Source organism: Erinaceus europaeus, chromosome 6 (assembly GCF_950295315.1).
Source record: "Erinaceus europaeus chromosome 6, mEriEur2.1, whole genome shotgun sequence".
NCBI classification, from domain to species: domain Eukaryota; kingdom Metazoa; phylum Chordata; class Mammalia; order Eulipotyphla; family Erinaceidae; genus Erinaceus; species Erinaceus europaeus.
This window is the reverse complement of record NC_080167.1, coordinates 76,239,890-76,384,068: the sequence shown is the minus strand read 5'-3', so window position 1 is coordinate 76,384,068 and position 144,179 is coordinate 76,239,890.

The window sequence follows — 144,179 nt, the reverse complement described above, 5'->3', positions numbered from 1 at the left end:
GTAAAGAGAGGTTTAGGAGATTGTTTGCCTGGGTAATATATAAGGGCAGCAGCTCCCCTTTTTCCACCATCAGTAAAGACTGTAGGAGCAGAGGGAATGGGATCCTGAGAGAAAAGTTTAGGTGCTACTAGAGGCAGAAGAGGTAAAGAAGCTATCAATTTATTAGAAGGAAAATGGTTATCTATTTGTCCTGGAAACCCCACGAAGCTTATGGCAAAGTAGGAATGATGGTGTATAAGCCACTCTGTATCTGTGAGAGAAAAGGGCAGAATGATTAAATCCGGTTCTTTCCCTAAGACCTGCACAGACCTATTTATCCCTTGGCGAACCATGAATGCTAACGCGTCTATCTCAGTGAGGAGTCTTGGAGCTCCTCCTACTGGCGTGTGAAGCCATTCGAGAACCCCATGGTCTTGCCACAGTGCCCCTAACTACTGTGGGGGTGGAGTTGAAGATTAGAAGGTTTACCGGAGAGGAGGGGGAGAATCGAACAAGGTGCATGTCCTGGAGGGCCTGGTTAACACTTTCCAGTGCCAAGGAGGCCTCAGGAGTTAACTTACATTTTGAAGAGGGCTGTTTGTTTCCTTTCAACAGGTCAAACAGTGGTTGGAGGCAGCTTGTGGGCAGATAGAGATACTGCCTAATCTAATTTAAATTTCCTAGAAAACTTTGTAAAGAAGCAAGAGTAAGGTTAGAAGGGAAGGTAACATTAGGTTTTAAGGGACGAATTTGCATTAGAGAAATCTCTAAACCTAGGAAGGATATTGGAGGGATTAGTTGTATCTTCTCAGGGGCTACATTAAGGCCACTTTTCTTTAATGCAGGAGTGAGAAAATCATGTAAGGCATAGAGATCTGTATCTGATTTTCCCCATATTAAAATATCATCTGTATAATGAAAAATATTAAGGCCCTTATGAATATATGGGACAAGGGCAGATTTAACAGCCTCCTGACAAATTGTAGGACTATTGGCCATACCCTGGGGCAGCACCACCCATTCAAATCTATGAGCAGGGCTGGCGTTATTAATAGATGGAACAGAGAAGGCAAAACTTTTACAATCGCGTGGATGCAAGGTGATAGAGAAAAAACAATCTTGTACATTAATAGCTATGATTGGAATTCTGGTGGGAATTGCAGAAGCAAAAGGTAAACCCCTTTGGGGGGAGCCCCAGACCTGCATGGCTTTATTTACTGCAAGGAGATCTTGAAGGAGGTGCCATTTTCCCGAGCACTTTTTAATCACAAAGACAGGAGTATTCCATGGGCTTTGAGAATGACGAATGTGTCCCAAGGACAACTGCTCAGGGACGAGCTCTTTTAAAATTTTTTAAAATTGAATGCTGCTCCAACTATATGGCCATTATTTCTGAAAAACTAGGCTGTTATAAATGCGGTAATTCTGAATTAAGGTCAAATACATAGGTCGACAATTCAAGAAATGACAGATATATAAATACATATGTATATATATGTATGTATATCTTTATTATAAACTCTGAGTGACACTGGAATGGAAATGAGGAGACAGAATATGGCTTGTGTCAGAAAGACTTACAAACTGATGCTCCTGTAGCCTAGGTGAAATCGCCAACACAACAAACCAGAGCTCAGCAGTGCTCTGGTAACTCTCATTGTATATCTGGGCTTTTCAGTAAAGTAAGTATATAAGTAAAATATAAATGAGTGAAGACAGAGTGTATGAGAGCATGTGAGAGTTAGACACAGAGAAGGCGAGAAGAAAAATACATGAGTTGGAAATAGACCAGAATTCAAAAACCTCCTACACTGTGTTCATTGATGACAGGTTCAAACCTGGCTTGTAGAGATTGTAAGGCAGCAGCTTTCATGCCCACAGACCCCATACTTCACCATATATTTTACTACTAGACCTGATAGTAATGTGTGTGTGTGTGTGTGTGTGTGTGTGTGTGTGTGTCTGTCTGTCTGTCTGACTGTGTGTGTCTGTGTATGCTCAGAGCTCACCTGCAGTAGTCTCAGAGCATGGGTGGCAAGGTAGCCAGCCTCACCTGCAACTTATGTACAGAGAACCTAGGTGGTCAGGGCAAGCCAGCTAGCCCAGATTCTGGCTAAACAAGAATGCATATGCAAAGGGACTCTCATGTCTAAATCTCCTGAGTTCCCTATTCAATCCCATGCCTCACTATCTATCATCCGGGGGAAGCTGGGACACACCTCAGAATTCAGGTTCATGAGCTGTCCAGTCACGTTTGGCTGCCTACTCAGCCTCCAGGCTCTCAGTCCACTGCTCAGGGCAGCAGATAACAAGCACATAAAGTACCCAGAAAGAGCTGTGTTTCAACATAGATGGGAACTGTGTTCGACCAAACAATAGTGGATGAACCCGGTCCCTTACACCTCCCCTTTGGGTCCGGCTAAGGCAATTGCTCCTGTGGCCTCACATCCCTGATCATGGTCTCCTGGTGTCCACACATCACACTCAGAGAGATTCCCAGAAGTAGGCATGCATGAGTGTCCCATACAAAGTGTCTCTGATTTCAGGAAGCACAAACTCCCTGGGCCCTTGCCATGGACAAACAAAAGAAAGACGGATGCCGCCATTGGCTGAATTCGGAGCTTCCAGTGGAGATCACAGCACCACACCTCACCTGAGGGCCTGGCTGATGCTACTAAAGGCAATTGGAAACACCTGTTACTACTTGGGCCCTGAGGACATACTCAGGAATCCCTCCAGGAGCTGGCAGAAATCAGGCTGGCAGACCTCCTGAACCTGGGATAGCTGTGCTCCTAGTTGGGTGGCCATTCTGGCCAGAGGTAAGAATATTCCCTAGATACCAGAAATAACTTCAGGTTTCAAAAGGATTTGAAACCCCATGAGGCACTTGGAATAGACATTTCACAGACATCAAAACACCCTCTTTCAAAACCCTGGAAGCTTCCATTTTGCGTGGAAAATCTGTACACTGGTGAGGCCATCAGTACCACAGATCCTTTCCATTCAGCTTAATAGAGGGAAAGCACAATGTGTGTTCCAGGGGGATAGAGTTTCACTTCTCTTCACCTTGGCTCTCATGGAATAAGGACAAGGACGCTGTGCAGGAAGGTGAGGAGGGCTGCATTTAGGCTGAGTGTCAGCCTAAGGGCCCTGGAGAATGGGAGTCAAGCACAGAGGGCCTGGACAGGTGCACCTGCCGATAGACATATGCCTGGAACCTACATCAGCAACGCTGACTCCGCAGTTCTCCTCTGTACTACACCATGTGCAGGAGACTAAATAATCCAAAGGGCAAAGACAGGAAAATTTCAACAGCAGGTTTACTGAGTTCACAATGCATGCACTGACTTCCAGTAAGGGCCCAGGGAAGAAGGCACGTAGAGACAGGCAGAGATACAAAATGACAGAGACAGAAAAGGACTGAAATTCTGTCCCTGTGTTGATCAGTGCCAGAGCACTGAAGACAAACCCACCATGCCCATGCATACTTCTTACAAGTGGCATTGCTATTTTATGTTTTTGTGGAAAGGTAACACTTAGAACATCTAGTTATTAGCCACTCTGAGAAGCAACACTTGGCCGGCAGCCCACTCTCCAAAACTGCCCCAGCCTTTCCAAATTGGAAGTAGTCTTAGTGATGCTCCAGCCAAGATTCAGGCTGGCTTATTGCATCTCCCTGGTCCAGCCTCAGTTTGTACTTTGTGCAGGGAACTGCACTATGTCTATTTCTTCTTTAATTTACAGTTTTGGCATGGGACTCGGCGGACAAAATGAGCAAGAGGGACGTAGACGATTTGGCAGCGGCAGTTTGTGCTGAAGGGGATTATACAGAGATAAACGATATGGCTCTGTGAGATGTCCCTCATGACTGTGCCTCAGAAGGGCCAGGTGTATCCACTTTACTACCCTAATCCAGAGCTGTGCAGGTCTCTAGCTAAAAATATTTTCAGACATCTATACTTGTTACATACATACATACATACATATATATATATATATATATATATATATATATATATATAGAGAGAGAGAGAGAGAGAGAGAGAGAGAGAGAGACTGATGTAGTCATATTCTACAATGGAATCTATATGACATTCAGACAATTGATGGCTAAAACCTGGTGAGAAACTGTGCATCAGGAAAATAATTGTCCAAAGGAGTAAAATTTCCAAATCATTAGCTATATGCAGCTTCAACGGGACCAATCAAAAAAGGCTCGAGAAGGAACTCATCCAGGATACTCTACACATGGACAGGCACCACAAGTTTCCTAGTCTGGAAACACACACAGGCCAGCTGCTAGTTCCCAGTGCAAGCCTCAGGGCAAAAACCTCTCCCTCTTCAGTGCCTCAGATTTCAAAAACCTCCTACACTGTGTTCATTGAAGAAAGGTTCAAACTTGGCTTGTAGAGATTGTAAGGCATCAGCTCTCATGCCCACAAACCCCAGACAGCCACAGCCTTCACCAAAATCTGTACTACCAGACCTGAGAGTAATGTGTGTGTGTCTGTTTGTCTGTCTGTCTGATTGTGTGTGTCCGTATGTGCTCAGAGCTCACCTGTAAGTCTCTGATCATGGGTGGCAATGTATCCAGTCTCAACTGGAACTTATGTACAGAGAACCTAGCTGGTCAGGGCAAGCCAGCTAGCCCAGATTCTGACAAAGAGGAATGCATATGCAAAGGGACTCTCATGTCTCAATCTCCTGAGTTCACTATTCAATCCCAGGTCTCACTATCTATCATCCAAACACTGCCAACGGGGGAATCTGTGGAACCCCTAAGAATTCAGGGGCATAAGCCTGTCCAGTCAGGTTTGGCTGCCTACTCAGTCTCCAGGCTCTCAGTGCATTGCTCAGGGCAGCAGACTACAAGCACAGAAAGAACCCAGAAAGAGCTGTGTTTCAACATAGATGGGAAGTGTGTTAGACCAAACAATAGTGGATGAATCCAGTCCCTTACACCTACCCTTTGAGTCTGGCTAAGGGAATTGCTCCTGTGGCCTCACATCCATGATCATGGTGTCCTGGTGTCCACACATCACACTTAGAAAGATTCCCTATTTACCAGAAAGAACTTCAGGTTTCAGAAGGATTTGAAACCCCATGAGGCACTTGGAAAAGACTTCACAGCCATCAAAACACCCTATTTCAGAACCCTGGAAGCTTCCGTTTTGCGTGGAATATCTGGACACTGGTGTGGCCATCAGTACCACAGGTCCTTTTCATTCGGCCCAATTGAGGGAAAGTAAAATGTGTGTGCCAGGGGAATAGAGTTTCACTTCTCTTCACCTGGGCTCTCATGGAATAAGGACAAGGATGTGGTGCTGGTAATTGAGGAGGGCTGCATTTAGGCTGAGTGTCAGCCTCAGGGCCCTGGAGATTGGGGGTCAAGCACAGAGGGCCTGGAGAGATGCAACTGGAGATGGACATATGACTGTTACCTGCAGCAGATTCGCTGTCTCCTCCATTCCCCAATGTACTATGCCATATGCAGGAGACTAAATAATCCAAAGGGCAAAGAAAGGAGAATTTCAACACCAGGAAGTCTGAGATCATGATGCATGCACTGACATCTAATAAGGGCCCAGAGAAGAAGGTACCTAGAGACAGTCAGAGAGACAGAATGACAGTGACAGAAAAGGACTGAAATTCTGGCCGTGTGTTGATCAGTGCCAGAGCGCTGAAGACAAACCCTCCATGCCCATGCATACTTCTTACAAGTGGCATTGTTATTTTTTGTTTGTGAGGAAAGGTTACACTTAAAACATCTAGGTCATAGCCCACTCTGAGAAGCAACACTTCGCCTGCAGCCCACTCTCCAAAACTGCCCTCGCCTCTCCAATATGGAAGTAGTCTTATTGATGCTCCAGCCAAGATGCAGGCTGGCGTATTGCAGCTCCCTGGTCCAGCCTCAGACTGTCCTGTGTGCAGGAAACTGCGCTATGTCTATTTCTTCGTTGATTTACAGTTTTGGGAAAGGACTTGGTGAACAAAAAGAGCAAGATGGAAGTAGATGATTTGGCAGAGGTAGTTTGTTCTGAGATTTGTAGAGTGATTAGAGCTATACGACTGGCTCTGTGAGATGTCTCTCATGACTGTGGCTCAGAAGGGCCAAGTGTATCCGCATTCTTACCCTAATTCAGAGCTGTGCAGGTCTCTAGCTAAAAATTTTTTCAGACCTCTACATGTTATATATATGTGTATATATATATATATATAGAGAGAGAGAGAGAGAGATTGAGAGACAGACAGAGACGGATGTAGTCATTTTATACACTGGATTCGATATGACATTTAGACAATTGATTGCTAAAACATGGAGAGAAACTGTGCAAGAGGAAAAGAATTGTCCAAAGAAGTAAAATCTCAAAATCATTAGCTATATGCAGCTCCAACGGGACAGAGCGAAAAAGTCTCGAGAAGGAACTCATCAAGGAGACTCTCCACATGGACAGGCACCACAAGTTTCCTAGTCTGGCAACAGACACAGGGCAGCTGGTAGTTCCCAGTGCAAGCCTCAGGGCAAAAACCTCTCCGTCTTCAGTGTTTTTACTTCTGAAAAAAAGAAAATTGACCAAGGGCCAAAGAGAGCTACAATGGTGTGAATATTGAGCTGTAAATCAGAATGTACCAAGTGTTTTGCAAAAAATCACTTTATTATAAACTGTGAGTGATACTGGCATGGAAATGAGGAGACAGAATATGGCTTGTGTCAGAAAGACTTAGAAACTGAGGCTCCAGTAGAGTAGGTGAAATCACCAACACAACAAGCCAGAGCTCAACAGTGCTCTGGTAACTCTCTTTGTATATCTTGGCCTGTCAGTAAAATAAGTATATAAGAAAAATATTAATGAGTGATAGCATGTGAGAGAGACAGAGAAGGCGAGAAGAGAAATAGATGAGTTGGTAAGAGACCAGAATTCAAAAACCTCCTACACTGTGTTCATTGATGACAGGTTCAAACCTGGCTTGTAGAGATTGTAAGGTAGCAGCTCTCATGCCTGCAGACCCCAGACAGCCCCAGCCTTCACCATATGATGTACTACCAGACCTGATAGAAATGTGTGTATGTGTGTGTCTGTCTGTCTGTTTGTGTGCCTGTGTGTGGTCAGAACTCACCTATAGTAGTCTCAGAGCATGGGTGACAAGGTAGCCAGCCTCACCTGCAACTTATGTACAGAGAACCTAGCTGGTTAGGGAAATCCAGCTAGCCCAGATTCTGGCTAAGCAATAATGCATATGCAACGGGACTCTCATGTAGTTCCCTATTCAATAACATGCGTCACTATCATCCAAACACTGTAAACGGGGGAAGCTGGGGCACCCCTCAGAATTCAGGGGCAGGACCCTGTCCTGTCAGGTTTGGCTGCATACTCAGCCTCCAGGCTCCCAGTCCACTTCTCAGGGCAGCAGATTACAAGCCCAGAAAGAACCCAGAAAGAGCTGAAAAATGGGAACTGTGTTTGACCAAACAATATTGGATGAACCCGGCCCCTTACACCTCCCCTTTGGGTCCGGCTAAGGAAATTGCTCCTGTGTCCTCACAATCCCTGATCATGGTGTCCTGGTGTCCACACATCACATTCAGAGATTCCCAGAAGTAGGCATCCATGAGTGTCCCATACAAAGTCGCTCTGCTTCGGGAAGCACAAAATCCCTGGGCCCTTGCTATGGAGAGACAAAAGGAAGATGGATCCATCCATTGGCATAATTAGGAGTTTCCAGTGGAGATCACAACCCGGCCCCTCACCTGATAGCCTGGCTGCTGCTAATAAAGGCAATTGGAAACACCTGTTACCACTTGCGTCCTGAGGACATACTCAGGAATCCCTCCAGGAGCTATCAGGCTGGCAGACCTCCTGACACAGGGATAGCTGTGCTCATAATTGGGAGGGCATTCTAGCCAGAGGTGAGAATATTCCCTAGAAACAAGAAAGAACTTCAGGTTACAAAAGGATTTGAAACCCCATGAGGGACTTGTAAAATACTTTCCACAGCCATCAGAACACTCTCTTTCAGAACCCTGGAAGCTTCCATTTTGCGTGGAAAATCTGGACACTGGTGTGGTCATCAGTACCACAGATCCTTTACATTCAGCCAATATGGGAAAGCACAATGTGTGTGCCAGGGGGATAGATTTTCACTTCTCTTGACCAGGGCTCTCATGGAATAAGGACGAGGATGAGGTACAGGAAAATGAGGAGGGCTGCATTTAGGCTGAGTGTCAGCCTCAGGGCCCTGGAGAATGGGAGTCAACCACAGATTGCCTGGACAGCTGCAGCTGGAGATGCACATATGCCTGTTACCTGCAGCAGGTTCGCTGTCTCCTCAGTTCCCGAATCTACTATACCATATGCAGGAGATTGAATAATCCAAAGGGGAAAGAAAGGAAAATTTCAACACCAGGAAGTCCTAGTTCACGATGCATGCACTGACTTCCATAGGGGCCCAGGGAAGAAGGCATGTAGAGACAGTCAGAGAGATAGGATGACAGAGACAGAAAAGGACTGAAATTCTGTCCCTGTGTTGATCAGTGCCACGGCACTGAAAACAAACCCTTCATGTCCATGCATACTTCTAACAAGTGGAATAGTTATTTTATGTTTTTGAGGAAAGGTTACACTTAGAACATCTATGTCTTAGCCGACTCTGAGAAGCAACACTTGGCCTGCAGCCCACTTTCCAAAACTGCCCTCGCCTCTCCAATTTGGAAGTAGTTGTAGTGATGATCCAGCCAAGATGCAGGCTGGCGTATTGCATCTCCCTGGTCCAGCCTCAGACTGTCCTGTGTGCAGGAAACTGCGTTATGTCTATTTCTTCTTTCATTTACATTTTTGGGATAGGACTCGGTGGACAAAAAGAGCAAGAGGGAAGTAGATGTTTTGGCAGCGGCACTTTGTGCTGAGAGAGATTTGTAGAGTGATAAGAGGTATACGAATGGCTCTGTGAGATGTCTCTCATCACTGTGGATCAGAAGGGCCAGGTGTATCTGCATTACTACCCTAATCCAGAGCTGTGCAGGTCTCGAGCTAAAAATAGTTTCAGATCACTACATGTTACATATATATATATATATATATATATATATATATATATATATATAGAGAGAGAGAGAGAGAGAGAGAGAGAGAGATTGCGAAACACTGATGTAGAGATTTTCTACAATGGATTAGATAAGACATTCAGACAATTGATTGCAAAAACTTGGAGAGAGACAGTGCATCAGGAAAAGAATTGTCCAAAGAAGTAAAATCTCAAAATCATTAGATATATGCAACTCCAACGGGACATAGCAAAAAAGGCTTGTGAAGGAACATATCAAAGAGACTCTCCACATGGACAGACACAACAAGTTTCCTAGTCTGGCAACAGACACAGTGCATCTGGTAGTTCCCAGTGAAAGCCTCAGGGCAAAAACCTCTCCCTCTTCAGTGTTTTTACATCTCAAAAGAATAAAAGTGACCAGAGCCAAAGAGAGCTACAATGGTGTCAATATTGATCTGTAAATCAGAATGTACCAAGTGTTTTGCAAAAAAATCACTTTATTATAAACTATGAGTGATACTGGCATGGAAATGAGGAGACAGAATATGGCTTTTGTCAGAATGACTTACAAACTGAGGCTCCAGTAGCCTAGGTGAAATCGCCAAAACAACAGCCAGAGCTCAGCAGTGCACTGTTAACTCTCTTTGTATATCCTGGAATGTCAGTAAAATAAGTATATAAGAAAAATATTAATGAGTGAAGACAGAGTGTGTGAGAGCATGTGAGAGTTAGAGACAGAGAAGGCGAGAAGAGATATAGATGAGTTGGAAAGAGACCAGAAGTCAAAAAACTCCTACACTGTGTTCATTGATGACTGGTTCACCTGGCTTGTAGAGATTGTAAGGCAACAGCTCTCATGCCCACAGACCCCAGACAGCCCCAGCATTCACCATATGCTGTACTACCAGACCTGACATTAATGTGTGTGTATGTGTGTCTGTCTCTCAGTGTGTGTCTGTGTGTGCTCAGAACTCACCTATAGTAGTCTCAGAGCATGGGGGCAAGGTAGCCAGCCTCACCTGCAACTTATGTACAGAGAACCTAGCTGGTTAGGGAAAGCCAGCTAGCCCAGATTCTGGCTAAGCAAGAATGCATATGCAAAGGGACTCTCATGTCTCACTCTCCTGAGTTCCCGCTTCAATCTCATGCCTCACTATCATGCAAACACTGCCAATGGGGGACTGGGGCACCCCTAGAATTCAGGGTCAGGACCCTGTCTAGTCAAGTTTGGCTGCCTACTCAGCCTCCAGACTCTCAGTCCACTGCTCACGGCAGCAGATTATAAGCCCAGAAAGAGCTGTGTTTCAACATAGATGGGAACTGTGTTTGACCAAACAATAGTGGATGAAAGGGCCCCTTACACCTACCCTTTGGGTCTGGCTAATGCAATTGCTCCTGTGGCCTCACAATCCCTGATCATGGTGTCCTGGTTTCCACACATCACACTCAGAGAGATCCCCAGAAGTAGGCAGGCATGAGTGTTCCATGCAAAGTCGCTCTGCTTGCAGGAAGCAAAAACTCCCCGGACCCTTGCTATAGAGAGATGAAAATAATATGGATGCCTCCATTGGCTGAATTAGGAGCTTCCAGTGGAGATCACAGCCCCGCTCCTCACCTGAGGGTCTGGCTGCTACTAATAAAGGCAATTGGAAACACCTGTTACCACTTGGGGCCTGAGGACATATTCAGGAATCCCTCAAGGAGCTAGCAGGCTGGCAGACCTCCTGACCCCGGGATAGCTGTGCTCCTAGTTGGGAGGGCCTTAGGACCAGAGGTCAGAATATTCCCTAGATACAAGAAAGAATTTCAGGTTTCAAAAGGATTTGAAACCCCAGGATGCACTTGGAAAAGACTTTTTACAGCCATCAAAACACCCTATTTCTGAACCCTGGAAGCTTCCTTTTTGCATGGAATATCTGGACATGCATCTCCCTGGCCCACCCTCAGACTGTCCTGTATGCAGGAAACTGCACTATGTTTATTTCTTCTTTCATGTATAGTTTTGGGATACGACTCGGTGGACACAAAGAGCAAGAGGGAAGTAGATGATTTGGCAGCGGTACTTTGTGCTGAGAGAGATTTGTAGAGTGATAAGATGTATACGAATGGCTCTGTGAGATGTCTCTCATGACTGTGGCTCAGAAGGGCCAGTTGTATCTGCATTACTACAATAATCCAGAGCTGTGCAGGTCTCGAGCTAAAAATATTTTCAGATCACTACATGTTACATATATATATATATATATATATATATATATATATATATATATATATGGAGAGAGAGAGAGAGAGAGAGAAACACTGATGTAGTGATTTTCTATAATGGATTAGATATGACATTCAGACAATTGATTGCTAAAACTTGGAGAGAAACTCTGCATCAGGATAAGAATTGTCCAAAGGAGTAAAATCTCAAAATCATTAGTTATATGCAGCTCCAACGGGATATAGTGAAAAAGGCTTGAGAAGGAACACATCAAAGAGACTCTCCACATGGACAGGCACCACAAGTTTCCTAGTATGGCAATAGACACAGTGCATCTGGTAGTTCCCAGTGCAAGCCTCAGGGCAAAAACCTCTCCCTCTTCAGTGTTTCTACATCTGAAAAGAAGAAATTTGACCAGGGCCAAAGAGAGCTACAATGGTGTCAATATTGATATGTAAATCAAAATGTCCCAAGTGTTTTGCAAAAAAATCACTTTATTTTAAACTGTGAGTGATACTGGCATGGAAATGAGGAGACAGAATATGGCTTGTGTCAGAAAGACTTAGAAACTGAGGCTCCAGTAGCCTAGGTGAAATTTCCAACACAACAAGCCAGAGCTCAGAAGTTCTCTGGTAACTTTCTTTGTATATCTGGGCCTGTCAGTAAAATAAGTATATAAATAAAATATTAATGAGTGAAGACAGAGTGTGTGAGAGCATGTGCTAGTTAGAGAAAGAGAAGGCAAGAAGAGAAATAGATGAGTTGGAAAGAGACCAGAATTCAAAAACCTCCTACAATGTGTTCATGATTGACAGGTTCAAACCTGGCTTGTAGAGATTGTAAGTCAGCATCTCTCATGCCCACAGACCCCAGACAGCCCCAGTCTTCACCATATGCTGTACTACCAGATCTGACAGTAATGTGTTTGTGTGTGTGTGTGTGTCTGTCTGTCTGTGTGAGTCTGTGTGTGCTCATAACTCACCTATAGTAGTCTCAGAGCATGGTTTGCAATTTATCCAGCCTCAACTGCAAATTATGTACAGATAACCTAGCTGGTTAGGGAAAGACAGATAGCCCAGATTCTGGCAAAGCAAGAATGCATATGCAAAGGGACTCTCATGTATTGTTCTCCTGAGTTCCCGATTCAATCTCATGTCTCACTATCATCCAAACACTGCCAACGGGGGAAGCTGGTTCACCCCTCAGAATTCAGGGGTAGGACATGTCCAGTCATGTTTGGCTGCATACTCAGCCTCCAGGCTCCCAATCCACTTCTCAGTGGACAGCAGTTTACAAGCCCAGAAGGAACCCAGAAAGAGCTGTGTCTCAACATAGATGGGAACTGTGTTTGACCAAACAATAGTGGATGAACCCGGCCCCTTACACCTCCCCTTTGGGTCCTGTTAAGGCAATTGTTCCTATGGCCTCACAATCCCTGATCAAGGTGTCCTGGTGTCCACACATCACTCTCAGAGAGATTCCCAGAAGAAGGCATCCATGAGTGTTCCATACAATGTCGCTCTGCTTGCAGGAACCACAAACTCCCCGGGCTCTTGCTATGGAGAGACAAAAGGATGATGGATTCCTCCATTGGCTGAATTAGCAGTTTCCAGTGGAGATCACAGCCTCGCCCCTCACCTGAGGACCTGGATGCTGCTAATAAAGGCAATTGGAAACACCTGTTACCACTTGGGACCTGAGGACATAATACTCAGGATTCCCTCCAGGAGCTAGCATGCTGTCAGATCTTCTGACCCTAGGATAGCTGTGCTCCTAGTTGGGAGGGCATTCTAGCCAGAGGTGAGAATATTCCCTAGATACAAGAAAGAACTTCAGGTTTCAAAAGGATATGAAACCCCATGAGGCACTTGGAAAAGACATTGCACAGCCATCAAAACACCCTCTTTCTCAACACTGGAAGCTTCCATTTTTTATGGAAAATTTAGACACAGGTGTGGCCATCATCACCACACATCCTTTACATTCGGACCAATAGAGACAAAGCACAATATGTGTGCCAGGAATATAGAGTTTCACTTCACTTGACCTGGGCTCTCATGGAATAAGGACAAGGATGTGGTGCAGGAAATTGAGGAGGGCTGCATTTAGGCTGAGTGTCAGCCTCAGGACCCTGGAGAATGGTAGTCATGCACAGATTGCCTGGAAAGCTGCAGCTGAAGATGCACATATGCCTGTTACCTGCAGCAGGTTCGCTGTCTCCTCAGTTCCCCAATCTACTATGCCATATGCAGGAGACTGAATAATCCAAAGGGCAAAAAAGGAAATTTTCAACATCAGGAAGTCCGAGTTCACGATGCATGCACTGACTTCCAATGGGCCAAGTGAAGATGGCACGTAAAGACAGTCAGAGAGACAGGTTGACAGAGACAGAAAAGGACTGAAATTCTGGCCTTGTGTTGATCAGTGCCAGAGCACTGAAGACAAACCCTCCATGCCCATGCATACTTCTTACAAGTGGCATTGTTATTTTATGTTTGTTAGGAAAGGTTGCACTTAGAATCTCTAGGACTTAGCCCACTCTGAGAAGCAACACTTGGCCTGAAGCCCACTTTCCAAAACTGCCCTCGCCTCTCTAATTTGGAAGTAGTCTTAGTGATGCTCCAGCCAAAATTCATGCTGCCTTATTGCATCTCCCTGATCCAGCCTCATACTGTCCTGTGTGCAGGGAACTGCACTATGTCTATTTCTTCATTGATTTACAATTTTGGTTTAGGACTCGGTGGACAAAAAGAGCAAGAGGGAAGTAGATGAATTGCGATCGGTAGTTTGTGCTGAGAAAGATTTGTAGAGTGATAAAAGGTATATGAATGTGACATCTGTGAGATGTCTCTTATGACTGTGGCTCAGAAGGGCCAGGTGTATCCTCATTACTACCCTAATCCAAAGCTGTGCAGATCTCTAGCTAAAAAATATTTTCAGATCTCTACATGTTACATAGATATAGATATAGACATAGACATAGACATAGACATAGACATAGACATAGACATAGACATAGACATAGACATAGACATAGACATAGATATAGATATATAGATAAATATAGCGAGAGAGAGAGACACTGATGTAGTCATTTTCTACAATGGATTCGATATGACATTCAGACAACTGATTGCTAAAACTTGGAGAGAAACTGTGCATCAGGAAAAGAATTGTCCAAAGGAGTAAAATCTCAAAATCATTAGCTATATGCAGTTCCAACGGGACATAGCGAAAAAGGCTTGACAAGGAACTCATCCAGGAGACTCTCCACATGTACAGGCACTACACGTTTCCTAGTCTGGCAACAGACATAGTGCATCTGGTAGTTCGCAGTGCAAGCCTCAGGGTAAAAACCTCTCCCTCTTCAGTGGTTTACATCTGAAAAGAAGAAAAGTGACCAAGAGCAAAAGAGAGCTACATTGGTGTCAATATTGAGCTGTAAATCATAAAGTACCAAGTGTTTTGCAAAAAAATCACGTTAATATAAACTATGAGTGATACTGGCATGGAAATGAGGAGACAGAATATGGCTTGTGTCAGAAAGACTTACAAACTGAGGCTCCAGTAGCCTAGGTGAAAACGCCAACACAACAAGCCAGAGCTCAGCAGTGCTCTGGTAACTATCTTTGTATATCTGTGAGTGTCAGTAAAATAAGTATATAAGTAAAATATTCATGAGTGAAGACAGAGTGTGTGAGATCCTGTGAGAGTTAGAGACAGAGAAGGCGAGAAGAGAAATAGATGAGTTTGAAAGAGACCAGAATTCAAAAACCTCCTACACTGTGTTCATTGATGATAGGTTCAAACCTGGATTGTAGAGATTGTTAGGCAGCAGCTCTCATGCCCACAGACCCGAGACAGCCCCAGCCTTCACCATATGCTGTATTACCAGAACTGACAGTAATGTGTGTGTGTGTGTCTGTCTGTCTGTCTGTGTCTCTGTGCTCAGAACTCACCTATAGTAGTTTCAGAGCATGGGTGGCAAGGTAGCCAGCCTAAACTGCAACATATCTACAGAGAACCTAGCTGGTTAGGGAAAGACAGCTAGCCCAGATTCTGGCTAATCAAGAATGCATATGCAAAGGGACTCTCATGTCTTGCTCTCCTGAGTTCCCAATTCAATCTCATGCCTCACTATCACCCAAACACTGCCAAGGGGGAAGCTGGAGCACCCCTCAGAATTCAGGGGCGGGACCCTGTCCAGTCACCTTTGGCTTCATACTCAGCCTCCACGCTCCCAGTCCACTTCTCAGTGGACAGCAGATTACAAGCCCAGCAAGAACCCAGAAAGAGCTGTGTCTAAACATAAATGGGAACTGTTATTGACCAAACAATAGTGGATGAACCCGGCCCCTTACACCTACCCTTTGGGTCCTGCTAAGGCAATTGCTTCTGTGGCCTCACAATCCATGATCATGGTGTCCTGATGTCCACACATCACACTCAGAGACATTCCCAGAAGTAGGCATCCATGTGTGTCCCATACAAAGTCCCTCTGCTTGCAGGAAGCACAAACTCCCCAGGCCCTTGCTATGGAGAGACAAAAGAAGATGGATGCCTCCATTGGCTGAATTTGGAGTTTGAAGTAGAGGTCACAGCACCGCCCCTCACCTGAAAGCCTGGTTTCTGCTAATACAGGCAATTGGAAACACCTGTTACCACTTGGGACCTGAGGACATACTCAGGAAACCCTTCAGGAGTTAGCAGGCTACCAGACCTCCTGAACCCAGGATAGCTGTGCTCCTTGTTGGGAGTGCATTCTGGCGAGAGGTATGAATATACCCTAGATATAGGAATGAACTTCAGTTTTCAAAAGGATTTGAAACCTCATGAGGCACTTGGAAAACACATTTCACAGCCGTCAAAAAACCCTCTTTCTGAACCCTGGAAGCTTCAGTTTTGCGTGGAAAATCTGGACACTGGTGTGACCATCAGTACCACAGATCCTTAACATTCGCCCCAATAGTGGGAAAGCACAATTTATGTGCCAGGGGGATAGAGTTTCAGAAGCTGTTATAAATGTGTTAATTCTGATAAAGATCAATTACATAGGTCGAGAATTCTAAAAATAACAGATATATATGTATATATATATCTATATGTATATATATATGTATATGTTTAATATAAAATCTGAGAGATACTGCCATGGAAATGAGGAGACAGAATATGTCTTGTGTCAGAGAGACTTACAAAGCTGTGGCTCCAGTAGCCTGGGTGATATCACCAACAAAACAAGCCAGAGCTCAGCAGTGCTCTGGTAACGCTCTTTGTATATCTGGGCCAGTCATTAAATTAATTATTAAGTAAAATATTAATGAGGGAAGATAGTGTATGATAGCATGTGAGAGTTAGAGACAGAGAAGGCGAGAAGAGAAATAGTTGATTTGGAAAGAGACCAGAATTCAAAAACCTCCTACACTGTGTTCATTGATGACAGGTTCAAAGCTGACTTGTAGAGATTGTAAGGCAGCAGCTCTCATGCCCACAGACCCCAGACAGCCCCAGCCTTCACCATATGCTATACTACCAGACCCGACAGTAATGTGTGTGTGTGTGTGTGTGTGTGTGTGTGTGTGTCTGTCTGTCTGTCTGTTGGTGTGTCTGTGTGTGGTCAGAACTCACCTATAGTAGTCTCAGAGCATGGGTGACAAGGTAGCCATCCTCACCTGCAACTTATGTACAGAGAACCTAGCTGGTAAGGGCAATCCTGCTAGCCCAGATTCTGGCTAGGCAAGAATGCACATGCAAAAGGACTCTCATGTGTCCCTCTCTGAGTTCCTGATTAAATATCATGCCTATCATCCAACACTGTCAACGGGGTAAGCTGGGTCACTCCTCAGAATTTAAGGGAAGGAGACAGTCCAGTCACGTTTGGCTGCCTACTCAGCCTCCAGACTCTCAGTCCCCTGCTCAGTGCAGCAGATTACAAGCCCAGAATGAACCCAGAAAGAGCTGTGTTTCAACATAGATGGGAACTGTCTCTCATGACTCTGGCTCAGAAGGGCCTGGTGTATCCGCATTACTATCCTAGTCCCGAGCTGTGCAGATCTCTAACTAAAATATATTTTCAGACCTCTACATCTTACATATATGTGTGTATATATATATATATATATATATATATATATATATAGAGAGAGAGAGAGAGAGAGAGAGAGAGAGAGAGAGTGCAAGACACTTATATAGTCATTTTCTACAATGTATGTGACATGCATTCAGACAATTGATTGATAAAACCTGGAGAGAAACGGTGCATCAGGAAAAGAATTGTCCAAAGGAGTAAAATCTCCAAATCATTAGCTATATGCAGCTCCAATGGGACCTCGCGAAAAAGGATCGATAAGGAACTCATCCAGGAGACTCTCCACATGGACAGGCACCACAATTTTTCTAATCTGGCAGCACACACAGGGCAGCTTTTAGTTCCCATAGCATGCCTCAGGGCAAAACCTCTCCCTATTCTTGTCTTTACATCTGAAAAGAAAAAAAGTGTCCAAGTGCCGAGGTGAGCTACAATGGTGTCAATATTGAGCGGTAAATCAGAATGTGCCAAGTGTTTGGCACAAAATCACCTGTGCCACAGTCATTCTGTTGTTCTCTCTCTCTCCTTACCACACACAAACACAAACATACACTCTCAAGCCATGCATGCACACATCCACAGAGACACAGATACAACCTCTCCCTCTTCAGTGTCTCAGAATTCAAAAACCTCTTACACTGTGTTCATTGATGTCAGGTGCAAACCTGGCTTGTAGAGATTATAGGGCAGCAGCTCTCATGCCCGCAGACACCAGACAGCCCCAGCCTTCACCATATGCTGTACTACCAGAACTGACAGTAATGTGTGTGTGTGTGTGTCTGTCTGTCTGTCTGACTGTGTGTGTCTTTGTGTGCTCAGAGCTCACCTGTAGTAGTCTCAGAGCATGGGTGTCAAGGTAGCCAGCCTCACCTGCAACTTATGTACAGAGAACCTAGTTGGTCAGGGCCAGCCAGCTATCCCAGATTCTGGCTAAGCAAGAATGCATATGCAAAGGGACTCTCATGTCTAAATCTCCTGAGTTCTCTATTCAATCCCATTCCACACCATCTATCATCAGGGGGAAGCTGGGGCACCCCTCAGAATTCAGGGGCATGAGCCCATCCAGTCACATTTGGCTGCCTACTCAGCCTCCAGGCTCTCAGTCCACTGTTCAGCGCAGTAGATTACAAGCACAGACAGTACCCAGATAGAGCTGTGTTTCAACATAGATGGGGACTGTGTTCAACCAAACAATAGTGGATGAAACAGGTCCATTACACTGACCCTTTGGGTTCGGCTTAGGCAATTGCTCCTGTGGCCTCACATCCCTTATCATGGTGTCCTGATGTCCAAACATCACACTTAGATAGATTCCAGAAGTAGGCATGCATGAGTGTCCCATACAAAGCCGCTCTGCTTGCAGGAAGAAAAAACTCCCTGGGCCCTTGCTATGGAGAGGCAAAAGAAAGATGGATGCCTCCATTTGCTGAATTCGGAGCTTCCAGTGGAGATCACAGCCCCACACCTCACCTGAGGGCCTGGCTGCTGCTAATAAAGACAATTGGAAACACCTGTTACTACTTGGACACTGAGGACATACTCAGGAATCCACCAGGAGCTAGCAGGCTGGCAGATCTCCTGACCCCGGGATAGCTGTGCTCCGAGTTGGGCAGCCCTTCTGGCCAGAGGTGAGAATATTCCCTAGATACAAGAATGAACTTCAGGTTTCAAAAAGATTTAAAAACCCCATGAGGCACTTGGAAAATACATTTCACAGCCATCAAAATACCCTCTTTCTGAACCCTAGAAGCTTGCATTTTGCTTGGAAAATCTGGACACTGGTGTGGCCATCAGTACCACAGATCCTTTACATTTGGCATAATAGAGGGAAAGCACAATGTGTGTGCCAGGGGGATAGAGTTTCACTTCTCTTCACCTGGGCTCTCATGGAATAAGGACAAGGACTCTCTGCAGGAAGGTGAGGATGGCTGCATTTAGGCTGAGTGACAGCCTCAGGGCCCTGGAGAATGGGAGTCAAGCACAGAGGGCTTGGATAGCTGCAGCTGCAGATGGACATATGCCTGGAACCTGCAGCAACAACTATGTCTCCACAGTTCCCCTCTATACTACACCATGTGCAGGAGACTAAATAATCCAAAGTCCAAGGAAAGCTAAATTTCAACACTAGGATGACTGAATTCACTATGCATGCAATGACTTCCAGTAAGTGCCCAGGCAAGAAGGCACTTAGAGACAGTAGGAAAGACAGAATGACAGAGACAGAAAAGGACAGAAATTCTAGCCCTGTGTTGATCAGTGCCAGCACACTGAAGACAAACACAACATTCCCATGCATACTTCTTACAATTGGCATTGCTATTTTATGTTTTTGAGGGAAGGTAACACTTAGAACATCTAGGTCTTAGCCACTCTGAGAAGCAACACTTGGCCGGAAGCCCACTCTCCAAAACTGCCCCGCCTCTCCAAATTGGAAGTAGTCTTAGTGATGCTCCAGCCAAGATGCAGGCTAGTGCATTGCATCTCCCTGGTGCAGCCTCAGCCTGTCCAGTGTGCATGGGACTGCACTATGTCTATTTCGTCTTTGATTTACAGTTTTGGGATAGGACTCAGTGGACAAATAGAGCAAGAGGGAAGTAGATGATTTGTCAGCAGTAGTTTGTGCTGAGAGAGATTTGTAGAGTGATAAACGATATGGCTCTGTGAGATGTCTCTCATGACTGTAGCTCAGAATGGCAAGGTGTATCCACTTTACTACTGTAATACAGAGCTCTGCAGGTCTCTAGCTAAAAATATTTTTATACCTCTACATGTTACATATATATATATATATATATATATATATATATATATATATATATATATATATTTATGGAGAGAGAGAGAGAGGGACTGATGTAGTCATTTTCTACAATGGATTCGATATGACATTCAGACAATTGATTGCTTAAACCTGGAGAGAAACTATGCATCAGTAAAAGAATTGTACAAAGGAGTAAAATCTCAAAATCATTAGCTATATGCAGCTCCACCGGGACCAATCTAAAAAGGCTCGAGAAGGAACTCATCCAGGAGACTCTCCACATGGACAGGTACCATAAGTTTCCTAGTCTGGCAACACACACAGGGCAGCTGCTAGTTCCCGGTTCAAGCCTCAGGGCAAAAACCTCTCCCTCCTCAGTGTCTCAGAATTCAAAAACATCCTACACTGTGTTCATTGATGACAGGATCAAACCTAGCTTGTAGAGATTGTAAGGCAGCAGCTCTCATCCCCACAGACCAAGACAGCCCCAGCCTTCACCATATGCTGTACTACTAAACCTGAGAGTAATGTGTGTGTGTGTCTGTCTGTCTGTCTGACTGTCTGTGTCTGTGTGTGCTCAGAGCTCACCTGTAGTAGTCTCAGAGCATGGGTGTCAAGGTAGCCAGCCTCACCTGCAACTTATGTACAGAGAACCTAGCTGGTCAGGACAAGCCAGTTAGCCCAGATTCATGCTAAGCAAGAATACATATGCAAAGGGACTCTCATGTCTAAATCTCCTGAGTTCCCTATTCAATCCCATGCCTCACTATCTATCATCTGGGGGAAGCTGGGGAACCCCTCAGAATTCAGGGGCATGAGCCTGTCCAGTCACATTTGGCTGCCTACTCAGCCTCCAGGCTCTCAGTCCACTGATCAGGGCAGCAGATTACAAGCACAGAAAGTACCCAGAAAGAGCTGTGTTTCAACATAGATGGGAACTGTGTTTGACCAAACAATACTCAATGAACCCGGTCCCTGACACCTACCCTTTGGTTCCGGCTAAGGCAATTGCTCCTGTAGTCTCACATGCCTGGTCATGGTGTCCTGGTATGCACACATCACACTCATAGAGATTCCCAGAAGTAGGCATGCATGAGTGTCCCATACAAAGTCGCTGTGCTTTCAGGAAGCACAAACTCCCTGGGCCCTTGATATGGACAGACAAAAGAAAGATGGATGCCTCCATTGGCTGAATTAGGAGTTTCCAGTGGAGATCACAGTCCCGCCCCACACCTGAGGGCCTGGCTGCTGCTAATAAAGGAAATTGGACACACCTGTTACAACTTGGGCCTGAAGACATACTCAGGAATCCCTCCAGGAGCTAGGAGGCTGGCAGACCCCCTCACCCCGGGATAGGTGTGCTCCTAGTTGGGAAGGCATTCTGGCCAGAGGTGAGAATATTCCCTAGATACAAGAAAGAACTTCAGGTTTCAAAAGGATTTGAAACCCCATGAGGCACTTGGAAAAGACATTTCACAGCCATCAAAACACCCTCTTTCTGAACCCTGGAAGCTTCCATTTTGCATGAAAAATCTGGACACTGGTGTGGCTATCAGTACCACAGATCTTTTACTTTCGGCCCAATAGAGGGAAAGTACAATGTGTGTGCCACGGGGATAGTGTTTCACTTATTGACCTGGGCTCTCATGGAATAAGGACTAAGATTCTGTGTCGGAAGGTGAGGAGGGCTGCATTTAGGCTGAGTGTCAGCCTCAGGGCCCTAGAGAATGGGAGTCAAGCACAGAGGGCCTGGACAGCTGGAGCTGGAGATGGACGTATGCCTGTTACCTATATTAGGATCACTGCCTCCTCAGTTCCCCACTGTACTGCGCCATATGCCCATATGAACAAAATTAAATAATCCAAAGGGCAAAGAGTGGAAAAATTCAACACCAGGAAGACCGAGTTAACAATGCAAGCACTGACTTCCAGTAAGGGCCCAGTGAAGAAGGCATGTAGAGACAGAGAGACAGAAAGTGAAAGAAAAGTACAGAAATTCTGGACCTGTGTTGATTAGTGCCAGAGCACTGAAGACAAATAGTCCATGTCCATCCATAATTCTTACAAGTGGCATTGTTATTTTATGTTTGTGAGGAAATGTTACACAGAGAACATCTAGGTCTTACCCCAATCTGAGAAGCAACACTCGGCCTGCAGCCCACTCTCCAAAACAGCCCTCGCCTCTCCAAATTGGAAGTAGACTTAGTGATGCTCCAGCCAATATGCACGCTGGCTTATTGCATCTCCCTCGTCCAGCCTCAGCCTGTGGTGTGTGCAGGGAACTGCACTATGTTTATTTCTTCTTTGATATACAGTTTTGGGATAGGAGACGGCGGAGAAAAAGAGCAAGAGGGAAGTAGATCATTTGGCAGCGATAGTTTGTGCTGAGAGAGATATGTAGAGTGATAAGAGGTATAGGAATGGCTCTTTGAGATGTCTCTCATGACTGTGGCTCAGAAGGGCCAGGTGTATCCGCACTACTACAGTAATCCATAGCTGTGCAGCTCTATAGCTAAAAATATTTTCAGACCTCTACATGTTACATATATATATATATATATATATATATATATATATAGAGAGAGAGAGAGAGAGAGAGAGAGACTGATGTAGTCATGTAGTCATTTTCTACAATGGATTCGATTTCACATTCAATAGATTGCTAAAACCTGGAGAGAAACTGTGCATCAGGAAAAGAATGTCCAAAGGAGTAAAATCTCCAAATCATTAGCTATATGCAGCACCAACGGTACTGAGCAAAATAGGCTCGAGTAGGAACTCATCCAGGAGACTCTCCACATGGACAGGCACACACACGCACACATCCACAGAGGCACAGGCACATATGGAGTTATTCACATGCGCACTGGACAGTTTCTGCAAGGCAGGGCCCAGGGCTGAACACTGCTTCGGACTTCCTTGAAGCAAGCTCAGCCTGTTAAGGCCAGCTCTGAGCCCCCATATACAGGCTTCCATTAATAGGCCCTCCTACAGGGTGTTAGCCATGCTCTGATAGGCCAGAGGCCTAGGCAATGCCCAGAACTCCTGCTAGAAATCTCATTGGCTGGTGTGCTTGGAGGGTCCTGGCCCCTATTCAGTGATTGGCCAGCAGCCTTGAGCACCACCAACAAAGCCTAGGAGCACGCAAGAATGCCAGAGAACTATGTGGAAGCCCAAGATCCCATTTTGAGCCCCTAGTCAATTTATGACTGTTTCCTTCTCCTCAAACGGAAAGTTACAAATGATGTACAGAAATACAGGGAAAGTGGGAAAAATTACCCCCATGGCAACTATTGCATGCAACTGTTGACTGTAAACCATTCATCCCCCAAGAAAAAACAGAATAAATATTTGTGAGGTTGAAAACATTGTAGGTTATATAGAGAACATTCTTTAGAGCCATGTAATACTAATCCATTGTGCATTGGATGTCACTGTCAAAAACAGTTCAGTTGTAGTTGTAGTAATGTGTAGTATCTGCAAAAGGAAATGTATTGTGTGTCCAAAGTTCCCTTCAATTATAAGAGAAAATCTATCAGGCAGAAGAAAAGACCTCTCATTTGATATTGGAGTAAATAAATAAATAAATAAATATGCAATTAAATGGGGATGATCTAGGAGGATTTGAAAAAATAAAAAAATAAAAACAAAGACCACAGGAAGACCTAATTACAGCAGAAAAATAGAAAACGTCTGCTGAGAAACAGAGGGCTGCTTCAAAAATTCCATGACACTTCAGGGTCCAGGCAAATTAAGCATTACTGAGAATGAAAAGAAATGCATACATATTGAAGCTTCCACTAGAAAATGGAGGCAAGTTCTGTGCTATGATAATTACAATAAGGATACTGATAGAAAGGCTATTGGAAATGCTCCTGGAAGGTTTCTAATTTAAAATTGTAGTGAATCCTGCTCCAACTATGTGACCAATTATTTATGAATAAGGAGGCTGTTATAAATGTGGTAATTCTGCGTTAAGATCCAATAAAAAGGTCAACAATTCTAAAAATAACTGATATATATATGTATATATATGTACATATATGTATGTGTATCTTTATTATCAACTCTGAGGGATACTGGCATGGCTATTTGGAGACAGAGTATGGCTTGTGCCAGAGAGATTTACAAAGCTGAGGCTCCAGAAACCTAGGTGAAATCGCCAACAAAACAAGCCAGAGCTCAGCAGTGCCCTGGTGACTCTCTTTGTATAACTGGGCCTGTCAGTAAAATAATATAAAAGTAAAATATTAATGAGTGCAGACAGAGTGAGTGAGAGCCTGTGATAGACAGAGACAGAGAAGGCAAGAAGAGAAATAGAAGTTTTGGAAAGAGACCAGAAGTCTAAAACCTCCCACACTGTGTTCATACATGACAGGTTCAATCCTGGGTTGTAGAGATTGTAAGGCAGCAGTCTCATGTCCACAGACCCCAGACAACCCCAGCCTTCACCATATGTGTGTAGTATTTACCAAAGGAAATGTATTGTGAGTGTAAACTTCCCTTCAATTATAAGAGAAAAATCTATCAAGCAGAAGAAATGACCCCTCATGTAATATAGGACTAAATAAATAAATAAATATGCAAATAAATTTGGATGATCTAGGAGTATTTGACAAAAATTAAAAATGAATACAAAAAGCACAAGAAGACCTGATTAGAGCAGAAACATAGAAACCATCTGCTGAGAAACAGAGGGCTGCTTCAAAAATTCGGAGACACTTCAGAGTCCAGGGAAATTAAGATTTCAGGAGATTGAAAAGAAACTCATATGTATTGAAGCTTACACTAGAGATAGGAGGCAAGTTCTGTACTATAATAATTACAATAAGGATGCTGATAGAAATGCTATTAGAAATGCTACTGGGAGGTTCTATTATTTATAATTGTATTGAATCCTGCTCCACCTATGTGGCCAATTATTAATGAAAAAGGAAGCTGTTATAAATGTGTTAATTCTGATTAAGATCAATTACATAGGTTCACAATTCTAAAAATGACATATATATATATGTATATTTATATATGTGTATATATATGTATATGGATTTATATCTTTATTATAAAGTCTGAGACATACTGCCATGGATATGAGGAGACAGAATATAGCTTGTGTCAGAGAGACTTACAAAGCTGAGGCTCCAGTAGCCTAGGTGAAATCACCAACAAAACAAGCCACAGCTCAGCAGTGCTCTGGTAATTCTCTTTGTATATCTGGGCCTGTCAATAAAATAAAGATATAAGTAAAATATTACTGAGTGCAGACAGAGTGAGTGAGAGCCTGTGAGAGTCAGAGACAGTGATGGCGAGAAGAGAAATAGAGGATTTGGAAATAGACCATAAGTCAAAAACCACTTAGAGAGTGTTCATTCATAAGAGGTTCAAACCTGGGTTTTAGAGATTGTAAGGCAGCAGCGTTAATGCCCACAGACCACAGACAAAACAAGCCTTCACCATATGTGTGTACTATTTTCACCAGGAAATGTATTGTGCGTCAAAATTTCCCCTCAATTATAAGAGAAAATAAATAAATATGAAAATAAATGGGGATGATTTAGGAGGACTTGAAAAAATAAAAAATAATAAAAACAAAAACCACAAGAAGACCTGATTACAGCAGAAACATAGAAACCATCTTCTGAGAAACAGAGGGCTGCTTCAAAAATTCCCTAACACAGCAGGGTCCAAGGAAATTAAAATTTATGGAAATAGAAAACAAACACATATGTATTGAAGCTTACACTAGAAAAAGGAGGGATTAACTGAGTTTGGAGTATGGCACCAAAGTAAAAAAGCAGAAGTACACTAGAGTTTGCAGTGAGTACCTCCCTAATACTTCCTCTCCACTTTTCCAAGCTTTGGGTCCAGGATTGCTCAACAATTTGTTTGGCTTTGTATGTTAACTCTCTTTTCAGTCACCAGGTTCCAGATGCCATCAGGATGCCGGCCAGACTTCCCTGGATTGAAGACCCCACCAATGTGTCCTGGAGCTCAGCTTCCCTAGAGCCCCACTCTACTAGGGAAAGAGAGAGGCAGACTGGGAGTATGGACCGACCAGTCAACGCCCATGTTCAGCGGGGAAGCAATTACAGAAGCCAGACCTTCCACCTTCTGCAACCCTCAATGACCCTGGGTCCATGCTCCCAGAGGGATAGAAAATAGGAAAGCTATCAGGGGAGGGGGTGGGATATGGAGATTGGGTGGTGGGAATTGTGTGGAGTTGTACCCCTCCTACCTTATGGTTTTGTTAATTAATCCTTTCTTAAAAAAAAGAAAAAAAAAGAAAAAGGAGGGAAGTTCTGGTGTATGATAATTACAATAAGGATGCTGATAGAAACAGGATTAGAAATGCTACTGGAAGGATCTATTATTTATAATTGTATTGAATCCTGCTCCAAATATATGGAAAATTATTTCTGAAAAACTAGGCTTTTATAAATGTGGGAATTCTGAATTAAGGTCAAATACATAGGTCGACAATTCAAAAAATGACAGATATATAAATATATATTTATATATATATGTATTTATCTCTATTATAAACTCTGAGTGATACTGGCATGGAAATGAGGAGACAGAATATGGCTTGTGTCAGAAAGACTTACAAACTGATGCTCTGGTAGGCTAGGTGAAATCGCCAACACAACAAACCAGAGCTCAGCAGTGCTCTGGTAACTCTCTTTGTATATCTGGGCCTGTCAGTAAAATAAGTATATAAGTAAAATATAAGTGAGTGAAGACAGAGTGTATGAGAGCATGTGAGAGTTAGAGACAGAGAAGGCGAGAAGATAAATAGATGAGTTGGAAAGAGACCAGAATTCAAAAACCTCATACACTGTGTTCATTGATGGCAGGTTCAAACCAAGCTAGAAGAGATTGTAGCTCTCATGCCAACAGACCCCAGACAGCCCCACCATTAACCATATGCTGTACTACCAGACCTGACATTAATGTGTTTGTGTGTGTCTGTCTGTCTGTGTGTGTCTGTGTGTGCTCAGAGCTCACCAATAGTACTCTCAGAGCATGGGTGGGAAGGTAGCCAGCCTAACCTACAACTGATGTACAGAGAACCTAGTTGGTCAGGGTAAGCCAGCTAGCCCAGATTCTGGCTAAGCTAGAATGCATATGCAAAGGGACTCTCATGTCTAAGTCTCCTGAGTTCCCTATTCAATCCCATGACTCAGTATGCCTCGCACTTCCTGGAAGCACGCCCAGTTTATTAAGGCCAGCTCTGAGCTCCCATTGGCGGGCTTCCTTCAGAAGGCTGCTCTCTGAGTCCCGCCCTCGCAACTTCTCCTCTGTTCTCATTGGCCAGCTCATGGTTCACGCCCCTGAGGGTGATGTTCCTCTTCTTTAATTGGCCAGGTGTCTCTATGAATATCCACTGGGCCCTCCCCTCAGGCTCAGAGGGCACGGTCTCTTAGAACCGCCCCCGGGGACTGTCTGCCATCCTCTGAAGGTCCTGTTTCTGCCAACATGACCCAACAGCTCCTGTCTGGACCCGTCCTTAGGACACTCCCTGCTTCCTCTAGGCTGGCCATGCTCTTGGGGCACACCCAGAAACACTGACTCCAGTCTCGTAGACCAGTGCCTCTGGGCACTTGTCCCATGGAGCCTTAGTCCGGCTCTGGTGCTGCCCTCTTGTGGACACCTAGCAGAATGCAGCTGAGCACAGGGATTCGCAAGTTCACAGAGTCACCCCAGACAAAGAGAGAAACCCCTTCCACTTGCAAAGCCAAATGGGGGATCCCCCCAACCCAGAGGAAAGAACAGATGTCTAGGGCACTCTACGTCCATTTCAACCTTGCTGTCCATGGGCCACAAATCCCAGAGTTCTCCTCATTCCACAGAATCTCTACACTCAACTATGGGCTTTGCTGCCACCTTGTGGACACACATCAGAATGCAGCTGAGCTCCCCCATGCCACTCCTCTTTGAGTCTACACAGAAAATTACACACAGCATGGGAATAGCAAAGGAAAGAACCCATCTGAGGACAACCTGGGAGAATACACAACAGTGTCCAGAATATCCAGTGTGCCATTCATATTTGAAAAACTACTTGTGCAGTGGAAATTTCCTTTGTCATAGCACAACCCAGTTCCTAAGACCCTGCATAAGGAATAAAGAAACAACAGTGGTAATCATAACTGAAACACCCTTATGTACACATATACACACTCACATACCCGCCCACAGAGACGCACACAGTTTTCCCTGAAATAATGTGGACTGGGGTTGCTGTTTTCCACTCAAGTAAAAGGTCAAACTTTCATGGGTGGAGGGGAGAAGTGTTAAGTTTCTGGCATATGAAGGTGAGAAGTGCCTAGAGCGAATCGATAGTTTCATGGACAACGAAGGGAGCATGGGTTGGAGGCACAGTTTGTAGAGATGCCAGGGAACTATGTGGAAGCCCAGGACCCCGATTTGAGCCCCTGGTCACCACTTACCCAGCTAGGGAAAAGCCGGGCTAGTGTCAAATCAGAACTGCAGCTGTCTCTCTGTCTCTCTTCCTGCTTGGGCCCTGCTCTCTCAATTTATGACTGTTTCCTTCTCCTGAATAAGAAAGTTACAAATGATGTACAGAAATACAAGGAAAGTGGGAAAAATTACCCCCCTGCCCACTATTACATGAAACTGTTGAGTGTAAATCATTCATCCCCCAAGAAAGAACAGAATAAATATTTGTGAAGTTAAAAACATTGTAGATTAAATAGTGAACATTCCTTAGAGACATGCAATACTAATCCACTGTGCATTGGATGTCACTGTCAAAAACAGTGCAGTAGTAGTTGTAGTAGTGTGTAGTATCTGCAAAAGGAAATATATTGTGTGTCAAATGTTCCCTTCAATTATAAGAGAAAATCTATCAGGCAGAAGAAATGACACCTCATGTGATATGGGACTAAATAAATAAATAAATATGGAAATATATGGGGATGATCTAGGAGGATTTGACAAAAATAAAAACAAAAACCACAGGAAGACCTGATTAAAGCAGCAATATACAAAACGTCTGATGAGAAACAGAGGGCTGCTTCGAAAATTCCCTGAAACTTCAGGGTCCAGGCAAATTAAGAATTCCCAAAATGAAAAGAAAGACATACGTATTGAAGCTTACACTAGAAAATGTAGACAAGTTCTGTGCTATGATAACTACAATGATGATACTGATAGAAAGGCTATTGGAAATGCTCCTGGAAGGTTTATAATTTATAATTGTAGTGAATCCTGCTCCAACTCTGTGACCAATTATTTATGAATAAGGAGGCTGTTATAAATGTGGTAATTCTGCATTAAGATCAAATAAAAAGGTCAACAATTCTAAAAATGACTGATATATATATGTATATGTATATATATGTACATATATGTAAGTGTATCTTTATTATAGACTCTGAGGGATACTGGCATGGCTATGAGGAGACAGAGTATGGCTTGTGCCAGAGAGACTTACAAAGATGAGGCTCCAGAAACCTAGGTGAAATCGCCAACAAAACAAGCCAGATCTCAGCAGCGCACTGGTGACTCTCTTTGTATATCAGGGCCTGTCAGTAAAATAAGTATATAAGTAAAATATTAATGAGTGCAGACAGAGTGAGTGAGAGCCTGTGAGAGTCAGAGACAGAGAAGGCAATAAGAAAAATAGAAGAGTGAGAAAGACCAGAAGTCAAAAACCTCCCACACTGTGTTCATACATTACAGGTTCAAACCTTGTTTGTGGAGATAGTAAGGCAGCCGTCTCACGTCCACAGACCCCAGACCATCCCAGCCTTCACCATATTCGTGTAGTATTTACCACACGAAATGAATTGTGAGTGTAAACTTCCCTTCAATTATAAGAGAAAAATCTATCAAGCAGAAGAAATGACCCCTCATGTAATATAGGACTAAATAAATAAATAAATATGCAAATAAATGGGGATGATCTAAAGGATTGAAAAAAATGAAAAATAAAAACAAAAAGCACAAGAAGACCTGATTACAGCAGAAAATGGAAACCATCTACTGATAAAAATAGGGCTGCTTCAAAAATTCTGAGACACTTCATAGTACCAGGAAATTAAGATTTCAGGAGAATGAAAAGAAACTCATATGTACTGAAGCTTACACTAGAGAAAGGAGGCAAGTTCTGTACTATGATAGTTACAATAAGGATGTTGATAGAAATGCTATAAGAAATGCTACTGGAAGGTTGATTTGGCAGCTGTAGTTTGTGCTGAGAGAGATTTGTAGAGTAACAAGAGGTAAACGAATGGCTCTGTGAGATGTCTCTCATGACTGTGGCTCAGAAGGGCCAGGTGTATCCGCATTACTACCCGAATCAAGAGCTGTGCACGTCTCTAGCTAAAATATATTTTCAGACCTCTACATGTTATATATATAAAGAGACAGAGCAAGACAATGATGTAGTCATTTTCTACAATGGATGTGATATGACATTCAGACAATTGATTGTTAAAACCTGGAGAGAAACTGAGAATCAGGAAAATAATTGTTCAAATGAGTAAAATCTCCAAATCATTAGCTATATGCAGCTCCAACGGGACCAATTGAAAAAGGCTCTAGTAGGAACTCATCCAGGAGACTCTCAACATGGACAGGCACCACAAGTTTCCTAGTCTGGCAACTCAAACAGGGCAGCTGCTAGTTCGCAGTGCAAGCCTCATGGCAAAAACCTCTCCCTCTTCAGTGTCTTTACATCTGAAATAAGAAAAGTGACCATGGCCCAAAGAAAGCTACAATGGTGTCTATATTGAGCTGTAAATCAGAATGTGCCAAGTGTTTTGCACAAAATCACCTGTGCCACAGTGATTCTGTTGTTCTCTCTGTCTCTCCCTCCCTCACACACACAAACACACACAAACACACACTCTCACAGTTACACACATGCACACATCCACAGAGGCACAGGCACAAACGGAGTTATACACATGCACACTGGACAGCTTCTGCAGGCATGGCCTGGGCTGAACCCTGCTTCACACTTCCTGCAAGCACGCCCAGAGGTTGAAGGCAAGCTCTGAGCTCCCATTGTTGGGCTTACTTCAGAAGGCCCGCAGACAGGGCACCAGCCATGCTCTGATATGCCAGAGGCCTAAGCCACGCCCAGACCCCTGCCAGAAATATCATTGTCCAGTGTTCTAGGACACGCCCAGGAGTGTCAAGGACCCTATTCAGTGATTGGCCAGCAACCTTGAGCACCGCCCACAGGACCCTGCAGCTCTCTCATTGGGCAACCTCTGGAAGGCCCGCCCACCAGCCTCTTCTGCTGGAAACAGATGAGAATTCAAAAACCTCCTACACTGTGTTCATTGATGACAGGTTCAAAGCTGGCTTGTAGAGATTGTAAGGCAGCAACTCTCATGCCCACAGACCCCAGACAGCCCCAGGCTTCACCATATGCTGTACTACCAGACCTAACAGTAATGTGTGTGTGTGTGTGTGTCTTTCTGACTGTCTCTGTCTGTGTGTGCTCAGAGCTCACCTATAGTAGTCTCTGAGCATGGGTGGGAAGGTAACCAGCCACAACTGCAACTTACATACAGAGAACCTAGCTGGTAAGGGCAAACCAGCTAGCCCAGATTCTGGCTAAGCAAGAATGCACATGCAAAGGGACTCTCATGTCTCCCTCTCCTGAGTTCCCGATTCAATCTCATGCTGCACTATCATCCAAACATTGCCAAAGGGGTAAGCTGGGGCACCCCTCAGAATTCAGGTGCAGGAGCCTGTCCAGTCACATTTGGCTGCATACTCAGCCTCCAGACTCTCAGTCCACTGCTCAGGGCAGCAGATTACAAGCCCAGAAAGAACGCAGAAATAGCTGTGTTTCAACATAGATGGGAACTGTGTTTGACCAAACAATATTGGATGAACCCCTCCCCTCACAACTATCCTTTGGTTCCGGCTAAGGCAATTGCTCCTGTGGCCACACAATCCCTGATCATGGTGTCCTGGTGTCCACAAAACACACTCAGAGAGATTACCAGAAGTAGGCATGCATGAGTCTCATAAAAAGTCGCTCTGCTTGCATGAAGCACAAACTCCCCGGGCCCTTGCTATGGAGAGACAAAAGGAAGATGGACGCCTCAATTGGCTGAATTAGGATATTGCAGAGGAGATCACAGCCCCGCCCCTCACCTGAGAGACTGGCTGCTGCTAATAATGGAAATTGGAAACACCTGTTACCACTTGGGGCCTGAGGACATACTCAGGAATCCCTCCAGGTGCTAGCAGGCTGGCAGACCTCCTGACCCCGGGATAGCCGTGCTCCTAGTTGAGAGGGCCTTCGGGCAAGAGGTGAGAATATTCCCTAGTTACAAGAAAGAACTTCAGGTTTCAAAAGGAATTGAAACCCCAAGAGGCACTTGGAAAAGACATTTCACAGCCATCAAAACACCCTCTTTCAGAACCCTGGAAGCTTCAGTTTGCGTAAAAATCTGGACACTGGTGTGGCCATCAGTACCACATATCCTTTACATTCGGCCCAATAGAGGGAAAGCACAATGTGTGTGCCAGGGTGGTAGAGTTTCACTTCTCTTGACCTTGGCTCTCATGGAATAAGGACAATGATGCGGTGCAGGAAATTGAGGAGGGCTGCATTTAGGCTGAGTGTAGGCCACAGGGCCCTGGAGAATGGGGGTCAAGCACAGAGGGCCTGGACAGCTGCAGCTTGAGACAGACATATGCCTGTTACCTATAGCAGGAACTCTGTCTTCTCATTTCCCCTCAGTACTACGCCATATGCATGAGACTGAGTAATCCAAAGGGGAAAGAAAGGAAAATTTCAACACCAGAAAGAACGAGTTCACGATGCATGCACTGACTTCCACAAAGAGTCCAGGGAAGAAGGCACGCAGAGACAGTCAGAGAGACAGAATGACAGTGACTGAAAAGGACAAATTCTGGCCCTGTGTTGATCAGTGCCAGAGCACTTAAGACAAACCCTCCATGCCCATGCATACTTCTTACAAGTGGAATTATTATTTTATGTTTGTGAGGAAAGTTACACTTAGAACATATAGGTATTAGCCCTCTCTGAGAAGCAACACTTGGACTGCAGCCCACTCTCCAAAACTGCCCTTGCCTCTCCATATGGAAGTAGTTTTAATGATGCTCCAGCCAAATGCCGGCTGGCGTATTTCATTTCCCTGGTCCAGTCTCAGCCTGTCCTGTGTGCAGGGAACTGCACTATGTCTATTTCTTCTTTGATTTACAGTTTGGGGATAGGACTTGGTGGACAAAAAGAGCAAGAGGGAAGTAGATGATTTGGCAGTTGTAGTTTATGCTGAGAGAGATTTGTAGAGGGACAAGGGGTAAACGAATGGCTCTGTGAGATATGTCACATGACTGTGGCTCAGAATGGCCAGGTGTATCCGCATTACTACCCGAATCCAGAGCTGTGCACGTCACTAGCTAAAATATATTTTCAGACCTCTACATGTTATATATATATATATATATATATATATATATATATATATATATATATATATATATATGGAGAGAGAGAGAGAGGGAGCAAGACACTGATGTAGTCATTTTCTACAATGGATGTGATATGACATTCAGACAATTGATTGCTAAAAGCTGGAGAGAACCTGTGCATCAGGAAAAGAATTATCCAAAGGAGGAAAATCTCAAAATGATTAGCTCTATACACCTCCAATGGGACATAGCGAAAAAGGCTCAAGAAGGATCTCATCCAGGAGACTCCCAACATAGGCAGGCACCAAAATTTTCCTAGACTGGCAACACACACAGGGCAGCTGCTAGTTCCCAGTGCAAGCCTCAGGGCAAAAATCTCTTCCTCTTCAGTGTCTTTACATCTGAAAATAAGAAACGTGACCAATAGCCAAGGAGAGCTACAATGGTGTCTATATTGAGCTGTAAATCAGAATGTGCCAAGTGTTTTGCACAAAATCACCTGTGCCACAGTGATTCTGTTATTCTCTCTGTCTCTCCCTCCCTCACACACACAAACACACACAAACACACTCACAGTTACACACACGCACACATCCACAGAGGCATAGGCACAAACTGAGTTATACACATGCACACTGGACAGCTTCTGCATGACAGGGCCCTGGGTGAAGCCTGCTTCGCACTTCCTGGTAGCATGCCCAGCCTTTTACAGCCAGCTCTCAGCTCCCATTGTCGGGATTACTTCAGAAGGCCCTCAGACAGCGCACCAGCCATGCTCTTATGCCAGAGGCCTAGGCCACGCCCAGAACCCCTGCCAGCAATATCATTGGCCAGTGTGGTAGGACACGCCCAGGAGTGTCAAGGCCAGTAGTCCTTGATTATCCTGCAACCTTGTGCACCGCTAACACGGCCCTACAGCACGCCCATTGGGCAGCCTCCAGAAGGCCCGCCCACCAGCCACTACTGCTGGAAAGAGATGAGAATTCAAAAACCTCCTACACTGTTTTCATTGATGACAGTTTCCCGTGGATATCACAGCCCCGCTCCTCACCGGAGGGCCTGGCTGCTGCTAATAAAGGCAATTGGAAACACGTGTTACCACTTGGTACCTGAGGACATATTCAGGAATCCCTCCAGCAGCTAGCAGGCTGGCAGACCTCTTGACCCCGGGATAGCTGTGCTCTGAGTTCGGCAGCAGAGAGGCACAGGCACAAACAGAGTTATACACATGCACACTGGACAGCTTCTGCAAGGCAAGGTCATGGGCTGAACCCTGCTTCGCACTTCCTGGAAGCACACCCAGCCTTTTAAGGCCAGCTCTGAGCTCCCATTGGCGGGCTTCCTTCAGAAGGCTGCTCTCTTTGTCCCGCCCTCGCAACTTCTCCTCTGTTCTCATTGGCCAGCTCTTGGTTCAAGCCCCTGAGGGTGATGTTCTTCTCTAATTGGCCAGCTGTCTCTATGAATACATAGCGGGCCCTCCCCTCAGGCTCAGAGTGCATGGTCTCTTAGACCCGCCCCCGGGGACTGCCTGCAATCCTCTGAAGGCCCTGTTTCTGCCAACACGACCCACACAATTCCTGTCTGGACCCGTCCTTAGGACACTGCCTGCTTGACCTAGGCTGGCCATGCTCTTGGTGCACACCCAGAAACATTGTCTCCACTCTCGTAGCCCAGTTCCTCAGGGCACTTTCCCCATGGAGCCTTAGTCCCGCACTGGTGCTGCCCTCTTGTGGACCTCCAGCAGAATGCAGCTGAGTACAGGGATTCACAAGCTTCCAGTATAGTCATCCCAGACAAAGAGAGAAACCCCTTCCACTTGCAAAGCCTAATGGGGGATCCCCCATCCCCAGGAAAGAACAGATGTCTAGAGCACTCTACGTCAATTTCAACCTTGCTGTCCATGGGCCACAAATCCCAGAGTTCTCCTCATTCCACAGAATCACTACACTCAACTATGGGCTTTGCTGCCACCTTGTGGACACACAGCAGAATGCAGCTGAGCTCCCCCATGCCACTCCTCTTTGAGTCTACACAGAAAATTACACACAACATGGGAATAGTAAAGGAAAGAACCCATCTGAGGACCACCTGGGAGAATGCACAACAGTGTCCAGAATATCCAATGTGCCATTCATATTTGAAAAACCACGTGTGCAGTGGAAACTTCCTTTGTCATAGCACAACCCAGTTCCTAAGAATCTCCTTCAGGAATAAAGAAACAACAGTGGTAACCATAACTGAAACACACTTATGTACACTTACACACACACACACACCCTCCCACAGAGAGGCACACACTTTTCCCTGCTCCAACAATGTGACCAATTATTTATGAATACGGAGACTGTTTTAAATGTGGTAATTCTGCATTAAGATCAGATAAAAAGGTCAAGAATTCTAAAAATGACTGATATATATATATGTGTGTATATATATGTACATATATGTAAGTGTATCTTTATTATAGTCTCAGAGGGATACTGGCATGGCTATGCGGAGACTGAGTATGGCTTGTGCCAGAGAGAGTTACAAAGCTGAGGCTCCAGAAACCTAGGTGAATTGGCCAGATATACAGCCAGAGATCAGCAGTGTCCTGGTGATTCCCTTTGTATATTTGGGCTTGTCAGTAAAATAATATATAAGTAAAATATTAATAAGTGCCGACAGAGTGAGTGAGAGCCTGTGAGAGTCAGAGACAGAGAATTCAAGAAGAGAAATAGAAGAGTGGGAAATAGAACAGAAGTCAAAAACCTCCCATACTGTGTTCATACATGACAGGTTCAAACCTGGGTTGTAGAGATTGTAAGGCAGAAGTCTCAAGTCCACAGAACCCAAACCACCCCAGCCTTCACCATATGTGTGTAGTATTTACCACACAAAATGTATTGTGAGTGTAAATTTCAATTCAATTATAAGAGAAAAATCTAACAAGCAGAAGAAATGACCCCTCATGTAATATAAATAAATATGCAAATAAATGGGGATGATCTAGGAGGATTTGAAAAAAAAAGAAAAACAAAAACAAAAAGCACAAGAAGACCTGATTATAGGAGTGAAAAGGCTCGGGAAAGAACTCCTCCAGGATACTCTGAATATGGACAGGCACCACAACTTTCCTAGTCTTGCAACACACAGGGCAGCTGCTAGTTCCCAGTGCAAGCCTCAGGGTAAAAACCTCTCCCTCTTCAGTGTCTTTACATCTCTAAAGAAGCAAAGTGACCAAGGGCCAAAGAGAGCTAAATGGTGTCAATATTGAGCTGTAAATCAGAATGTTCCAAGTGTTTTGCACAAAATCACCTGTACCACAGTGATTCTGTTGTTCTCTCTCTCTCACCCTCCCTCACACACCCACACAAACACACACTCTCACAGTTACACACATGCACACATCCACAGAGGCACAGGCACAAACGGAGTTATACACATGCACACCGGACAGCTTCTGCAAGGCAGGGCCCTGGGTGACCCCTGCTTCGCACTTCCTGGAAGCACGCCCAGCCTATTAAAGCCAGCTCTGAGCTCCCATTGTCGGGCTTACTTCAGAAGGCCTGCAAAGAGGGCACCAGCCATGCTCTGATAGGCCAGATGCCTAGGCCACGCCCAGAACCCCTGCCAGCAATATCATTGGCCAGTGTTCTAGGACAAGCCCAGGAGTGTCAAGGCCCCAGGTCAGTGATTGGCCAGCAACCTTGAGGACCGCCCACAGGGCCCTGCAGCTCGCTCATTGGGCAACCTCTGGAAGGCCCGCCCACCAGCCTCTTCTTCTGGAAAGAAAAGAGAATTCAAAAACCACCTACACTGTGTTCATTGATGACAGGTTCAAAGATGGCTTATAGAGATTGTAAGGCAGCAGCTTTCATGCTCACAGACCCCAGAGAGCCCCAGCCTTCACCATATGCTGTACTACCAGACCTGACAGTAATGTGTGTGTATGTGTCGGTCTGTCTGTCTGTCTGTGTCTGTGTGTGCTCAGAGCTCACTTATCATAGTCTCAGAGTATGGGTGGGAAGCTAGACAGCCTCAACTGCATCTTATGTACAGAGAACCTAGCTGGTCAGGGCAAGCCAGCTAGCCCTGATTCTGGCCAAGCAGGAATGCACATGCAAAGGGACTCTCATGGCACCCTCTCCTGAGGTCCCTATTCAATCTCATGCCTACTATCAACCAAACACTGCCAACGGGTTTAGCTGGGGCACCCCTCAGAATTCAGGGGCAGGAGCCTGTCCAGTCACCTTTAGCTACCTACTCAGCCTCCAGACTCTCAGTCCACTGTTCAGGGCAGCAGATTACAAGCCCAGAATGAACGCAGAGACAGCTGTGTTTCAACATAGATGGGAACTGTGTTCGACCAAACACTAGTGGATGAACCCGGTCCCTTACACCTACCCTTTGGGTCCGGCTAAGCAACTGCTCCTGTGGCCTCACAATTCCTGATCATAGTGTCCTGGTGTCCACACATCACACTCAGGGAGATTCCCAGAATTTGGCATGCATGAGTGACCCATACAAAGTCGCTCTGCTTGCAGGAAAGACAAACTCCCTGGGCCCTTGCTATGGAGAGTCAAAAGGAAGGTGGATGCCTCCATTAGCTGAGTTAGGAACTTCCAGTGGAGATACAGCCCCGCCCCTCACCTGAGGCCCTGGCTGCTGCTAATAAAGGCAAATGGAAACACCTTTTACCACTTGGGGCAAGAGGACATACTCAGGAATCCCTCCAGGAGCTAGCAGGCTGGCAGACCTCCTGATCCAGGGATAGCTGTGCTCCTAGTTGGGAGGGACTTCGGACCAGAGGTGACAATATTCCCTAGATACAAGAATGAACTTCAGGTTTCAAAAGGATTTGAAACCACAGGAGGCACTTGGAAAAGACATTTACAGCCATCAAAACACCCTCTTTCTGACCCGTGGACGCTTCCGTTTTTCATGGAAAATCTGGACACTGGTGTGGCCATAAGTACCACAGATCCTTTACATTCAGCCCAATAGAGGGAAAGCACATTGTGTGCCAGGGTGGTAGAGTTTCACTTCTCTTCACCTGGGCTCTCATGGAATAAGGACAAGGATGTGGTGCAGGAAATTGAGGAGGGCTGAGTGTCAGCCACAGGGCCCTGGAGAATGGGAGTCAAGCACAGAGGGCCTGGACAGCTGCAGCTGCAGATGGACATATGCCTGGAACCTGAAGCAGCAACGCTGACTCCACAGTTCCCCTCTGTACTACACCATGTGCAGGAGACTAAATAATCTAAAGGGCAAAGAAAGGAAAATTCAACACCAGGATGACTGAGTGCAGGATGCATGCACTGACTTCCAGTAAGGGCCCACGGAAGAAGGCACATATAGAGGTCAGAGAGACAGAATGACAGAGACAGAAAAGGACTGAAATTCTGGCCCTTGGTTGATCAGTGTCAGAGCACTGAAGACAAAACCTCCATTCCCATGCATACTTCTTACAAGTGACATTGTTATTTTATGTTTGTGAGGAAAGGTTACACTTAGAACATTTAGGTCTTAGCCCAGTCTGAGAAGCAACGCTAGGCCTGCAGCCCAATATCCAAAACAGCCCTTGCCTCTCCAAATTGGAAGTAGTTTTAGTAATGCTCCAGCCAAATGCATGCTGGCGTATTTCAGCTCCCCGTTCCAGCCTCTGCCTGTCCTGTGGGCAGGGAACCGAACTTTGTCTATTTCTTCTTTGATTTACACTTTTGGTATAGAACTGGGTGAACAAAAGAGCAAGAGTGAAGTAGATATTTTGGCAGCTGTAGTTTGTGCTGAGAGAGATTTGTAGAGTAACAAGGGGTAAATGAATGGCACTGTGAGATGTCTCTCATGACTGTGGCTCAGAAGGGCCAGGAATATGCGCATTACTACCATAATCCAGAGCTGTGCAGGTCTCTAGCTAAAATATATTTTCAGACCTCTACATGATATATATATATATATATATATATATATATATATATATATATATATATATATATATTGAGAGAGAGAGAGCAAGACACTGATGTAGTCATGTTCTACAATAGATGCGATATGACATTCAGACAATTGATTGCTAAAACCTGGACAGAAACTGTGCATCAGGTAAAGAATTGTCCAAAGGAGTAAAATCTCCAAATCATTAGTTATATGCAGCTCCAATGGGACCTATCGAAAAAGGCTTGAGAAGGAACTCATCCAGGAGACTCTCCACATGGACAGGCACCACAAGTTTCCTAGTCTGGCAACACACACAGGGCAGCTGCTAATTCCCAGTGGAAGCCTCAGGGCAAAAACCTCTCCCTCTTCAATATTCTTACATCTGAAAATAAGAAAAGTAGATGATTTGGCATCTGTAGTTTGTGCTGAGAGAGATCTGTAGAGTGACAAGAGGAAAAGTAATGGCTCTGTGAGATGTTTCTCATGACTGTGGCTCAGAAGGGCCAGATGGATCCGCATTACTACCCAAATCTACAGCTGTGCAGGTCTCTAGCTAAAATATATTTTCAGAACTCTACATGTTATATATATATATATATATATATATATATATATATATATATATATATATATATATAGAGAGAGAGAGAGAGAGAGAGCAAGACAATGATGTAGTCATTTTCTACATTGGATGCGATATGACATTCAGACAATTGATTGCTAAAACCTCGAGAGAGAGAATCTGTGCATCAGGAAAATAATTGTCCAAAGGAGTAAAATTTCCAAATCATTAGCTATATGAAGCTCCAATGGTACCTAGCGAAAAAAGCTCGAGAAGGAACTCATCCAGGTGACTCTCCCCATGGACAGGCACCACAAGTTTACTAGTCTGGTAACAGACACAGGGCAGCACCTAGTTTCCAGAGCAAGCCTCATGGCAGAAACCTCTCCGATTTCAGTGTCTTTATATCTGAAAATAGGAAAAGTGACCAAGGGCCAAGGAGAGCTACAATGGTGTCAATATTGAGCTGTAAATCAGAATGTGCCAAGTGTTTTCCACAAAATCACCTGTAATAAAGTGATTCTGTTGTTCACTATCTCTCTCCCACCCTCAAACACACACACAAACACACACTCTCACTGTTACACACACGCAAACGTTCACAGAGGCACAGGCACAAATGGAGTTATACACATGCACACCGGACAGCTTCTGCAAGGCAGGGCCCTGGGCTGAACCCTGATTCGCACTTCCTGGAAGCACACCCAGCCTTTTAAGGCCAGCTCTGAGCTCCCATTGTTGGGCTTACTTCAGAAGGTCCACAGACAGGGCACCAGCCTGGAAGTAGTTTTAGTGATGCTCCAGCCAAATGCAGGGTGGCATATTTAATCTCCCCGGTCAAGCCTCAGCCTGTAGTGTGAGCAGGGAACTGAACTATGTCTATTTTTTCCTTGATTTACAGTTTTGGGATAGCACTCGGTGGATAGAAAGAGCAAGAGGGAAGTAGATGATTTGTCAGCTGTAGGTTGTACTGAGAGAGATTTGTAGAGTGATAAATGATATGGCTCTGTGAGATGTCTCTCATGACTGTGGCTCTGAAGGGCCAGGTGTATCCACCTTACTACCCTAATACAGAGCTGTGCTGTTCTCTAGCTAAAAATATTTTCAGACCTCTACAAGTTACATATATATACACACACACATATATATATATATATATATATATATATATATATATATATATATATATATATATATATATATATATTGAGAGAGAGAGAGAGAGAGAGAGAGAGAGATACACTGATATAGTTATTTTCTACAATGGATTCGATATGACATAAAGACAATTGATTGCTAAAACCTGGAGATAAACTGTGCATCAGGAAAAGAATTGTCCAAAGGAGTAAAATCTCCAAATCATTAGCTATATGCAGATCCAAATGGCGCGACCGAAAAAGGGTCGAGAAGCTAGGTAGTCCAGATTCTGGCTAAGCAAGAATGCACATGCAAAGGGACTCTCATGTCTCCCTCTCCTGAGTTCCCGATTCAATCTCATGCCTCACTATCATCCAAACACTGACAACGGGGTAAGCTGGGGAACCCCTTAAAATTCAGGGGCATGTTCCTGTCCAGTCACGTTTGGCTGACTACTCAGCCTCCAGACTCTCAGTCCACCGCTCATGGCAGTAGATTACAAGCACAGAAAGTACCCAGAAAGTGCTGTGTTTCAACATAGATGGGAACTGTGTTCGACCAAACAATAGTGGATGAACCCTGTCCCTTACACCTCCCCTTTGGGTCCGGCTAAGGCAATTACTCCTGTGGCCTCACACCCCTGAACATGGTGTGCTGGTGTCCACACATCACACTCATAGAGATTCCCAGAAGTGGGCATCCATGAGTGTCCCATACAAAGTCGCTCTGCTTGCAGGAAGCACAAACTCCCCGGGCCCTTGCTATGGAGAGACAAAAGGAAGATGGATGCCTCCATTGGCTGAATTTGGAGCTTGAAGTGGAGATCACAGCCCCGACCCTCATCTGAGGGCCTGGCTGCTGCTAATAAAGGCAATTGGAAACACCTGTTACCACTTGGGGCCTGAGGACATACTCAGGAATCCCTCCAGGAGCTAGCAGGCTGGCAGACCTCCAGACACCGGGATAGCTTTGCTCATAGTTGGGAGGGCCTTCTGGCCAGAGGTGAAAATATTCCCTAGATACAAGAAAGAACTTCAGGTTTCAAAAGGTTTTGAAATCCCAGGAGGCACTTGGAAAGGACATTTCACAGCCATCAAAACACCCTCTTTCTGAACCCTGGAGGCTTCCATTTTGCATGGAATATCTGGACACTGGTGTGGACATCAGTACCACAGGTCCTTTTCATTCGGCCCAATAGAGGGAAAGAACAATGTGTGTGCCAGGGTGGTAGAGTTTCACTTCCCTTGACCTGGGCTGTCATGGAATAAGGACAAGGATGTGGTGCAGGAAATTGAGGAGGGCTGCATTTAGGCCTAGTGTCAGCCACAGGGCCCTGGAGAATGGGAGTCAAGCACAGAGGGCCTGGACAGCTGCAGCTGGAGATGGACATATGCCTGTTACCTACAGCAGGAACGCTGTCTCCTAAGTTCTCCTCTGTACTATGCCATATGCACGATACTAAGTAATCCAAATGGCAAAGAAAGGAAAACTTCAACACCAGGAAGACCTAGTTCACGATGCATGCACTGACTTCCACGAAGGGTCAAGGGAAGAAGGCACATACAGACAGTCAGAGAGACAAAATAACAGTGACTGAAAAGGACAAATTCTGGCCCTATGTTGACCAGTGCGAGAGAACTGAATACAAACCCTCCATTCCCATGCATACTTCTTACAAGTGGCATTGTAGTTTTATGTTTGTGATGAAAGGTTACACTTAGAACATCTAGGTCTTAGCACACTCTGAGAAGCACACATGGCCTGCAGCCCACTCTACAAAACTGCCCTTGCCTCTCCAAATTGGAAGTAGTTTTAGTGATGCTCCAGCCAAATGCAGGCTGGCATATTTCATCTCCCTGGTCCAGCCTCAGTGAACTTAACTATGTCTATTTCTTCTATGATTTACAATTTTGGGATAGAACTCGGTGGACAAAAAGAGCAAGAGGGAAGTAAATGATTTGGCAGCTGTAGTTTGTGCTGAGAGAGATTTGTAGAGTAAGAAGAGGTAAACGAATGGCTCTGTGAGATGTCTCTCATGACTGTGGCTCAGAAGGGCCAGGTTTATCTGCATTACTACCTGAATCCAGAGCTGTGCAGGTCTCTAGCTAAAATATATTTTCAGAGAGAGATAAAGAGCAAGACACTGATGTAGTCATTTTCTACAATGGATGCGATATGACATTCAGACAATTGATTGCTAAAACCTGGAGAGAAACTGTATCAGGAAAAGAACACTCAAGTAAAAGGTCAAAGTTTCATGGGTGGAGGGGAGAAGTGTTAAGTTTCTGGCATATGAAGGTGAGAAGTGCTTAGAGCAGATCTATAGTTACATGGACAATGAAGGGTGCATGGGTTGGAGGCACTGATGGTGGAGATGCAGGGAAATATGTGGAAGCCCAGGACCCTGTTTTGAGCCCCTGCTCACCACTTACCCAGCTAGGGAAAAGCTTAGCTAGTGCCAAATCAGAACTGCAGCTGTTTCTCTGTCTCTCTTCCTGCTTGGGCCCTGCTTTCTCAATTTATGACTATTTCCATCTCCTCAATAAGAAAGTTGCAAATGATGTACAGAAATACAGGGAAAGTGGGAAAAATTACCCCCGTGCCCAGTATTACATGTAACTGTTGACTGTAAACCATTCATCCCCCAAGAAAGAACAGAATAAATATTTGTGATGTTAAAAACATTGTACGTTAATTAGTGAACATTCTTTAGAGCCTTGAAATTCTAATTCATTGTGCATTGGATGTCACTGTCAAAAACATTGCAGTAGTAGTTGTAGTAGTGTGTAGTATCTGCAAAAGGAAATGTATTGTGTATCAAAAGTTCCCTTCAATTATAAGAGAAAATCTATCAGGCAGAATAAATGACCCCTCATGTAATATGGGACTAAATAAATAAATAAATATGCAAATAAATGGGGATGATCTAGGAGGATTTGAAAATAATAAAAACAGGGAGTCGGGCTGTAGCGCAGCGGGTTAAGCGCAGGTGGCGCAAAGCACAAGGACCGGCATAAGGATCCCGGTTCGAACCCCGGCTCCCCACCTGCAGGGGAGTCGCTTCACAGGCGGTGAAGCAGGTCTGCAGGTGTCTGTCTTTCTCTCCTCTTCTCTGTCTTCCCCTCCTCTCTCCATTTCTCTCTGTCCTATCCAACAACGACGACAACAACAACAATAACTACAACAATAAGACAACAAGGGCAACAAAAGGGAATAAATAAAAAAAAAAAAAAGAAAATAATAAAAACAGAAACCACAGGAAGACCTGATTACAGCATAAATATAGAAAATGTCTGCTGAGAAACAACGGGCTGCTTCAAAACTTCCCTGACACTTCAGGGTCCAGGCAAATTAAGAATTCCCGAGAATGAAAAGAAAGGCATACATATTGAAGCTTACACAAGAAAATGGAGGCAAGTTCTGTGCTATGATAATTACAATGAGGATACTGATAGAAAGGCTATTGGAAATGCTCCTGGAAGGTTTATAATTTATAACTGTAGTGTATCCTGCTCCATCTATGTGACCAATTATTTATGAATAAGGAGGCTCTTATAAAAGTGGTAATTCTGCATTAAGATCAGATAAAAAGGTCAACAATTCTAAAAAATGACTGATATATATATATATGCATATATATATGTACATATATGTAAGTGTATCTTTATTCTAAACTCTGAGGGATACTGGCATGGCTATGAGGAGACAGAGTATGGCTTGTGCCAGAGAGACTTACAAAGCTGAGGCTCCAGAAAACTAAGTGAAATCGCCAACAAAACAAGCCAGAGCTCAGCAGTGCCCTGGTGACTCTCTTTGTATATCAGGGCCTGTCAGTAAAATAAGTATATAAGTAAAATATTAATGAGTGCAGACAGAGTGAGTTAGAGCCTGTGAGAGTCAGAGACAGAGAAGGCAAGAAGAGAAATAGAAAAGTGGGAAAGAGACCAGAAGTCAAAAACCTCCCACACTGTGTTCATACATGACAGGTTCAAACCTGGGTTGTAGAGATTTTAAGGCCGCAGTATCATGTCCACAGATCCCAGACCCCCCCAGCCTTCACCATATTTGTGTAGTATTTACAACACAAAATGAATTGTGAGTGTAAACTTCCTTTCAATAATAAAAGAAAATCTATCAAGCAGAAGAAATTACCCCTCATGTAATATAGGACTAAATAAATATGCAAATAAATGGGGATGATATAGGAGGATTTGAAAAAAATGAAAAATAAAAACAAAAAGAACAAGAAGACCTGATTACAGCTGAAAATGGAAACCATCTGCTGAGAAACATTGGACTGCTTCAAAAATTCCGAGACACTTCAGAGTCCAGGGAAATTAAGATTTCAGGAGAATGAAAAGAAACTCATATGTACTGATGCTTACACTAGAGAAAGGAAGCAAGTTCTGTACTATGATAATTACAATAAGGATGCTGATAGAAATGCTATTAGAAATGCTACTGGAAGGTTCTATTACTTATAATTGTATTGAATCCTGCTCCAACTAGGGGGACAATTATTAATGAAAAAGGAATCTGTTATAAATGTGTTAATTCTGATAAAGATCAATTACATAGATTGACAGTTCTATAAATGAGACATATATACATATGTATATATATACATATATATATATACATATATATATATATATATATGTTTATTAAAAGCCTGAGATATACTGGCATGGAAATGAGGAGACAGAATATGGCTTGTGTCATAGAGACTTACAAAGCTGTGGCTTCAGTAGCCTAGGTGATATCACCAACAAAACAAGCCAGAGCTCAGCAGTGCTCTGGTAACTCTGTTTGTATATCTAGGCCTGTCAGTAAAATAAGTATATAAGTAAAATATCAATAAGTGAAGACAGAGTGTGTGAGAACATGGGAGAGTTAGAGACAGAGAAGGTGAGAAGAGAAATAGATAAGTTGGAAAGAGACCAGAAGTCATGAACCTCCTACACTGTGTTCATTGATGCAGGTTGAAACCTGGCTTGTAGAGATCGTAAGGCAGCAGCTCTCATGCCCACAGACCCCATATAACCCCAGCCTTCACCATATGATGTACTACCAGACATGACAGTAATGTGTGTGTGTGTGTGTGTCTGTCTGTCTGTCTGTCTGTCTGTGTCTGTATGTGCTCAGAGCTCACCTATAGTAGTCTCAAGGCATGGGTGTCAAGGTAGCCAGCCTCACCTGCAACTTATGTACTGAGAACCTAGCTGGTCAGGGCAAGCCACCTACCACATATACTGGATAAGCAAGAATGCATATGCAAAGGTACTCTCATGTCTCCCTCTCCTGAGTTCCCCATTCAATCCCATGCCTCATTATCATCCAAACACTGCCAATGGTGTAATCTGGGGCACCCTTCGGAATTCAGGGGCTTGAGCCTGTCCAGTTACGTTTGGCTGCCTACTCAGCCTCCAGACTCTCAGTCCACTGCTCAGGGCAGCAGATTACCAGCCCAGAAAGAGCTGTGTTTCAACATAGATGGGAACTGTGTTTGACCAAACAATAGTGGATGAACCCTGCCCTCACACCTACTCTTTGGGTCCGGATAATCAATTGCTCCAGTGGCCTCACAATCCATGATCATGGTGTCCTTGGGTCCACACATCACACTCAGAGAGATTCCCAGAAGTAGGCATGCATGAGTGTGCCATACAAAGTCGCTCTGCTTGCAGGAAGCACAAACTCCCCGGGCCCTTGCTATGGAGAGACAAAAGGAAGATGGATGCCTCCATTGGCAGAATTATGAGCTTCCAGTGGAGATAATGGCACCGCCCAGACCTGAGGGCCTGGCTGCTGCTAATAAAGGCAATTGCAAACACCTGTTACCACTTGGGGCCTGAGGACATACTCAGGAATACCTCCAGGAGCTAGCAGGTGGACAGACCTCCTGACCCCAGGATAGCTGTGCTCCAAGTTGGGGGGGGGGACTTCGGGCCAAAGGTGTGAATATTCCCTAGATACAAGAAAGAACTTCAGGTTTCAAAAGGATTTGAAACTCCAGGAGGCACTTGGAAAAGACATTTCTCAGTCATCAAAACACCCTCTTTCTGAACCCTGGAAGCTTCCGTTTTGCGTTCAAAATCTGGACACTGTTGTGGCCATCAGTACCACAGGTCCTTTACATTCAGCCCAAATAGAGGGAAAGAACAATGTGTGTGCCAGAGTGGTAGTGTTTCACTTTTATTGACCTGGGCTCTCATGGAATAAGGACAAGGATGTGGTGCAGGAAATTGAGGAGGGCTGCATTTAGGCTGAGTGTCAGCCACAGGGCCCTTGAGAATGGAGTCAAGCACAGAGGGCCTGGAAAGCTGCAGCTGCAAATGGACATATGCCTGGAACCTGCAGCAGCAACGCTGTCTCCGCAGTTCCCCTCTGTACTACACCATGTGCAGGAGACTAAATAATGCAAAAGGCAAAGAAAGGAAAATTTCACCACCAGGATGACTGAGTTCACGATGCATGCACTGACTTCCAGTAAGGGCCCAGGGAAGAAGGCACGTAGAGACCATCAGTGAGACAGAGTGATGAGACAAAAAAGACTGAAATTCTGGCCCTGTGTTAATCAGTTCCAGAGCACTGAAGACAAACCCTCCATGCCCATGCATACTTCTTACAAGTGGCATTGCTATTTTATGTTTTTGAGGAAAGGGAACACTTAGAACACCTAGGTCTTAGGCACTCGGAGAAGCAACACATTGCCGCAGCCCACTCTCAAAAACTGCCCCCGCCTCTCCAAATTGGAAGTAGTCTTAGTGATGCTCCAGCCAAGATGCAGGCTGGCATATTGCATCTTCCCGGTCCAGCCTCTGCCTGACTTGTGTGCAGGGACTGCACTATGTCTATTTCTTCTTTGATTTACAGTTTTGGGATAGGACTCGGTGGACAAAATGAGCAAGAGGGAAGTAGATGATTTGGCAGAGGTAGTTTGTGCTGAGTGAGATTTGTAGTATGATAAATGATATAGCTCGGTGAGATGTCTCTCATGACTGTGGCTCAGAAGGGCCAGGTGTATCCACTTTACTACCCTAATCCAGAGCTGTGCAGGTCTCTAGCTAAAAATATTTTCAGATCTACATGTTACACACACACACACACACACAGACACACACACACACACACACACACATATATATATATGGAGAGAGAGAGAGGGACACTGATGTAGTCATTTTCTACAATGGATTCGATTTGACATTCAGACAATTGATTGCTAAAACTTGGAGAGAAACTGTGCATTAGGAAAAGAATTGTTCAAAGGAGTAAAATCTCCAAATCATTAGCTATATGCAGCTCCAATGGGACATAGCGAAAAAAGCTCGAGAAGGAACTCATCAAGGCGACCCTCCACTTGGACAGGCACCGCAAGTTTCCTAGTCTGGCAACAGACACTGTGCATCTGGTAGTTCCCAGTGCAAGCCTCAAGGCAAAAACCTCTCCCTCTTCAGTGTTTTTACATCTGAAAAGAAGAAAAGTGACCAAGGGCCAAAGAGAGCTACAATGGTGTCAATATTGAGCTGTAAATCAGAATGTACCAAGTGTTTTGCAAAAAAATCACTTTATTATACACTCTGAGTGATACTGGCATGGAAATGAGGAGACAGAATATGACTTGTGTCAGAAAAACTTACAAACTGAGGCTCCAGTAGCCTAGGTGAAAAAGCCAACACAACAAGCCAGAGCACAGCAGTGCTCTGGTAACTCTTTTCGTATATCTGGGCCTGTCAGTAAAATAAGTATATAAGTAAAATATTAATGAGTGAAGACAGAGTGTGTGAGAGCATGTGAGAGTTAGAGACAGAGAAGGCGAGAAGAGAAATAGATGAGTTGTAAAGAGGCCAGAATTCAAAAACCTCCTACACTGTGTTCATTGATGACAGGTTCAAACCTGTCTTGTAGAGATTGTTAGGCAGCAGCTCTCATGCCCACAGACCCCAGACAGTCCCAGCCTTCACCATTTGCTGTACTATGAGACCTAACAATAATATGTGTGTGTGTGTCTGTCTGTCTGTCTGTGTGTGTCTGTTTGTGCTCAGAACTCACCTATAGTAGTCTCAGAGCATGGGTAGGAAGGTAGCCAGCCTCACCTGCAACTTATGTACAGAGAACCTAGCTGGTTAGGGAAAGCCAGCTAACCCAGATTCTGGCTATGCAAGAATGCATATGCAAAGGGACTCTCATGTTTTGCTCTCCTGAGTTCCTGATTCAAACGGGGGAAGCTGGGGCACCCCTCAGAATTCAGGGGCAGGACCCTGTCCAGTCACGTTTGGCTGCATACTCAGCCTCCCGGTTCCCAGTCCACTTCTCAGGGCAGTAGAATACAAGACCAGAAAGAACCCAGAAAGAGTTACAACATAGATGGGAACTGTGTTTGACCAAACAATAGTGGATGAACCCGGCCCCTTACACCTCCCCTTCGGGTCCCGCTAAGGCAATTGCTCCTGTAGCCTCACAATCCCTGATAATGGTGTCCTGGTGTCCACACATCACACTCAGAGAGATTCCCAGAAGTAGGCATCCATGAGTGTCCCATACAAAGTCGCTGTGCTTGCAGGAAGGACAAACTCCTCGGGCCCTTGCTATGGAGAGATAAAAGGTAGATGGATGCCTCCATTGGCTGAATTAGGAGCTTCCCATGGAGATCACAGCCCCGCCCCTCACCGGAGGGCCTGGCTGCTGCTAATAAAGGCAATTGGAAACACCTGAAACCACTTGGGTTCTGAGGAAATACTCAGGAATCCCTCCAGGAGCTAGCAGGGTGGCAGACCGCCTGACCCCAGGATAGCTGTGCTCCTAGTTGGGAGGGCATTCTGGCCAGAGGTGAGAATATTCCCTAGATACAAGAAAGAACTTCAGGTTTCAAAAGGATTTGAAACCCCATGAGGCACTTGGAAAAGACATTTGACACCCATCAAAATACCCTCTTTCTGAACCCTGGAAACTTCCGTTTTGCATGGAAAATATGGACACTGGTGTGGCCATCAGTACCACAGACACTTTACAATAGAGGGAAAGCAAAATGTGTGTGCCAGGGGGATAGAGTTTCACTTCTCTTGATCTGGGCTTTCATGGAATAAGTACAAGGATGTGGTGCAGGAAATTGGGAAGGGCTGCATTTAGGCTGAGTGTCTGCCTCAGGGCCCTGGAGAATGGGAGTCAAGCACAGAGGTCCTGGACAACTGCAGCTGGAGATGGACATATGCCTGTTACCTGCAGCAGGATTGCTGTCTCCTCAGTTCCCCAATGTCGTACGCCATATGCAAGAGACTGAATAATCCAAAGGTCAAAGAATGGAAAATTTCAACACCAGGAAGACTGAGTTCACGATGCATGCACTGACTTCCACCAAGGGTCCAGGGAAGAAGGCACGTAGAGACAGTCAGAGAGAGAGGAATGACAGTGACTGAAAAGGATAAATTCTGGCCCTGTGTTGATTAGTGCCAGAGCACTGAAGACAAACCCTACATTCCCATTCATACTTCTTACAAGTGGCATTGTTATTTTATGTTTGTGAGGAAAGGTTAGATTTAGAACATCTAGGTCTTATCCCACTCTGAGAAGCAACACTCGGCCTGCACTCCACTCTCCAAAACTGCCCTTGCCTCTCCAAATAGGAATTAGTTTTAGTGATGCTCCAGCCAAATGCAGGGTGGCATATTTAATCTCCCCGGTCCAGCCTCAGCCTGTCGTGTGAGCAGGGAACTGAACTATGTCTATTTTTTCCTTGATTTACAGTTTTGGGATAGGACTCGGTGGATAGAAAGAGCAAGAGGGAACTAGATGATTTGGCAGCTGTAGTTTGTGCTGAGAGAGATTTGTAGAGTGACAAGAGGTAAACGAATGGCTCTGTGAGATGTCTCACATGACTATGGCTCAGAAGGGCCATGTGCATCCACATTACTACACGAATCCAGAGCTGTGCAGGTCTCTAGCTAAAATATATTTTCAGACCTCTACATTATATATATATATATATATATATATATATAGAGAGAGAGAGAGAGAGAGAGAGAGAGCAAGACACTGATGTAGTCATTTTCTACAATGGATGCGATATGACATTCAGACAATTGATGCTAAAACCTGGAGAAAAACTGTGCATCAGGAAAAGAATTGTCCAAAGGAGTAAAATCTCCAAATCATTATCTATATGCAGCTCCAACGGGACCTAGCAAAAAATGCTCGAGAAGGCATATGTCCAGGACACTCTCCACAAGTTTCCAGGTCTGGCAACACACACAGGGAAGCTGCTAGTTCCCAGTGCAAGCCTCAGGGCAAAAACCTCTCCCTCTTCAGTGTCTTTACATCTGAAAATAAGAAAAGTGACCAAGGGCCAAGGAGAGCTACAATGGTGTCAATATTGAGCTGTAAATCAGAATGTGCCAAGTGTTTTGCACAAAATCACCTGTGATAAAGTGATTCTATTGTTCTCTCTCTCTCTCCCTCCCTCACACACACACACTCTCACAGTTACATACACGCACACATCCAAGGAGGCACAGGCACAGAATTATACACATGCACACTGGACAGCTTTTCAAGGAAGGGCCCAGGATGAACCCTTCTTCGCACTTCCTGGAAGCACGCCCAGTTTTTTAAGGCCAGCTCTGAGCTCCCATTATCGGGTTTACTTCAGAAGGCCTGCAGACATGGCACCAGCCATGCTCTGATATGCCAGAGGCCTAGGCCATGCCCAGAACCCCTGCCAGCAGTATCATTGGCCAGTGTGCTAGGACACGCCCAGGAGTGTCAAGGCCCCTAGTCAGTGATTGGCCAGCAACCTTGAGCACCGCCCACACGGCCCTGCAGCACGCGCATTGGGCAGCCTCTTGAAGGCCCGCCCACCAGCCACTTCTGCTGTAAAGAGATGAGAATTCAAAAACCTCCTACACTTTGTTCATTGATGACAAGTTCAAAACTGGCTTTAGAGATTGTAAGGCAGCAGCTCTCATGCCCACAGAACCCAGACAGCCCCACCCTTCACCATATGCTGTACTACCAGACCTGACAGTAATGTGTGTGTGTGTGTGTGTGTATCTGTCTGTCTGTTTGTCTTTGTCTGTGTGTGCTCAGAGCTCACCTATAGTAGTCTCAGAGCATGGGTAGGAAGGTAGCTAGCCTCACCTGCAACTAATGTACAGGGAACCTAGCTGGTCAGGGAAAGCCAGCTAGCCTAGATTCTGGCTAAGCAAGAATGCATATGCAAAGAGACTCTCTTGTCTACCTCTCCTGAGTTCGCAATTCAATCTCATGCCTCACTATCATCCAAACACTGCCAAGGGGCTAAGATGTAGCACCCCTCAGAATTCAAGGGCAGGAGCCTGTCCAGACACGTTTGGCTGCCTACTCAGCTTCCAGACTCTCAGGGCAGCTGCTTAAAAGCCCAGAATGAACCCAGAAAGAGCTGTGTTTCAACATATATGGGAAATGTGTTTGACCAATCAATAGTGGATAAACCTGTCCACTTACCATTTGGGTCTGGCTAAGGCACTTGCTCCTGTGGACTCACAATACCTGATCATGGTGTACTGGTTTCCACACATCACAGTCAGAGATTCCCAGAAGTAGGCATGCATGAGTGTCCCATACAAAGTCGCTCTGCTTGTAGGAAGCACAAACCCCCGGAGCCCTTGCTATGGAGAGACAAAAGGAAGATGGATGCCTCCATTGGCTAAATTAGGAGCTTCCAGAGGAGATCACAGCCCCGACCCTCACCTGAGGGCCTGGCTGCTGCTAATAAAGGCAATAGGAAATACCTGTTACCACTTGGGGCCTGAGGTCATACTCAGGAATCCCTCCAGGAGCTAGCAGGCTGGCAGACCTCCTGACCCTGGGATAGCTGTGCTCCTAGTTGGGAGGGCCTTCTGGCCAGAGGTGAGATATTCCCTAGATACAATAACGAACTTCAGGTTTCAAAAGGATTTGAAATCCCAGGAGGAACTTGGAAAAGACATTTCACAGCCACCAAAACACCCTCTCTGAACCCTGGAAGCATCCGTTTTGCGAGGAATATCTGGACACTGGTGTGTCCATCAGTACCACAGATCCTTTACATTTGGCCCAATAGAGGGAAAGCACTATGTGTGCCAGGGTGGTAGATTCTCACTTCCCTTGACCTGGCCTCTCATGGAATAAGGACAAGGATGTGGTGCAGGAAATTGAGGAGGGCTGCATTTAGGCTGAGTGTCAGCCTCAGGCCCCTGGAGAATGGGAGTCAAGTACAGAGGGCCTGGACAGCTGCAACTGGATATGGACATATGCCTGTTACCTGCAGCAGGAACTCTGTCTCCTAAGATCTCCTCTGTATTACGCCATATGCAGGAGACTAACTAATCCTAAGGACCAAGAAAGGAAAATTTCAACACCAGGAAGACCGAGTTCACAATGCATACACTGACTTTCATGAAGGGTCCAGGGAAGAAGGCACGTAGAGACAGTCAGAGAGACAGAATGACAGTGACAGAAAAGGACAAATTCTGGCCCTGTGTTGATCAGTGCCAGAGCACTGAAGACAAACCCTCCATGCCCATACATACTTCTTACAAGTGGCATTGTTATTTTATGTTTGTGAGGAAAGGTTACACTTAGAACATCTAGGTCTTAGCGCACTCTGAGAAGCAATACTTGGCCTGCAGCCCACTCTCCAAAACTGCCCTTGCCTCTCTAAATTTGAAGTAGGTTAGTGATGCTCCAGCCAAATGCAGGCTGATGTATTTCATCTCCCTGGTCCAGCCTCAGCCTGTCCTGTGTGCAAGGAACTGAACTATGTCTATTTCTTCTTTGATTTACAGTTTTGGGATAGGACTCATTGGACAAATAGAGCAAGAGTGAAATAGAACATTTGGCAGCTGTAGTTTGAGCTGAGAGAGATATGTAGAGTGACAAGAGGTAAACGAATGTCTCTGTGAGATGTCTCTCATGACTCTGGGCAGAAGGGCCAGGTGTATCCGCATTACTACCCTAATCCAGAGCTGTGCAAGTCTCTAGCTAAAATATATTTTCAGACCTCTACATGTTATATATATATGTAGAGAGAGAGAGAGAGAGGCAGCAAGACACTGATGTAGTCATTTTCTACAATGTATGCGATATGACATTTAGACAATTGATTGCTAAAACCTGGAGAAAAACTGTGTATCAGGAAAATAATTGTCCAAAGGAATAAAATCTCCAAATCATTAGCTATATGCAGCTCCAACGGGACCTAGCTAAAAAGGTTCCAGAAGGAACTCATCCAGGACACTCTCCACATGGACAGGCACCACAAGTTTCCTAGTCTGGCAACACACACAGGGCAGCTGCTTGTTCCCAGTGCAAGCCTCAAGGCAAAAACTCTCCCTCTTCAGTGTCTTTACATCTGAAAATAAGAAAAGTGACCAAGGGACAAGGAGAGCTACAATGGTTTCAATATTGAGCTGTAAATCAGAATGCGCCATGTGTTTTCCACAAAATCATCTGTGCCAAAGTGATTCTGTTGTTCTCTCTGTCTGTCCCTCCATCACACACACACACACACAAACACACACTCTCACTTTTACACACACGCACATATCCACAGAGGCACAGGCACAAACGTAGTTATACACATGCACACTGGACATCTTCTGCAAAGCAGGTTCCTGGGCTGAACCCTGATTCGCAGTTTCTGGAAGCAGGCCCAGTCTTTTAAGGCCAGCTCTGAGCTCCCATTGGCAGGCTTACTTCAGAAGGCCTGCAGACAAGGCAGCATCCATGCTCTGATATGCCAGAGGCCTACGCCATGCCCAGAACCCCTGCCAGCAATATCATTGGCCAGTGTGCTAGAACACGCACAGGAGTGTCAAGGTCCCTAGTCAGTGATTGGCCAGCAACCTTGAGCACCGCCCACACTGCCTTGTAGCAGGCACATTGGGCAGCCTCTGGAAGTCACGCCCACCAGCCACTTCTGCTGGAAAGAGATGAGAATTCAAAAACCTCTTACACTGTGTTCATTAATGACAGGTTCAAAGCTGGCTTGTAGAGATTGTAAGGCAGCAGCTCTCATGCCCACAGACGCAGACAGCCCCAGCCTTTACCATATGCTGTACTATCAGACCTGACAGTAATGAGTGTGTGTGTGTGTCTGTCTGTCTGTGTCTGTGTGTGCTCAGAACTCACCTATAGAAGTCTAAGAGCATGAGTGGGAAGTTAGCCAGCCTCACCTGCAACTTATGTACAGAGAACATAGCTGTTCAGGGGAAGCCAGCTAGCCCAGATTCTGGCTAAGCAAGAATGCATATGCAAAGGAACTCTCATGTCTCCCTCTCCTGAGTCCCTGATTCAATCTCATGCCTCACTATCATCCAAACACTGCCAATGGGGTAAGCTGGGGCACCCCCTAGAATTCAAGGGCAGGAGCATGTCCAGTCATGTTTGGATGCCTACTCAGCCTCCAGAGTCTCAGTCCTCTGCTCAGGGCAGCAGATTACAAGCCCAGAATGAACCCAGAAAGAGCTGTGTTAAAACATAGATGGGAACTGTGTTTGACCAAACAATAGTGGATGAACCTGGCCCCTTACACCTACCCTTTGGGTCCGGCTAACCAATTGCTCCAGTGGCCTCACAATCCCTAATCATGGTGTCCTGGTGTCCACACATCACACTCAGAGATTTCCAGAAGTAGGCATCCATGAGTGTCCCATACAAAGTCGCTCTGCTTGCAGGAAGCACAAAATTCCTGGGCCCTTGCTATAGAGACACAAAAGGAAGATGGATGCCCCCATTGGATGAATTAGGAGCTTTCAGTGGAGATCACAGCCCCGCCCCTCACCTGAGGGCCTGGCTGCTGCTAATAAAGGCAATTGGAAACACCTGTTACCACATGGGGCCTGAGGACATACTCAGGAATCCTTCTTGGATCTAGTAGGCTGGCAGACTTCCTGAACCCGGGATAGCTGTGCTCATACTTGGGAGGGCCTTAGGGCCAGAGGTGAGAATATCCCCTAGATACAATAACGAACTTCAGGATTCAAAAGGATTTGAAACCCCAGGAGGCACTTGGAAAAGACAATTCACAGCCATCAAAACATCCTCTTTCTGAACCCTTGAAGCTTCCGTTTTGCGTGGAAAATCTGTACACTGGTGTGGCCTTCAGTACCACAGATCCTTTACATTCGGTCCAATCGTGGGAAAGCAAAATGTGTGTTTCAGGGTGGTAGAGTTTCACATCTCTTGAACTGGGCTCTCATGGAATAAGGACAAGGATGCTCTGCAGGAAATTGAGGTGGCTGCATATAGCATGAGTGTCAGACCCAGGGCCCTTGGTAATTGGAGTCAAGCACAGAGGGCCTGGACAGTTGCAGCTGGAGATGGACATATGCCTGTTACCTGCAGCAGGAACGCTGTCTCCTCAGTTCCCCTCTGTTTTATGCCATATGCATGAAACTAAGTAATCCAAAGGGCAAAGGAAGGTAAATTTAAACACCAGGAAGACGGTGTTCATGATGCATGCACTGACTTCCACGAAGGGTCCAGGGAAGAAGGCATGTAGAGACAGTCAGAGAGACAGAATGACAGTGACTGAAAAGGACAAATACTGGCCCTGTGTTGATCATTGCCAGAACACTGAAGACAAACCCTCAATGTCCATGCATACTTCTTAGAAGTGGCATTGTTATTTTATGTTTGTGAGGAAAGGTTACAATTAGAACATCTAGGTCTTAGCCCACTCTGAGAAGCAACACTTGGACTGCAGCCCACTCTCCAAACCTGCCCTTGCCTTTCCAAATTGGAAGTAGTTTTAGTGATGTTCCAGCCAAATGCACGCTGCTGTATTTCATCTCCCTGGTCCAGCCTCAGCCTGTCCTGTGTGCAGGGAACTGCACTATGTCTATTTTTTCTTTGATTTACAGTTTTGGGATAGCACTTGGTGGACAAAATGAACAAGAGGGAAGTAGATGATTTGGCAACTGTAGTTTGTGCTGAGAGAGATTTATAGAGTGACAAGAGGTAAGCGAATGGCTCTGTGAGATGTCTCTCATGACTGTGGCTCAGAAGGGCCAGGTGTATCCGCATTACTACCTGAATCCAGAGCTGTGCAGGTCTCTAGCTAAAATATATTTTCAGAGAGAGATAAAGAGCAAGACACTGATGTAGTCATTTTCTACAATGGAAGCGATATGACATTCAGACAATTGATTGCTAAAACCTGGATTGAAACTGTGTATCAGGATAAGAACAATCAAGTACAAGGTCAAAGTTTCATGGGTGGAGGGGAGAAGTGTTAAGTTTCTGGCATATGGTTAGGGAAAAGCTGGGCTAATGTCAAATCAGAACTGCAGCTGTCTCTCTGTCTTTCTTCCTGCTTGGGCCCTGCTCTCTCAGTTTACGACTGTTTCCTTCTCCTCAGTAAGAAAGTTACAAATGATGTACAGAAATACAGGGAAAGTGGGAAAAATTACCCCCATGCCCACTATTACATGTAACTGTTAACTGTAAAGCATTCATCCCCCAAGAAAGAACAGAATCAATATTTGTGAGGTTAAAAACATTGTAGGTTAAATAGTGAACACCCTTTAGAGCCATGCAATACTAATCCATTGTGCATTGGATGTCACTGTCAAAAACAGTGCAGTAGTAGTTGTAGTAGTGTGTAGTATCTGCAAAAGGAAATATATTGTGTGTCAAAAGTTCCCTTCAATTATAAGAGAAAATCTATCAGGCAGAATAAATGACCCCTCATGTGATATGGGACTAAATAAATAAATACATATGCAAATAAATGGGGATGATCTAGGAGGATTTGAAAAAAATAAAAACAAATACCACAGGAAGACCTGATTACAGCAGAAATATAGAAAATGTCTGCTGAGAAACAGAGGGCTGCTTCAAAACTTCCCTGACACTTCAGGGTCCAGGCAAATTAAGAATTCCCAAGAATGAAAATAAAGGCATACATATTGAAGATTACACAAGAAAATGGAGGCAAATCCTGTGCTATAATAATTACAATGAGGATACTAATAGAAAGGCTATTGGAAATGCTCCTGGAAGGTTTACAATTTATAATTGTAATGAATCCTGCTACAACTATATGACCAATTATTTATGAATAAAGAGGCTGTTATAAATGTTGTTATTCTGCATTAAGATCAAATAAAATATATATGTACATATATGTAAGTGTATCTTTATTATAGACTCTGAGGGATACTGGCATGGCTATGAGGAGACAGAGTATGGCTTGTGCCAAAGAGACTTCCAAAGCTGAGGCTCCAGAAACCTAGGTGAAATCACCAACAAAACAAGCCAGAGCTCAGCAGTGCCCTGGTGACTCTCTTTGAATATCAGGGCCTGTCAGTAAAATAAGTATGTAAGTAAAATATTAATGAGTGCAGACAGAGTGAGTGAGAGCCTGTGAGAGTCAGAGACAAAGAAGGCAAGATGAGAAATAGAAGAGTGGGAAAGAGACCAGAAGTCAAAAACCTCCCACACTGTGTTCATACATGACAGGTTCAAACCTACAGGGTTGTAGAGATTGTAAGGCCGCAGTCTCATGTCCACAGACCCCAGACCACACCAGCCTTCCCCATATGTGTTTAGTATTTACGACACGAAATGTATTGTGAGTGTAAACTTCCCTTCAATAATAAAAGAAAAATCTATCAAGCAGAAGAAATTACCACTCATGTAATATAGGACTAAATAAATATGCAAATAAATGGGGATGATACAGGATGATTTGAAAAAAATGAAAAATAAAAACAAAAAGAACAAGAAGACCAGATTACAGCAGAAAACGCAAACTATCTGCTGAGAAACATTGGGCTGCTTCAAAAATTCCAGGGAAATTAAGATTTCAGGAGAATGAAAATAAACTCATATGTACTGATGCTTACACTAGAAAAAGGAGGCAAGTTCTGTACTATGATAATTACAATAAGGGTGCTGATACAAATGCTATTAGAAATGCTACTGGAAGGTTCTATTATTGATAATTGTATTGAATCCTGCTCCAACTAGGTGGACAATTATTAATGAAAAAGGAAGCTGTATAAATGTGTTAATTCTGATAAAGATCACTTACATTGGTCGACGATTATATAAATTATATATATATATATATATATATATATATATATATATATATATATATATATATATGTATATGTTTATTACAAAGTCTGAGATATACTGCCATGGACATGAGACAGAATATGGCTTGTGTCATAGAGACTTACAAAGCTTTGGCTTCAGTAGCCTTCGTGATATCACCAACTAAACAATCCAGAGCTCAGCAGTGCTCTGGTAACTCTCTTTGTATATCTGGGCCTGTCAGTAAAATAAGTTTATAAGTAAAATATCAATCAGTGAAGACAGAGTGTGTGAAAGCATGTGAGAGAAATAGATGAGTTGAAAGAGACAAGAATTCAAAAACCTCCTGCACTGTGTTCATTGATGACAGGTTCAAACCTGGCTTGTAGAGATTGTAAGGCAGCAGCTCTCATGCTCACAGACCCCATACAACCCCAGCCTTCACCATATGATGTACTACCAGACCTGACAGTAATGTGTGTGTGTGTGTGTGTGTCTGTCTGTGTGTGTCTGTATGTGCTCAGAACTCACCTACTGTAGTCTCAAGGCATGGGTGTCAAGGAAGCCAGCCTCACCTGCAACTTGTGTACAGAGAACCTAGCTGGTCAGGGCAAGCCTCCTACCCCAGATTCTGGCTAAGCAAGAATGCATATGCAAAGGTACTCTCATGTCTCCCTCTCCTGAGTTCCCGATTCAGTCCCATGCCTCACTATCATCCAAACACTGCCAAGGGGTAAGCTGGGGCAACCTCGGAATTCAGGGTCATGATCCTGTCCAGTTACGTTTGGCTGCCTATTCTGCCTCCAGAATCTCAGTGCACTGCTCAGGGCAGCAGATTACCAGCCCAGAAAGTGCTGTGTTTCAACATAGATGGGAACTGTGTTTGACCAAACAATAGTGGATGAACCCGGTCCCTCACACCTACACTTTGGGTTGGAAAAAGCAATTGCTCCTGTGGCCTCACAATCCCTGATCATGGTGTCCTGGTGTCCACACATCACACTCAGAGAGATTCCCAGAAGTAGGCATGCATAAGTGTCCCATACAAAGTCGCTCTGCTTGCAGGAAGCACAAAGTCCCCTGGGCCCTTGCTATAGAGAGACAAAAGGAAGATGGATGGCTCCATTGGATGAATTAGGAGCTTCCAGTGTAGATCACAGCACCGCCCCTCACCTGGGGGCCTGGCTGCTGCTAATAATTGCAATTGGAAACACCTGTTACCACTTGGGGCCTGAGGACATACTCAGAAATCCCTCCAGGAGCTAGCAGGCTGGCAGACCTCCTGACCCTGGGATAGCTGTGCTCCTAGTTGGGCCGGACTTCGGGCCAGTGGTGAGAATATTCCATAGATACAAGAAATAACTTCAGGTTTCAAAAAGATTTGAAACCCCAGGAGGCACTTGGAAAAGACATTTCACAGCCATCAAAACACCATCTTTCTGAACCCTGGAAGCTTCCGTTTTGAGTTCAAAAGCTGGACACTGGTGTGGCCAGCAGTACCACAGATCCTTTACATTCAGCCCAATAGAGGGAAAGCACAATGTGTCTGCCAGTGTGGTAGAGTTTCACTTCCCTTCACTTGGGCTCTCATGGAATAAGGACAAGAATGTGGTTCAGGGAATTGAGGAGGGCTGAATTTAGGCTGAGTGTGAGCCACAGGGCCCTGGAGAATGAGAGTCAAGCACAGAGAGCATGGATAGCTGCAGCTGGAGATGGACATATGACTGTTACCTGCAGCAGGATCGCTGTCTCCTCAGTTCCCCTCTGTACTAAGCCATATGCAAGAGACTAAATAATCCAAAGTTCAAAGATAGGAAAATATCAACACCAGGAAGACCGAGTTCACGATGCATGCACTGACTTCCAGGAAGGGTCCAGGGAAGAAGGCACATAGAGACAGTCAGAGAGACAGAATGACAGTGACTGAAAAGAACAGAAATTCTGGCCCAGAGCACTGATGACAAACCCTCCATGCCCATGGATACTTCTTACAAGAGGCATAGTTATTTTATGTTTGTGAGGAAAGGTGAAACTTAGAACATCTAGGCCTTAGCCCACTCTGAGAAGCAACAATTGGCCTGCAGCCCACTCTCCAAAACTGCCTTTGTGTCTCCAAATTGGAAGTAGTTTTGGTGATGCTCCAGCCAAGATGCAGGCTGGCGTATTTTATCTCCCTGGTCCAGTCTCAGTCTGTCCTGTGTGCTAGGAACTGCACTATGTCTATTTCTTCTTTGATTTACAGTTTTGGGATAGGACTCCATGGAAAAAATGAGCAAGAAGGAAGTAGATGATTTGGCAGCTGTAGTTTGTGCTGAGAGTGATTAGTTTGTGCTGAGAGTGATTTGTAGTGTGACAAGAGGTAAAAGAATGGCTCTGTGAGATGTCTCTCATGACTGTGGCTCAGAAGTTCCAGGTGTATCCGCATTACTACCCGAATCCAGAGCTGTGGATTCTCTAGCATGTCTCTAGCTGAAATATATTTTCAAACCTCTACATGTTATATATATATATATATATATATATATATATATATATATATATATATAGAGAGAGAGAGAGAGAGAGAGAGAGAGACTGATGTAGTCATTTTCTACAATGGATGCGATATGACATTCAGACAATTGATTGCTAAAACCTGGAGAGAAACTGTGCATCAGGAAAAGAAATGTCCAAAGGAGTAAAATATCCAAATCATTAGCTATATGCAGCTCCAATGGGACCTAGTGAAAAAGGCTTGAGAAGGAACTCATCCAGGAGACTCTCCACATGGACAGGCATCACAAGTTTCCTAGTCTGGCAACACACACAGGGCAGCTGCTAGTTCCCTGTACAAGCATTAGGGCAAAACCTCTCCCTCTTCATTGTCTTTACATCTGAAAAGTAAAATAGTGTCCAAGGGACAAGGAGAACTACAATGGTGTCAATATTGAGCAGTAAATCAGAATGTTCCAAGTGTTTTGCACAAAATCTCCTGTGCCACAGTGATTCTGTTGTTCTCTTTCTCTCCCTACCACACACATACACACACACAAACAAACACACACTCTCAAAGTCACGCACACACACATCCACAGTGGCACAGGCACAAATGGAGTTATACACATGCGCACTGGACAGCTTCTACAAGGCAGGGCCCTGGGCTGAACCCTGCTTCGAACTTCCTGGAAGCTCGCCCACATTTTAAGGCCAGCTCTGAGCTCCCATTGGCGGGCTTCCTTCAGAAGGCTGCTCTCTTTGTCCCGCCCTCGCAACTTCTCCTCTGTTCTAATTGGCCAGCTCTTGGTCCACGCCCCTAAGGGTGATGTTCCTCTTCTCTAATTGGCCAGCTGTCTCTATGAATATGCACTGGCCCCTCACCTCAGGCTCAGAGGGCATGGTCTTTTAGGCCCGCCTTTGGGGACAGTCTGCTGTCCTCTGAAGGCCCTGTTTCTGCCAACAAGACCCAACAGCTCCTGTCTGAACCCGTCATTAGGACACTGTCTGCTTGCACTAGGCTGGCCATGCTCTTGGGGCACACCCATAAACACTGTCTCCAATTTCGTAGCCCAGTGCCTCAGGGCACTTGCCCATGGTGCCTTAGTCCCACACTGGAGCTGCTCTCTTGTGGACACACAGCAGAATGCAGCTGAGCACAGTGATTCACAAGCTCACAGTAGAGTCATCCCAAAGAGAGAAATCCCTTCCACTTGCAAAGCCAAATGGGGGATCCCCCCACCCCACAGGAAAGAACAGATGTCTAGGGCACTCTACGTCAATTTCAACCTTGCTGTCCATGATCCACAAATCCGAGTTCTCCTCATTCCACAGAATCACTACACTCAAATATGGGCTTTGCTGCCACCTTGTGGACACACAACAGAATGCAGCTGGGCTCCCCCATGCCACTCCTCTTTGAGTCTACACAGAAAATTACACACAGCATGGGAATAGCAAAGGAAAGAACCCATCTGAGCACCACCTGGGAGAATGCACAGCAGTGTCCAGAATATCCGTGTGCCATTCATATTTGAAAAACCACTTATTCAGTGGAAACTTCCTTTGTCATTGCACAACCCAGTTCCTAAGAATCTGTGTCAGGAATAAAGAAACAACAGCGGTAATCATAACTGAAACACACTTATGTACAGTTACACACACACACACACACACACACCCTCCCACAGAGACTCACACACTTTTCCCTGAAATAACGTGGATTGGGGTTGCTGTTTTGCATTCAAGACAAAGGTTAAAGTTTCATGGGTGAAGGGGAGGATTGTTAAGTTTCTGGCATATGAAGGTGAGAAGTGCCTAGAGCAGATCAATAGCTACATGGACAACTAAGGGAGATTGGGTTGCAGGCACATCTGTTGGAGATGCCAGGGAACTATGTGGAAGCCCATGACCCCTTTTTGAGCCCCTGCTCACCACTTACCCAGCTAGGGAAAAGCTGGGCTAGTGTCAAATCAGATCTGCAGCTGTCTCTCTATCTCTCTTCCTGCTTGGGCCCTGCTCTCTCAACTTATGTCTGTTTCCTTCTCCTCAGTAAGAAAGTTACAAATGATGTACAGAAATACAGGGAAAGTGGGAAAAATTACCCCCATGCCCACTAATACATGTAACTGTTGACTGTAAACCATTCATCCCCCAAGAAAGAACAGAATAAATATTTGTGAGGTTAAAAACATTGTAGGTTAAATAGGGAACATTCTTTAGAGCCATACAATACTAATCCATTGTGCTTTGGATGTCACTGTCAAAAACAGTGCAGTAATAGTTGTAGTAGTGTTCAGTATCTGCAAAAGGAAATGTATTGTGTGTCAAAAGTTCCCTTCAATTTAAGAGAAAATCTATCAGGCAGAATAAATGACCCCTCATGTGATATGGGACTAAATAAATAAATACATATGCGAATGAACGGGGATGATCTAGGAGGATTTGAAAAAAATAAAAACAAAAACCACAGGAAGACCTGATTACAGCAGAAATATAGAAAATGTCTGCTGAGAAACAGAGGGCTGCTTCAAAACTTCCCTAACACTTCAGGGTCCAGGCAAATTAAGAATTCCTGAGAATGAAAAGAAAGACATACGGATTGAAGCTTACACTAGAAAATGGAGGCAAGTTCTGTGCTATGATAATTACAATGAGGATACTGATAGAAAGGCTATTTGAAATGCTCCTGGAAGTCTTATAATTTATAATTGTAGTGAATCCTGCTCCAACTATGTGACGAATTATTTATGAAGAAGGAGGCTGTTATAAATGTGGTTATTCTGCGTTAAGATCAAATAAGAAGGTCAACAATTCTAAAAATGACTGATATATATATATATACATATATATATATGTATATATATGTAAATATATGTATGTGGATCTTTATTATAAACTCTGAGGGATACAGGCATGGCTATGTGGAGACAGAGTATGGCTTGTGTCAGAGAGACTTAAAAGCTGAGGCTGCAGAAATGGTGAAATTGTGAACAAAACAAGCAACTCTCTTTGTATATCAGGGCCTGTCAGTAAAATAAGAATATAATTAAAATATTAATGAGTGCAGACAGAGTGAGTGAGAGCCTGTGAGAGTCAGAGACAGAGAAGGCAAGAAGAGAAATAGAAGAGTGGGAATGAGACCAGAAGTCAAAAACCTCCCACACTGTGTTCATACATGACAGGTTCAAACCGGGGTTGTCGAGATTGTAAGGCAGCAGTCTCATGTCCACAGACGCCAGACCACCCCAGCCTTCACCATATGTGTGTAGTATTTACGACACGAAATGTATTGTGAGTGTAAACTTCCTTTCAATTATAAGAAAAAAATCTATCAAGCAGAATAAACGACCCCTCATGTTATATAGGACTAAATAAATAAATAAATATAGAAATAAACGGGGGTGCTCTAGGAGGATTTGAAAAAAATAAAAAATAAAAACAAAAAGCACAAGAAGACCTGACTACAGCGGAAAATGGAAACCATCTGCTGAGAAATAGAGGGCTGCTTCAAAAATTCCGAGACACTTCAGAGTCCAGGGATATTAAGATTTCAAGAGAATGAAAAGAAACTCATATGTACTGAAGCTTACACTAGAGAAAGGAGACACGTTTCTGTACTATGATAATTACAATAAGGATGCTGATAGAAATGCTGTTAGTAATGCTACTGGAAGGTTCTATTATTTATAATTGTATTGAATCCTGCTCCAACTAGGTGGCCAATTATTAATGAAAAAGGAAGCTGTTATAAATGTGTTAATTCTGATAAAGATCAATTACATAGGTCGACAATTCTAAAAATGCCATATATATATATATTTATTTATTATAAAGTCTGAGAGTTACTGCTATGGATATGAGGAGACAGAATATGGTTTGTATCAGAGAGACTTACAAAGCTGTGGCTCCAGTAGCCCAGGTGATATCACCAACAAAACAAGCCAGAGCTCAGCAGTTATCTGGTAACACTCTTTGTATATCTGGCCCTGTCAGTAAAATAAGTATATAAGTGAAATATCAATGAGTGAATACAGAGTGTGTGAGAGTTAGAGACAGAGTAGGCGAGAAGAGAAATAGATGAGTTGGAAAGTGACCAGAAGTCCAAAACATCCTACACTGTGTTCATTGATGACAGGTTCAAACCTGGGTTGTAGAGATTTTAAGGCAGCAGCTCTCATGCCCAGAGACCCCATAGAGCCCCAGCCTTCACCATATGCTGTACTACCAGACCTGACAGTAATGTGTGTGTGAGTGTGTGTCGGTCTGCCTGTGTGTGTCTGTGTGTGCTCAGAGCTCACCTATAGTAGTCTCAAGGCATGGGTGTCAAGGTAGCCAGCCTCACCTGCAACTTATGTACAAAGAACCTAGCTGGACAGGGCAAGCCAGCTAGCCCAGATTGTGGCTAAGCAAGAATGCATATGCAGAGGGATTTTCATGTCTCCCTCTCCTGAGTTCCCGATTCAATCCCATTCCTCACTATCATCCAAACACTGACAATGGGGTAAGCTGGGGCAACCCCTCAGAATTCAGGGGCATGAGGCTGAGTAGGGAGTCACATTTGGCTGCCTACTCAGACTCCATACTCTCAGTCCACTGCTCAGGGCAGCATATTACAAGCCCTGAAAGAAGCCAGAAAGAGCTATGTTTTAACATAGATGGGAACTGTGTTTGACCAAACAATAGTGGATGAATCCGGCCCCTTACACCTACCCTTTGGTTCCGGCTAAGGCAATGGCTCCTGTGGCGTCACAATCCCTGATCATGGTTTCCTGGTGTCCACACATCACACTCATAGAGATTCCCAGAAGTAGGCATGCATGAGTGTCCCATAAAAAGTAGCTCTGCTTGCAGGAAGCACAAACTCTCCGGGCCCTTGCTATGGAGAGACAAAAGGAAGATGGGTGCCTCCATTGGCTGAATTAGGAGCTTCCAGTGGAGATCACAGGCCCGCCTCTCACCTGAGGGCCTGGCTGCTGCTAATAAAGGCAATTCGAAATACCTGTTACCACTTGGGGTCTGAGGACATACACAGGAATCCCTCCAGGAGCTGGCAGGCTGGCAGACCTCCTAAACCTGGGATAGCTGTGCTCCTTGTTGGTAGTGCCTTTGGGCCAGAGGTGAGAATATTCCCTAGATACAAGAAATAACTTCAGGTTTCAAAAAGATTTGAAACCCCAGGAGGCACTTGGAAAAGACATTTCACAGCCATCAAAACACCATCTTTCTGAACCCTGGAAGCTTCCGTTTTGCATAGAAAATCTGGACACTGTTGTGGCCATCAGTACCACAGATACTTTACATTCGGCCCAATAGAGGGAAAGCACAATGTGTGTGCAAGTGTGGTAGACTTTCACTTCTCTTCACCTGGGCTCTCATGGAATAAGGATAAGGATGAGGTGCAGGAAATTGAGGAGGGCTGAATTTAGGCTGAGTGTCAGCCACAGGGCCCTAAAGAATGAGAGTCAAGCACAGAGGGCCTAGACAACTGCAGCTGGAGATGTACATATGCCTGGAACCTGCAGCAGCAACGCTGTCTCCTCAGTCCCCCTCTGTACTACGCCATATGCACAAGACTAAGTAATCCAAAGGACAAAGAAATGATAATTTCAACACCAGGAAGACGGAGTTCACGATGCATACACTGACTTCGAAGAAGGGTCCAGGGAAGAAGGCACATAGAGACAGTCAGAGAGACAGAATGAAAGACACAGAAAAGGACTGAATTTCTGGCCCTGTGTTGATCAGTGCCAGAGCTCTGAAGACTAACCCTCCATGCACATGCATACTTCTTACAAGTGGCATTGCTATTTCTTGTTTGTGAGGAAAGGTTGCACTTAGAACATCTAGGTCTTAGCCACTCTGAGAAGCAACACTTGGCTGGCAGACCACTCTCCAATACTGCCCCGCCTCTCCAAATTGGAAGTAGTATTAGTGATGCTCAAGCCAAGATGCAGGCTGGAATATTGCATCTCCCTGGTCCAGCCTCAGCCTGTCATGTGTGCAGGGAACTGCACTATTTCTATTTGTTCTTTGATTTACAGTTTTGGAATAGGACTCGGTGGACAAAATGAGCAAGAGGTAAGTAGATGATTTGGCAGCAGTAGTTTGTGCTGAGAGAGATTTGTAGAGTGATAAACGGTATGGCTCTGTGAGATGTCTATCATGAGTATGGCTCAGAAGGGCCACGTGTATCCACTTTACTACCCTAATCCAGAGCTGTGCAGGTCTCTCGGAAAAAATATTTCAGACCTCTACATGTCATATATATATATATATATATATATATATATATATATATATATATAGAGAGAGAGAGAGAGAGAGAGAGAGAGAGAGACTGATGTAGTCATTTTCTACAATGGATTCAATATGACATTCAGACAATTGATTGCTAAAACCTGGACAGAAACTCTGCATCAGGAAAAGAATTGTCCAAAGGAGTAAAATCTCCAAATCATTAGCTATATGCAGCTCCAGCGGGACCGATCGAAAAAGGCTCGAGAAGGAACTCATCCAGGAGACTCTCCACATGGACAGGCACCACAAGTTTCCTAGTCTGGCAACACTCACAGGGCAGCTGATAGATCCCAGTTCAAGCCTCAGGGCAAAAACCTCTCCCTATTCAGAGTCTCAGAATTCAAAAACCTCCTACACTGTGTTCATTGATGACAGGATCAAATCTGGCTTGTAGAGATTGTAAGGCAGCAGCTCTCATGCCCACAGACTCCAGACAGCCCCAGCCTTCAACATATGCTGTACTACCAGACCTGACAGTAATGTGTGTGTGTGTGTCTGTCTGTCTGTCTGACTGTGTGTGTCATTGTGCTCAGAGCTCACCGGTAGTAGTCTCAGAGCATGGGTGGCAAGATAGCCTGCCTCACCTGCAACTTATATACAGAGAACCTAGCTGGTCAGGGCAAGCCAGCTAGCCCAGATTCTGGCTAGCAAGAATACATATGCAAAGGTACTTTCATGTCTAAATCTCCTGAGTTCCCTATTCAATCCCATGCCTCACTATCTATCATCTGGGGTAAGCTGGGGCACCCCTCAGAATTCAGGGGCATGAGACCGTCCAGTCACGTTTGGCTGCCTACTCAGCCTCCAGGCTCTCAGTCCACGGCTCACGGCAGCAGATTACAAGACCCCAAAGTGCCCCAGCCTTCACCATTTGCTGTACTACCAGACCTGACAGTAATGTGTGTGTGTGTGTCTGTCTGTCTGTCTGTCTGTCTGTCTGTGTCTGTGTGTGCTCAGAGCTTGCTTGTAGTAGTATCAGAGCATGTATGTCAAGGTAGCCAGCCTCACCTGCAACTTATGTACAGAGAACCTTAGCTGATTCTGGCTAAGCAAGAATGCCAGATTACTATGTGGAAGCCCAAGACACCATTTTGAGCCCCTAGTCACCCCTTACATGGACAATGAAAGGAGCATGGGTTGGAGGCACAACTGGTGGAGATGCCAGGGAACTATGTGGAAGCCCAGGACACTGTTTTGAGCCCATGGTCACCACTTACACAGCTAGGGAAAAGCTCTGCTAGTGTCAAATCAGAACTGCAGCTGTCTCTCTGTCTCTCTTCCTGCTTGGGCCCTGCTCTCTCAATTTATGACTGTTTCCTTCTCCTCTATAGGAAAGTTACAAATGATGTACAGAAATACAGGGAAAGTGGGAAAAATTAGCCCCATAGCCACTATTACATGTAACTGTTGACTGTAAACCATTCATCCCCCAAGAAAGAACAGAATAAATATTTGTGAGGTTAAAAACTTTGTAGGTTAAATAGGGAACATTCTTTAGAGCCATGCAATACTAATCCATTGTGCATTGGATGTCACTGTCAAAAATCGTGCAGTAGTAGTTGTAGTAGTGTGTAGTATCTGCAAAAGGAAATATATTGTGTGTCCAAAGTTCCCTTCAATTATAAGAGAAAATCTATCAGGCAGAATAAATGACCCCTCATGTGATATCGGAATAAATATATATAAATATTCAAATATATGGGGATGATCTAGGAGGATTTGAAAAAATAAAAAATAATAAAAACCACAGGAAGACCATAGGTCGAAAATAGTAAAAATGACAAATATATATGTATATTTATATATTTATATGGATGTATATCTTTATAATAAAGTCTGAGAGATACCCCATGGATATGAGGAGACAGAATATGGTTTGTGTTAGAGACACTTACAAAGCTGAGGCTCCAGTAGCCTAGGTAAAATCGCCAGCGAAACAAGCCGGAGCTCACTAGTGCTCTCGCAACTCTCTTTGTATATGTGGGCCCTTCAATTAAATAAGGACATAAGTAAAATATTACTGAGTGCAGACAGAGTGGGTGAGAGCCTGTGCGAGTCAGAGTCAGAGAAGGCGAGAAAGAAATAGAGGAATTGGAAAAAGACCAGAAGTCAAAAACCGCCTAGACTGTGTTCATTCATGACAGGTTCAAACGTGGGTTTGTAGAGATTGTAAGGCAGCAGCTCTAATGCCCAAATACCCCGGACAACCTAAGCCTTCACTATATGTGTGTAGTATTTGCCACAGGAAATGCATTGTGCGTCAAAAGTTCCCTACATTTATAAGAGAAAATATATCTAGCAGAAGAAATGACCCTCATGTAATACCTGAATAAATAAATAAATATGAAAATAAATGGGGATGATTTAGGAGGACTTGATAAAATAAAAAAATAATGAAAATAAAAACCACAAGAAGATCTGATTAAAGCAGAAACATAGAAACCATCTGCTGAGAAACAGAGGGCTTCTTCATAAATTCCCTAAAACTTCAGGGTACAAGGAAATTAAGAATTCCGGAAAAAGAAAAGAAACACATAACTATGGAAGCTTACTCTAGAAAAATGAGGGAAGTTCTGGGCTATGATAATTACAATAAGGATGCTGATAGAAACATGATTAGAAATGCTACTGGAAGGTTCTATTATTTATAATTGTATTGAATCCTGCTCCAACTATATGGCAAATTATTTCTGAAAAACTAGGATGTTATAAATGTGGTAATTCTGAATTAAGGTCAAATACATAGGTCGACAATTCTAAAAAAGACAGATATATAAATATATATGCATATATATGTATGTATGTATCTCTTTATTATAAACTCTGAGTGATACTGGCTTGGAAATGAGGAGACAGAGTATGGCTTGTGTCAGAAAAACTTACAAACTGATGCTCCAGTAGCCTAGGTGAAATCGCCAACACAACAAACCAGAGCTCAGCAGGGCTCTGGTAACTCTATTTATATATCTGGGCCTGTCAGTAAAATAAGTATAAAAGTAAAATATAAATGAGTGAAGACAGAGTGTATGAGAGCATGTGAGAGTTAGAGACAGAGAAGGCGAGAAGAGAAATACATGATTTGGAAAGAGACCAGAATTCAAAAACCTCGTACACTGTGTTCATTGATGACAGGTTCAAAGCTGGCTTTTAGAGATTGTAAGGCAGCAGCTCTCATGTCCACAGACCCCAGACAGCCCCAGCCTTCACCATATGCTGTACCACCAGACCTGACAGTAATGTGTGTGTATGTGTGTTGTGTGTGTCTGTGTGTGCTCTGAGCTCACCTATAGTAGTCTCAGAGCATGGGTGTCAAGGTAGCCAGCCTCACCTGCAACTTATGTACAGAGAGCCTAGCTGGTCACGCCAAGCAAGCTAGCCCAGATTTTGGCTAAGTAAGAATGCATATGCAAAGAGACTCTCATGTCTTGCTCTCCTGAGTTCCCCATTCAATCTCATGCCTCACGATCATCCAAACACTGCCAATGCGGGAAACTGGGGCACCCCTTAGAATTCAGGGGCATGAGCCTGCCCAGTCATGTTTGGCTGCCTATTCAGCCTCCAGGCTCTCAGTCCACTGCTCAGGGCAGCAGATTACAAGCCCGGAAAAAACCCAGAAAGAGCTGTGTTTCAACATAGATGGGAACTGTGTTTGACCAAACAATCATTCATGAACCCTGTCCCTTATACCTACCCTGTGGGTCCGGCTAAGGCAATTGCTCCTGTGGCCTCACAATCCCTGATCGTGGTGTCCTGGTGTCCACACATCACACTCAGAGAGCTTCCCAGAAGTAGGCATGCATGAGTGTCCCATACAAAGTCGCTCTGCTTGCAGGAAGCATAAACTACCCGGGCTCTTGCTATGGAGAGACAAAAGGAAGATGGATGTCTCCATTGGCTGAATTCGGAGCTTCCAGTGGAGATCACAGTCCCGCCCCTCACATGAGGGCTTGGTTGTGCCGGGATAGCCTGAGGGTACTTCTTCCCGAGCTAGTGCTCTCTGGGTTGGAGAGAACTCAACTGGAGCTGATCTAGGCTACTGTGTGAGAGAGGGATCAGGAACTCGTGCTGCACCAACTTCCGCAGGAGATACACTCTGGATCTCTCAGAGCCGGAAAGCAATTTCCAAGTGTCTTTAATCAGAAGAGCAGCTGTTTTTATACTCTCCAAGTAGGGTGGAAACAGGATGTGATATAGAGAGGGTGGAGAGAAAAGTGACTGGTGAAAATCAGAGTGTGACAAAGAAGGGATCAGTGTGTGACAAGGAGGGGGTGGAGCAGGAGAGAATCATAGAACCACCAATGCCCTGGAGTGCTTTATGTAAAAGTGATTTATGTAAATAGACCAAAGCTTTGGATCAGTAAAATCCCTATATAGGCATATGGTTAAGCAGAAGCCAGGAGGAGATGGCAACTACCCAACATGGTTGCTGCTAATAAAGGCAATTGGAAACAGCTGTTACCACTTGGGCCATGAGGACATACTCAGGAATGCCTCCAGGAGCTAGCAGGCTGGCAGACCTCCTGACCCTGAGATAGGTGTGCTCCTAGTTGGGAAGGCCTTCTGGCCAGAGGTTAGAATATACCGTAGATACCAGAAAGTACTTCAGGTTTCAAAAGGATTTTAAACCCCATGAGCCATTTTGAAAAGTTATTTCACAGACATCAAAACCCCCTCTTTCTGAACCCTGGAAGCTTCCGTTTTGCATGGAAAATCTGGACACTGGTGTGGCCAGCAGTACCACAGATCCTTTACATTCGGCCCAATAGAGGGAAAGAACAATGTGTGTGCCAGGGGGATAGAGTTTCACTTCTCTTGACCTGTGCTCTCACGGAATAAGGACTAGGATGCTGTGCAGGAAGGTGAGGAGGGCTGCATATAGGCTGAGTGTCAACCTCAGGGACCTGGAGAATGGGAGTCAAGCACAGAGGGCCTGGACAGCTGCAGCTGGAGATGGACACATGCCCGTTTCCTGCAGTAGGATAGCTGCCTCCTCAGTTCCCCACTGTACTACACCATATGCACGAGATTAAATAATCCAATGGGCAAAGAAAGGAAAATTTCAACTCCAGGAAGACCGAGTTAACGATGCATGCACTGACTTCCAGTAAGGGCCCAGTGAAGGAGGCTGGTAGAGACAGTCAGAGAGACAGAATGACAGTGACAGAAAAGTACAGACACTCTGGACCTGTGTTGACCAGTGCCAGAGCACTGAAGACAAATCCTCCATGCCCATGCCTACTTCTTACAAGTGGCATTGTTATTTTATGTTTGTGAGGAAAGGTTACACTCAGAACATCTAGTTCTTAGCCACTCTGAGAAGAAACACTTGGCCAGCAGCCCACTCTCTAAAACTGCCCTCACCTCTCCAATCTGTAAGTAGTCTTAGTCATGTTCCAGCCAAGATGCAGGCTGGCATATTGCAACTCGCTGGTCCAGCCTCAGCTTGTCCTGTGTACAGGGAACTGCACTATGCTTATTTCTTCTTTTATTTACAGTTTTGGGATAGGACTTGGTGGACAAAAAGAGCAAGAGGGAAGTAGATCATTTGGAAGTGGTAGTTTGTGCTGAGAGTGATTTGTAGAGTGATAAGAGGTATAGGAATGGCTCTGTGAGATGTCTCTCATGACTGTGGTTCAGAAGGGCCAGGTGTATCCGCATTACTACAATAATCCAGAGCTGTGCAGGTCTCTAGCTAAAAATATTTTCAGACCTCTACATGTTACATATATATATATATATATATATATATATATATATATATATATATATATATATATATATATGTATGTATTGATTGTTAAAACCTGGAGAGAAACTGCATCAGGAAAAGAATTGTCCAAAGGATAAAATCTCCAAGTCATTAGCTATATGCAGCTCCAACGGTAACAAGCAAAATAGGCTCAAGAAGGAACTCATCAAGGAGACTCTCCACATGGACAGGCACCACAAGTTTCCTAGTCTGGCAACACACACAGGGCAGCTGCTATTTCCTAGTGCAAGCCTCAGGGCAAAAACCTCTCCCTCTTCAGTGTCTTTACATCTGAAAAGAAGAAAAGTGACCAAGGGCCAAGGAGAGCTACAATGGTGTCAATATTGAGCTGTAAATCAGAATGTGTCAAGTGTTTTGCAAAAAATCACCTGTGCCACAGTGTTTCTGTTGTTGTTTCTGTCTCTCCCTCCCTCACACACACACACACACACAAACACACACAAACACACTCTCACAGTCACACACACGCACACATCCACAGAGGCACAGGCACAAACAGAGTTATACACATGCACACTGGACAGCTTCTGCAAGGCAGGGCCCTGGGATGAACCCTGCTTCGCACTTCCTGGAAGCACGCCTAGCTTTTTTTTAAATAAATTTTTTATTTTATTTTTTTAATCCCTTTTCTTGCCCTTATAGTTTTTTATTATTGTAGTTATTATTGTTGTTGTTGTCGTTGTTGGATAGGACAGAGAGAAATGGAGAGAGGAGGGGAAGACAGAGAGGGGGAGAGAAAGATAGACACCTGCAGACCTTCTTCGCCACCTGTGAAGCGATTCCCCTGCAGGTTGGAGAGCTGAGAGCCCAGAGAGAGAGGGGGGTGAGGGGGCTTTTTATTGGGCGACAACCATGGTGACATGTAGGCCCAGGATTGGTTGAAAGGGGGCATTCTAGGATTTTGTGGGGTGTAGAAAAACCTGGGGGTGGAGACTGCATCAGAATAACTCCTCAGCAACATCTCCTCCTACCCCTTTATATCTAAATAGACACAGTAAAGAAAAATGGAATGGAGCAGGCTTAAATGTTTTAGAGGAATGCCATTCTCAGGTGGGAAGATATAGGACTTTCTGTAGAGGAGGGAAGGCTTAAATGGCTGCGAACCTTGTGAGATTTATGCATCCTCCTGTGCTCAACCCCTCTTTAGAGAGAGAGACTTAACTGGAGAGCCTCATCTCATAGGTTTAAGTGCAGCCTGCTCAACCATCTCTTCACAATATCTCTACATTTTTCTATCTTTCTATCTAGTAATTGCATAAGATGTATAAAGTCTGTAATAGACTATCATGGGGCAGAAACCTTTTGGGCATAAGCCTAAATGATATAACAAAATAGGAAGTGACAATTAGGGGAGTAGCAAAAGCCAGTGTGGTGTGAAGGGAAGGATTGGTGTGTAAAGGAACATTCCCTGTTTGGGTGGGGAAAGAGGCAAGGGTACATAATGAGGGGGAGGCGGGAGGAATGACCCACCAAACAGAGGGGCTATATGGCATTGTATAGTCCTCAAGGCAATAGTCTGTAAAGTCTATGAATTACTCAGGATCAGTCTATGAAAAACCAGCAGCTTGAAGGGAAATAAGCTGCTTCAAAATTGTGTAAAATGTATATAGGGCATGTCAGAAAGTCCGATACAAGTCTCAGTCTGAAGTAGATGGCTAGGGGAAGAATTGGCATGGGATGCAACGCTGCATGAGGGAGGTCAGCTGCTGGAATGTTGCTTTTCTGTAGATAGCCAGCTGGAACTGCCAACACGTGACCAGCAGGTCAGAAGCAGGAACGGGAACCAGGCACGAAGAAAGTTCGGTCCTTGGAGTCTGTGTATCAGGTTCTTCAGATCGCGTTGTGTGACATCTAGGGTTTCGGGGGTGTGCCACAGTAGTCGTGTCATCTAGTGGGTGACATCAGGGTGTGCAGGGGTTCAAATGGTTTTTCCGGGATTCCTGTGAAAGAAACACAAACAATCTGCTTCTCGTGGTTAATTTGAACTTGTAACAAGTTATAGGTTTGTTAAAGTTGATACCTCGATGATTATAATTGGCTTAGGAATCTCTTTATGATTTTATTTAAAGGTCATCTAATGTGACCTCCTATAGCAGCCTCTACCGCAGGATCTTGAGACGAATTTTAGCTAAAATATGTATTTTAAACAGACTCAAATTTCTTAGAGAGTTAACGCATATACGTGACAATGATTTTAACGTTTACAGTGCCAGATTGATGCCAGATGTGTTGTGGATTAATTTCCACTAGATGGTTTACAGGGCACCTTTGGGGGCCCTTCAAAGGTGTCCTGTATATAAAATTTATATAGTTAATTTTGGGAATGAATAGTCACATTGAACATTTAGACTTTTACCTAAATAGTAAGTTACCTTAACAAATTAATTTTACCTTGTCTGGTAAAAGCGTAGCTGTAGGGTTACACTTTTGACCGTCAATTTAGTGTTACCAAACTTGAGACATATCCATAAACATTTATTTATAACAAACTGGAGGAAAAGCACTTTTGTTATAAAAACACATTATTTAAAAACAAATTTAAATCTGTCATTAGTCACACAGTTTAAGACTAAACACTTACATATGTACCAAAACTATATATAAAATTCAAAAGAGGGAGAAAGAAAAAAAATTTGGAATGTTTCTGGACGTCTCCAGAAACTTTGGCTGCGCCCAGCATTTTTATATAAAGCCAATTACCTTTTAGAGTACTCCAAGCAGATGGGTCATGCAAAAAAAAAGTTTTTTTTTTTTTGTCATTCAACACACTCACTCACAAAAACAAATGGTCAGTAATAACATAAGACATAAATTGAAAGGATAGGAGAGAGGTCTCTGTGAGCCAGAATTTATAGGTTCTGCCATGTAGTATTACGGGTCCTGGGATGTATCCTGCATCTGGTCCTCTTGTAGTATTACTTGTTCTTCAGGAATAACAGCACCATCCTGCGGGTATTGTCGGACATGGCGGGCAGGAACCCAGACAGGTTTAGAGAAATTTTGAGGAAAAATGCATGTGAAACCCCTTCCCATGTTCAATAATGGGTCAGGCCCTTTCCAAATTTTATAGAGTGGGTCTCTCCATTTCACCTTAATAGATGGGAGGGTAGATGGTGTTAGCCAGTGAAGAATAATAGGGGGTAAGGCCGAGTTATTGTAAATATTAAAGAGATTTAACGTAGTTAAGGCTTTTGCTAGCTGGATATTGGGGGGATATGTTCCTCCTTTATCTTTCTTCAGAGTTTGATGGGCCTTCTCGACAATGCCTTGTCCCTGTGGATTGTAGGGAATGCCCGTGGTATGAGTAATATTCCAGAGGGAACAAAAATCTTTAAATTGTTTGCTTGTAAACATAGGTGCATTGTCTGTTTTCAAAAATAATTGGACCCCCCATAAAGGCAAAACAAGAGAGCATATGGCTTACAAGCTTTTTAGCACTTTCTCCTGTCTGAGCTGTAGCCCACATAAATTTAGAAAAGGTATCAATTGAGACAAACACATATATTTCTTTGCCAAAGTTTGGTATGTGGGTGACATCAATTTGCCAAATAGCATTAGCTTTTAAACCTCGGGGGTTAACCCCAAGGGTCTGGATAGCAGGTGTCTTTATGAGACTTGCACAAGAAGAGCATGTAGCAAGGATATGTTTTAACTGTGGTACAGGAACATCAGGGAATCGAGCTCGAAGGCCTTTAAGATTAACATGGGTTAGAGAATGAAAATTAGCAGGATCAGAGACAGAGACAGAGACTGGGAAAGTTCCTGTGGAGGCAAGGCGGTCAACTGCGGCATTCCCTTCGGACAGGGAACCAGGATGAGGGCTGTGGGAACGAAGGTTTTTAATATACAGTGGTTGGGTTCGAGAACAGAACATAGAGGCGTTTTGAATCAAGAGAGGGGAAAGTGTGTTGTCATCAATTTTCACATAAGAACGAGCAAGCCATGGAAGTAAGTTAACAGTATACACACTGTCAGAAAAAAGGTTGAAGGATTCTGGTACAGCTTTTAGTGCAAGAAAAACAGCATAAAGTTCATTGTACTGAGGGGAATTATCAGCAAGCTCAGTAAAGAGAGGTTTAGGAGATTGTTTGTCTGGGTAATATATAAGGGCAGCAGCTCCCCTTTTTCCACCATCAGTAAAGACTGTAGGAGCAGAGGGAATGGGATCCCGAGAGAAAAGTTTAGGTGCTACTAGAGGCAGAAGAGGTAAAGAAGCTATCAATTTATTAGAAGGAAAATGGTTATCTATTTGTCCTGGAAACCCCACGAAGCTTATGGAAAAGCGGGAATGATGGCGTATAAGCCACTCTGTATCTGTGAGAGAAAAGGGCAGAATGATTAAATCTGGTTCTTTACCTAAGACCTGCACCGACCTATTTATCCCTTGGCGAACCATGAATGCTAACGTGTCTATCTCAGTGAGGAGTCTTGGAGCTCCTCCTACTGGCGTGTGAAGCCATTCGAGAACCCCATGCTCTTGCCACAGTGCCCCTAACTACTGTGGGGGTGGAGTTGAAGATTAGAAGGTTTACCAGAGAGGTGGGGGAGAATCTAACAAGGTGCATGTCCTGGAGGGCCTGGTTAACCCTTTCCAGTACCAAGGAGGCCTCAGGAGTTAACTTACGTTTTGAAGAGGGCTGTTTGTTTCCCTTCAACAGGTCAAACAGTGGTTGGAGGCAGCTTGTGGGCAGATAGAGATACTGCCTAATCTAATTTAAATTTCCTAGAAAACTTTGTAAAGAAGCAAGAGTAAGATTAGAAGGGAAGGTAACATTAGGTTTTAAGGGACGAATTTGCGATAGAGAAATCTCTAAACCTAGGAAGGATATTGGAGGGATTAGCTGTATCTTCTCAGGGGCTACATTAAGGCCGCTTTTCTTTAATTCAGGAGTGAGAAAATCACGTAAGGCATAGAGATCTGTATCTGATTTTCCCCATATTAAAATATCATCTGTATAATGAAAAATATTAAGGCCCTTAAGAATATATGGGACAAGGGCAGATTTAAGCCTCCTGACAAATTGTAGGACTATTGGCCATACCCTGTGGCAGCACCACCCATTCAAATCTATCAGCAGGGCTGGCGTTATTAATAGATGGAACAGAGAAGGCAAAACTTTTACAATCGTGCGGATGCAAGGGGATAGAGAAAAAACAATATTGTATATCAATAGCTATGATTGGAATTCCCGTGGGAATTGCAGAAGCAAGAGGCAAACCCGTTTGGGGGGAGCCCAAGACCTGCATGGCTTTATTTACTGCAAGGAGATCTTGAAGGAGGCGCCATTTTCCCGAGCGCTTTTTAATCACGAAGACAGGAGTATTCCATGGGCTTCGAGAATGACGAATGTGTCCCAATGACAACTGCTCAGGGACGAGCTCTTTCAAAATTTTTTAAAATTGAATGCTGCTCCAACTATAGGGCCATTATTTCTGAAAAAATAGGCTGTTATAAATGTGGTAATTCTGAATTAAGGTCAAATACATAGGTCGACAATTCAAAAAATGACAGATATATAAATATATATGTATATATATATATATACGTATGTATATCTTTATTATAAACTCTGAGTGACACTGGCATGGAAATGAGGAGTAAGAATATGGCTTGTGTCAGAAAGGCTTACAAACTGATGCTCCTGTAGCCTAGGTGAAATCACCAACACAACATACCAGAGCTCAGCAGTGCTCTGGTAACTCTCTTTGTATATCTGGGCTTGTCAGTAAAATAGGTATATAAGTAAAATATAAATGAGTGAAGACAGAGTGTATGAGAGCATGTGAGAGTTAGAGACAGAGAAGGCGAGACAAAAAATACATGATTTGGAAAGAGACCAGAATTCAAAAACCTCCTACACTGTGTTCATTGATGACAGGTTCAAACCTGGTTTGTAGAGATTGTAAGTCAGCAGCTTTCATGCCCACAGACCCCAGACAGCCCCAGCCTTCACCATATGCTGTACTACTAGACCTGACAGTAATGTGTGTGTGTGTGTGTGTGTGTGTGTGTGTCTGTCTGTCTGACTGTGTGTGTCTGTGTGTGCTCAGAGCTCACCTGTAGTAGTATCAGAGCATGGGTGGCAAGATAGCCAGCCTCACCTTCAACTTATATACAGAGAACCTAGCTGGTCAGGGAAAGACAGCTAGCCCAGATTCTGGCTAAACAAGAATGCATATGCAAAGGGACTCTCATGTCTAAATCTCCTGAGTTCCCTATTCAATCCCATGCCTCACTATCTATCATCCGGGGGAAGCTGGGGCACACCTCAGAATTCAGGTTCATGAGCCTGTCCCGTCACGTTTGGCTGCCTACTCAGCCTCCAGGCTCTCAGTCCACTGCTCAGGGCAGCAGATTACAAGTTCATAAAGTATCCAGAAAGAGCTGTGTTTCAACATAGATGGGAACTGTGTTCGACCAAACAATAGTGGATGAACCTGGTCCCTGAAACCTATCCTTTGTGTCTGGCTAAGGCAATTCCTCCTGTTGCCTCACATCCCTGATCATGGTGTCCTGGTGTCCACACATCACACTCATAGAGATTCCCAGAAGTAGGCATGCATGAGTGTCCCATACAAAGTCTCTCTGATTGCAGGAAGCACAAACACCCCGGGCCCTTGCTATAGACAGACAAAAGAAAGATGGATGCTGCCATTGGCTGAATTCGGAGCTTCCAGTGGAGATCACAGCACCACACCTCACCTGAGGGCCTGGCTGCTGCTAATAAAGGCAATTGGAAACACTTGTTACCACTTGGGCCCTGAGGACATACTCAGGAAACCCTCCAGGAGCTGGAAGTCCTTAGGCTGGCAGACCTCCTGACCCTGGGATAGCTGAGATCCTAGTTGGGCGGCCCTTCTGGCCAGAGGTAAGAATATTCCCTAGATACAATAAAGAACTTCATGTTTCAAAAGGATTTGAAACCCCATGAGGAACTTGGAATAGACATTTCACAGACATCAAAACACCCTCTTTCAAAACCCTGGAAGCTTTTATTTTGCGTGGAAAATCTGGACACTGGTGAGGCCATCAGTACCACACATCCTTTACATTCAGCTTAATAGAGGGAAAGAACAATGTGTGTTCCAGGGGGATAGAGTTTCACTTCTCTTCACCTGGGCTCTCATGGAATAAGGACAAGGACGCTGTGCAGGAAGGTGAGGAGGGCTGCATTTAGGCTGAGTGTCAGCCAAAGGGCCCTGGAGAATGGGATTCAAGCACAGAGGGCCTGGACAGCTGAAGCTGCAGATGGACATATGCCTGGAACCTGCAGCAGCAACGCTGTCTCCGCAGTTCTCCTCTGTACTACACCTTGTGCAGGAGACTAAATAATCCAAAGGGCAAAGAAAGGAAAATTTCAACAGCAGGTTTACTGAGTTCACAATGCATGCACTGACTTCCAGTAAGGGCCCAGGGAAGAAGGCACGTAGAGACGGTCAGACAAAATGACAGAGACAGAAAAGGGCTGAAATTCTGGCCCTGTGTTGATCAGTGCCAGAGCACTGAAGACAAACCCACCATGCCCATGCATACTTCTTACAAGTGGCATTGCTATTTTATGTTTTTGTGGAAAGGTAACACTTAGAACATCTAGTTCTTAGCCACTCTGAGAAGCAACACTTGGCCGGCAGCCCACTCTCCAAAACTGCCCCTGCCTTTCCAAATTTGAAGTAGTTTTACTGATGCTCCAGCCAAGATGCAGGCTGGCTTATTGCATCTCCCTGGTCCAGCCTCAGTCTGTCCTGTGTGCAGGGAACTGCATTATGTCTATTTCTTCTTTGATTTACAGTTTTGGGATGGGAATCGGTGGACAAAATGAGCAAGAGGGACGTAGACGATTTGGCAGCGGCAGTTTGTGCTGAAGGGGTTTATAGAGTGATAAACGATATGGCTCTGTGATATGTCTCACATGACTGTGGCTCAGAAGGGCCAGGTGTATCCACTTTACTACCCTAATCCAGAGCTTTGCAGGTCTCTAGCTAAAAAATATTTTCAGACATCTATACTTGTTACATATATATATATATATATATATATATATATATATATATATATATATATATATATACAGAGAGAGAGAGAGACTGATGTAGTCATATTCTACAATGGAATCTATATGACATTCAGACAATTGATTGCTAAATCCTGGAGAGAAACTGTGCATCAGAAAAATAATTGTCCAAAGCAGTAAAATCTCCAAATCATTAGCTATATGCAGCTCCAACAGGACCAATCAAAAAAAGGCTCGAGAAGGAACTCATCCAGGATACTGTACACATGGACAGGCACCACAAGTTTCCTAGTCTGGCAACACACATAGGGCAGCTTCTAGTTCCCAGTGCAAGCCTCAGGGCAAAAACCTCTCCCTCTTCAGTGTCTCAGAATTCAAAAACCTCCTACACTGTGTTCATTGAAGAAAGGTTCAAACTTGGCTTGTAGAGATTGTAAGGCAGCAGCTCTCATACCCACAGAACCCAGACAGCCACAGCCTTCATCAAATGTTGTACTACCAGACCTGAGAGTAATGTGTGTGTCTGTTTGTCTGTCTGTCTGATTGTGTGTGTCTGTGTGTGCTCAGAGCTCATCTGTAAAAGTCTCTGATCATGGGTGTCATTGTATCCAGTCTCAACTGCAACTTATGTACATAGAACCTAGCTGGTCAGGGCAAGCCACCTAGCCCAGATTCTGACTAAGAGGAATGCATATGCAAAGGGACTCTCGTGTCTCAATCTCATGAGTTCACCATTCAATCCCAGGTCTCACTATCTATCATCCAAACACTGCCAACGGTGGAAGCTGGGGAACCCCTAAGAATTCAGGGGCATAAGCCTGTCCAATCAGTTTTGGCTGCCTACTCAGCCCCCAGGCTCTAAGTCCATTGCTCAGGGCAGCAGACTACAAGCACAGAAAGAACCCAGAAAGAGCTGTGTTTCAACATAGATGGGAACAGTTTTTGACCAAACAATACTGGATGAACCCTGCCCCTTACACCTCCCCTTTGGGTCCTGTTAAGGCAACTGCTCCTGTGGAGTCACAATCCCTGATCATGTTGTCCTGGTGTCCACACCTCACACTCAGAGTGATTCCCAGAAGTAGGCATGCATGAGTGTCCCATACAAATTCGCTCTGCTTGCAGGAAGCACAAACTACCCGGGCCCTTGCTATGGAGAGACAAAAGGAAGATGGATGCCTCCATTGGCTGAATTAGGATTTTCCAGTGGAGATCACAGCCCCTCCCCTTACCTGAGGGCCTAGCTGCTGCTAATAAAGGCAATTGGAAACACCTGTTACCACTTGGGACCTCAGTACATACTCAGAAATCCCTCCAGGAGCTAGCAGGCTGGCAGACCTCCTGACCCAGGATAGCTGTGCTCCTAGTTGGGAAGACCTTCTGGCCAGAGATGAGAATATTCCCTAGATAAATGAAAGAACCTCAGGTTACAAAAGGATTTGAAACCCCATGAGGCACTTGGAAAAGACTTTTCACAGCCATGAAAACAACCTCTTTCTGAACCCTGGAAGCTTCCATTTTGCATGGAAAATCTGGACACTGGTGTGGCCATCGCTATATATATATATATATATATATATATATATATATATATATATATATATATATATAGAGAGAGAGAGAGAGAGAGAGAGAGAGACTGATGTAGTCATTTTCTACAATGGATTCGATATGACATTCAGACAATTGATTGCTAAAACCTGGAGAGAAACTGTGCATCAGGAAAATAATTGTCCAAAGGAGTAAAATCTCCAAATCATCAACTATATGCAGCTCCAATTGGACCGAACTAAAAAGGCTAGAGAAGGAACTCATCCAGGAGACTCACCACATGGACAGGAACCACAAGTTTCCTAGTCTGGCAACACACACAGGGCAGCTGCTAGTTCTGAGTGCAAGCCTCAGGGCAAAAACCTCTCCCTCTTCAGTGTCTCAGATTTCAAAAACCTCCTACACTGTGTTCATTGATGACAGGTTCAAACCTGGCTCATAGAGATTGTAAGGCAGCAGCTCTCATGTCCACAGACCCCAGAGAGCCTGAGCCTTCACCATATGCTCTACTACCAGACCTGACAGTAATGTGTGTGTGTGTGTGTGTGTGTGTGTGTGTGTCTGTCTGTTTGTCTGACTGTGTGTCTGTGTGTGCTCAGAGCTCACCTGTAGTAGTCTCAGAGCATGGGGGTCAAGGTAGCCAGCCTCAACTGCAACTAATGTACAGAGAATCTAGCTGGTCAGGGTAAGCCATCTAGCCCAGATTCTGGCTAAGCTAGAATGCATATGCAAAGGGACTCGTATGTCTAAATCGTCCGAGTTCCCTATTCAATCCTATGCCTCAATATCTATCATCCAAACACTGCCACCTGGGGGTGGAAGCTGGGGAAACCCTCAGAATTCAGGGTCATGAGCCTGTCCCGTCACGTTTGGCTGCCTACTCAGCCTCCAGGCTCTCAGACCACTGATCAGGGCAGCAGATTACAAGCACAGAAAGTGCCCAGAAAGAGCTGTGTTTCAACATAGATGGGAACTGTGTTCGACCAAACAATAGTGGATTAACCCGGTCTTTTACACCTACCCTTTGGGTCCTGCTAAGGCAATTGCTCCTGTGGCCTCACATCCCTGATCATGGTGTCCTGTTGTCCACACATCACACGCAGATAGATTCCCAGAAGTAGGCATGCATGAGTGTCCCATACAAAGTAACTCTGCTTGCAGGAAGCACAAATTCTCCAGGCCCTTGCTATGGACAGACAAAAGAAGATGGATGCCTCCATTGGCTGAATTAGGGGCTTCCAGTGGAGAGCACAGCCCCGCACATAACCTGAGGGCCTGGCTACTGCTAATAATGGCAATTGGAAACACCTGTTACCACTTGGGCCCTGTGGACATACTCAGGTATCCATCCAGGAGCTAGCAGGCTGGCAGACCTCCTGAACCCGGGATAGCGGTGCTCCTAGTTGGGCGGCCCTTCTGGCCAGAGGTGAGAATATTCCCTAGATACAAGAAAGAACTTCCGATTACAAAAGGATTTTAAACCCCATGAGGCACTTGGAAAAGACATTTCACAGCCATCAAAACACCCTGTTTCAGAACCCTGGAAGCTTCCGTTTTGCGTGGAAAATCTGGACACTGGTGTGGCCATCAGTACCACAGATCCTGTACATTCGGTTTATTAGAGGGAAAGCACAATGTGTCTGCCAGGAAGATAGAGTTTCACTTCTCTTCACCTCGGCTCTCATGGAATAAGCACAAGGATGCTGTGCAGGAAGGTGAGGAGGGCTGCCTTTAGGCTTAGTGTCATCCTCAGGGCCCTGGAGAATGGGAGTCAAGCACAGAGGGCCTGGACAGCTGCAGCTGCAGATGGACATATGCCTGGAATCTGTAGCAGTAAGGCTGTCTCTTCAGTTCCCCTCTATACTACACCATGTGCAGGAGACTAAATAATCAAAAGGGTAAAGAAAGGAAAATTTCAACACATGGATGACTGAGTTCACGATGTATGCACTGACTTCCAGTAAGGGCCCAGTGAAGAAGGCACGTAGAGATAGTCAGAGAGACAGAATGACAGTGACAGAAAAGGACTGAAATTCTGGCCCTGTGTGGATCAGTGCCAGAGCAGTGAAGACAAACCCTCCATGCCCATGCATATTTCTTACAAGTAGCTTTGTAATTTTATGTTTGTGAGGAAAGGTTACACTTAGAACATCTAGGTCTTAGCCCACTCTGAGAAGCGACACTTGGCCTGCAGCCCACTCTCCAAAACTGCCCTTGGCTCTCCAAATTGGAAATAGTTTTAGTGATGCTCCAGCCAAATGCAGGCTGGAGTATTTCATCTCCCTGGTCCAAACTCAGCCTGTCCTGTGTGCAGGGAGCTGAACTATGTCTATTTCTTCTTTGATTTACAGTTTTGGGATAGGACTCGGTGGATAAAATAGCAAGAGTGAAGTAGATGATTTGGCAGCAGTACTTTGTGCTGAGAGAGATTTGTAGAGTGACAAGAGGTAAATGAATGGCTCGGTGAGATGTCTCTCATGACTGTGGCTTCAAAGGGCCAGGTGTATCCGCATTACTACCCGAATCCAGAGCTGTGCAAGTCTCTAGCTAAAATATATTTTCAGACATCTACATGTTATATATATATATATATATATATATATATATATATATATATATATATATATATATATATATAGAGAGAGAGAGAGAGAGAGAGAGCAAGACACTGATGTAGTCATTTTCTACAATGGATGTGATATGACATTCAGACAATTGATTGCTAAAATCTGGACAGAAACTGTGCATCAGGAAAAGAATTGTCCAAAGGAGTAAAATCTCCAAATCATTAGCTATATGCAGCTCCAAAGGGACCTAGCAAAAAATGCTCTAGAAGGAACTCATCCGGGAGACTGTCCACATGGACCGGCAGCACAAGTTTCCTAGTCTGGCAACACACACAGGGCAGCTGCTAGTTCCCAGTGCAAGCCTCAGGGCAAAAACCTCTCCCTTTTCAGTGCCTTTACATCTGAAAAGAAGAAAAGTGACCAATGGCCAAGGAGAGCTACAATGGTGTCAATATTGACCTGTGAATCAGAATGTGCCAAGTGTTTTGCACAAAATCACCTGTACCATAGTGATTCTGGTGTTCTGTCTCTCTCCCTCATTCACAAACACACACACAAACACAAACTCTCACAGTTACAGACACACAAACATCCACAGAGGCACAGGTGCAAACGGAGTTATACACATGCACACTGGACATCTTCTGCAAGGCAGGGCCCTAGGTGAACCCTGCTTCGCACTTCCTGGAAGCATGCCCAACCTTTTAAGGCCTGCTCTGAGCTCCCATTGTTGGGCTTACTTCAAAAGGCTCACAGACAGGGCACCAGACATGCTCTGATATAGATATATTTATGTGTATTTATATATGTGTATATATATATATATGTATATGGATTTTTATCTTTATTATAAAGTCTGAGACATACTGCCATGGATATGAGGAGACAGAATATGGCTTGTGTCAGAGAGACTTACAAAGCTGAGGCTCCAGTAGCCTAGGTGAAATCACCAACAAAACAAGGCAGAGCTCAGCAGTGCTCTGGCAACTCTCTTTGTATATCTGGGCCTGTCAATAAAATAAGGATATAAGTAAAATATTACTGAGTGCAGACAGAGTGAGGAAGAGCCTGTGAGAGTCAGAGACAGAGAAGGAGAGAAAAGAAATAGAGGAGTTGGAAATAGACCAGAAGTCAAAACCCCCTAGACTGTGTTCATTCATGACAGGTACAAAGGTGGGTTGTAGCGATTGTAAGGCAGCAGCTCTAATGTCCACAGACCCCAGACAACCGAAGCCTTCACCATATGTGTGTAGTATTTGCCCCAGGAAATGTATTGTGCGTCAAAAGTTCCCTTCAATTATAAGAGAAAATATATCAGGCAGAAGAAATGACCCTCATGTGATACCTGACTAAATAAATACATATGCAAATAAATGGTGATGATTTATGAGGACTTGAAAAAAATTAATGAAAACAAAAACCACAAGAAGACCTGATTACAGCAGAAACATAGAAACCATGTGCTGAGAAAGAGAGGGCTGCTTCAAAAATTCCCTAACACATCACGATCCAAGGAAATTAAGATTTTCGGAAAAATAAAACAAACACATATGTATTGAAGCTTACACTAGAAAAAGGAGGGAAGATCTGAGCTGTGATAATTACAACAAGGATGCTGATACAAACACAATTAGAAATGCTACTGGAAGGTTCTATATTTAATATTTGTATTGAATGCTCCTCAAACAATATGGCCAATTATTTCTGAAAAACTAGGCTGTTATAAATGTGGTAATTCTGAATTGAGGTCAAATACATAGGTCGACAATTCAAAAAAAGACATATATATAAATATAAATATAAATATAAATATATATATATATATATATATATATATATATGTATGTATGTATCTCTTTATTATAAACTCTGAGTGATACTGGCATGGAAATGGGGAGACAGAATTTGGCTTGTGTCAGAAAGATTTACAAACTGAGGCTCCAGTAGCCTAGTTGAAATCGCCAACCCAACAAATCAGAGCTCAGCAGTGCTCTGGTAACTCTCTTTGTATATCTGGGCCTGTCATTAAAATAAGTATATAAGTAAAATATAAATAAGTGAAGACAGAGTGTATGAGAGCATGTGAGAGTTAGAGACAGAGAAGGCGATAAGAGAAATACAAAATTGGAAGGAGAACATAATTCAAAAACCTTCTACACTGTGTTCATTGATGACAGGATAAAAGCTGGGTTTTAGGAATGGCTCTGTGAGATGTCTCTCATGACTGTGGCTCAGAAGGGAAAGGTGTATCCGCATTACTACAATAATCCAGAGCTGTGCAGGCCTCTAGCTAAAATAATTTTCAGACCTCTACATGTTACATATATATATATATATATATATATATATATATATATATATAGAGAGAGAGAGAGAGAGAGAGAGAGGCACTGATGTCATCGTTTTCTACAAAGGATTCCATATGAAATTCAAACAATTGATTGCTAAAACCTGGAGAGAAACTGTGCATCAGGAAAAGAATTGTCCAAATGAGTAACATCTCCAAATCATTAGCTATATGCTGCTCCAACGGGACAGAGCGAAAAAGGCTTGAGAAGGAACTCACCCTGGAGACTCTCCACCTGGACAGGCACCAAAAGTTTCCTAGTCTGGCAACACACACAGGGCAGCTTCTTGTTCCCAGTGCAAGCCTCAGGACAAAAACCTCTCCCTCTTCAGTGTCTTTACATCTGAAAATAAGAAAAGTGACCAAGGGCCAAGGAGAGCTACAATGGTGTGAATATTGAGCTGTAAATCAGAATGTGCCTTGTGTTTTGCACAAAATCACCTGTGCCACAGTGATTCTGTTGTTCTCTCTGTCTCTCCCTCCCTCACACACACACAAACACACACAAACACACACTCTCACAATCACATACAGGCACACATCCACAGAGGCACAGGCACAAACGAAGTTATACACATGCGCACTGGACAGCTTCTGCAAGGCAGGACCCTGGGCTGAACCCTGCTTCCAACTTCCTGGATGCATGCACAGCCTTTTAAAGCCAGCTCTGAGCTCCCATGTTCGGACTTCCTTTAAGGGGTCCGCCCTCCGGGCTCCAGCCATGCTCTGATAGGCCAGATGCCTAGGCCAAGCTCAGAACCCCTGCCAGCAATCTCATTGGCCAGTGTGCTTTGACACGCCCAGGAGGGTCTGGGCACCTAGTCAGTGATTGGCCAGTGGCCTTGAGCACCTTGGTCAGTGCTCTCTCAATTTATGACTGTTTCCTTCTCCTCAATAGGAAAGTTACAAATGACGCACAGAAATACAGGGAAAGTGGGAAAACTTAGCCCCGTAGCCACTATTACATGTAACTGTTGACTGTAAAACCATTAATCACCCAAGAAAGAACAGAATAAATATTTGTGAGGTTAAAAACTTTGTCGGTTAAATAGGGAACATTTTTAGAGCCATGCAATAATAATCCATTGTGCATTGGATGTCACTGTAAAAAACAGTGCAGTAGTAGCTGTAGTAGAGGGTAGTCTCTGCAAAAGGACATGTATTGTGTGTCCAAAGTTCCCTTCAATTATAAGAAAAAATCTATCAGGCTGAAGAAAGGACCCCTCCTGTGATTTCGGACTAAATATATAAGGCGAGTAGAGAAATAGATGAGTTGGAAAGAGACCAGAATACAAAAACCTCCTACACTGTGTTCATTGATGAAAGGTTCAAAGCTGGCTTTTAAAGATTGTAAGACAGCAGCTCTCATGCTCACGGACCACAGACAGCCCCAGCCTTCACCATATGCTGTACTACCAGACCTGACAGTAATGTGTGTGTGTCTCTCTCTGTCTGTGATCACCTATAGTAGTCTCAGAGCATAGCTGCCTACTCAGCCTCCAGGAGAATGGGAGTCAAGCACAGAGGGCCTGGACAGCTGCAGCTGCAGATGGACATATGCCTGGAACCTGCAGCAGCAACGCTGTCTCCGCAGTTTCCCTCTGTACTACAGCATGTGCAGGAGACTAAATAATCCAAAGGGCAAAGAAAGGAAAATTTCAACACCAGGGTGCCTGAGTTCAGGATGCATGCACTGACTACCAGTAAGGGCCCAGGGAAGAAGGCACATAGAGAAAGTCAGAGAGACAAAATGACAGAGAAAGAAAAGGACTGAAATTCTGGCCTTCTGTAGATCAGTGCCAGAGCACTGAAGACAAACCATCCATGTCCATGCATACTTCTTACAAGTGGCATTGTTATTTTATGTTTGTGAGTAAAGGTTACACTTAGAACATCTAGGTATTAGCCCACTCTGAGAAGCAACACTTGGCCAGCAGCCCACTCTCCAAAACTGCCCCCGCCTTTCCAAATTGGAAATAGTCTTAGTGATGCTCCAACAAAGATGCAGGCTGGCATATTCCATCTCCCTTGCCCAGACTCTGCCTGTGCTGTGTGCAGGGAACTGCACTATGTCTAATTCTTCTTTGATTTACAATTTTGGGATAGGACTCGTTGGACAAAAAGAGCAAGAGGGAAGTAGATGATTTGGCAGCCGTAGATTGTGCTGAGAAAGATTTGTAGAGTGATAAACGATATGGGTCTCTGATATTTCTCTCATGACTGTGGCTCAGAAGGGCGAAGAGTATCCACTTTACTACGCTAATCCAGAGCTGTGCAGGTCTCTAGCTAAAAAATATTTTCAAACCTCTACATGTTATATATATATATATATATATATATATATATATATATATATATATATAGAGAGAGAGAGAGAGAGAGAGAGAGAGAGACTACCCATGACTACCCGAATCCAGAGCTGTGCAGGTCTCTAGCTAAAATATATTTTCAGACATCTACATGTTATATATATATATATATATATATATATATATATATATATGGAGAGAGAGAGAGAGAGAGAGAGAGCAAGACACTGATGTAGTCATTTTCTACAATGGATGCGATATGACATTCAGACAATTGATTGCAGAAACCTGGAGAGAAACTGTGCATCAGGAAAAGAATTGTCCAAAGGAGTAATATCTCCAAATCATTAGCTATATGCAGCTCCAAAGGTACCGAGCAAAATAGGCTCGAGAAGGAACTCATCCTTGAGACTCTTCACATGGACAGGCACCACAAATTTTCTAGTCTGGCAACACACACAGGGGTAGCCATCTATTTCCCAGTGGAATCCTCAGTGCTAAACCTTCTCCCTCTTCAGTGTCTTTACATTTGAAAATAAGAAAAGTGACCAAGGGCCAAGGAGAGCTACAATGGTGTCAATATTGAGCTGTACATCAGAATGTGCCAAGTGTTTTGTACAAAATCACCTGTGCCACAGTGATTCTGTTGTTCTCTCTGTCTCTCCCTCCCTCACACACACACAAACACACACTCTCACAGTCAGACACAGGCACACATCCACAGAGGCACAGGCACAAATGGAGTTATACACACGTGCACTGCACAGTTTCTGCAAGGCAGGGCCGTGGCCTGAATCCTGCTTCGCAATTCCTGGAAGCACGCTCAGCCTTTTAAGACCAGCTCTGAGCTCCCATTGTTGGGCTTCCATCAAAAGGCCAGCCCACAGGGCGCCAGCCATGCTCTGATAGGTCAGAGGCCTAGGCCATGCCCAGAACTCCTGCCAGCATTCTCATTGGCCGGTGTGCTTGGAGGGTCCATGCCCCTATTCAGTGATTGGCCAGCGGCCTTGAGCACCACCAACAAAGCCTTGGAGCAAGCAAGAATGCCAGAAAACTATGTGGAAGCCCAAGACACCATTTTGAGCCCCTGGTCAATTTATTACTGTTTCCTTCTCCTCAATAGGAAAGTTACAAATGATGTACAGAAATACAGGGAACATAGGAAAAATTACCCCCGTAGCCACTATTACATGTAAATGTTGACTGTAAACCATTCATCCCCCAAGAAAAAACAGAATAACTATTTGTGAGGTTAAAAACATTGTAGGTTATATAGGGAACATTCTTTAGAGCCATGTAATACTAATCCATTGTTCATTGGATGTCACTGTCAAAAACAGTGCAGTAGTAGTTGCAGTAGTGTGTAGTATCTGCAAAAGGAAATGTATTGTGTGTCCAAAGTTCCCTTCAATTATAAGAGAAAATCTATCAGGCAGAAGAAATGAACCCTCATGTTATATCAACTAAATATATAAATAAATATGCAAATATATGGGGATGATCTAGGAGGATTTAAAAAAATTAAAAAATAATAAAAACCACAGGAAGACCATAGGTCGACAATTCTAAAAATGACAGATATTTATGTATATTTATATATGTATATGGATGTATATCTTTATTATAAAGTCTGAGAGATACTGCCATGGATATGAGGAGACAGAATATGACTTGTGTCAGAGAGACTTACAAAGCTGAGGCTTCAGTAGCCTAGGTAAAATCACCAACAAAACAAGCAAGAGCTCAGCAGTGCTATGGCAACTCTCTTTGTATATCTGGGCCTTCAATAAAATAAGGATATAAGTAAAATATTACTGAGTGCAGACAGAGTGAGTGAGAGCCTGTGAGAGTCAGAGACAGAGAAGGAGAGAAAATAAATAGAGGAGTTGGAAATAGACCAGAAGTCAAAAACCCCCTAGAGTGTGTTCATTCATGACAGGTTCAAACGTGGGTTGTAGAGATTGTAAGGCAGCAGCTCTAATGCCCACAGACCCCAGACAACCCTAACCTTCACCATATGTGTGTCTTATTTGTCCAAGGAAATGTATTATTGTGCATCAAAAGTTCCCCTCAATTATAAGAGAAAATATATCAAGCAGAAGAAATGACCCTCATGTGATACCTGACTAAATAAATAAATATGCAAATAAATGGGGATGATTTAGGAGGACTTGAAAAAAAATTAATGAAAACAAATACCACAAGAAGACCTGATTACAGCAGAAACATAGTAACCATCTGCTGAGAAACAGAGGGCTGCTTCAAAAATTCCCTAACACTTCAGGGTCCAAGGAAATTAAGATTTCCGGAAAAAGAAAACAAACACAAACATATTGAAGTTAACACTAGAAAAAGGAGGGAAGTTCTGGGCTATGATAATTACAATAATGATGCTGATAGAAACACTATTAGAATGCTACTGGAAGGTTCTATATTTAATATTTGTATTGAATGCTGCTCAAACAATATGACCAATTATTTTTGAAAAACTAGGCATTTATAAATGTGGGAATTCTGAAATAAGGTCAAATACATAGGTCGACAATTCAAAAAATGACATATATATATATATATATATATATATATATATATATATATATATATGTGTGTGTGTGTGTGTGTGTGTGTGTGTGTGTGTGTGTGTGTGTGTGTGTGTGTGTGTGTGTTGGTATGCATGAGACCCCTTCTGTTTCATTTGGTTTAAATCGTTAAATCGGCCCTTCTTAACACTATTCTATTTATATAACCACTTCATTCTATTTACATAACCGCTGTTAACAAGCACCTCCCTCCAGGGCATTGGATCAATCTCCACTGCTAGATGATATGTTTTTGCTCCACCAACCCCCTTGTCACACCCTGATCCCTTCTTTATCACACCCTGATGTTCACCAGTCACTTTTCTCTCCACCCTCTCTATGTCACATCCTGTTTCCACCCTACTTGGGAAGTATATATAAAGACAGCATTGTGAGTTTTAGAGTACTTTACCTTTAGTTTAGCTCAGCTCGGCTTAGATTGTGCAGAGAACCTAGCTGGTCATGGAATCTCAGAGAGATTCCCAGATGTAGGCATGCATGAGTGTCCCATACAAAGTCGCTCTGCTTGCAGGAATCACAAACTCCCCGGGCCCTTGCTATGAAGAGACAAAAGGAAGACGGATGCCTCCATTGGCTGAATTAGGAGATTCCAGTGGAGATCACAGCCCCGCCCCTCACGTGAGGGCTTGGCTGCTGCTAATAAAGGCAATTGGAGACACCTGTTAACACTTGGGGCCTGAGGACATACTCAGGAATCCCTCCAGGAGCTAGCAGGCTGGCAGACTTCCTGACCCCTGGATAGGTGTGCTCCTAGTTGGGAGGACGTTCGGGCCAGAGGTGAGAATATTCCCTAGATACAAGAAAGAACTTCAAGTTTCAAAAGGATTTGAATCCCCAGGAGGCACTTGGAAAAGACATTTCATAGTGATCAAAACACCCTCTTTCTGAACCCTGGAAGACAAACCACTGAAGACAAACCCTCCATGCCCATGCATACTTGTTACAAAGGGCATTCTTATTTTATGTTTGAGAAGAAAGCTTACACTTAGAACATCTAGGTCTTAGCCCACTCTGAGAAGCAACACTTGGCCTGCAGCCCACTCTGCAAAACTGCCCTTGGCTCTCCAAATTGGAAGTAGTTTTAGTGATGCTCCAGCCAAATGCATGGTGGCGTATTTCATTACCCTGCTCTAGCCTCAGCCTGCCCTGTGTGCAGGGAACTACACTATGTCTATTTCTTCTTTGGTTTACAGTTTTGGGATAGGACTCGGACAAAAAGTGCAAGAGGGAATTAGATGATTTGGCAGCTGTAGTTTGTGCTGAGAGAGATTTGTAGAGTGACAAGAGGGAAACGAATGTCTCTCATGACTGTGGCTCAGAATGGCCAGGTGTATCCGCATTACTACCCGAATCCAGTGCTGTACAGGTCTATAGCTAAAATATATTTTCAGACCTCGACATGTTATATATATATATAATGACATATATGAGAGAGAGAGAGACAGAAAGACACTGATATAGTCATTTTCTATAATGGATGTGATATGCCATTCTGACAATTGATTGCTAAAACCTGGAGAGAAACTGTGCATCAGGAAAAGAATTTTACAAAGGAGTAAAATCTCCAAATCATTAGCTATGTGCAGATCCAACGGGACCAATAGAAAAAGGCTCGAGAAGGAACTCATCCAGGAGACTCTCCACATGGACAGGCACCACAAGTTTCCTAGTCTCGCAACACACAAAGGGCAGCTGCTAGTTCCCAGTGCAAACCTCAGGGAAAAAAACCTCTCCCTCTTCACTGTCTTTACATCTGAAAATAAGAAAAGTGACCAAGGGCCAAGAAGAGCCACAATGGTGTCAATACTGAGCTGTATATCAGAAAATGCCAAGTGTTTTGCACAAAATCACCTGTGCCACAGTGATTCTGTTGTTCTCTCTCCCTCCCTCAGACACACACACAAATACACACAAACACACACTCTCACACATACACACAGGCACACATTCACAGTGGTACAGGTACAAAAGGAGTTATACACATCACACTGGACAGCTTCTGCAAGGCAGGGCCCTGGGCTGAAACCTCCTTCGCACGCCCAGCCTTTTAAGGCCAGCTCTGAGCTCCCGTTGTCCTGCTTACTTCAGAAGGCCCACAGATAGGGCACCAGCCATGCTCGAATAGGCCAGTGGCCTAGGCCACGCCCAGAACCCCTGCCAGCAATACAATTGGCCAGTGTGCTAGGACACACCCAGGAGTGTCAAGGCCCCTACTCAGTGATTGGCCAGCAACCTTGAGCACCGCCCACATGGTCCTGCAGCACGCTCATTGGGCAGCCTCTGGAAGGCCAGCCCAACAGCCACTTCTGCTGGAAAGAGTGACAATTCAAAAACCTCCAACACTGTGTTCATTGATAACAGGTACAAAGCTGGCTTGTAGAGATAGTAAGAAGCAACTCTCATGCCCACAGACCCCAGACAGCCCCAGCCTTCACCATATGCTGTAATATCAGACCTGCCAATAATGTGTGTGTGTGGGGGGGGTGTGTGTGTGTGTGTCTGTCTGTCTGTCTGTGTCTGTGTGTGCTCAGAGCTCACCTATAGTAGTCTCAGAGCATGGGTGGCAAGGTAGCCAGCCTCACCTTCAATTTATGTACAGAGAACCTAGCTGGTCAAGGCAAGTCAGCTAGCCCAGATTCTGGCTAAGCAAGAATGCATATGCAAAGGGACTCTCATGTCTAAATCTCCTTTGTAACCTATTCAATCCCATGCCTCACTATCTATCATCCAAACACTGCCAACGGGGGAAGCTGGGGAACCCCTCAGAATTCAGGGGCATGAGACTGTCCAGTCATGTTTGGCTGCCTACTCAGACTCCAGACTCTCAGTCCACTGCTCAGGGCAGCAGATTACAAGCATAGAAAGAACCCAGAAATAGCTGTGTTTCTACATAGATGGGAACTGTGTTCGACCAAATAATAGTGGATGAACCCGGTCCCTTATAACTACCCTTTGGGTCTGGCTAAGGCAAATGTTCCTGTGGCCTCACATCCCTGATCATGGTGTCCTGGTGTCCACACATCACACTCAGAGAGATTCCCAGAAGTAGGCATGCATGAGTGTCCCATACAAAAGGACTCTCATGTATAAATCTCCTGAGTTCCATATTCAATCCCATGCCTCACTATCTATCATCTGGGGGAAGCTGGGGCACCCCTCAGAATTCAGGGACATTAGCCTGTCCACACATCACACTCAAAGAGATTCCCAGAAGTAGATGTTTTTATATATGAAAATAAGAAAAGTGACCAAGGGCCAAAAAGAGCTACAATGGTGTCAATATTGATATGTAAATCAGAATGTACCAAGTGTTTTGCAAAAAAAATCACTATTATAAACTCTGAGTGATACTGGCATGGAAATGAGGAGACAGAATATGGCTTGTGTCAGAAAGACTTACAAACTGAGGCTCCAGTAGCCTAGGTGAAATCGCCAACACAACAAGCCAGAGCTCAGCAGTGCTCTGGTAACTCTCTTTGTATATCTGGGAATGTCAGTAAAATAAGTTTATAAGTAAAATATTAATGATTGAAGACAGAGTGTGTGAGAGCTTGTGAGAGTTATAGACAGATAAGGCAAGAAGAGAAATAGATGAGTTGGAAAGAGACCAGAATTCAAAAACCCCCTACACTGTGTTCATTGATGACAGGTTCAAACCTGGCTTATAGAGATTGTAAGGTAGCCGCTCTCATGACCACAGACCTCAGACAGCCCCAGCCTTCACCATATGCTGTACTACCAGACCTGACAGTAATGTATGTGTGTGTCTGTCTGTTTGTGTGTGTCTGTGTGTGCTCAGAACTCTGTCTCAGTTCATGGGTGGCAAGGTAGCCAGCCTCACCTGCAACTTATGTCCAGAGAACCTAGCCTGTTAGGGAAAGCCAGCTAGCCCAGATTCTGGCTAAGCAACAATGCATATGAAAAGGGACTCTCATGTCTTGCTCGCCTGAGTTCCGGATTCAATCTCATGCCTCACTGTCATTCAAAAACTGCCAAGGGTAAAGTTGGGGCACACCTCAGAATTCAGGGGAAGGAACCTGTCCATTCACATTTTGCTGCTTTCTCAGCAGCCAGGCTCCCAGTCCACTTCTCGGGTCAGCAGATTACAAGCCCAGAAAGAACCCAGAAAGAGCTGTATCTCAACATAGATGGGAACTGTGTTTGACCAAACAATAGTGGATGAATCCAGCCCCTTACACCTACCCTTTGGGTCCGGCTAAGGCAATTGTTCCTGTGTCCTCACAATCCCAGATCGTGGTGTCCTCATGTCCACACATCACACTCAGAGAGATTCCCAGAAGTAGGCATCCATGAGTGTCCTATACAAAGTCGCTCTGCTTGCAGGAAGGACAAACACCCCAAGCCCTTGCTATGGAGAGACAAAAGGAAGATGGATACCTCCATTGGCTGAAATAGGAGTTTCCAGTGGAGATCACAGCCCCGCCCCTCACATGAGGGCCTGGCTGCTGCTAATAAAGTCATTGTAAGCACCTGTTACCACTTTGGACCTGAGGACATACTCAGAAATACCTACAGGAGCTAGCAGGCTGGGAGACCTCCTGAATCCAGGATAGCTGTGCTCCTAGTTGGTAGGGCATTCAGGCCTGAGGTGAGAATATTCCTTAGATACAAGAAAGAAGTTCAGGTTTCAAAAGGATATGATACCCCATGAGTCACTTGGGAAAGACATTTCACAGCCATCAAAACACCCTCTTTCAGAACCCTGGAAGCTTCCGTTTTGCGTGGAAAATCTGGACACTGGTATGTCCATCAGTACCACAGATACTTTACATTCGGCTTAATAGAAGGAAAGCACAATGTGTCTGCCAGGGGGATAGAGTTTCACTTCTCTTCACCTGGTCTCTCATGGAATTGTGTCAGAAAGACTTAAAAACTGAGGCTCCAGTAGCCTAGGTGAAATCGTCAACACAACATGCCAGAGCTCAGCAGTGCTCTGGTAAATTTCTTAGTATATCTCGACCGGTCAGTAAAATAAGTATATAAGTAAAATATTATTGAGTTAAGACAGAGTGTGTGAGAGCATGTGAGAGTTAGAGACAAAGAAGGCGAGAAGAGAAATAGATGAGTTGGAAAGAGACCAGAATTCAAAAATATGCCTGAGACTATGTAATCCAAAGGGCAAAGAAAGGAAAATTTCCACACCAGGAAGACTGAGTTCATGATGCATGCACTGACTTCCACGAAGGGTCCAGGGAAGTAGGCACGTAGAGACAGTCAGAGAGACAGAATGACAGTGACTGAAAAGGACAGAAATTCTAGCCCTGTGGCGATCAGTGCCAGAGCAATGATGACAAAGCCTCCATGCCCATGCATACTTCTTACAAGTGGCATTGTGATTTTATATTTGTGAGAAAAGGTTACACTTAGAACATCTAGGTCTCAGCCCACTCTGGGAAGCAACACTTGGCCTGCAGCCCACTCTCCAAAGCTACCCTTGCCTCTCCAAATTAGAAGTAGTTTTAGTGATGCTCCAAACAAATGCAGGCTGGTGTATTTCATCTCACTGGTCCAGGCTCAGCCTGTCCTGCGTGCAGGGAACTGCACTATGTCTACTTCTTCTTTGATTTACAGTTTTGGGATAGGACTCCTTGGACAAAATAAGAAAGAGTGAAGTAGATGATTTGTCAGCTGTAGTTTGTGCTGAGAGAGATTTGTAGAGTGACAAGAGGTAAACGAATGGCTCTGTGAGATGTGTCTCATGACTGTGGCTCAGATGGGCCAGGTGTAACCGCATTACTACCCGAATCCAGAGATGTGCATGTCTCTAGCTAAAATATATTTTCAGAACTCTACATGTTATATATATGTGTGAATATATATATATATATATATATATATATATATATATATATATATATATATAGAGAGAGAGAGAGAGAGAGAGAGAGAGAGCAAGACACTGATTTAGTCATTTTCTACAGTGGATGCAATATGACACTAAGAAAATTGATTGTTAAAACCTGGAAAGAAAATGTGCATTAGGAAAGAATTGTCCAAAGGAGTAAAATTTCTAAATCATTAGCTATATGCAGCTCCAACGGGACCTAGTTAAAAAGGCTCGAGAAGGAACTCATCCAGGAGACTCTCCACATGGAGGCACCACAAGTTTCCTAGTCTGGCAACACACACAGGGCAGCTGCTAGTTCCCAGTGCAAGCCTTAGGGCAAAAACCTCTCCCTGTTCAGTGTCTTTACATCTGAAAATAAGAAAAGTGACCAAGGGCCAAGGAGAGCTACAATGGTGTCAATATTTACCTGTGAATCAGAATGTGCCAAGTGTTTTGCACAAAATCACCTGTGCCACAGTGATTCTGTTTTTCTCTCTCTCTCCCTCCCTCACACAAACACACACAAACACACAGTCTCACAGTTACACACACGCACACATCCACAGAGGCACAGGCATAAACGGAGTTATACACATGCATACTGGACAGCTTCTGCAAGGCAGGGCCTTGGGCTGAACCCTGCTTCGCATTTCCTGGAAGCACGCCCAGACTTTTAAGGCCAGCTCTGACCTCCCATTGTCGGGCATACTTCAGAAGGCCCGCAGACAGGGAACATCCCATGCTGTGATAGGCCAGAGGCCTAGGGCACGCCCAGAACCCCTGCCAGCAATATCATTGGCCAGTGTGCTAGGACACGCCCAGCAGTGTCAAGGCCACTAGTAAGTGATTGGCCAGCAACCTTGAGCACCGCCCACACAGCCCTGCAGCAGGGTCATTGGGCAGCCTCTGGAAGGCTCACCCACCAGCCACTTCTGCTGGAAAGAGATGAGAATTAAAAAATCTCCTACACTGTGTTCACTGATGACAGGTTCAAAGCTGTCTTGTAGAGATTGTAAGGCAGCAGCTCTCATGCCCACAGACCCCAGACAGCCCCAGCCTTCACCATATTCTGTACTACCAGACCTGACATTAATGTGTGTGTGTGTCTGTCTGTCTGTCTGTGTCTGTTTGTGCTCAGAGCTCACCTATAGTAGTCTCTCAGCATGGGTGGTATGGTAGCCACCTCACCTGCAACGTATGTACAGAGAACCTATCTGGTCAGGGCTAATGCTCCAGCCAAATGCAGGCTGGCATATTTCATCTCCCTGGACCAGCTTCAGACTGTCCTGTGTGCAGGGAACTGCACTATGTCTATTTCTTCTTTGATTTACAGTTTTGGCATTGGACTCGGTGGACAAAAAGCAACAGGGATGTAAATGATTTGGCAGCTGTAGTTTGTGCTGAGAGAGATTTGTGTAGTGACAAGAGGTAAAGGAATGGCTCTGTGAGATGTCTCTCATTAATGTGGCTCAGAAGGGCTTGGTGTATCCGCATTACTACCTGAATCCAGAGCTGTGCAAGTCTCTAGCTAAAATATATTTTCAGAGAGAGATAAAGAGCAAGACACTGCTGTAGTCATTTTCTACAGTGGATGCGATATGACATTCAGACAATTGATTGCTAAAACCTGGAGAGAAACTGTATATCAGGAATAGAACACTCAAGTAAAAGGTCAAAGTTTCATGGGTGGAGCGGAGAAGTGTTAAGTTTCTGGCATATGAAGGTGAGAAGTGCCTAGAGCAGATCAATAGTTATATGGACAACGAAGGGTGCATGGGTTGGAGGCACTGCTGGTGGAGATGCCTGGGAACTATTTAGAAGCCCAGGACCCCGTTTTGAGCCCCTGCTCACCACTTACAAAGCTAGGGAAAAAGTGGTCTAGTGTCAAATCAGAACTGCAGCTGTCTCTCTGTCTCTCTTCCTGCTTTGGCCCTGCTCACTCAATTTATGACTGTTTCCTTGTACTCAATAAGAAAGTTACAAATGATGTACAGAAATACAGGGAAAGTGGGAAAAATTACACCCCTGCCCACTATTACATGTAACTGTTGACTGTAAATCATTCATCCCCCAAGAAAGAACAGAATAAATATTTGTGAGGTTAGAAACATTGTAGGTTAAATATTGAACATTCTTTAGAGTCATGCAATACTAATCCATTGTGCATTGGATGTCACTGTCAAAAACAGTTCAGTAGTAGTTGTAGTAGTGTGTAGTATATGCAAAAGGAAATGTATTGTATGTCAAAAGTTCCCTTCAATTATAAGAGAAAATTTATCATGCAGAAGAAATGACCCCTCATGTGATATGGGACTAAATAAATAAATAAATATGCAAATGAATGGGGATGATCTAGGAGGATTTGAAAAAAATAAAAACAAAAACTACAGGAAGACCTGATTACAGCAGAAATATAGAAAATGTCTGCTGAGAAACAGAGGGCTGCTTCAAAACTTCCCTGACACTTCAGGGTCCAGGCAAATTAAGAATTCCCGAGAATGAAAAGAAAGCCATACTTATTGAAGCTTACACTAGAATATGGAGGCAAGTTCTGTGCTATGATAATTACAATGAGGATACTGATAGAAAGGCTATTGGAAATGCTCCTGGCATGTATATAATTTATAATTGTAGAGAATCCTGCCCAACTATGTGACCAATTATTTATAAATAAGGAGGCTGTTAAAAATGTGGTAATTCTGCATTAAGATCAAATAAAAAGTTCAACAATGCTAAAAATGACTGATATATATATATATATATATATATATGTATATATGTATATATATGTACATATATGTAAGTGTATCTTTATTATAGACTCTGAGGTATACTGGCATGGCTATGAGGAGACAGAGTATGGCTTGTGCCAGAGAGACTTACAATGATGAGGCTCCAGAAACCTAGGTGAAATCGCCAACAAATCAATCCAGAGCTCAGCAGTGCCCTGGTGACTCTCTTTGTATATCAGGGCCTGTCAGTAAAATAAGTATATAAGTAAAATATTAATGAGTGCAGACAGAGTGAGTGAGAGCCTGTGAGAGTCAGAGACAGAGAAGGCAAGAAGAGAAATAGAATAGTGGGAATGAGACCAGAATTCAAAAACCTCCCACACTGTGTTCATACATGACAGGTTCAAACCTGGGTTGGAGAGAATGTAAGGCAGCAGTCTCCGACCCCAGACCCCAGAATAAACCGTATGTGTGTAGTATTTATGACAATATATAAATAATAAAATAATAATAAAATAATAATAATAATAATAAAAATAATAAAATAATAAAAATAATAAAATATAATAAAATATAAAATAATAAAACACTAAAATATAAAAATAATAAAAAGACAATAATAAAATAAAAATCTATCAAGCAGAGGAAATTACCCCTCATGTAATATAGGACTAAATAAATATGCAAATAAATGGGGATGATATAGGAGGATTTGAAAAAATGAAAAAAAAAATTAAAAAAAGCACAAGAAGACCTGATTACAGAAGAAAATGGAAACCATCTGCTGAGAAACAAAGGGCTGCTTCAAAAATTCCGAGACACTTCAGAGTCCAGGGAAATTAAGATTTCAGGAGAATGAAAAGAAACTCTTATGTGCTGATGCTTACACTAGAGAAAGGAGGCAAGTTCCGTACTATGATAATTACAATAAGGATGCTGATAGAAATGCAATTAGAAATGCTACTGGAAGGTTCTATTATTTATAATTGTATTGAATCCTGCTCCAACTAGGTGGACAAGTATTAATGAATAAGGAAGCTGTTATAAATGTGTTAATTCTGATAAATATCAATTACATAGGTCGACAATTCTATAAATGAGATATATATATATATATGTATATATATATATATATATATATATATATATATATATATATATATATATATGGATGTATATGTTTATTATAATGTCTGAGATATACTGCCATGGAAATGAGGAGACAGAATATGGTTTGTGTCATAGCGACTTACAAAGCTGTAGTTCCAGTAGCCTACGTGATATCACCAACGAAACAAGCCAGAGCTCAGCATTGCTCTGGTGACTCTCTTTGTATATCTGGGCCTGTCCGTAAAATAAGTATATAAGTAAAATATCAAACAGTGAAGACAGAGTGTGTGAGAGCATGTGAGAGTTAGAGACAGAGAAGGCAAGAAGAGAAATAGATTAGTTGGAAAGAGACGAGAAGTCAAAAACCTCCTACACTGTGTTCATTGATGTCAAGTTCAAACCTGGCTTGTAGAGATTGTAAGGCAGAAGCTCTCATGCCCACAGACCCCATACAACCCCAGCCTTCACCATATGATGTACTACCAGACCTGAGAGTAATGTGTGTGTGTGTGTGTATGTGCCTGTGTCTGTCTGTTTGTGTATGTCTGTGTGTGCTCAGAGCTCACCTCTCAGAGCATGGGTGTCAAGGTACCCAGACTCACCTGTAACTTATGTACAGAGAACCTAGCTGGTCAGGGCAAGCCAGCTAGCCCAGATTCTGGCTAAGCAAGAGTGCATATGCAAAGGTACTCTCATATCTCCCTCTCCTGAGTTCCCGATTCAATCCCATGCCTCACAATCATCCAAACACTGCCAACGGGATAAGCAGGAGCACCCTTCAGAATTCAGGGGAATGAGCCTGTCCAGTCACGTTTGGCTGCCTACTCAGCCTCCAGACTCTCAGTCCACTGCTCAGGGCAGCAGATTACAAGCCCAGAAAGAACACAGAAATAGCTGTGTTTCAACATAGATGGGAACTGTGTTTGACCAAACAATAGTGGATGAACCCGGACCCTCACACCTACCCTTTGGGTCCGGCTAAAGCAATTGCTCCTGTGTCTTCACAATCCATGATCACGGTGTCCTGGTGTCCACACATCGCACTCAGAGAGATTAACAGAAGTAGGCATGCATGAGTGTCCCATACAAAGTCGCTGTGCTTGCAGGAAGTACAAACTCCCCAGGACCTTGCTATGGACAGACATAAGGAAGATGGATGCCTCCATTGGCGGAATTAGGAGCTTCCAGTGGAAATCATGGCCCCGCCCCACACCTGAGGGCCTGGATGCTGCTAATAAAGGCAATTGGAAACACCTGTTACCACTTGGTGCCTAAGGACATACTCAGGAATCCCTCCAGGAGCTAGCAGGCTGGCAGACCTCCTGACCCCGGGATAGCTGTGCTCCTAGTTGTGAGGGCCTTTGTGGCAGAGGTGAGAATATTCCCTAGATACAAGAATGAACTTCAGGTTTCCAAAGGATTTGAAACCCCAGGAGGCCCTTGGAAAAGACATTTCACAGCCATCACAACACCCTCTTTCTGAACCCTGGAAGCTTCCATTTAGCATGGAAAATCTGGACACTGGTGTGGCCATCAGTACCACAGATCCTTTACATTCGGCTTAATAGAGGGAAAGCACAATGTGTCTGCCAGGGGGATAGAGTTTCACTTCTCTTCATCTGGTCTCTCATGGAATAAGGACAAGCACGCTGTGCAAGAAGTTGAGGAGGGCTACATTTAGGCTGACTGTCAGCCTCATGGCCCTGGAGAATGGGAGTCAACCACAGAGGGCCTGGACAGATGCAGCTGGAGATGGACATATGCCTGTTACCTGCAGCAGGATCGCTGTCTCCTCAGTTCCACAATGTACTACGCCATATGCAGGAGACTAAGTAATCAAAAGGGCAAAGAAAGGAAAATTTCAACACCAGGAAGTCAGAGATCACGATGCATGCACTGACTTCCAATAAGGGCCCAGTTAAGAAGGCACCTAGAGACAGTCAGGGAGACAGAATGACAGTGACAGAAAATGACTGAAATTCTGGCCCTGTGTTGATCATGTCAGAGCACTGAAGACAAACCCTCCATGCCCATGCATACTTCTTACAAGTGACATTGTTATTTTATGTTTGTGAAGAAAGGTTACACTTAAAACATCTAGGTCTTAGCCCACTCTGAGAAGCAACACTTGGCCTGCAGCCCACTCTCCAAAACTGCCCTCGCCTCTAAAATTTGGAAGTAGTCTTAGTGATGCTCCAGCCAAGATGCAGGCTGGTGTATTGCATCTCCCTGGTCCAGCCTCAGACTGTGCTGTGTGCAGGGAACTGCACTATGTCTATTTCTTCTTTGATTTACTGTTTTGGGATAGGACTCGTTGGAGAAAGTGAGCAAGAGGGAAGTAGACGATTTGGCAGAGGTTGTTTTGCAGAGAGAGATTTGTAGAGTTATAAGAGGTATACGAATGGCTCTGTGAGATGTCTCTCATGACTTTGGCTCAGAAGGGCCAAGTGTATCCGCATTCTTACCCTAATCCAGAGCTGTGCAGGTCTCTAGCTAGAAAATATTTTCAGACCTCTACATGTTACATTTATACATATATATATATATATATATATATATATATATATAGAGAGAGAGAGAGAGAGAGAGATAGAGAGAGAGAGAGAGGGAGAGAGAGAGAGAGAGAGACTGATGTAGTCATTTTCTACAATGGATTCGATATGACATTCAGACAATTGATTACTAAAACCTGGAGAGAAACTGTGCATCAGGAAAAGAATTGTCCAAGGAGTAAACTCTCCAAATCATTAGCTATATGCAGCTACAACGGGACAGAGACAAAAAGCTTGAGAAGGAACTCATCAAGGAGACTCTCCACATGGACAGGCACCAGAAGATTCCTAGTCTGGCAATACACACAGGGAAGCTGGTAGTTCCCAGTGCAAGCCTCAGGGCAAAAACCTCTCCCTCTTCAGTGTTTTTTACATCTGAACAGAAGAAAAGTGACCAAGGTCCAAAGAGAGCTACAATGGTGTCAATATTGAGCTGTAAATCAGAATGTACCAAGTGTTTTGCAAAAAATCACTTTATTATAAACTCTGAGTGATACTGGCATGGAAATGAGGAGACAGAATATGGCTTGTGTCAGAAAGACTTACAAACTGAGGCTCCAGTATCTGGGCCTGTCATTAAAATAATATATAAGTAAAATATTAACGAGTGCAGACAGAGTGAGTGAGAGCCTGTGAGAGTCAGAGACAGAGAAGGCAAGAAGAGAAATAGAAGAGTTGGAAATAGACCAGAAGTCAAAAACCTCCCACACTGTTTTCATACATGACAGGTTGAAACCTGGGTTGTAGATATTGTAAGGCAGCATTCTCATGTCCACAGACCCTAGACAACTCCACCCTTCACCATATGTGTGTACTATTTAAGACAGGAAATTTAATGTGAGTGTAAACTTACATTCAATTATAAGAGAAATATATATCAAGTTGAAGAAAAGACCCCTCATGTTATATAGGACTAAATAAATAAATAAATATGCAAATTAATGGGGATGATCTAGGACGAATGGAAAAAAATAAAAAAAATATAATCAAAAAGCACAGGAAGACCTGATTACAGTAGAAACATAGAAACAATCTGCTGAGAAACAGATGGCTGCTTCAAAAATTCCGAGACACTTCAGAGTCCAGGGAAATTAAGATTTCAGGAGAATGAAAAGAAACTCATATGTCTTGAAGCTTACACTAGAGAAAGGAGGCAAGTTCTGTACTATGATAATTTCAATAAGGATGCTGATAGAAATGCTATTAGAAATGCTACTGGAAGGTTCTACTATTTATAATTGTATTGAATCCTGCTCCAGCTATGTGGCCAATTATTATTGATAAAGGAAGCTGTTATAAATGTGTTAATTCGCATTAAGATCAATTACATAGGTTGGCAATTCCAAAATTGACAGATATATATATATATATATATATATATATATATATTTATACATGTACATTTATATATGTATATGGATGTATATCTTTATTATAAAGTCAGAGAGATACTGCCATGGATATGAGGATTCAGAATATGGCTTGAGTCAAAGAGACTTACAAAGCTGAGGCTCAAGTAGCCTAGGTGAAAATACCAACAAAAAAGCCAGAGCTCAGCAGTGCTCTGCAAACTCTCTTTGTATATCTGGGCCTGTCAATAAAATAAGGATATAAGTAAAATATTACTGAGTGCAGACAGAGTGAGTGAGAGCCTTTGAGAGTCAGAGAAAGAGAAGGCGAGAAGAGAAATAGAAGAGTTGAAGGAGACCAGAATTCAAAAACCTCCTACTGTGTTCATTAATGACAGGTTCAAACCTGGATTGTAGAGATTGTAAAGTAGCAGCTCTTATGCCCACAGACCACAGACAGCCCCAGCCTTCACCATATGCTGTACTACCAGACCTGACACTAATGTGTGTGTGTGTGTGTGTCTCTGTCTGTCTGTCTGTGTGTGTCTGTGTGTGCTCAGTGCTCACTTGTAGTAGTCTCAGAGCATGGGTGTCAAGGTAGCAAGCCTCACCTGCAACTTATGTACAGAGAACCTAGCTGGTCAGGGCAAGCCAGCTAGCCCAGATTCTGGCTAAGCAAGAATGCCAGAACTATGTGGAAGCCCAGGACCCCATTTTGAGCCCCTGGTCACTACTTACCCAGCTAGGGAAAAGTTGGGCTAGTCGCAAATCAGAGCTGCATTTGTCTCTATGTCTCTCTTCTTGCTTGGGCCCTGATCTCTACATTTATGACTGTTTCCTTCTCCTCAATAAGAAACTTACAAATGATGTACAGAAATACAGGGAAATTGGGAAAAATCACCCCCGTAGCCACTATTACATGTAACTGATGACTGTAAATCATTCATCCCCCAGGAAAGAATAGAATAAATATTTGTGAGGTTAAAAACATTGTAGGTTAAATAGGGAACATTTATTAGAGCCATGCAATACTAATCCATTGTGCATTGGATGTCACTGTCAAAAACAGTGCAGTAGTAGTTGTAGTAGTGTGTAGTATCTGCAAAAGGAAATGTATTGTGTGTCAGAAGTTCCCTTCAATTATAAGAGAAATTCTATCAGGCAGAAGAAATGACCCCTCATGTGATATCGGAATAAATATATAAATAAATATGAAAATATATGGGGATGATCTAGGAGGATTTGAAAAAAAAAATTAAAATTAAAAAGAAAAACCACAGGAAGACCTGATTACAGCAGAAATATAGAAAACGTCTGCTGAGAAACAGAGGTCTGCTTCAAAAATTCCCTGACAATTCAGGGTCCAGGCAAATTAAGAATTCCAGTGAATGAAAAGAAACACATACATATTGAAACTTACACTAGCAATTGGAGGCAAGTTCTGTGCTATGATAATTACAATAAGGATACTGATAGAAAGGTTACTGGAAATGCTCCTGGGAGGTTTATAATTTATAATTGTACTGAAACCTGCACCAACTATGTGACCAATTATTTATGAATAAAGAGGCTGTTACAAATGTGGTAATTCAGCATTAAGATCAAATAAAATGGTCAACATTTCTAAAAATGACTGATATATATATATATATATATATATATATATATATATATATATATATATATATATATATATATATATGTACATATATGTATGTGTTTCTTTATTATAAACTATGAGGTATACTGGCATGGATATGAGGAGACAGAGTATGGCTTGTGCCAGAGAGACTTACAGAGCTGAGGCTCCAGAAACCTCGGTGAAATCGCCAACAAAACAAGCCAGAGCTCAGCAGTGCCCTGGTGACTCTCTTTGTATATCTGGGCCTGTCAGTAAAATAATATATAAGTAAAATATTAACGAGTGCAGACAGAGTGAGTGAGAGCCTGTGAGAGTCGGAGACAGAGAAGGCAAGAAGAGAAATAGGAGAGTTGGTAATAGACCAGAAATTAAAAACCTCCCACAATGTGTTCATACATGACAGGTTCAAACCTGGGTTGTAGAGTTTGTAAGGCAGCAGTCTCATGTCCACAGAACCCAGACAACCCCAGCCTTCACCATATGTGTGTACTATTTATGACAGGAAAGGTATGTGAGTGTAAACTTCCCTTCAATTATAAGAGAAATATCTATCAAGCAGAAGAAATGACCCCTCGTGTTATATAGGACTAAATAAATAAATAATTATGCGAATAAATGGGGATGATCTAGGAGGAATTGAAAAAAAAATGAAAAATAAAAACAAAAATCACAGGAAGACCTGATTACAGTAGAAACATAGAAACCATCTGCTGAGAAACAGATGGCTGCTTCAAAAATTCCGAGACACTTCAGAGTCCAGGGAAATTGAGATTTCAGGAGAATGAAAAGAAACTCATATATCTTGAAGCTTACACTAGAGAAAGGAGGCAAATTCTGTACTATGATAATTTCAATAAGGATGCTGATAGAAATGCTAATAGAAATGCTACTGGAAGGTTCTATTATTTGAAGGTTCTATTATTTATAATTGTATTGAATCCTGCTCCAGCTATGTGGCCAATTATTAATGAAAAACGAAGCTGTTATAAATGTGTTAATTCTGATTAAGATCAATTAAATAGGTTGACAATTCCAAAAATGACAGATATATATATATGTACATTTATATATGTATAAGGATGTATATCTTTATTATAAAGTCTGAGAGATACTGCCATGGATATGAGGAGACAGGATATGGCTTGTGTCAGATAGACTGACAAAGCTGAGGCTCAAGTAACCTAGGCAAAAACACCTACAAAATGCCAGAGCTAAGCAGGGCTTTGGCAACTCACTTTGTATATCTGTACCTGTCAATGAAATAAGGATATAAGTAAAATATGACTGAGTGCAGACAGAGGGAGTGAGAGCCTGTGAGAGTCAGAGATAGAGATGGCGAGAAGATAAATAGAAGAGTTGGAAATAGACCAGAAGTCAAACCCCCCTAGATTTTTTTCATTCATGACAGGTTAAAACCTGGGTTGTAGAGATTGTAAGACAGTAGCTCTAATGCCTACAGACCCCAGAGAACCCAAGTCTTCTCCATATTTGTGTATTATTTGCCCCAGGAAATGTATTGTGCTTCAAAAGTTCCCTTCAATTATATGAGAGAATTTTTCAAGCAAAAGAAATGACCCCATATGTGATACCTGACTAAATAAATAAATATGCAAATAAATGTGGATGATCTAGGAGGACTTGAAAAAATAAAATAAATAAATAAAAAGAAAAACCACAAGAAGACCTGATTACAGCAGAAACATAGAAACCATCAGCTGAGAAACAGAGGGCTGCCTCAAAAATTCCCTAACACATCAGGGTCAAGGGAAATTAAGATGTCCGGAGAAAGAAAACAAACACATATGTATTGAAGCTTACACTAGAAAAAGAAGGGAAGTTCTGGGCTATAATAATTACAATAAGGATGCTGATAGAAACATGATTAGAAATGCTTCTGGAAGGTTCTATTATTTTCATTTGTATTGAATGCTGCTCCAACTATATGGCCATTATTTATGAAAAACTAAGCTGTCATAAAAGTGGTAATTCTGAATTAAGGTCAAATACATAGTTCGACAATTCTAAAAATATCAGATATATATATATATATATATATATATATATATATATATATATATATATATATATATATATATCTTTATTATAAACTCTGAGTGATACTGGCATGGAAATGAGGAGACAGAATATGGCTTGTGTCAGAAAGACTTACAAACTGAGGCTCCAGTAGCCTAAGTGAAATCGCCAACACAAAAAGCCAGAGCTGAGCAGTGCTTTGGTAACTCTCTTTGTAAATCTGGGCCTGTCAGTAAAATAAGTATATAGGTAAAATATTAATGAGTGAAGACAGAGTGTGAGAGAGCATGTGAGAGTTAGAGACAGAGAAGGAGAGAAGAGAAATAGACAAGTGGAAAGAGACCAGAATTCAAAAACCTGCTACACTGTGTTCATTGATGACAGGTTCAAACCTGGCTTGTAGAGATTGTAAGGCAGCAGCTCTGATGCCCACAGACCCCAACAGCCCCAGATTTCACCATATGATGTACTATAACTCACCTATAGTAGTCTAAGAGCAAGGGTGGCAAGGTAGCCAGCCTCACCTGCAACTTATGTATAGAGAACTTAGCTGGTTAGGGAAAGCCAGCTAGCCCAGATTCTGGCTCAGCAAGAATCCATATGCAAAGAGACTCTCATGTCTTGCTCTACTGAGTTCCCGATTCAATCTCATGCCTCACTATCATCCAAACACTGCCAACGGAATAAGCAGGGGCACCCCTCAGAATTCAGGGAAATGAGCCTGTCCAGTCACGTTTGGCTGCATACTCAGCCTCCAGGATGCCAGTGCACTTATCAGGGCAGCAGATTACAAGCCCAGAAATAACCCAGAAAGAGTTCCAACATAGATGGGAACTGTGTTTGACCAAATAATAGTGGATGAACCCGGCCCCTTAAACATACCCTTTGGTTCCAGCTATGGCAACTGCTCCTGTGGCCTCACAACCCCTATCATGGTGTCCTGGTGTCCACACATCACACTCAGAGTGATACCCAGAAGTAGGCATCCATTAGTGTCACATACAAAGTCGCTCTGATTGCAGGAAGCAAAAACTCCCCGGACCCTTACTATGGAGAGTCAAAAGGAAGATGGATTCCTCCATTGGCTGAATTAGGAGATTCCAGTGCACATCACAGCTCCGCCCCTCACCTGAGTGCCTGGCTGCTGCTAATAAAGGCAATTGGAAACACCTGTTACCACTTGGGCCCTGAGGACATACTCAGGAATCCCTCCAGGAGCTAACAGGCTGGCAGACCACCTGACACCGGGATAGCTGTACTCCAAGTTCGGAGTGCCTTCTGGCCAGAAGTGAGAATATTCCCTAAATACAAGAAAAAATCAGGTTTCAAAAGGATTTGAAACCCCATAAGGCACTTGGGAAAGACTTTTCACAGCCATCAAAACACCCTCTTTCAGAACCCTGGAAGCTTCCGTTTTGCATGGAAAATCTGGACACTGGTGTGGCCATCAGTACCACTGATACTTTATATTCGGCCCATTAGAGGGAAAGCACAATGTGTGTAACAGGGGGATAGAGTTTCACTTCTCTTGACCGGGGCTCTCATGCAATAAGGACAAGGATGTGGTGCAGGAAATTGAGGAGTGCTGCATTTAGGCTGAGTGTCAGCCTCAGGGCCCTGGAGAATGGGATTCAAGCACAGAGGGCCTGGACAGCTGCAGCTGGAGATAGACTTATGCCTGTTCCCTGCAGCAGGATCGCTGTCTCCTCAGTTCCCCAATGTACTACGCCATATGCAGGATACTGAATAATCCAAAGGGCAAAGAAAGGAAAATTTCAACACCAGGAAGTCCTAGATCATGATGCATGTACTGAGTTCCATAAGGGCCCAGAGAAGAAGGCACGTAGAGACAGACAGGATGACAGAGACAGAAAAGGACTGAAATTCTGGCCTTTGTTCATCAGTGCCAGAGCACTAAAGACAAACACTCCATGCCCACGCATACTTCTAACAAGTAGCATTGTTATTTTATGTTTGTGAGGAAAGGTTGCACTTGGAAAGGTTACACTTAGAACATCTAGGTCTTAGCCCACTCTGAGAAGAATCACTTGGCCTGCAGCCCACTCTCCAAAACTGCCCTCGCCTCTCCAATGTGGAAGTAGTCTTAGTGATGCTCCAGCCAAGATGCAGGCTGGCATATTGCATCTCCCTGGTACAGCCTCAAACTGTCCTGAGTGCAGGGAACTGCACTATGTCTATTTCTTCTATGATTTACAGTTTTGGGATAGGACTAGGTGGACAAAAAGAGCAAGAGGGAAGTAGATGATTTGACAGAGGTAGTTTGTGCTGAGAGATATTTGTAGATTGTTACTAGGTATACTAAAGGCTCTGTGAGATGTCTTTAATGACTGTGGCTCAGAAGGGCCCTGCGTCTCCGCATTAATACCCTAATCCAGAGCTGTGCAGGTCTCTAGCTAAAAATATGTTCAGATCTCTACATATTACATATATATATATATATATATATATATAGAGAGAGAGAGAGAGAGAGAGAGAATGATGTAGTTATTTTATACAATTGATTCAATATGACATTCAGACAATTTATTGCTAAAACTTGGAGAGAAACTGTGCATCACGAAAAGAATTGTTCAAAAGAGTAAAATCTTAAAATCATTAGCTATATGCAGCTCCAATGGGACATAGGGAAAAAGGCTTGAGTAGGAACTCATCATGGAGACTCTCCACATGGACAGGCACCACAAGTTTCCTAGACTGGCAACAGACACAGTGCATCTGGTAGTTCCCAGTGCAAGCCTCAGGGCAAAAACCTCTCCCTCTTCAGTGTTTTTACATCTGAAAAGAAGAAAAGTGACCATGGGCCAAAGAGAGCTAGAACGGTGTCAATATTTATGTAATTCAGAATATACCAAGTGTTTTGCAAAAAAAATCACTTTATTAAAAAACTCTGTGTGATACTGGCATCGAAATGAGGAGAAAGAAATGGCTTGTGTCAGAAAAACTTACAAACTGAGGCTCCAGTAGCCTAGGTGAAATCGCCAATACAACAAGCCAGAGCTCAGCAGTGCTCTGGTAACTCACATTGTATATCTGGGCCTGTCAGTAAAATAAGTATATAAGTAAAATATTAATGAGTGAAGACAGAGTGTGAGAGCAAGTGAGAGTTAGAGACAGAGAAGGCGAGAAGAGAAATAGATGAGTTGGAAAGAGACCAGAATTCAAAAAAACTCCTACACTGTGTTCATTGATGACAGGTACTAACCTGGCTTGTAGAGATTTCTAGGCAGCAGCCCTCATGCCCACAGACCCCAGACAGCCAAAGCCTTCAACATATGCTGTACTACCAGACCTGACAGTAATGTGTGTGTGTGTGTGTGTGTGTGTGTGTGTGTGTGTGTGTGTCTGTCTGTCTGTGTGAGTCTGTGTGTGCTCAGAATTCACCTATAGCAGTCTAGAGCATGGGTGGCAAGGTAGCCAGCCTCACCTGCAACTTATGTACAGAGAACTTAGCTGGTTCGGGAAAGGAAGCTAGCCCAGATTCTGGCTAAGCAAGAATGCATATGCAAAGGGACTCTCATGTCTTGCTCTCCTGAGTTCCCGATTCAATCTCATGCCTCACTATCATCCAAACACTGCCAACAGGGTAAGACAAAATGGGGGAAGATATATATATATATATATATATATATATATATATATATATATATATATATATATATATATATAGAGAGAGAGAGAGAGAGAGAGAGAGAGAGGGAGAGAGAGAGAGACAGCAAGACACTGATATAGTCATTTTCTACAATGGATGCGATATGACATTCAGGCAATTGATTGCTAAAACCTGGAGAGAAACTCTGCATCAGGAAAAGAATTGTCCAAAGGAGTAAAATCTCCAAATCATTAGCTATATGCAGCTCCAATGGGACCTAGCTAAAAAGGTTACAGAAGAAACTCATCCAGGACACTCTCCACATGGACAGGCACCACAAGTTTCCCAGTCCGGCAATACACACAGGGCAGCTGCTCATTCCCAGTGCAAGCCTCAGGGCAAAAACCTCTCCCTCTTCAGTGTCTTTACATCTGTAAAGAACAAAAGTGGCCAAGGGCCAAGGAGAGCTACAATGGTGTCAATATTGAGCTGTAAATCAGAATGTGCCAAGTGTTTTGCACAAAATCTCCTGTGCCACAGTGATTCTGTTATTCTCTCTCTCTCTCCCTCCCTCTCACACACACACAAACACACACAAACACACACTCTTACAATTACACACACGCACACATCCACAGGGGCACAGGCACAAAAGGAGTTATACACATGCACACTGGACAGCTTCTGCAAGGCAGGGCCCTGTGTTGAACCCTGCTTCGCACTTCCTCGAAGCACGCCCAGCCTTTTAAGGCCAGCTCTGAGCTCACATTGTCAGTCTTTCTTCAGAAGGCCCGCAGACAGGGCACCAGCCATGCTATGATATGCCAGAGGCCTAGGCCACGCCCAGAACCCCTGCGAGCAATATCATTGGCCAGTGTGCTTGGACACACCCAGGAGTGTCAAAGGACCTAGTCAGTGATTGGACAGCAAACTTGAGCACCGCCCACACGACCCTGTAGTACCCTCATTGGGCAGCCTCTGGAAGGCCCGCCCACCAGCCACTTCTGCTGGAAAGAGATGAGAATTCAAAAACCTCCTACACGGTGTTCATAGATGACAGGTTCACACTATCAGAGCTGACAATAATATGTGTGTGTGTGTGTCTGTCTGTCTGTCTGTGTCTGTGTGTGCTCAGAGCTAACCTGTAGTAGTCTCAGAGCATGGGTATGAAGGTAGCCAGCCTCACCTGCAACTTATGTACAGAGAACATAGCTGGTCAGGGCAAGCCAGCTAGCCCAGATTCAGGCTAAGCAAGAATGCACATGCAAAGGGACTCTCATGTCTCCCTCTCCTGACTTCCCTATTAAATCTCATGCCTCACTATCATCCAAACACTGCCAACGGGGTAAACTGGGGCACCCCTCAAAATTCAAGGGCAGGAGCCTGTCCAGTCACGTTTGGCTGTCTACTCAGCCTCCACACTCTCAGTCCACTGCTCAGGGCAGCTGATTACAAGCCAGAATGAACCCAGAAAGAGCTTTCTTTCAACATATATGGGGACATTGTTTGACCAAACAATACTGGATGAACCTGGGCCTGTCAATAAAATAATGATATAAGTAAAATATTACTGAGTGCAGACAGAGTGAGAGCCTGTGAGAGTCAGAGACAGAGAAGGAGAGAAAAGAAACAGAGGAGTTGGAAATAGACCAGAAGTCAAAACCCCCCTAGACTGTGTTCATTCATGACAGGTTAAAACGTGGGTTGTAGAGATTGTAAGACAGCAGCTCTAATGCCCACAGACCCCAGACACCCCAAGCCTTCACCATATGTGTGTAATATTTGCCACAGGAAATGCATTGTGCGTCAAGAGTTCCCTTCAATTATAAGAGAAAATCTATTCAGCAAAAGAAATGACCCTCATGTGATACCTGACTAAATAAATAAATATGAAAATAAATGGGGATGATTTAGAAGGACTTGAAAAAATAAAAAAATATTGAAAACAAAAACCACAAGAAGACCTGATTACAGCAGAAACATAGAAACCATCTGCTGAGAAACAGAGTGCTGCTTCAAAAATCCCCTAACACTTCAGGGTCCAAAGAAATTAAGATTTACGGAAAAAGAAAACAAACACATATGTATTGAACCTTACACTAGAAAAAGGAGGGAAGTTCTGGGCTATGATAATTACAATAAGGATGCTGATAGAAACACGATTAGAAATGCTACTGGAAGGTTCTATTATTTATAATTGTATTTAATACTGCTCCAGCTACAAGGCCAAATATTTCTGAAAAACTAGGCTGTTATAAATGTGTAATTCTGAATTAAGGTCAAATACATAGGTCAACAATTCTAAAAATGACATATATATAAATATATATGTATATATATGTATATCTTTATTATAAACTCTGAGTGATACTGGCATGGAAATGAGGAGACAGAATATGGCTTGTGTCAGAAAGACTTACATTGTGAGGCTCCAGTAGCCTAGGAGAAATCGCCAACACAACAAAGCAGAGCTCAGCAGTGCTCAGGTAACTTTCTTTGTATATCTGGGAGTGTCAGTAAAATAAGTATATAAGTAAAATATAAATGAGTAAAGACAGAGTGTATGAGAGCATGTGAGAGTTAGAGAAAGAGAAGGCGAGAAGAGAAATACATGAGTTGGAAAGAGACCAGAATTCAGAAACCTCCTACACTGTGTTCATTGATGATAGGTTCAAACCTGGCTTATAGAGATTCTAAGGCAGCAGCTCTCATGCCCACAGACCCAGACAGCCCCAGCCATCACCATATGCTGTACTACCAGACCTGACAAGAATGTGTGTGTGTGTGTGTGTGTGTGTGTGTGTGTGTCTGTCTGTCTGTCTGTGTGTATCTGTGTGTGTCTGAGCTCAACTATAGTAGTCTCGCAGCATGGGTGTCAAGGTAGCCAGCCTCACCTGCAACTTATGTACAAAGAACCTAGCTGGTCAGGGTAAGCCAGCTAGCCAAGATTCTGGCTAAGGAAGAATGCATATGCAAAGGGACTCTCATGTCTTCTCTCCTCTGTTCCCCATTCAATCCCATGCCTCACTATCAAGACAAAATGGGGGAAGCTTGGGCACCCCTTAGAATTCAGGGGTATGAGCATGTGCAGTCATGTTTGGCTGACTACTCAGCCTCCAGGCTCTCAGTCCACTGCTAAGGGCAGCAGATTACTAGCCTGAAAAGAAGCCAGAAGGAGCTGTGTTTCAACATAGATGGGAACTGTGTTTGACCAAACAATAGTGGATGAAGCCGGCCCCTTACACCTACCCTTTGGGTCCGACTAAGGCAATTGCTCCTGTGGCCTCACAATACCTGATCATGGTGTATTGGTGTCAACGCATCACACTCAGAGGGATTCCCAGTAGTAGGCATGCATGAGTGTCCCATACAAAGTCGCTCTGCTTGCAGGAAGCACAATCTCCCTGGGCCCTTGCTATGGACAGACAAAAGAAAGATGGATGCCTCCATTGGCTGAATTCAGAGATTCCAGTGGAGATCACAGCCCCGCACCTCACCTGAGGGCCTGGCTGCTGCTAATAAAGGCAATTTTCCAATTGGGCCTGTTACCACTTGGGCCCTGAGGACATACTCAGGAATCCCTCCATGATCTATCAGGCTGGCAGACCTCCTGACCCCGGGATAGCTGTGCTTCTAGTTGGGCGGCCATTCGGGCTAGAGGTGAGAATATTCCCTAGATAGAGAGAGAGAGACACTGATAAGTCATTTTCTACAATGGATTCGATATGAAATTCACACAATTGATTGCTAAAACCTGGAGATAAACTGTGCATCAGGAAAAGGATTATCCAAAGAAGTAAAATCTCAAAATCATTAGCTATATGCAGCTCCAACGGGACCAATCGAAAAATACTCGAGAAGGAACTCATCAAGGAGACTCCCCACATGGACAGGCACCACAAGTTTCCTAGTCTAGCAACACACACAGGGCAGCTGCTAGTTCACAATGCAACCCTCCCTGCAAAAACCTCACCCTCTTCAGTGTCTCAGAATTCAAAAACCTCCTACAATGTATTCATTGATGACAGGTTCAAAGCTAGTTTGTAGATATTGTAAGGCAGCAGCTGTTATGCCCACAGACCCCAGACAGCCCCATCCTTCACCATATGCTGTTCTAACAAACCTGACAGTAATGTGTGTGTGTGTGTGTGTGTCTGTCTGTCGGTCTGACTGTGTGTGTCTTCGTGTGCTCAGAGCTCACCTGTATTAGTCTCAGAGCATGCGTGGCAAGGTAGCCAGCCTCACCTGCAACTTATGTATGGAGAACGTAGCTGGTCAGTGCAAGCCAGCTAGCCCAGATTCTGGCTAAGCAAGAATGCATATGCAAAGGGACTCTCTTGTCTTGCTCTACTGAGTTCTCGATTCAATCCCATGCCTCACTATCATCCAAACACTGCCAACGGGGGAAGGTGGGGCACCCCTTAGAATTCAGGGGCAGGATTCTGTCCAGTCATGTTTGTCTGCATACTCAGCATCAAGGCTCCCAGTCCACTTCTCAGTGGACAGCAGATTGCAATGCCAGAAAGAACCCATAAAGAGTTCCAACATAGATGAAAACTGTGTTTCACCAAACAATAGTGGATGAACCCAGCCCCTTACACCTCCACTTTGGATCCGGCTAAGGCAATTGCTCCTGTGGCCTCACAGTCCCTGATCATTGTGCTCTGGTGTCCACACATCACACTCAGAGAGATTCCCAGAAGTGGGCATCCATGAGTGTCCCATACAAAGTCGCTCTGCTTGCAGGAAGCACAAACTCCCCGGGCCATTGCTATGGAGAGACAAAAGGAAGATGGATGCCTCCATTGGCTGAATTAGGAATTTCCAGTGGAGATCACAGCCCCGCCCCTCACCTGAGGGCCTGGATGCTGCCAATAAAGGCAATTGGAAAAAACCTGTTACCACTTGGGACCTGAGGACATGCTCAGGAATTCATCCAGGAGCTAGCAGGCTTGCAGATATCCTGACACCGGGATAGCTGTCCTCCTAGTTGGGAGGGCCTTGTGGCCAAAGTTGAGAATATTCCCTAGATTCAAGAAAGAAATTCAGGTTTCAAAAGGATTTGAACCCATGAAGCACTTGGAAAAGACTTTTCACAGCCATCAAAACACCCTCTTTCAGAACACTGGAAGCTTCTGTTTTGCATGGAAAAGCTGGACACTGGTGTGGCCATCAGTACCACAGATCCTTTACATTCGGCCCAATAGAGAGAAAGCACAATGTGTGTGCCAGGGTGGTAGAGCTTCACTTCTCTGACCTGGGCTCTCATGGAACAAGGAAAAGGGTGTGGTTCAGGAAATAGACGAGGGCTGCATTTAGGCTGAGTGTCAGCCACAGGGCCCTGGAGAATGGGAGTCAAGCAAAGAGGGCCTGGACAACTGCAGCTGCAGATGTACATATGCCTGGAACCTGCAGCAGGAATGTTGTGTCCTCAGTTCCCCTCTGTACTACAACATATGCATGAGATTAAGTAATCCAAAGGGCAAAGAAAGGAAAATTTCAACTTCAGGAAGACCGAGTTCACGATGCATGCACTGACTTCCAGGAAGGGTCCAGGGAAGAAGGCACGTAGAGACAGTCAGAGAGACAGAATGACAGTGACTGAAAACTACAGAAATTCTCGCCCTGTGTTGATCAGTGCCAGAGCACTGAAGACAAACCCTCCATGCCCATGCATACTTCTTACAAGTGGCATTGTTATTTTACGTTTGTGAGGAAAGGTTACACTTAGAACATCTCGGTCTTAGCCCACTCTGAGAAGCAACACTAGGCCTGTAGCCCACTCTTCAAAACTGCCCTTGCCTCTCCAAATTGGAAATAGTTTTAGTGATGCTCCAGCCAAATTTAGGCTGGTGTATTTCATCTCCCTGGTCCAGCATCAGCCAGTCCTGTGTACAGGGAACCTCACTATGTCTATTTCTTCTTTGATTTACAGTTTTGGGATAGGACTCGGTGGACAAAAAGAGCAAGAAGGAAGTAGATGATTTGGCAGCTGTAGTTTGTGCTGAGAGAGATTTGTAGAGTGACAAGAGGTAAACGAATGGCTCTGTGAGATGTCTCTCATGACTGTGGCTCAGAAGTGCCAGGTGTATCCGCATTACTACCAGAATCCAGAGCTGTGCAGGTCTCTAGCTAAAATATATTTTCATACCTCTACATGTTACATATATATATATATATATATATATATATATATATATATATAGAGAGAGAGAGAGAGAGAGAGAGAGAGAGAAAGAGAGAGAGAGAGAGAGAGAGAAAGAGAGAGAGAGAGAGAGCAAGAGACTGATGTAGTCCTTTTCTACAATGGATGTGATATGACATTCAGACAATTGATTGGTAAAACATGGAGAGAAACTGTGCATCAGGAAAAGAATTGTCCAAAGGAGTAAAATCTCAAAATCATTAGCTATATGCAGCTCCAACGGGACCTAGCTCAAAAGGTTCGAGAAGGAACTCCTACAGGAGACTCTCCACATGGACAGGCAACACAAGTTTCCTAGTCTGGCAGCACACACAGGGCAGCTGCTAGTTCCTTGTGCAAGCCTCAGGGAAAAAACCTCTCCCTCTTCAGTGCCTTTACATCTGAAAATAAGCAAAGTGACCAAGGGCCAAGGAGAGCTACAATGGTGTCAATATTGACCTGTGAATCAGAATGTGCCAAGTGTTTTGCACAAAATAACCTGTTCCACAGATATTCTGTTGTTCTCTCTGTCTCTCCCTCCCTCACACACACAAACACACACAAACACACACTCTCACAGTTACACACACGCACACATCCATAGAGGCACAGGCACAGACGGAGTTATACAAATGCACAATGGACAGATTCTGCTAGGAAGGGCATTGGGTGAACCCTGCTTCGCACTTCCTGGAAGCATGCCCAGCCTTTTAAGGCCAGCTCTGAGCTCCCATTGTTGGCTTACTTCAGAAGGCTGTCAGACAGGGCACCAGCCATGCTCTTATATGCCAGAGGCCTAGGCTATGCCCAGAAACCCTGCCAGCAATATCATTGGCCAGTGTGCTAGGACACGCCCAGGAGTATCAAGGCCCCTAGTCAGTGATTCGCCAGCAACCTTGAGCACTGCCCACACGGCCCTGCAGCACACTCATTGTGCAGCCGCAGAAAGGCCCGCCCACCAGTCACTGCTGCTGGAAAGAGATGAGAATTCAAAAACCTCCTACATTGTGTTCATTGATGACAGGCTCAAAGCTAGCTTGTAGAGATTGTAAGGCATCAGCTCTCATGCCCACAGACCCCAGACAGCCCCAGCATTCACCATATGCTGTACTACCAGACCTGACAGTAATGTGTATGTGTGTGTGTGTCTCTGTCTGTCTGAGTCTGTGTGTGCTCAGAGCTCACCTATAGTAGTCTCAGATTATGCGTGGGAATGTAGCCAGCCTCACCTGCGACTTATGTACAGAGAACCTACCTGGTCAGGGCAAGCCAGCTAGCCCAGATTCGGGTTAAGCAAGAATGCACATTCAAAGGGACTCTTATATCTCCCTCTCCTGAGTTCCCTATTCAATCCCATGCCTCACTATTATCCAAACACTGCCAATGGGGTAAGCTGGGGCACCCCTCAGAATTCAAGGGCAAGAGCATGTGCAGGAGCCTGTCCACTCACGTTTCGCTGCCTACTCAGCCTCCAGACTCTCAGTCCACTGCTCAGGGCAACAAATTACAAGCCCAGAATGAACCCAGAAAGAGCTGTGTTTCAACATAGATGGGAACTGTGTTTGACCAAACAATAGTGGATGAACCCGAAACATCACACCTACCCTTTGTGTCCGGCTAAGGCAATTGCTCCTGTGGCCTCACAGTCCCTGATCATGGTGTCCTCCTGTCCACACATCACACTCAGAGAGATTCCCAGAGGTAGGCATGTATGAGTCTCCCATACAAAGTCGCTCTGCTTGCAGGATGCACAAATTCCCTGGGCCATTGCTATGGAGAGACAAAAGGAAGATGAATGCCTCCATTAGCTGAATTAGGAGCTTCCAGTGGAGATCAAAGCCCGCCCCTCACCTGAGGGCCTGTCTGCTGCTAATAAAGGCAATTGGAAACACCTGTTACCACTTGGGGCCTGAAGACATACTCAGGAATCCCTCCTGGAGCTAGCAGGCTGGCAGACCTCCTGACACCGGGATAGCTGTGCTCCTAGTTGGGAGGGACTTTGGGCCAGAGTTGAGAATATCCCCTAGAGAGAAGAAGGAACTTCAGGTTTCAAAAGGATTTGAAACCCCAGGAGGCACTTAGAAAAGACATTTCACAGCCATCAAAACACCCTCTTTCTGAACCCTGGAAGCTACTGTTTTGCATGGAAAATCTGGACACTGCTGTGGCCATTAGTACCACAGATCCTTTAAATTCGGCCCTATAGAGGGAAAGCACAATGTGTGCCAGGGTGGTAGAGTTTCACTTCTCTTCACCTGGGCTCTCATGGAATAAGGACAAGGATGTGGTGCAGGAAATTGAGGAGGGCTGCATTTAGGTAGAGTGTCCGCCTTAGGGCCCTGGAGAATGGGAGTCAAGCACAGAGTGCCTGGAAAGCTGCAGCTGAAGATGGACAAATGCCTGTTACCTGCAGCAGGAATGCTGTCTCCTCAGTTCCCCTCTGTACTACGCCATATGCACGAGACTAATCCATAGGGCAAAGAAAGGAAAACTTCAACACCAGGAATGCCGAGTTCACAATGCATGCATTGAATTCCACAAAGGGTCCGGGGAAGAAGGCACGTAGAGACAGTCAGAGAGACAGAATGACAGTGACTGAAATGAACATAAATCCTGGCCCTATTTTGATCAGTGCCAGAGCACTGAAGACAAACATTCCATGCCCATGCATACTTCTTACCAGTGGCATTGTTATTTTATGTTTGTGTGGAAAGGTTAAACTTAGAACATCTATGTCTTAGCCCACTCTGAGAAGCAACACTTGGCCTGCAGCCCACTCTCCAAAATGGCCCTTGCCTCTCCAAATTGGAAATAGTTTTAGTGATGCTCCAGCCAAATGCAGGCTGATGTATTTTATCTCCCTGGTCCAGCCTCAGCCTGTCCTGTGTGCAGGGAACCTCACTATGTCTATTTCTTCTTTTATTTACAGTTTTGTTATAGGATTCGGTGGACAAAAAGAGCAAACGGAAGTAGATGATTTAGCAGCTGTAGTTTGTGCTGAGAAAGATTTGTAGAGTGACAAGTGGTAAACGAATGGCTCTGTGAGATGTCTCTCATGACTGTGGCTCAGAAGGGCCAGATGTGTCCATAATACTACCCGAATCCAGAGCTGTGCAGGTGTCTAGATAAAATATATTTTCAGACCTCTACATGTTATATATACATATATATGTATATATATATATATATATATATATATATATATATATATATATATATATATATAGAGAGAGAGAGAGAGAGAGAGACAGCAAGAGACTAATGTAGTCATTTTCTACACTGGATGCGATATGACATTCAGACAATTGATTGCTAAAACCTCGAGAGAATCTGTGCATCAGGAAAAGAATTGTCCAAAGGAGTAAAATCTCCAAATCATTAGCTATATGCAGCTGCAATGGGACCTAGCTAAAAAGGCTCGAGAAGGAACTCATCTAGGACAATCTCCACATGGACAGGCACCAAAAGTTTCCTAGTCTGGCAACACACACAGGGCAGCTGCTAGCTCCCAGTGCAAGCCTCAGGGCAAAAACCTCTCCCTCTTCAGTGTCTTTACATCTGAAAATAAGAAGTTTCCATGGGCCAAGGAGAGCTACGATGGTGTCAATATTGACTGTAAATCAGAATGTGCCAAGTGTTTTGCACAATATCACCTTTGTCACAGTGATTCTGTTTTTCTCTCATTCTCTCCCTCCCTCACACACACACAAACACACACAAACATACACTCTCACAGTTACACTCACGCACACATCCACAGAGGCACAGGCACAAAAGGAGTTATACACATGCACACTAGATAGCTTCTGCAAGGCAGGGCCCTGGGTGAACCATGCTTCGCACTTCCTGGAAGCACGCCCAGCCTTTTAAGGCCAGTTCTGAGCTCCCATTGTCAGGCTTACTTCAGAAGGACTGCAGACAGGGCACCAGCCATGCTCTGATATTCCAGAGGCCTAGGCCACTCCCAGAAACCCTGCCAGCAATATCATTGGCCAGTGTGCTAGTGTTGGTATGCATGAGAGCCCTTCTGTTTCATTTGGTTTAAATTCCCCCTGCTTAACACTATTCTATTTACATAACCACTTCATTCTATTTATATAACCGCTGTTAACAAGTACCTCCCTCCAGGGCATTGGTTCAATCCCCACTGTTTCATGATATGTTTTTGCTCCACCCCCCCCTCCTTGTTACACCCTGATCCTCTCCTTGTCACACTCTGATTGTCACCAGTCACTTTTCTCTCCACCCTCTCTATGTCACACCCTGTTTCCACCCTACTTGGCAAGTATATATAAAGACAGCATTGTGAGTTTTAGAGTACTTTACCTTGAGTTTAGCTTAGCTCGGCTTAGATTGTGCTGAGTCCTGCATGAATAAAGAGATACTGCCTACAGCTCAACTATGAGTCCCTGGTCGTCTGTTACCCGCCCGTGAAGCCAGCCCGGAGAAAACAACCTAACCCGTCGAAAACTACATATGGCGCAACAACGTGGGACCAGACCTGCGCAACTCCCAGATAAGTGAAGACTTTGCCTACCTATGCACTATGGTCTTCTCTTCTACTTACGAAGAGGTTTGCCAAAGCCTCTACTGTTTCATTATGAGACAGTTTCTCTGTCTCTGGAACATTTTACTCTGGGCCACACTTCGGTTCCCTCACCAGGAACTTTGGTTTCTTATGACCGGGATCATAGAGCTTGGGGGATGCACGGAGATTTCTCCTTGGACTTTCTGGATTCCCTCTCCCATGTTTCCTGAGGAAAAGGACTACATTTTGCTCCGGGCCACAGTTTGGTTCTTTATGACCGTGATCGTAGACCTTGGGATATGCATGGGGATTTCTCCTGGAACTTTCTGGACTTCTTCTCGAATGTTTCCCATGGAGAAGGACTACTCTGAATTGAAGAACATTCTCGAGTACCCTGGCAGTTCCCAAGTATGGAGACATGTGGTTAGTTCTACTCTCCTGATTGGATTCTTTCTTCAATGGGAAGACGCTTTTAAAAATGGGTGCCTGAAGCAATCCAGCAGGAACAGTCAGAAACACCCTAAATGGAATTTCGAGGACCTTTTTGGACTAGGTCGCCCTCCGGGGATTCTTAATCCTATATGGTGAGATCTTGATAATCTGGTTCAAGTTGCATTTCATAAGAGAATGATTTGAATGACTGAATTTTTGTTTGACATTGACTTAAAAAAATGCTGGACGCAGCCATGATTTCTAGAGACATCCAGAAACAATCCAAAAAATTGTTTTTTCCTCCTTTGATTTCTCTTTTACGTCTTGACATGAATCTGAAAAGTTTAATCCTGAAAACTGTATGAGTTATGGGTGGGGCAGATAGTGCAATGATTATGTTAATTATTCTCATGCTTGAGGCTTTTAACCGTGGTTCTTCTGTTTACCTTTCCACATATTATTGAGTTTAAACTGTTTAAACAACCTTAAAATCATACTAGAAACGACTTCCAATTATAATGGAGTTATCAATTATAGTAAACTTCTAATCTGCTACAAGTTTTGTTTGACAAGTAAGTGAATTTCAGCTGTCAAAGTCTTCACATGAAAAAGCATCTACTCAAATGGAATTCCTGGAAATCCATTTGGATCCTGTTCTCTGACATCGCCCCCGGAAACCAATGAGGTGACCTGGCACGACCTGAAGAAACAGATTCACAGACTCGAAAGCTCACTCTCTACAGAAAAGCAGAATTCTGGTGGCCAACATTCCCCATCGAGACAGACATGCAGCGTTTCATCCTCCGGCATTTTCTTCTGTGGTCAGCTACTTTGGACTGACACCTCCATCGGACTTACTGGTACACACAGCTGTGTTTCTCAAAGACTAACTTCAGCCAATTGCATTGAGACTTTATAGACCATGTCCCCTCGCCTGCAGGCTCTGTCCCAGAGGCAGAAAACTCCCCCTCCTTATTAGGTTATGCCCACAGAGGCATGAAGCGCACCAAGAGGCAAGAGATGCCCACAGAGGCAGGAAATGCCCTTTGAGGCAAGAGATGCCCACAGAGGCATGAAGCATTCCCAGAGGCAAGAAATGCCCTTTCGCCTGCTAGGCCTTGCCCTTTGAGGCAAGAAAAGCTCCACTTGGCATCACACTGGTTATTGCTGCTCGCCTATTTTGTTTTCCATGTCTTATGCCAGTTCTTTTGAAAACGCCTGTACAATATACATTTCTGTTCACCCCGCAATGGCCATTAGTTAAAAAGAAAGGGGGAATTGTTGGTATGCATGAGACCCCTTCTGTTTCATTTGGTTTAAATCACCCCTGCTTAACACTATTCTATTTACATAACCACTTCATTCTATTTATATAACCGCTGTTAACAAGTACCTCCCTCCAGGGCATTGGTTCAATCCCCACTGTTTCATGATATGTTTTTGCTCCACCCCCCTCCTTGTCACACCCTGATCCTCTCCTTGTCACACTCTGATTGTCACCAGTCACTTTTCTCTCCACCCTCTCTATGTCACACCCTGTTTCCACCCTACTTGGCAAGTATATATAAAGACAGCATTGTGAGTTTTAGAGTACTTTACTTTGAGTTTAGCTTAGCTCGGCTTAGATTGTGCTGAGTCCTGCATGAATAAAGAGATACTGCCTACAGCTCAACTATGAGTCCCTGGTCGTCTGTTACCCGCCCGTGAAGCCAGCCCAGAGAAAACAACCTAACCCGTCGAAAACGACATGCTAGGACACGCCCAGGAGTGTCAAGGACCATAGTCAGTGATTGGCCAGCAACATTGAGCAAAGCCCACACGGCCCTGCAGCACGCTCATTGTGCAGCCTCTGGAAGGCCCGCCCACCAGCCACTTCTTCTGGAAAGAGATGAGATTTAAAAAACCTCCTGCACTGTGTTCATTGATGACAGGTTCAAAGCTGGCTTGAAGAGATTGTAAGGCAGCAGCTCTCATGCCCACAGACCCCAGACAGCCCCAGCCTTAACCATATGCTGTACTACCAGACCTGCCAGATATGTGTGTGTGTGTGATTGTCTCTCTTTCTGTGTCTGTGTGTGCTCAGAGCTCACCTATAGTAGTCTCAGAGCATGGGTGGGAAGGTAGCCAGCCTCACCTGCAACTTATGTACAGAGAACCTAGCTGGTCAGGGTTAGCCAGCTAGCCCAGATTCTGGCTAAGCAAGAATGCACATGCAAAGTGACTCTCATGTCTCCCTCTCCTAAGTTCCCTATTCAATCTCATGCCTCACTATCATCCAAACAAAGCCAATATGGTAAGCTGGGGCACCCGTTAAAATTCAGAGGCAGGAGCCTGTCCAGTCACGTTTGAATGGCTATTCTGCCTCCAGACTCTCAGTCCACTGCTCAGTGCAGGAGATTACAAGCCCAGAATGATCCCAGAAAGTGCTGTGTTTCAACATAGATGGGAACTGTATTTGACCAAACAATAGTGGATGAACCCTGCCTCTCAACCTACCCTTTGGGTCTGGCTAAGGCAATTGCTCCTGTGGCCTCAAAATCCCTGATCATGGTGTCCTGGTGTCCACACATCACACTCAGAGAGATTCCCAGAAGTAGGCATGCATGAGTGTCCCATACAAAGTCACTCTGCTTGCAGGAAGCACAAACTCCCTATGCCCTTGCTATGGAGAGAAAAAAGGAAGATGGATGCCTCCATTGGCTGAATTCAGAGCTTCCAGTGGTGATCACAGACCCGCCCCTACCTGAGGGCCTGTGTGCTGCTAATAAAGGCAATTGGAAACACCTGTTACAACTTCGGGCCTGAGGACATACTCAGGAAACACTCCAGGAGCTAGCAGGCTGGCAGACCTCCTGACACCGGGATAGCTGTGCTACTAGTTGGGAGGGCCTTCGGGCCAGAGGTGAGAATATTCCCTAGATACAAGAATGAACTTCAGGTTTCAAAAGGATTTGAAATCCTAGGATGCACTTGGAAAAGACATTTCACAGCCATCAAAACACCCTCTTTCAGGACCCTGGAAACTTCCGTTTTGCATGGAAAATCTGCACACTGCTGTTGCCATAGGTACCACAGTTCCTTTACATTCGGCCCAATAGAGGGAAAGCACAATGTGTTGCCAAGGTGGTAGAGTTTCACTTCTCTTGACCTGGGCTCTCATGGAATAACAACAAGGATGGTGTGCAGGAAATTGAGGAGGGCTGCATTTAGCCACTCCAAGAAGCAACATTTGGGCTGCAGCCCACTCTCCAAAACTGCCCTTGCCTCTCCAAATTTTAAATAGTTTTAGTGATGCTCCAGCCAAGATGCAAGCTGGCGTATTTCATCTCCCCCGTCCAGCCTCAGCCTGTCCTGTGTGCAGGGAACTGCACTATGTCTATTTCTTTTTTGATCTACAGTTTTGGGATAGGACTCGGTGGACAAAAAGAGCAAGAAGGAAGTAGATTATTTGGCAGCTGTAGTTTGTGCTGAGAGAGATTAGTAGAGTGACAAGAGTTAAACAATGTCTCTGTGAGATGTGTCTCATGACTCTGGCTCAGAAGGGCCAGGTGTATCCTCATTACTACCCTAATCCAATGTTGTGCAGGTCTCTAGCTAAAATATATTTTCAGACCTCTACATGTTATATATATATATATATATATATATATATATATATATATATATATATATACAGAGAGAGAGAGAGAGATAGCGCAAGACACTGATGTAGTTATTTTCTACAATGGATTCGATATGACATTCAGACAACTGATTGCTAAAACCTGGAGAGAAACTGTGCATCAGGAAAAGAATTGTCCAAAGGAGTAAAATCTCCAAATCATTAGCTATATGCAGCTCCAAAGGGACGGAGCGAAAAAGTCTCTAGAAGGAACTCATCCAGGAGTCTCTCCACATGGACAGCACCACAAGTTTCCTAGTCTGGCAACACACAAAGGGCAGCTGCTAGTTCCTTGTGCAAGCCTCAGGGCAAAAACCTCTCCCTCTTCAGTGTCTTTACATGAAAATAAGAAAAGTGACCAAGGGACAAGGAGAGCTGCAATGGTCTCAATATTGAGCTGTAAATCAGAATGTGCCAAGTGTTTTCAACAAAATCACCTGTGCCACAGTGATTCTGTTGTTCTCTCTGTCTCTCCCTCCCTCACACACACACCCACACACAAACACACACTCTCACAATCACATACACGCACACATCCACAGAGGCACAGGAACAAACGGAGTTATACACATACGCACTGGACAGTTTCTGCAAGGCAGGGCCCTGGGCTGAACACCCCTCGGAATTCAGGGTAATGAGCCTGTCCAGTCACGTTTGGCTGCCTCATCAAGCCTCCTGAATCTCAGTCCACTGCTCAGGGTAGCAGATTACAAGACCAGAAAGAGCTGTGTTTCCCCCTCTGTACTACGCCATATGCATGAGACTAAGTAATCAAAAGGGCAAAGAAAGGAAAATTTCAACACCAGGAAGACCCAATACAGTTTTGGGATAGGACTTCGTGGACAAAAAGAGCAAGAGGGAAGTAAATGATTTGGCAGCTGTTGTTAGTGCTGAGAGAGATTTGTAGAGTGACAAGAGGTAAACGAATGGCTCTGTGAGATGTCTCTCCTGACTGTGGATCAGAAGGACCAGATGTATGCGCATTACTACCCTAATCCAGAGCTGTGCAGGTCTCTAGCTAAAATATATTTTCATACCTCTAAATGTCATATATATATATATATATATATATATATATATATATATATATATATATATAGAGAGAGAGAGAGAGAGAGAGAGAGAGAGAGAGAGAGAAAGAGCAAGACACTGATGTAGTCATTTTCTACAATGGATGCGATATGGCATTCAGACAATTGATTGCTAAAACGTGGAGAGAAACTGTGTATCAGGAAAAGAACACTCAAGTAAAATGTATAAGTTTCATGGGTGGAAGGGAGAAGTGTTAAGTTTCTGGCATTTGAAGGTGAGAAGTGCCTAGAGCAGATTGATAGTTACATAGACAATGAAGGGAGCATGGGTTGGAGGCACAACTGGTGGAGATGCCAGGGAACTATGTGGAAGCCCAGGACCCCGTTTTGAGACCCTGGTCACCACTTACCCAGCTAGGGAAAAGCTGGGCTAGTGGCAAATCAGAACTGCAGCTGTCTCTCTGTCTCATTTCCTGCTTGGGCCCTCCTCTCAATTTATGACTGTTTCCTTCTCCTCAATAAGAAAGTTAAAAATGATGTACAGAAATACAGAGAAAGTGGGAAAAATTACCCCCCTGCCCACTATTACATGTAACTGTTGACTGTAAAGCATTCATCCCCCAAGAAAGAACAGAATAAATATTTGTGAGTTTAAAATCATTGTATGTTAAATAGGGAACATTCTTTAGAGCCATGCAATAATAATCCATTGTGCATTTGATGTCACTGTCAAAAATAGTGCAGTAGTAGTTGTAGTAGTGTGTAGTATCTGCAAAAGGAAATGTATTGTGTGTCAAATATTCCCTTCAATTATAAGAGAAAATCTATCAGGCAGAAGAAAAGACCCCTCATGTGATATTGGAATAAATAAATAAATAAATAAATAAATAAATAAATATGAAAAGAAATGGGGATGATCTAGGAGGATTTAAAAAAACAAAACCACAGGAAGACCTGATTACAGCAGAAATATCGAAAATGTCTGCGGAGAAACAGAGGGCTGCTTCAAAACTTCCCTGACACTTCAGGGTCCAGGCAAATTAAGAATTCCCTAGAATTAAAAGAAAGGCACATGTAATGAAGCTTACACAAGAAAATGGAGGCACGTTCTGTGCTATGATAATTACAATGAGGATATTGATAGAAAGGCTATTGGAAATGCTCCTGGAAGGCTTATAATTTATAATTGTAGTGAATCCTTCTCCAACTATGTGACCAATTATTTAAGAATAAGGAGGATGTTTTAAATGTGGTAATTCTGCATTAAGATCAAATGAAAAGGTCAACAATTCTAAAAATGACTGATATATATATATATGTATATATATGCACATATATGTAAGTCTATCTTTATTATAGACTCTGAGGGATACTTGCATGGCTATGCAGAGACATAGCATGACTTGTGCCAGAGAGACTTACAAAGGTGAGGCTCCAGAAACCTAGGTGAAATTTCCAACAAAACAAGCCAAAGCTCTGCAGTGCCTTGGTGACTCTCTTTGTATATCAGGGCATGCAAGTAAAATAAGTATATAAGTAAAATATTAATGAGTGCAGACAGATTGAGTGAGAGCCTGTGAGAGTCAGAGACAGAGAAGAAAAGAAGAGAAATAGAAGAGTGGGAAAGAGACCAGAAGTCAAACAGCTCCCACACTGTGTTCATACATGACAGGTTAAAAACTGGGTTGTAGAGATTGTAAGGCAGCAGTCTCACGTCCCCAGATCCCAGACCACCACAGCATTCACCATTTGTGTGTAGTATTTACGACACAAAATGTATTGTGAGTGTAAACTTCCCTTCAATTATAAGAGAAAAATCTATCAAGCAGAAGAAATGACACCTCATGTAATATAAGACTAAATAAATACATAAAAATGCAAATAAATGGGGATGATTTAGGAGGATTTGAAAAAAATTAAAAAATAAAAACAAAAAGCACAAGAAGACCTTATTACAGCAGAAAATGGAAACCATCTGCTGAGAAACAGAGGGCTGCTTCAAAAATTCAGAGACACTTGAGAGTCCAGGGAAATTAAGATTTCAGGAGAATGAAAAGAAAATCATATGTACTGAAGCTTAAACTAGAGATAGGAGGCAAGTTCTGTACTGTGATAATTACAATAAGGATGCTGATAGAAATGCTATTAGAAATGCTACTGGAAGGTTCTATTATTTATAATTGTATTGAATCCTGCTCCAACTAGGGGGACAATAATTAATGAAAAAGGAAGCTGTTATAAATGTGTTAATTCTGATGAAGTTCAATTACATAGGTCGACATTTCTATAAATTATATATATATATATATATATATATATATATATATATATATATATATATATATATATCCTCCATGCACATGCATACTTCTTACAAGTGGCATTGTTATTTTATCGTTGTGAGGAAAGGTTACACTTAGTACATCTAGGTCTTACCACACTTCGAGAAGAAACACTTGGCCTGCAGCCCACTCTCCAAAACTGCCCTTGCCTTTCCAAATTTTAAGTAGTTTTAGTGATGTTCCAGACAAGATGATGGCTAACATATTTCATCTCCCTGGTCCAGCATCAGCCTGTCCTGTGTGCAGGGAACTGCACTATGTCTATTTCTTCCTTGATTTACAGTTTTGGGATAGAACTCTGTGGACAAAAAGAGCCAGAGGGAAGTACATGATTTGGAAGCTGTAGTTTGTGCTGAGAGATATTTGTAGAGTGACAAGAGGTAAACGAATGTTCTGTGAGATGTCTCTCATGACTGTGCTCTGAAGGACCAGGTATATCTGCATTACTAACCGAATCGAGAGCTATGCAGGCCTTTAGCTAAAATATATTTTCAGACCTCTACATCAAATATATATATATATATATATATATATATAGAGAGAGAGAGAGAGAGAGACAGAGAGAGAGAGAGAAAGAGAGAGCAAGACATTTTCTACAATGTATGCAATATGACATTCAGACAATTGATTGTTAAACCTGCAGAGAAACTGTGCATCAGAAAAAGAATTGTCCAAAGGAGTAAAATATCCAAATCATTAGATATATGTAGCTCCAACGGGACATAGGGAAAAAGGCTTGAGAAGGAACTCATCCAGGAGACTCTCCACATGGACAGGCACCACAAGTTTCCAAGTCTGGCAACACACACAGGGCAGCTGCTAGTTCCTTGTGCAAGCCTTAGGGCAAAACTTCTCCCTCTTCAGTGTCTTTACATCTGAAAAGAAACATAGAGTCCAAGCGCCAAGGAGAGCTACAATGGTGTCAATATTGAGCTGTAAATCAGAATGTGCCAAGTGTTTTCAACAAAATCACCTGTGCCACAGTGATTCTGTTGTTCTCTCTGTCTCTCCCTCCCTCACACACACACCCACACACAAACACACACTCTCACAATCACATACACGCACACATCCACAGAGGCACAGGAACAAACGGAGTTATACACATACGCACTGGACAGTTTCTGCAAGGCAGGGCCCTGGGCTGAACACCCCTCGGAATTCAGGGTAATGAGCCTGTCCAGTCACGTTTGGCTGCCTCATCAAGCCTCCTGAATCTCAGTCCACTGCTCAGGGTAGCAGATTACAAGACCAGAAAGAGCTGTGTTTCCCCCTCTGTACTACGCCATATGCATGAGACTAAGTAATCAAAAGGGCAAAGAAAGGAAAATTTCAACACCAGGAAGACCCAGTACAGTTTTGGGATAGGACTTCGTGGACAAAAAGAGCAAGAGGGAAGTAAATGATTTGGCAGCTGTTGTTAGTGCTGAGAGAGATTTGTAGAGTGACAAGAGGTAAACGAATGGCTCTGTGAGATGTCTCTCCTGACTGTGGATCAGAAGGACCAGATGTATGCGCATTACTACCCTAATCCAGAGCTGTGCAGGTCTCTAGCTAAAATATATTTTCATACCTCTAAATGTCATATATATATATATATATATATATATATATATAGAGAGAGAGAGAGAGAGAGAGAGAGAGAGAGAGAGAAAGAGCAAGACACTGATGTAGTCATTTTCTACAATGGATGCGATATGGCATTCAGACAATTGATTGCTAAAACGTGGAGAGAAACTGTGTATCAGGAAAAGAACACTCAAGTAAAATGTATAAGTTTCATGGGTGGAAGGGAGAAGTGTTAAGTTTCTGGCATTTGAAGGTGAGAAGTGCCTAGAGCAGATTGATAGTTACATAGACAATGAAGGGAGCATGGGTTGGAGGCACAACTGGTGGAGATGCCAGGGAACTATGTGGAAGCCCAGGACCCCGTTTTGAGACCCTGGTCACCACTTACCCAGCTAGGGAAAAGCTGGGCTAGTGGCAAATCAGAACTGCAGCTGTCTCTCTGTCTCATTTCCTGCTTGGGCCCTCCTCTCAATTTATGACTGTTTCCTTCTCCTCAATAAGAAAGTTAAAAATGATGTACAGAAATACAGAGAAAGTGGGAAAAATTACCCCCCTGCCCACTATTACATGTAACTGTTGACTGTAAAGCATTCATCCCCCAAGAAAGAACAGAATAAATATTTGTGAGTTTAAAATCATTGTATGTTAAATAGGGAACATTCTTTAGAGCCATGCAATAATAATCCATTGTGCATTTGATGTCACTGTCAAAAATAGTGCAGTAGTAGTTGTAGTAGTGTGTAGTATCTGCAAAAGGAAATGTATTGTGTGTCAAATATTCCCTTCAATTATAAGAGAAAATCTATCAGGCAGAAGAAAAGACCCCTCATGTGATATTGGAATAAATAAATAAATAAATAAATAAATAAATATGAAAAGAAATGGGGATGATCTAGGAGGATTTAAAAAAACAAAACCACAGGAAGACCTGATTACAGCAGAAATATCGAAAATGTCTGCGGAGAAACAGAGGGCTGCTTCAAAACTTCCCTGACACTTCAGGGTCCAGGCAAATTAAGAATTCCCTAGAATTAAAAGAAAGGCACATGTAATGAAGCTTACACAAGAAAATGGAGGCACGTTCTGTGCTATGATAATTACAATGAGGATATTGATAGAAAGGCTATTGGAAATGCTCCTGGAAGGCTTATAATTTATAATTGTAGTGAATCCTTCTCCAACTATGTGACCAATTATTTAAGAATAAGGAGGATGTTTTAAATGTGGTAATTCTGCATTAAGATCAAATGAAAAGGTCAACAATTCTAAAAATGACTGATATATATATATATGTATATATATGCACATATATGTAAGTCTATCTTTATTATAGACTCTGAGGGATACTTGCATGGCTATGCAGAGACATAGCATGACTTGTGCCAGAGAGACTTACAAAGGTGAGGCTCCAGAAACCTAGGTGAAATTTCCAACAAAACAAGCCAAAGCTCTGCAGTGCCTTGGTGACTCTCTTTGTATATCAGGGCATGCAAGTAAAATAAGTATATAAGTAAAATATTAATGAGTGCAGACAGATTGAGTGAGAGCCTGTGAGAGTCAGAGACAGAGAAGAAAAGAAGAGAAATAGAAGAGTGGGAAAGAGACCAGAAGTCAAACAGCTCCCACACTGTGTTCATACATGACAGGTTAAAAACTGGGTTGTAGAGATTGTAAGGCAGCAGTCTCACGTCCCCAGATCCCAGACCACCACAGCATTCACCATTTGTGTGTAGTATTTACGACACAAAATGTATTGTGAGTGTAAACTTCCCTTCAATTATAAGAGAAAAATCTATCAAGCAGAAGAAATGACACCTCATGTAATATAAGACTAAATAAATACATAAAAATGCAAATAAATGGGGATGATTTAGGAGGATTTGAAAAAAATTAAAAAATAAAAACAAAAAGCACAAGAAGACCTTATTACAGCAGAAAATGGAAACCATCTGCTGAGAAACAGAGGGCTGCTTCAAAAATTCAGAGACACTTGAGAGTCCAGGGAAATTAAGATTTCAGGAGAATGAAAAGAAAATCATATGTACTGAAGCTTAAACTAGAGATAGGAGGCAAGTTCTGTACTGTGATAATTACAATAAGGATGCTGATAGAAATGCTATTAGAAATGCTACTGGAAGGTTCTATTATTTATAATTGTATTGAATCCTGCTCCAACTAGGGGGACAATAATTAATGAAAAAGGAAGCTGTTATAAATGTGTTAATTCTGATGAAGTTCAATTACATAGGTCGACATTTCTATAAATTATATATATATATATATATATATATATATATATATATATATATATATATCCTCCATGCACATGCATACTTCTTACAAGTGGCATTGTTATTTTATCGTTGTGAGGAAAGGTTACACTTAGTACATCTAGGTCTTACCACACTTCGAGAAGAAACACTTGGCCTGCAGCCCACTCTCCAAAACTGCCCTTGCCTTTCCAAATTTTAAGTAGTTTTAGTGATGTTCCAGACAAGATGATGGCTAACATATTTCATCTCCCTGGTCCAGCATCAGCCTGTCCTGTGTGCAGGGAACTGCACTATGTCTATTTCTTCCTTGATTTACAGTTTTGGGATAGAACTCTGTGGACAAAAAGAGCCAGAGGGAAGTACATGATTTGGAAGCTGTAGTTTGTGCTGAGAGATATTTGTAGAGTGACAAGAGGTAAACGAATGTTCTGTGAGATGTCTCTCATGACTGTGCTCTGAAGGACCAGGTATATCTGCATTACTAACCGAATCGAGAGCTATGCAGGCCTTTAGCTAAAATATATTTTCAGACCTCTACATCAAATATATATATATATATATATATATATATATATATATATATATATATATATAGAGAGAGAGAGAGAGAGAGAGACAGAGAGAGAGAGAGAAAGAGAGAGCAAGACATTTTCTACAATGTATGCAATATGACATTCAGACAATTGATTGTTAAACCTGCAGAGAAACTGTGCATCAGAAAAAGAATTGTCCAAAGGAGTAAAATATCCAAATCATTAGATATATGTAGCTCCAACGGGACATAGGGAAAAAGGCTTGAGAAGGAACTCATCCAGGAGACTCTCCACATGGACAGGCACCACAAGTTTCCAAGTCTGGCAACACACACAGGGCAGCTGCTAGTTCCTTGTGCAAGCCTTAGGGCAAAACTTCTCCCTCTTCAGTGTCTTTACATCTGAAAAGAAACATAGAGTCCAAGCGCCAAGGAGAGCTACAATGGTGTCAATATTGAGCTGTAAATCAGAATGTGCCAAGTGTTTTGCACAAAATCTCCTGTGCCACAGTGATTCTGTTGTTCTCTTTCTCTCCCTACCACACACATACACACACAAACTAACACAAACACACACTCTCACAGTCACACGCACACATCCACAGGCACAAACGGAGTTATACACATGCACACTGGACAGCTTCTGTAAGGCAGGGCCCTCCGCTGAAACCTGCTTCGCACTTCCTGAAAGCACGCCCAGCCTTTTAAGCCCAGCTCTGAGCTCCCATTTGTGGGCTTCCTTCAGAAGGCTGCTCTCTGAGTTCGGCCCTAGCAACTTCAACTCTGTTCTCATTGGCCAGCTCTTGGTCCATGCCCCTTATGGTGATGTTCTTCTTCTCTAATTGGCCAGCAGTCTCTATGAATACACACTGGGCCCTCCCCTCAGGCTCAGAGGGCAGGCTCTCTTAGACCCGCCCCTGGGGACTGTCTGCCGTCCTCTGAAGGCCCTGTTTCTGCCAACACGACCCAACAGCTCCTGTCTGGACCCATCCTTAGGACACTGCCTGCTTGAGCTAGGCTGGCCATGCTCTTGGGGCACACCCATAAACACTGTGTCCACTCTCGTAGCCCAGTGCCTCATGGCACTTGCCCCATGGAGCCTTAGTTCCTCACTGGTGCTGCCCTCTTGTGGACGCCCAGCAGAATGCAGCTGAGCTTAGGGATTCACAAGCTCCCAGTAGAGTCATCCCAGACAAAGAGAGAAACCCCTTCCACTTGCAAAGCCAAATGGGGGATCTCCCCACCCCACAGGAAAGAACAGATGTCTAGGGCACTCTACGTCAATTTCAACCTTGCTGTCCATGGGCCACAAATTCCAGAGTCTCCTCATTCCACAGAATCACTACACTCAACTATGGGCTATGCTGCCACCTTGTGGACACACAGCAGAATGCAGCTGAGCTCCCCGATGCCACTCCTCTTTGAGTCTACACAGATAATTACACAGAGCATGGGAATCGCAAAGGAAAGAACCCATCTGAGGACCACCTGTAATAATGCACACCAGTGTCCAGAATATCCAATGTGCCATTCATATTTGAAAAACCACGTGTGCAGTGGAAACTTCATTTGTCATACACCACCCAGTTCCTAAGAATCTGCGTCAGGAATAAAGAAACAACAGCGGTAATCATAACTGAAACACACTTATGTACATTTACACACACACACACACCCTACCACAGAGACGCACACACTTTCCCTGCTCCAACAATGTGACTAACTGTTTATGAATAAGGAGGCTGTTATAAATGTGGTAATTCTGCATTAATATCAGATAAAAAGGTAAACAATTCTAAAAATGACTGATATATATATATGTATATATATATGTACATATATGTAAGTGTATCTTTATTATAGACTCTGAGGGATACTGGCATGGATCCTCATACTGTCTATGAGGAGACAGAGTATGGCTTGTGCCAGAGAGACTTACAAAGCTGAGGCTCCAGAAACCTAGGTGAAATCACAAAAAAAACAGCCAGAGATCAGCAGTGTCCTGGTGATTCCCTTTGTATATCTGGGCCTGTCAGTAAAATAATGTATAAGTAAAATATTAATGAGTGCTGACAGAGTGAGTGAGAGCCTGTGAGAGTCAGAGACAGAGGAGGCAAGAAGAGAAATAGAAGAGTGGGAAAGTGTGTTAATTCTGATAAAGATCAATTACATAGGTCGACAATTCTAAAAATAACACACACACACACACACATATATATATATATATATATATATATATATATATATATATATATATATGGATGTATATGTTTATTATAAAGTCTGAGAGATACTGCCATGGATATGAATATGGCTTGTGTCAGAGAGACTTACAAACCGGAGGCTCCAGTAGCCTAGGTGAAATCACCAAAACAACAAGCCAGAGCTCAGCAGTGCTCTGGCAACTCTCTTTGTATATCTGGGACTGTCAATAAAATAAGGATATAAGTAAAATATTACTGACTGCAGACAGAGTGAGTGAAAGCCTGTGAGAGTCAGAGACAGAGAAGGAGAGAAAAGAAATAGATGAGTTGGAAAGTGAACAGAAGTCAAAAACCTCCTACACTGTGTTCATTGATGACAGGTTCAAACCTGGCATGTTGAGATTGTAAGGCAGCAGCTCTCATGCCCACAGACCCCATACAGCCCCATCCTTCACCATATGCTGTACTACCAGACCAGACATTAATGTGTGTGTGAGTGTGCATCTGTCTGTCTGTCTGCGTGTGTCTGTGTGTGCTCAGAGCTCACCTATAGTAGTCTCAGACAATTGGTGTCAAGGTACACAGCCTCACCTGCAACTTATGTACAGAGAACCTAGCTGGACAGGGCAAGCCAGCTAGCCCAGATTCTGGGTAAGCAACTATGCAAATGCAAATGTACTCTCATATGTCCCTCTCCTGAGTTTCCGATTCAATCCCATGCCTCACTATCATCCAAAAACTGACAACGGGATAAGCGGGGGCACCCCTCAGAATTCAGGGGCATGAGCCTGTCCAGTAAGGTTTGGCTGTCTACTCAGGCTCCTTCATCTTAATGATGCATTCATTTTCTACAATGGATTCGATATGACATTCAGACAATTGATTGCTAAAACCTCCAGAGAAACTGTGCATCAGGGAAAGAATTGTCCAAAGGAGTAAATAATCAAATCATTAGCTATATGCCGCTCCACCAGGACATATCGAAAAAGGCTCGAAAAGGAACTCATCCAGGACACTCTCCACATGGACAGGCACCACAAGTTTCCTAGTCTCAGAGCATGGGTGGCAAGGTAGCCCGCCTCACCTGCAACTTATGTACAGAGAACCTAGCTGGTCAGGGCAATCCATCTAGCCCAGATTCTGGCTAGGCCAGAATGCATATGTAAAGGGACTCTCATGTATAAATCTCCTGAGTTCCCAATTCAATCCCATGCCTCACTATCTATCATCCAGGGGAAGCTGGTGTCCACACATCACACTCAGAGAGATTCCCAGAATTAGGCATGCATGAGTGTCACATACAAAGTCGCTCTGCTTGCAGGAAGCACAAACATGCTTTAGCAGGTTCCAGGCATATGTCCATCTGCAGCTGCAGCTGTCCAGGTCCTCTGTGCTTGACTCCCATTCTCCAGGGCCCTGAGGCTGACACTCAGCCTAAATGCAGCCCACCTCACCTTCCTGCACAGTGTCCTTGTCCTAATTCCATGAGAGACCAGGTGAAGAGAAGTGAAACTCTATCCCCCTGGCAGACACATTGTGCTTTCCCTCTATGAATCCGAATGTCAAGGATCTGTGGTACTGATGGATACACTAGTGTCCAGATTTTCCATGCAAAAAGGAAGCTTCCAGGGTTCTGAAAGAGAGTGTTTTAATGGCTGTGAAATGTCTTTTCCAAGTGTATCATGGGGTTTTCAAATCCTTTTGAAACCTGAAGTTCTTTCTTGTATCGAGGGAATATTCTCACGTCTGGCCAGAAGGGCCACCCAACTAGGAGCACAGCTATCCCGGGGTCAGGAAGTCTACCAGCCTGCTAGCTCCTTGAGGGATTCCTGAGTATGTCCTCAGGCCCAATTTGTAACAGGTGTGTCCTATTTCCTTTATTAGCAGCAGCCAGGCCCTCAGGTGAGGGGCGGGACTGTGATCTCCACTGGAAGCTCCTAATTCAGCCAATGGAGGCATCCATCTTTCCTTTGTCTGTCCATATCAAGGGCCCAGGGAGTTTGTGCTTCATGAAAGCAGAGCGACTTTGTATGAGACACTCATGCATGCCTACTTCTGGGAATCTCTATGAGTGTGATGTGTGCATACCAGGACACCATGACCAGGCATGTGAGACTACAGGAGCAATTGCCTTAGCCGGAACCAAAGGGTAGGTGTAAGGGACTGGGTTCGTTGAGTATTGTTTGGACAAACACAGTTCCCATCTATGTTGAAACACAGCTCTTTCTGGGTTCATTCTGTTCTTGTAATCTGCTGCCTCAACAGTGGACTGAGAGTCTGGAGGCTAGTAGGCAGCCAAACGTGACTGGACATGCTCCCACCCTTGAATTCAGAGGGGTGCCCCAGCTTACCCTGTTGGCAGTGTTTGGATGATAATGAGGCATGAGATTGAATCGGGAACTCAGGAGAGGGAGACATGAGAGTCCCTTTGCATGTGCATTCTGGCTTAGCCAGAATCTGGGCTAGCTGTCTTGTCCTGACCAGCTAGGTTCTGTATACATACGTTGCTGGAGAGGCTGGATACTTTCCCAACCATGCTCTGAGAACACACAGAAAGACAGACAGACAGACACACACACACACATTAATGTCAGGTCTGGTAGTACAGCATATCGAGAAGGCTGGGGCTATCTGGGGTTTGTGGGCATGAGAGCTGCTGCCTTAAAATCTCTAGAAGCCAGGTTTGAATCTTTCATCAATTCACAGAGTGTAGGAGGTTTCTGAATTCTCATCTTTTTCCAGCAGAAGTGGCTGTTGGGTAGGCCTTCCAGAGGCTGCCCAATGAGAGTGCTGCAGGGCCGTGTGGGCGGTGCTCAAGGTTTCTGGCCAATCACTGACTAGGGGCCTTGACACTCCTGGGCGTGTCCTAGCACACTGTCCAATGATATTGATGGCAGGGGTTCTGGGCGTGGCCTAGGACTCTGGCATATCAGAGCATGGCTGGTGCACTGTCTGAGGGCCTTCTGAAGTAAGCCTGATAATGGGAGCTCAAAGAGGGCTTAAAAGCTGGGCGTGATTCCAGGAAGTGTGAAGCAGGGTTCACCCAGGGCCCTGCCTTGTAGAAGCTGTCCAGTATGCATGTGTATAACTCCGTTTGTGCCTTTGCCCCAGTGGATGTGTGCATGTGTGTAAATGTGAGAGTGTGTGTTTGTGTGTGTTTGTGTTTGTGTGAGGGAGGGAGAGAGAGAGTACAACACAGTCACTGTGGCACACGTGATTTTGTGCAAAACACTTGGCACATTCTGATTTACAGCTCAATATGGACACCATTGTAGCTCTCCTTGGCCTTTGGTCACTTTTCTTATATTAAGATGTAAAGACACTGAAGAGGGAGAAGTTTTTGTCCTGAGGCTTGCACTGGGAAATAGAAGCTGCCCTGTGTGTGTTGCCAGAATAGGAAACTTGTGGTGCCTGTCCATGTGTAGAGTCTTCTGGATAAGTTCCTTCTGGAGCCTTTTGAGCTAGGTCCCATTGGAGCTGCATATAGCTAATGATTTGGAGATTTTACTCCTTTAGACAATTCTTTTCCTGATGCACAGTTTCTCTCCAGGTTTTAGCAATCAATTTTCTGAATGTCACATCGCATCCATTGTAGAAAATGACTACATCAGTCTCTTGCTGTCTCTGTTTCTGTCTCTGTCTCTGTCTCACTCTCTCTCTCTCTCTCTCTCTCCCTATATATATATATATATATATATATATATATATATATATATATATATATATATATCATGTAGAGGTCTGAAAATATATTTTAGCTAGAGACATGAACAGCTCTGGATTTGGGTAGTAATGCGGATACACCTGGCCCTTCTGAGCCACAGTCATGAATGAGAGACATCTCACAGAGTCATTTGTTTACCTCTTGTCACTCTACAAATATCTATCAGCACAAACTACAGCTGCCAAATCATCTACTTCACTCTTGCTCATTTTGTCCACCGAGTCCTATCCCAAAACTGTAAATCAAAGAAGAAATAGACATAGTGCAGTTCCCTGCACACAGCACAGGCTGAGGCTGGACCGGGGAGATGAAATACGCCAGCCTGTATTTGGCTGGAACATCACTAAAACTATTTCCAATTTGGAGAGGCAAGGGCAGTTTTGGAGAGTGGGCTGCAGGCTAAGTGTTGCTTCTCAGAGTGGGCTAAGACCTAGATGTTCTAAGTGTAACCTTTCCCCACAAAAATAAAATAACAATGCCACTTGAAAGAAGTATGCATGGGCATGGAGGGTTTATCTTCAGTGCTCTGGCACTGATCAACAAAGGGCCAGAATTTGTCCTTTTCAGTCACTGTCATTCTGTGTCTCTGGCTGTCTCTACGTGCCTTCTTCCCTGGACCATTCGTGGAAGTCAGTGCATGCATCATGAACTTGGTCTTCCTGGTGTTGAAATTTTCCTTTCTTTGCCTTTTGGATTACTTAGTCTCGTGCATATGGCATACTATAGAGGAGAATAGGAGACAGCGTTCCTGCTGCAGGTAACAGGCATATGTCCATCTCCAGTTGCAGATGTCCAGGCCCTCTGAGCTTGAATCCCATTCAACAGGGCCCTGTGGCTGACAATCAGCCTAAATGCCGCCCTCCTCAATTTCCTGCACCACATCCTTGTCCTTATTCCATGAGAGCACAGGTCAAGAGAAGTGAAACTCTACCACCCTGGCACACACATTGTGCTTTCCCTCTATTAGGCCGAATGTAAAGATCTGTGGTACTGATGGCCACACCAGTGTCCAGATTTTCCATGCAAAACGGAAGCTTCCAGGGTTCAGAAAGAGGGTGTTTTGATGGCTGTGAAATGTCTTTTCCAAGTGCCTCATGGGTTCAAATCCTTTTGAAACCTGAAGTTCTTTCTTGTAAATAGGGAATCTCTCTGAGTGTGATGTGTGGACACCAAACTGAAGTTCCTTCTTGTATCTAGGGAATATTTTAACCTCTGGCCCAAAGGCCCTCCCAACTAGGAGCACAGCTATACCGGGGTCAGGAAGTCTGCCAGCCTGCTACCTCCTCGATAGATTCCTGAGTATGTCCTAAGACCCCAAGTGGTAACAGGTGTTTTCAATTGTCTTTATTAGCAGCAGCCAGGCCCTCAGGTGAGGGGCAGGGCTGTGATCTCCACTGGAAGCTCCTAATTCAGCCAATGGTGGCATCCATTTTCCTTTTGACTCTCCATAGCAAGGGCCCAGGGAGTTTGTGCTTCCTGCAAGCAGAGCGACTTTGAATGGGACACTCATGCATGCCTACTTCTGGGAATCTCTCTGAGTGTGATGAGTGGACACCAGTACAACATTATCAGGGATTGTGAGGCCACAGGAGCAATTGCCTGAGCCGGACCCAAAGGGTAGGTGTAAGGGGCCTGGAGGCTGAGTAGGCAGCCAAACATGACTGGACAGGCTCATACCCCTGAATTCAAAGGGGTGCCCCAGCTTC